This window comes from Lonchura striata, chromosome 15, assembly GCF_046129695.1.
Source record: "Lonchura striata isolate bLonStr1 chromosome 15, bLonStr1.mat, whole genome shotgun sequence".
NCBI lineage: Eukaryota > Metazoa > Chordata > Aves > Passeriformes > Estrildidae > Lonchura > Lonchura striata.
Genome location: NC_134617.1, coordinates 7,787,227 through 7,931,405, shown reverse-complemented (window position 1 = coordinate 7,931,405; position 144,179 = coordinate 7,787,227). Strand labels below are relative to the sequence as shown.

The 144,179-nt window shown below is 44.5% G+C and overlaps 3 protein-coding genes across 4 annotated transcripts; 1 reads left to right on the top strand and 2 right to left on the bottom strand.

Moving 5' to 3' along the window:
• Window positions 1–41,201: 41,201 nt before the first annotated feature.
• KLHL3 (kelch like family member 3) lies at window positions 41,202–89,292 on the bottom strand. 2 transcript variants are annotated; one of them, XM_021552283.3, is made up of 15 exons: window positions 89,186–89,292; window positions 81,528–81,644; window positions 78,423–78,529; window positions 73,270–73,391; window positions 65,436–65,598; window positions 62,734–62,843; window positions 57,816–57,932; window positions 56,700–56,849; window positions 54,044–54,161; window positions 53,136–53,333; window positions 52,231–52,332; window positions 49,617–49,745; window positions 46,371–46,511; window positions 46,017–46,160; window positions 41,202–45,775 (listed from the first exon to the last, which is right to left on the bottom strand). In XM_021552283.3, the coding sequence occupies exons 1-15, from the start codon at window positions 89,197–89,199 to the stop codon at window positions 45,747–45,749; spliced, it is 1,761 nt and encodes a 586-aa protein (XP_021407958.1). In that variant the 5' UTR covers window positions 89,200–89,292; the 3' UTR covers window positions 41,202–45,746. The 2 variants fall into 2 exon arrangements, with proteins under 2 accessions (XP_021407958.1, XP_077642810.1); XM_077786684.1 differs by lacking the exon at window positions 52,231–52,332 and having other exon boundaries at window positions 49,617–49,737; window positions 53,308–53,333.
• Window positions 89,293–96,938: 7,646 nt separating this feature from the next.
• On the bottom strand, window positions 96,939–103,166 carry HNRNPA0 (heterogeneous nuclear ribonucleoprotein A0). The gene has a single exon (XM_077786683.1). The coding sequence runs from the start codon at window positions 102,839–102,841 to the stop codon at window positions 101,909–101,911; it is 933 nt and encodes a 310-aa protein (XP_077642809.1). The 5' UTR covers window positions 102,842–103,166; the 3' UTR covers window positions 96,939–101,908.
• A 12,042-nt stretch (window positions 103,167–115,208) lies between these two features.
• Window positions 115,209–117,275, top strand: LOC110482750 (neuropeptide Y receptor type 6). Its single transcript, XM_031506018.2, has 2 exons — window positions 115,209–115,237; window positions 116,088–117,275. Exon 2 carries the CDS (start codon window positions 116,106–116,108, stop codon window positions 117,222–117,224), a length of 1,119 nt encoding a protein of 372 aa, XP_031361878.2. The 5' UTR covers window positions 115,209–115,237; window positions 116,088–116,105; the 3' UTR covers window positions 117,225–117,275.
• The last annotated feature ends 26,904 nt before the right edge of the window (window positions 117,276–144,179 follow it).

Here is a 144,179-nt window from a genome sequence, read left to right as displayed (position 1 = left end):
GTATATTGTATTTTGATTAACTGGCCAGCTTGCTTCTGCCCCACAGGTTTCCAAGGCTGTAGGGGGACAAAGAGGTGGAAAAGCTACAAAATCACATTTCTAATCACTGGGAATGTAAAAAGGGTGTGATCAAACATCACATCTCACAGACTGGCTGAGACACAACCACACGTGTGGAAGGGAATGCTGGAAACCAGAACCAAAAGGCCCCACCATAATCACAAACACCTTTTCCATCTTGAAATTCTGTATTTTTTTTTCTCTCCACAGCCTCTGCAGGCACTGTCTTTCCTGAGAGCCAATTAATTCAAGTCACAAATATCTGCCCTGAATTCTTGCAGGTAATTAGCACCACGGGTTATCAACAGGAAGCTGGTACCCACAGGCACTTCAGATAATTGTGTTTCAATATTGGCACATTTCTGCTTACCACAAAAGGTCACTTCAGTTTCTCTTCTCTATTTTTTCCCTCTTTTTTACCAAATGAATGAAAAATTGTTATCATTATTTTGAATGCTCTAAACACTTGGCAAAGGTTTTGGGCATTACAGGACAGACATGAGTGACATGGGCACTTCAGGTGTTTGCAAAATTATTATTTTCTAATCCTCAGTTTCAGATATAACTCCCTTCAGCATACCAGTGAATGGGAAATAAAACCCAAGTCTAGTTAAATACTCATGCTCCTGAATTAATTTGAAAGAAAAGCAATTGAAAGAATGCATAATTATAATGTAGCTCACTATTGGTCACTTTAACCAGCATCTGTATTTAGTACTGCACAAATTTGGAAGACTTTTTGCCTGTTACAATAAATTTTAAAAGGTAACCATTCATTTAATTACATGATGAATAACTTCCACTGACTAAGTATTATACATGAAGGACTATGTAATTACTTTGTAAATATGGGATTATATCTGTCCTTGAAACAAGAAAACAAATTAAATCAGCCTTGCAAAATTGTAGTCCCCACTCACAGTGAATTTTTGCAATTCTATTGCAAAAATAACTTACAAACCATCATCTTCTTTACAGAATGGTCACAGTGAAAAAAAAGATGGGGTGGTTTTGTGGCAGGGCTGTACAATTTCAAGGCAAGGCTGTATCGAGTGTTAAATTTCCATAACAACAAAACTTTCTCTGCAAGAGGAATTTGAGAGCATGCAATAATTTTGTACTCGCCTTGGACTGCTGGATAAACTGTGTGCTGGGAAAGAAGTCAGCAGTTGTGCACTGTTAAGCAAAAGTTTTGAATCACGAGCATCACTGCTGGGAGTGGGGGGCAATCTATGGCACCCCAGCAAGGGAAAGCCAAATTTACCCCTGCACAGGGAGGTTTGCACACACACCCTGTGACACTGATCTGTGAGGTACCAACATGAATCAAATTAAATTTGCTTTCTGAATAACTGAAGACGTGGCCTCACATGGAGTGCATGAACAACAGGAGTGCTCTGAGTTGCTTTGAGTTACTCCCTTTCTATCATCACTGCATTATTGCTCTTAAGAGTTTCTTTATTGTATCATTAAAGTTAATGAAATTTTATAGACACAGAACTGGTGGGTGGTATAACAGGGAACATTAAAATCATACTCTCATTTCAGGCCCCCACAAAATCAGAAAGCCAACCACTTAACTACTAAAGACTGCAGAGAGCTTGAGTAAAGAGACGTCGTGGCCTTTAATAAAAATGAAAAGGGGAAAAAAGGTGACGCTATTTCAGCAAAAGAAGGTGTAGCTACAGTGCAATTCCCAGTAGCCTTCAGGAAATCAATACCCACTTCATATGGCAGAAAACTTTTCCTTTAACCTTTATTCAAGGTACAGCAGTGCAATTGATCCTGGGTGCGGTGCCTGTGACCTTCACCTCTGCCTACAGAGACCGTGACAGAGGGCAAAAACTTCTTGCTTACAGCCACCCCAGAAACCCACTGCCTGCCAAGAAATCAACAGCCCACTCACACCAAACAGATTATTTCTTTCCCTCCCCAAACATGCTATTCTGAGAGTCATGGGAAGTTTAATGCGTGCTCACCTCCCACTGTGAAAAGCAGTCAAGTACTTTCTTCTTAAAGGAATGAAGCAAAATATCAGGACAGGAGGTCACCTTAGCTCACCTATTTTGGATATTGTTTTGTTAAACCAAATTATTTTTATTTTAATGGGACTATTGGGTCATTGAAGCTTTTATTCACAAAACATAAGTGCTTGTCTCTTCAGTCCACTGCCAAAGCAGAGTAAACATCATTCCCAACCTGACTCACACCTAAAACCTTCAGCAGAAATCCTGCAAAGCAATGCCATCTGCACTTCTTTGTGGTTCACACCTCTGCTGCACCCTGGATAAAAGAACAAGAAATTATTTGGTCCTCCAACATAAGGTTTCCAGTAGCCAATCTAGGAAACACACCTCCTCAGCTTAAATTCAGCTAAAACCCTCTACTGTCCAAGTGTGAGAGTCATTGTTTAGACATTAGTCTTCAAATTTCAACCTACTGATTTCAAACTTCATCATCTCACGTAGTTTGTGATCTTCTACACCTCTTGATGGTGTAACTCACACACAACATGCAGGTGTGAGCTCCCAGATCTGCAGCCTCCTGTAAAAAGTGGAGTCAAACAACAAAACTCAGCCCTGGACCCCCATCCCATCTCATGGATTTTTTCCAGATACAGAGAGGGTGCTGTTCTCTGTTCAGAGAGACATGATAGCAGTGACCCAGTGCATGGCAACAATCTGTGTGTCTATATGCCTGAGAACTTCATTTTGATTTGGTTTTTATCTAATAATGCCTATTTGCAGCATATTTACTTCCACCTCCAGCCCTGAGCATCCTCAGGACACGGCTGCACACATGGGAGATCTGCTGAAGATGCTCAGGTGACAGAGATGCATGTCTGCACACTCTTACATGATTTTCTGCTACTCACACCTGGACAAGCAGGGGGGCTTTGGGTGCAGGTTTGATTTCCTCCTGCCTCCTGAAATGTGTCCAGATGGATGTCTGGTGATGGTTGCCTTAGAAACCAGCAGAACTCATCCAGCCTGGGCAGGGCAGAGTCTCTCCTGCTGCCAAGAGCAGGGAAGATGTGAGGCAGGTACAAATGTTCTCGCTGGAAAGGGAAAGGTTTTCCTGCTCTGCACACAGCAGAGATGCAGCTCCAAAGTGCTGCCAACCAGGGCCTGGCCATCCCAGGAGGAGCCTCATCTCTCTCCAGGCAGAGAGGACATGGATTTCCAATAAATGAACATTTTATTGTATTAAACAATTTTCTCTGTTTTTATGTGTAAATACAAATGATATGTAAAACTACAGATCTCCAGATCTTGATGTTTATATGAAGTGATCTACATATGCAAAGGCTACTGCTATGATCATTTGTATTTTAATTACCAGCACAGTTCTGCTAATTTTAAGCTCTAGTAGAAACACACAAAAATCAATGTTTGATAAATGGGAAGAGGCTTCAGTGGGTCAAGGAGGATTATTTCTGCACTTTAAAAAACTGTACAAGAGAAGTAAACAAAAATGTTGGAAGCTATTTAAAGAAACACATTTGACAATATGCCTTTAAACAGGTTTAAAATTTACATATATTTATGCTGAAATTTTCCAGGATATTTGAAATCTCATTCATTATTTTTTGGAGGAGAGGGAGAGTGGGGCAGGAAGAGGTAAGAAAATATAGAAATATTTGAAAGACAATTTTAGAATATATTTAAGTCTTTTTCAAATGCAGTTTAAAGGTCTGCAGTCTGTGCAACCATTGCCTTCTGTGCCATTTTTGTCAGTTCAGTGCAGTATTCAAAATCCATTTAATGCCATGAAAAGGAGCAGCCTTTTTCATTAATTCCGATTTATTTAGTATTGAATCCAAGTCTTAACATGGCACAGAAGCAGCAAAAATTATGCTCAAAGCAGCAACCAAACTTCCTTTCCACTTTGACAGGTGAACAAGCAGTTATTACATCTCTGCAGAGCCCCTTGCAGACTCTGTGTGGCTGAGTTTCCCTATTAAGAAATGCAATTTCACTTGGGTGCTGCAACAGCGAAACGTGGTGTGTCGGGGCATGGCTAACAATGGAGATGCAAACGTGAACACAGATATAACTGCCTTTCTCATTTTCCCCAAGTGCAGCAGCAATCAAAATGGAAATCAAGTCCAAAGCTGGAGTTGTTGCCAAGCCCTGGCCAGCACTGAGTGATGCTGGTGGGCACAGCCCACGTGGGCACTGTGCCCACCCAGCCTGAGCCCAGCTCAGCCCCAGAGCTGTGCCAGGACCTGAGCATCCTCCATCCTGCAGGGCACACAGAGCCGTGCCCAGCCAGGGCACAGCCACAGCACACTGCTCCGAGGGGAGCAGGGCAGCAGCTTCAGCTCTTCCTGACAACATATGCAGCAGCTCTTTAGAACCATGCAGTTGTTTCCATTGGAAAGGACTTTTAAGCTCTTTCAAGATTACCAAGTTCATAAAACCAGCTCAGAAAAGCCCAACAGCTTCTAAAGCCAAGACCAGCCAGTCTATGCAAGGGCAACTCAGCCCAAGGTGCAATGAAACAGCAGCCAAGGGATGCCAAAGCTTAGTAAGTGACAAAGAGCCTCTTCCCCTGCAGGAGAAAACTTGTCCCATGATGAAGAGAAAAGGCTGATTGATTTATCTTGATATCCTGTGCTCTTTAATGGAACTACAGAATGAATGCCAGCTAGGGTAGGGATAGCAAATGAAGCAATGATTACATCCATGAAACAAGCAACCAAATATATTGCACTGAGCTCCAAAATTAAGATGCCAACAACAGACAATTACTTATCCTGGCTTTTCTCTGTGTGTGAATTAAGGAGAGTTAACTTCACCAATACATTAGTTACTTGAAACGGTGAGGATGACTAATGTCTTGTAAATAAATTCATTTTACATCTAATTATGAATGTGTTTTGCTAGTTTTTGACCAGGAACAAGTCCCCTCTTCCTTAGTGCACAAGGACAAATCCTCAGATGAAGCAGGGCAGCAAAGTCAGCTGTACTTCTGACCCAGAGTATTTGCACTGCATTTTTCCTGTATAGATACCATTAACAAATAAGGCTGGAAAAGGAATTTCAATACTAAAGCAATAAAAAGGTCTCTGTGGTGGCTTGGCAAATGTTTGTTTGCAATAGTTCGTATTGACAGCATTTGTGCCAGCTCTGTATTTTCTCTCCTCAGGTGCTCATGTAAATGTGGTTTAATCCAATAGCCCTGCAAATGTGCTCCCCCAGCTCCTAAAGCCAGCCCAGGATCAGCTGTGCCCCTGCCAGCACCACAGAGCCACAGAAAACCCAAACTGCAGCCGAGTTAGGGACACTCGTGTGGAGAAAGAGGCTGCACTTCTCAGGGAAAGGAGCTGCTAGGAAGTGCTTGCTCTGCTCAGCACCTCAGGAGAGCAGGGTGACACCCACAGGAGGGTTGCAGTGTCTGGGGCCAGTCCTGCCTGTGCCACCTGTGCCCAGGTGCCTCCACCTGCACCTCCTGCATGTCCCCTGGCGTGCCCAGCCACCTGGCCTGAGCTGCACCCCAGCAGAGCAGCTGTGCCCTTCTCAGGGCTGAGACTGGGGTATAAAATAAGAGCAGCTGTGCAAGGAAAGTACAGCTCAAGTCACACTCACTGGACAAATTCAGGTCCTGGGGCTACAATCTACTTAATGTGATAGGGGTGTGATTTGTGAAGCCTTTTCTCAAAAGACATTTTTCCTGCCGAGATCAAAGTCTCATGCCAGGCAGGGAAGGGAAGCAGTACAGCAACAGCTGATTGTCTGCTCCCCTGCATCCCCTCCTGCAGAGGACACCAAGTTACAGCTCCCATTTAAAAATGCTCATCTCACTTCCCTCTTCCACTAAAGGCAGCTACAGACATTGGTCCTGCAACACTTCCATGAACATACCCTGTTGCTGAGGGCATGGGGGAGGCAGAGCAAAATGCAGAAATATCTCAATAATAATAGTTATAATGATGGTGATGATGATGATGATGATAATAATAATAATAATAGTAATAGTAATTAAAAGAATGGTAGGGAAATAGTTGTTTCAGTTTGTACAGAGCCAGCCTGAAAAATAGGCAGGGGACTAGGAAGTAGACTGCTTCATTTTTTTCCTCAAGGTTATATTCCTCTCTGCTTTATCCACTACCATTGTAATTCTGTCTCTAAACCTAATAAATTTCCCACAGAAGCCCTATTCATTCTAAAACCTATGTCTGCTGATTCAGGGAACTGTCATGTTTTTCCATGCCAGCATCAGTTCACACTGTACTAAAAAAAGCAAGATAAGGACTAGAAAATAAAAGGCAACACTGTGCTTTTACCCAAAAGAAAGAGGCAGCTTTGGGGGAGTTGACAGTCTTATTTTGCTGATCATCATTCTCTGCAATAGGTTCTGTGACCAATTGATGAAATGCAGGCTGGAAGAACCACGATTTCATAAGAAATATGACTTTTCTTACACTGAAATGTAGAGAAAAATGTGGGGTGTAGCTGCATCTGTGAGGTACTGCCCAGGCTGAGCACCCACACAAATGTGGGTGTTGGGGTGGAAAGAACACAACAGGCCACCCTGGACCATGGAAAAAATCCCCATGAGCAACGTGGCACTTGCAGACCAGAAACAGGGAGTTACTCTTTTCCTTCTAGCTCTGAAACAGGTGCAGTCTTTATATCAGAAAGACTTTTATTTCCTTTTGTAGGTGGAGAACAAGATCCTCTGTGCCACTGCACACGTGGTGCCACCAGAGCGAGGGGCTGGAGCCGCAGAGCAGCCCAGCTCCTGCACGGGAGGATTCCCCAAAGCTCCCTGCCCTGGGCTGCCCCACAGCCTGCCAAGGGCAGTTCAGCAATATTCAGCACTATGCTGGGTGGTTTTGGATCCTGGCATTTGTTCAGGAGTACATCATCTGACGCCACCAAACTCTGTCATTTTGCCATCCAGAATGGGACAGTTCCATTCCCTGGTCCCACAATCAGCCTTGCCTGCCTCCTGACTCTCCTGGTCACATTTTCCTTTAAAAAAACATTGATTTAGTCAGATTTCAAACATTTGTTTGCACTCATTCTTTTTCTCCTGGGTGTGCTCTTTACATGCTTCTCTCCCCTGAACCTGCCATGTGCCTCTGTGCCAGGAGAAATCATAATTAACACACAAATATTCAGAGGGTAATAGGCTGAACAACAAGATTTTCTGTGCTTGTACACATTTTATTTTTCTAAGGCTATTTCTCTCATAACAGAAGTCTAGGCATTCTCTTTGAAGTTGTTTTAATTGGGGAAGAGCTTGCTCTTGCCAGCTGTTAAAACATTGATATTTGCCACTGTTGAGGTGCCTTTTGATTTGGTTTGTCTTTTTGCTGATACAATTTGCTAAGCGGCCAACCTCAATTTATTTATTGGCTCATCTCAAGCAACGGCTACAAGTTAATTAAAGTTTGCTTTTTGCAATATAAAATGGTGCAGCACGTGTTTTCTTATGAAGAATCAAATCCTTGGATTACTCTGTTAATTGTAACCTGGATTAACCACAGGGAGTATTCCAATTTAGCAGCCAATTTCCCTGGCTTATTTTTGCAGTCATAAGCCATGTTTCACTGGCAGAAAGTGAGGTAAAACCATTAAGTGTGCTCTGGGAATGGCATTTAATTTCTGTATCAAGAGTTCTCCATTTAAATCCGCCACCATTTCTGCTATTAAAAGAAGCAGAGCAGCAAACCAGGCTTTTTGTAATAATTCATAACCTCTCAGCAACCAAGAGCATGTTACACAGAAACTGCTGCATGATCCATCTCCACCCCCCATGGACTCAACTTTTGTTGGCAGATTTGTCAATCATGTTTATAGGCTCCTTTCTGCTGTACAGTCAGGAATTCTCATCCTATTTTGATTTGTGTCATAAAAATGTACCAGGACTGATATACACCCAAGGACTTTCTGTTGATTTGTTTCTGTCGCACAAGCTATGTCTAATTTATTTATAACTTATCTCATCCTATTAGATCACTTTGTAATCATATTTAATTTAGATTTATTCCCGACAGTTCAGGCTGGCTCCAGGCATTTAATTAAATTTTGCCCTCTTAAGCCACTTAGTCAGTCTAGATTTTAAACATGATGTCGTTTTCCCTTGGACAGAGCTCTTCTATCCATAACCTTAGAATTGGTAATTGGTGCAGTTGCATCTCACATGACATTTTCAGGAGCTCTCGATGCTGTACAGTGTGAGCACCTGTCAGGACAGGAAGCCCAGCACCATCCAGCCATGCTTTGATGGGCACTGCACCATTTAGACACCATTTTACTCTGCATTTTAACCCAAAATTGAAACCACCATCTCAAACATGGCAGAAGGGATGAGATCAAAATCAGAGATAATAAAGATAATAAAGTGTGCTGTTAAATTATAAATTTCATTTTGTTTTGAAGGTTCAAATTGAGAATTAAAATTTGAGTTTCTCAAAAATTCTAGTATAAAAGTATTGAATACTCCTAGAATGCAATTCCATTCAAATTATTTTAATTTGATATTATTACCCTTTAGAAGATGGACTTGAAAGTGTCCTGAAAAAGAATAAAATATATAACTGAAAATTAAGATTAAAAAATAATCTTAACTACAGTTTTCTTTAGCTGCTTTGCTTTTCTTCCCTGATTTCTATTATAAGCAAAAAAAACCTTTGCATGAACAGGATTCTTTATGATTTCTTGAGAATTTTTCCTCTCTTGCTGATTACTGGAATTGTCTCTCTCCTTGTGCTGGTATTGACAAGTTACAGTATTTCAGAAAACACTCTTTCAATTTCCCTTTGTCCTGCAATTTACCTCACTTTTGTTCCTCAGTCTTGAACAAAATCCTATGAGTTTCACTAATGCCTCCTCCGTGGTGCAAATCCTTCCCCTCAATTTTCTTCTGCCAGTCTATTAAATCTGATATCATTAAAACACAGATTAAAAAATTATTCCATAATAGCCACACACCTCTATGTGTTTTATTGTGGTCTGGAGTTCCTAAAGCACCTGGACATCCAGCCTGCTGCTTTCCTCCCCAAGCCCAGGGCAGAGCACACTGCAGAGACAGCTGGGCTAATCATAATGCAAATTCAGTGATAAACTAGTCACTTAAATTCCACTAATATATCTTAATTTTTCACCCAGCAATATGATATATGGTGCCAATATAATTCAATCTTCTTACATTTTTCATGAGCTAAATAAATCACATCAAGATAGAGCCCTTCAACCACAGTATTTCACTCTGCCTGCAAATCTTCACACGAGTGCAGAGGAAACTGCACATCCCCCTTTATTGGCATCAAGGAATTTGAACTCTCTGAGTTACTGGCTCAAAACAGGCATGAGAAGAACCTGTCTGTAAGGAGCTTTCCTGCTGCTGCTCAAGCTCAGGCACTGGGATAATAATTTCCATAATTCTGGAGTTTCTTTTTAAAGCACAGCAATTGTTTCAACCCTTCCTCCCCCAGCCCAATGGATCCGCAGCATCCACAGAAATGTCTGGACCATTTCAGCACCAACATCTTGCCTTCAGCACTGCTGGGCAGGAGCAGTGAATCCATAGGGGATTCTCCCAGAACTGATTTGCAGAGGGTTAAAGAGGGCTCTGATTTGTTGTGTCCCAGCTCACAGCCTCACAAACTTGGCCCACCCAGGGGATTTCAGTCTTGCAGCACCCCAGGCAGCTTGAATGAAAGTATTGTAACAATCCGGTTTTCTCCCCACATTTTTCATGGAAAAGAGCAAATGGACAATTCCCACGAGTAAACATCCATTGTTACAAGCAAAGATCAAGCAATGAGCCTCTGGAGGTACAAGCAATCTTGCTACCAAAGCAGTCACTTGGCAATCTCAACCTTCATAGTGGTCACTATGGTTTAGGGAATTGCAATTCTATAAGAAATGTCTTTAGCATTTCATATCAAAGTATTTTGGGTTCATAAAAAATTAGAGATCAAGAAAAATGTATTTCATATCATTGCTTTCCATTTTCCCCTTTCTAGCAGAGGTCATTCTGCTACAGAACACTTGCTCTCCTACCTCTGGCAGAGCTGCTCTTTGTCATCTTCCTTTCATCATTTATTTTCAAAGCTGCTCTATAAACTTCTTATCAATGCATTTCTAATAATCTTAACAGACTTTTATCAAGGAAAATGATAAATTTCCATTGTCAAGAGGCCTTTCTCTGAGCCTCAAGTGATGACAATTTTTTGACAATTTATCTAAAGTCAATTGTCTTCTATTGACTTTTTTCAGCTGCTTCCAGAATGACGACACTTTTTAGATCTGACAGTTCATTTGGCTTTCTATGCTTTCTTTTTCTTTTGATTTTTCCCTACCATCCATAAATCTTTAGGGGAAAAAAAACTCCACTGTACTTTGCCAACAGTGTCTCACTTCAAATGTGTTCCATTAATTTCTCTGAATCTGTTGCTCTCACTGCCATCAAAACCAGAAACAACAAAACATTTTTAAAAGCTACTGAGGTTCTTATTTGATAGCCAATTTAGGTATGTTTTCAATATTTTGGTTTTTGGACGGTGGAGTGTTACTTACTCTCATTTTCCGTTTGAATCACTAAGTGCTGATCCTGGGAGATGCTGGAGCTGACTCAGGGGCCACAGCTGCATTGTCCCTAGGGAAGCCAGCAAGGGGTGGCTGTGTCCCTTGGGCATCCCCGGTCCCCTCACCCTCAGTTTCCAGCTGATCTGGGGTCTGAGTGCACCCTCTTTGCTACCTGCTCATTCCAAACTCCCTTTGTGCTCAGCAGAGAAAGATGAAAGCATCATTTACAGCCTTTGCTGAACTGGAACCACATGTCTATTTTCCTTCTGCAACAGACTTTTTTCTGCAATACAACTCCATTTTCCTACATGTTCCTTCATTCTTCATACACAAATGATTTGATTGAGCTTTACTCTATATTCTCTGCAATGAACCATTTCAGGATTTATTCCAACCTTATGTTGCTGCATTGTCATGTTAGGAAGCAAATTAAGTTTATTTTTATATCACTTTCTTACAAGACTGTCTGTTCAAACAGAGATCTGTTCTTCTTCTACATACCCAGGCTTTTATTCTTTTTCCAGTTCCCATCACCTTTGACTTCCTTTCTTCTTTGCCTTTCCCTTCTGTTCATTGCAGACTAATGAGGTCTTTCCTTCAGAACACTCTTATAGCATCCTCACACCACAGTTCAGACATCAGAGCAGCTCAGCATTTCCAGATTCTCTGTATCACTCCCCCATGAACCCAGGAGATCCTTCAGCAGCCACTGGCCCACACCAGAACTCAGCATTGTGGCTTTGTGACCACTCACTGCTCCCAGTCCAAGGGGGTTTGACTGAGGGCCTGATGCCAAATAAGAGAAGAAGGAAACTTTTAAAAATACTAGATAACCTCTTCTACCTTTCCTAAACCTCTCTCACTGTGGCATTTCCTTGGAAATTCCTAGCACACCTCAAATTCCTTGCATCCACCTGCCATGGATTTGTGCCTATTGATTGTAGCTGTATCCACAGTGCTGAGAAATCTCTCTCCACTCCACAAAGGATTCTTTAGGTGTGAATTGCAGTTGCTAATTTTAAATTCATAGCTGTCACCATTGAAAGCCTTCTTCAGCAACTTCTGCCATGTATGTTCTCAGCTATTACATCAAACCCTCCTCTGCTACCTAAGAACAGAACAAATAAATTCTAATCACATGTACAAACATCCTTCCAATATTTGCTAAGCATTAAATCAACTCTTTATCTTCTCTCTTATTATTTCCCAGCATACTCTTAAAGCTCAAGAGAGACAGAAAATGAGAGGAAATGTGCAGAGCATGCCAAAATAAAGCAGGAGGGGACTGCACATTTCTGATTCAAGGGAGAAATCAGAGGCTTGAGTGATGGCTGACAACAGACTGGATGAGGAGCCCAGCACCAGATTTAAACCTCATTAAAGTCTGAAGCTTATAACTAGACCACAGCCTTGAGAAATATATTGGGTGAAAAGGTTTATTATGATCAAATAAGAAAATGGGTAGGAATTTTTGGTGAGATATGTATGATAGAAAAAAAACTGTCTTTTCTTCACAGAGATCTGTTTGGCAGGTGCTGGCACAGCCTCTTTCCATTTTAATCTCTCCTAGCTCTTCATTGTTATTTACTTATGCCACCGTCACAGCCTTTAAAAAATCAAGATCTGATTCAGGATGGAATTTTTCTACATCTCTAAATGACTTTGAACCATGAGTCCCTTTTGCTTTTGATAGCAAAGGTGCTCCTAAGAACACATGAAATCTTTAATCTGCCAGAATTAGAGGTGGCAGAGGAGCATGTTTGCAGTAGGTGGAAAGCATTGCAGCACAGTGGAAGCAAAGACACCCCCTGACTCTCAGAGCCATTTTTGCCTCGGGCAGAGGCAAAGTGCCTTTGCTTGCCCACAGCTCAGCTGAGCACACCTCCAGGAGCAAAGCTGAGAGGGGGTGGTCCCAAAGCCACTACAGAAGCAATGAAATGATACCTCTGTTTGACAGACTGCAAAGTCGGAGAAAAATGGGATCTCTGACATGCACAAAGCCACACTACACGCAAAAGGTTTTTTCCTTAAAAAATTATCAAGAACCCCCACACAAACACAATCTCAATACTCAAGGTGCAGCTGCACACAGACATGCAGATACCCTTGCTTTACCAGCTCCAAATCTGAAAGTTGCAAGGACAATGTGTTCAATCTGGATTGCCAAATATATTGCTATAAATAGCATACAAAGCTATGAAGAATATGTAATGCTACCAAGAGAATTCCTTAATTTTATCTGAACCATTGCTTGCAGTTTTCATCATTTTCCTAACAGAATCCACCAGCATTCTGCATTGCATGAGGATTAACACACCCATCATGTTTTCTGTGTTCCTGGAATCATTGCTTCTACAGTGCATTTGGAAAAGATGTTCACATCAAATACATGTTCCCAGTAGTGTGAAATGGAAACTGAAGAGTGTGGAAAGGTCCCGTGCTATGGTGAGCTATGGATGGGGGCAGAACCCAAAGTCCTGTACTGCAGTGTGTAATGCCACACATCTTGTCCAAAAGGTACACAAGAGGACACATTTACAGAGAGAAAGGAGGATACTGCAGGGCTGAGGGTGGAGAGAGGCAGAACCTCCCTCCCTTGTGAGGAGTGCCTGTCCCAGGTAGGCATTATCCACAGGGACAGAGGAACCAGCAGCCTTTAAACTGCTCCATCCTCACCACTCCAGGTGAGTCTCCCAGGAGCTGGCCTCGTCTTAATTAGTGCCTTTCACAGGAGTCAGGAATTCTGAGGGCAGAGAGAAGAAACTGGGCATTTGAAATGTCCATCAGCACACACCACCCAGGATCCTTCTGACAATGTCCCCCACAAATGTTAGGGGCTCAAGACATCTACTAATTACAGGGAGCAAAGGACACCTAGAGCAAGAATGGTAAATTAAATCAAGGGTGTTTCAAAGGAGGAGTGGTTCCAAAGCACCTGGCAGAGGGAAGGAACAAGGAAAATGGTCCTGATTATTAGAATATGCTGCCCATATGTCTAATGAACATTTGGTTGCTTAAATTCAGATTTTATATTTGCACATAACATATACAGAAGGAAATGAGCCTACTCTGGAAAGCTAAGCAGCCAAATCCTGCTAAATCCTGCTAATAACCAATATTCCATTACAAGTTGCTGAAGCTAAAAAAATTAGTGAGTAAACAAGCAAATAAGACAAGCTGAAAAGCAGAATATCACGAGCTGGTTTTTATGGGAGTTCAATGACTTGTAGCTGTTTGTGGAAAGCAGATATGTAATTTTCTACTCTGTCTCATCTGACAGCCAGAGAGGAGGAGGAGAGAGCCAGCAGCTCACATTGCCAGAATGGCTCCATCCTCCCCACCAGGGCAGCACATGGAACCTGCTGCAAACTGGTGAGCAGTGGGAGGGAGCAAGTCCTGGCAGGACAAGGAAAAAATTCAAACAGGCTGCAAATTCAACACCATTTCTATAGGTCACGTTACACAGCCCAAGAGGGGCCTGTTAGATCAAGTGACACAAAGCCATTGAACATTATATTTCCCCAGTGCCATTGGAGTAATGAAACACCTAGAGTTAGATGAGTCTGTGCTACCCTTGCCTGCAAATATCAAAGCTGTTGCTGCTCGGAGCCGTGCCTGGATTGAGGGGAAGGATACGTGTGAGCCAGCAGAGACACAGAGCCTGGAGCCAGGTCTGCAGCAGCAGGACAGAGCCCAAAGCACAGCAGAAGAAAATCAAGTGCAAATGGGGTTGTGAGGAGCTCCCACCGAGTGCCTGGAGGTGCTGAGCTTCCCGCAGTGCCCTTGTGGGAGAGCAGCACCCTTGCGAGGTGCCAGTGCACTGGCACACACAGCCCTGAGCAGCAGCTGCAGGAGGAGGGAGGGGATGCTGAGGCAGCAGCACTTGTGCCACAGCACAGCTGTGGGACAGGGCAGGAGCTGTGCTCCCTGCTCCTGCCACGCCAGAGCATCCCAAGACCTCGGGGTCACCCCCAGGCATGGAAAGGCTTCATTAGGACAGGCTGGGCTCACACGAGGAGCAGGAGAGGAGGATGTGCTGCAGAGCCAGAGCTGTGTGCCAGGCTGGGTACATGGGCACAGGGTACCCAGCTGCTCCCACCCTAAAGCAGAAGTGAAAAGTTGGCCATCAGATGATGGTGGGCCCTGTGCAAACCAGGGGAGTGAGTGATCTCCTTGCCCATGGGAGAGGAGGGGGGTTGGAGCCAGCTGATCTCCAGGTCTCATTCCAACCCAAGCCATTCTATGAGTCTGTGAAATCCATGCAGCTAAATGGTGGCAAGGAAATGCAAACAAAGGCCAAATCTGCCCAAAGCTGAGAAGCAGCTGTTTTCCAACTTCACAGGTATGAAATAGCAGCATCAACACCCAGAAGAAAGTTTCCAAAAAGACCATTTTTCTCAGCAATTCCCCAGTTAGCTGATTTGACACAATAACCACCCCTGTGCATCCCAAACCTTCTTTATAATAATGTCAAGAGCAAGAGCAGGCAGTAAGCCCAGGGAGAGGGAGGCTGGAATAGCCCCACCATGTTCCCCCCTGCTCCAAACCCTCCCAGCACAGAAGGAAGGGCACATCATTTTCCACTTTCCATTTATGATTTATTTTTAAAGGACCGTATAAATCTGAGTCTAAGTGAAGCTGTTCCCACAAAAGTGCTGCTTGCCAACAGTCCCTTTGAAGAAATATTTCCTTGGATTCCATTGCTGCCAGTTGCCAAACCATGAACACCCTGAGATAAAGAACCTTGCCCAGGTGCTGCAGCAGCTGCTTGTGGGACATAAAGATACCACTGAAATTAGAGTGACTGAGAGAGGGACAGAACAAAGATCTGGATAGGTCAAGAGCAGCAGAACAGCTACAGACACTTTTGCATTCCTTCTCATCCATCTGCTCCCCAGGGATACTGTCAAGGTCCTGCCCCACAGCAAAGTGCTGACAAAAAAAATAGTAAAACCAGGAAAATTTTCATTTTTAGTTCAGGCTTTTTCTGTTAAAAGGAAATCTCTCTTCTATTATATTGTTTTCAGACTTCGAGATCTGATCACAACACTTAAAAAGTTTCATTTTTTCCCCAGAAGTTAACCTCCTGTCACTTAATTTCAAATGCTTGCACTTTAATATCAGCCACAGGCTATTTCAGGAATTATATATATAAAATGAAAAAATTAAAAAAAAGTAGCATCCAAAAAGATGAGGAAGTCAAATTATTTTCCCTGCTTTGATGTTTATTTGTGTTTTGTACTGCAGGGCACTTGTGCAGTATGCACAGAAATGCCAGAAAAATGAATGAATTCTGCTCAAGTAATTTAGAGGATGAAATGGTAAAAGAAACTGCTTTGAACTCAGCCCAATGGCACATGGGGAAATGCACCTCCTGGATCTGCACATTGCCACTTTTTCCCAGCTTGGGTTTGTTACCCAAAGGCAAGATTGGCCACAAACACCCCAGGCAGGCCTGGGATGTTAAGCTGCTTCTTTCTGTCAGGGTTGGAGACAGCAACAGAGGCAGATTTGATGCCAAGGAAATATATACCTTGTTTTGCTTCAGAACCCTCTGGATTTAAAAACTTTTAAAACCCCAAAATGTCATCTTTGTCCATAATTTAGAAAATTGGTCTAAATGTGAGGGAAATGTGGAAGAGAGGTCTGTAACTGCACCTTGTTTGCGTGAGCACCACACCAATGTTTGGCTGAATAAACTTTAGTATTGCAACTGTAAATTGAAATCCAAACCTTGGCTAATGTGAATTAGTGCTGGATTATAATGCTACATCATGATAAGCAGCTTCAAAATATTTCAAACAGATTTGGAAAGTTGTTCTCCATTAGATTATAAATACTATTAACAGATAACAAGCCATGAAAGCCCATCTCTTCAAAGGGGATCTTCTGGCCATTTTCTATCAGAGGAGCTGAAGGGACATAGTTTACTGATCTAACTTTGAAGGCAGAAAGCAAATCTCAGCATCTAGCATTATTATTGATTCCTGAAGTTATTAACTTAAAGGATTACCTTGTTCACTTCATTTTTGTTAGGGATAACACATTAGCTAGATATAACAAGAGATAAGACAGGCCAAGATTTTAGCTCTAATCATTAAGGGCCTTTGAAGTTATGCATGAAATCCCTATAAAGATGTTGTTTATTCTTCCCAGAACAATGCTGGGAACATGAGGGAGGAGCAGGGGACTGACCTGGGCTGAGAAAAGAGGCAGGAGGCTTTGGCATGAAAGAGCTTCATGTCTGAGACACCCGAGCACTTCCCATGCCCAGGACACATCTTTGTTAACAGTTTATGAAATAGTCATTATTGACAGATCCACTCAGGGTTGTGCCAGCAGCTATGCAAACATGTAGTTAAAAAAGCAGCGACAAAAATGTCCTTCCCAAATGAACAAACCACAGAGGATTAATGAAATAGGGCAGCCAAAGCCTCCTGAGGGAACACCAGACTAAATTAAACTTGCCATCAGCTGATCAGCATGAAGTTTCCTTCTCAGCAACACCCATCAAAAGAGATTTCATTGCAAAGCACTTCTTGGACAACTAGTTTTTATTAAAGGGTTTTAAAATGTTTTCCACCTTACTCCAGCAAACATGTCAAACCCTTGCCCAGGCTCAGTGACAGCATTTGCACTGACCCAGAGAGCAAAGGGGGTTCTCTCTCTGTGATCAGAGCTGAGCTGTCGTGCTGAGACCTATTTTGATCCAGGAAATGGGTCTGTATTTAGATTGTACTACCTTGCCACTGATAGCAGAGATTTCAAAAAGTGCTTTATGGGAAGGATTACAGCAGAATCTGTCTGTCCAATACTCTGTAAGCACAATTCCCTTTCCCAAATTCCCAGTGTCCTCTCTATGGGCAGCTTGTCTCGATGACTACAAATCTCTCATATAAACCACGTAACAGGTAATGACACATTTACAGCACTTTTCATCTTTACAGCACGGTGTGCTGGTCAGTTTTTATTACACTTACCAGACAAAGTGCTTTCCTTCGTGTCCACTAGTGAAGAGATTTTTTTTTTCCCAGACAATCTGTAACCATACAATAAAGATATATACACATTTTACCATTTTACAGTAACTGATAGAAAAAGTTAGCTCTAAGCCCAGTATGTTTCTTCCTCCATTCCCAACTAGTCCATCACATCCTGAAAATGTTCTTTTTATGGTGCCTTAGTCCTTGGCACCATCTAGGCCTGAAGTGCTCCCCCAGGGGTTTGCATTAGGCTCAGAAAGGATGAAAGAATGAACTAACAAGATCAGAGCTGTAGCAGGTTCAGCTTTAGGGGCCACAGCAAGTAAATTTCTAGTTTGTAACACTTGCTTATTCCTGAAGTTATTAATCGTTCCCTTGCAGTATTTATAGCTGGGCTGCCTGCTTCCCTTTCCCCCAAGCAAAACTGTCACTATTTTAATGCTATAATAAGCTGATTTCCTAATGTATCACTTCAAAGGGAAACTTTCTTCTTCTGCTTGATAAAGGATTAATGGGGATAACGAAGCATGGTGACATTACACAGGACCCCAAGAACCTTTTGGGGCTCCAATGCAGCACATTCCCTGGCTGGCAGCTTTTGTTCTTGCAGGTTATCTAATAAAGTTGCCTGCAGGAAGTTCTCTGTCTTCTTGCCCAGATTGTGACCAGGGACTGGAAGTGTTTACCCAGCACATTCTGTTCCCTTTACAAGACCCAATCAAGGTGGTGTCAGGAGGAGGAGGAGGAGGCTCCTTCATTTCACACCTGGGAGGGTTTAGCAAAGAGGGCACAAGCTGGGAGGGATGAAGGAAGAGGCAAGAACAGCCAGAAAGAGGGATGGCTTAAAGCCTTCTCAAGAGACTGCAGAAAGGATGCACCCACCATCCCAGGCTGCATCTGCCAGCCAGACCCTCTGCACATCAAGCTACAGCCAAAAATGCTTCCCCATTTCAGCTAGGGAGGGTCTGGGGAGCTCCCTCAGTCAATATTTGATGCACAAACATGTCAGTTTGATCTCTCAAACACAACACATGCACCTGACCTGGGTATTCAGCACCAGCCCATGCTCCTGCATTGAGATGAATTTGCAGGAACCTCACTCAAAGTTACTTGAGGAATTCAAACATGTAGGATGGCTGGAAAGCTGTAAGGAGAGCTGTCAGGGGAAAAGAAAGCTGAAGAATAGCTCAGACAGCAGTTCTTGCTGGGGGCTGGAAGCCACAGGGTGCCAATCATGGACAGGCATCTGCATTGCACAGAGATCACAGAGGTGCTGAGCTGCAAGGAGCATCATTTCACAGGAGACCTTCCTGCCTTGTCGTGGCTCTTGGCTCTGCTGCAAGGGGGTAAATGAAGCTGTGCTCTGTGGTGATTTTTTCAAATTCCCATTCAGGTCTCCAGATTCTATAATTTCTTCTCCCAGCATTGCCAGGACTTCCGTGTAAAAGGAAGATGCTGCAAAGCTTGGGAGAACCAGCCTTGCATGTGTGCTGCAAATGGGCAAATACAGCACAGACTGGGCTGAGGTGAAGTGACTGGGGTGGTGCTGTGCTGTCACTGTTTTTGAGCTTTCTGTCAGATCTTTCACTGCTTTCCATCTCACTTAATGATGACTCATATAGCTGCTGCCATAGTGCCCAGCCACTCAACTTCAGTTATTTGTCAGTATATCCAATATGCAGTTATTTCATCTGAATAGTACTTACATGAAAAAATGGATTCTGTGCTACTGGTACCATCCCACAGGTTTAATGTCACCCCTGGCTAACCTCAATAAACATTTCAGCACCCCAAGTCATTATTCATTAAAGGAACATCAGCTTCTGGCCTCTGTAATGGGTCCAAGGCTCCATCCTGCTGTTCTGGAGACAGAATCACCCCGTGCCCATGCTGCAGCACCAGCCTTTCTGTGTGGGAATCACACAATCCAATTGCTTATTCAGCCTCTCACAGAGGAATATTCATTAATGTTTACTGATGTAGAATGCACACACTACATTAGTCACAATCCTATAAGTAAACATGTTTTTCATCCACACTACATTAATCCTGAGCCTATAAATAAACAGATAGAGCACAGTCATAGCCTGCTAAGATACCCCCTGCAGAAAGGGAGCTACTGTACCAGAATACAGCACAGAGCAGGGCTGTGGCATTATGAAGAGGCCTTAGGTTTGGTTATTATTGTAAAATGAGAGGTTATTTAAAAGAAAAATAGGGATTTAGGTGGGCAGGGTGGGGAAATTTCTGTACTGCAGTACTGACTTTTGGTACTGTCTCATTTAAAGGTGTGAGCTGCTGCCCACAGCCTTGGGTAACAGCTTTATAATAAAGCCAGCTAAAAAAATCTTGGTGTCCCATCAACAGCACCTGAAAGACTGGATCATGCACAGAGACTTTTCCATATGATGAATATACAGTGCCATCTTGCATTCCCACAGTATCCCTTCCACTCACCCATCATCCTGAAGGAAAAGCACCATGCTTTCCAAATTAAATACCCACAGGAATGGCTTTACCAGTGGTAGCCAAATTGCTGCAAGCCAGCTGGAGTGGAGAGGACACCATTCATAAGGAAGATGACAAGGAAGCACAAGGAGGCAGAACATGCACACCCAAAGTGGGATTTGAAGCCATTGGGAGTGGATATTGGGGCCTATATAAAAGCTGTAAAAATCAGTTCTTAACAATCTACTTTAGACACCAACCAGCTAAAGAAATGCCAGCAAAGCAAAGAAAATAAAAAGAAAAACCATTAGGATGATGAAAAGGTACAAAAAGGAAAACAAAATGGAATTGAGCCCCTTTAACCTCAAGTATGTGAGCCTGGAAACTTGAAAATAATTCAATACAAGGAAAGAGAAAGGAAAAAGGAAAGAGAAGGGGGCTTAGTATTTAATCTAAGTCCAACAGTGGTTGGGTCTTATTCTTTAGCACAGTATTGGGCTAGACCTGACATTTTTGTCTTTGCAATAAATAATAGATGTGTTTTAACAGGTGATGAACGTACAAGTAAGAGATCTTACAAGTCTCTCTGGCTGTGTGTATCTGCATCTGTACAACCTGAATTATGTTCAGGAGGCCATAAAGAAGAGAGCACTGAGCACTACTCAGATGGTTGGTAATATGATGCATTGGCTATTTTAATTAACTTTCCCACTGGGAGCTGACTGTTTATACAGAGCACAATAAAATGCGTTCTTAATTTTTAAGACTTTAAAGATAACAAGACAAAATTGGAGCAAGCTATTTAGGCTGCCCCTAGAGATCAGGACTGCTGTGCTCCTCTTTCCCCCATGAGGAGTGGACCAGGCCAGAAGCATTGGAGAGGGAGTGCAAATGATTGCTAAGGCATGAGACTGACTTGATATACAGAATATCTGAGGCCTGAATAAATTTCTCTCTAACATTTCCCTTCAAATGTTTTTACTGCATCTTATCCTGTGAAGGGCACTTAAGCAATCAGGGAAAAAATTTACTATTTGCTTCCTTTTCTGGCTTTCCTTCTCAAGAGAGTGTAATCAAGGGAAATGTAATTGTTCATGAAAGACAACATCTGCATCACGTATCCATCACGTTTCCACTTGGAAAGCTTCCCAGTGCAGCTGCTGTTTGGTGTGCATTACCTTTACACTCATCATTAATGAAGTCGATTCATTATTAGAGACCTGGAAGCTGTAACAGGGGGTGATGTTTATGTCCAGAGCATCTGTGTGCTTTTGAAAGGAGGAGATCCTCACCAAACACCGACACAGATGACTAAGCCAGTGGCCAAGGTATGTTGACTTTTGATTTTATTTAACAGTAATGAAATGTAACAAGTGCACCAGAGGGATGCATTTTCATAAGCAGACAAGCAGATGGGTGAAGAAATTTGACTTGCTATAAAAAGCTCATAGCTGCCAAGCAGCCTGAAAGGCCCCATGGAAAGAGTTGTCACCTGCACAGTGAATTCCCTCATCAAAGATTCCATGTTCTGTGTGGCAGTCATTCTCTCTGGCATTCCACATCCTACAGGTGATAAGCCTAACACATGGCTGCTGGAGGCCAGCCAGAAGCCATCCACTGCCAGACCACATTCTGCTTAAATTCCTCCAGACTTCCCTCTTGCACAGGGTGGGTTGAGTGTGGGTGGGGAGGAAAAAGGATTAAATGTGAATTGATCATTCAATTGATTCCACTCCCTTGTGGAAATAATGTTTTTCTGATAAATTGCATTAGGACCTCAGAGGTTCTCTGCTTCAAATGGTCCAAAATCACACACGTGATAGGGGAGAGGTTAATATCAACCATCACCCAAAGTTTAGGCATTAGACCAGCCAAGCTACAGCAAACCAAATCCAGGTTCTTCCCCATTTGCACTGCACCAGTCAGACAGACAGTTGTATCTTTTCCATACCTTAAACTGGAGAAATTCATTGTTTGATGGAACACAGTGGGACTTAGTTGTAAATCTGGTTTTGAATTGCGATCTCCTAAATCTTCTATGACTGCACTGTAGATATGCTGCTACATTTTAGTGGCAAAAATACTTCACATCCTTTCTAGCTGTGATCTTTGAATCCATCCAAAATACCCACAACAGGCACAAAAGCAATAAAAATGTCAGCAGCCTAGTGGGAGGGAGCAGTAAGTGGAGTATTTCTCTTTTCCCACGCCCGATAACACCACACTACCACCCACAGCAGCCCTTAATGGCAAACCCTTCTCATTATGCTCACAGCACACAGAACACAAATTTAACTTATCAAAATCACAATCAATAAGACATTTATTAAATTACCTAGATTCAGAAGAAATGAGGAAAATTAATTAGTGCAGCTTATCCCTGGGTGAAGGCTTACTGAAGGTCCAGATCAATACTTTTGAATACAGGTGCTGAAAGTCCGTCCTATCACCCTGACAAGAATGGTGGATGGTGGCACTTCTAAAATTCAGCCAGCTCCCTATCAATAGTCCATAAGCTCTTTATTGGTCTAGAATGCTTCCCTAAGAGCAGCAATCATGCTCAGCCTTCTTCAACATTTCCCCATACCAACCTGTTTCTTTGTTGTGCTCGAGTTTTTGTCTTTGGGATTTCACATGCAAACTGATTTTTCTGGTTATTTGTGTTCATTTGCAAGAGGCACAAGTCATCAAGAGCAGACACAGATGAACACTCCACTGCTCATCGTGGTTTTTCTTTTTAATACCAACACAGTGCAACAAGCCAACTTGAGAAATGTGTGTTTATAACCGGTCAGCCAGATGGAAAAATCTGATTTGCTGTAAAAGTTTATAGCTGCTGAAAATCTCCAGGATGTGCTGGAAGGACTCAGCTGTAACAAATCATGCCAGGGTACTAAAAAGACTGATAGTGCTTTGTCCAACTGTTGTCTCAGCATCAGCTTTCCCAGAGCTGAGGCTGCACCTGAGGAGATTGGGGTGGGGTGGGATGGGATGGGATGGGATGGGATGGGATGGGATGGGATGGGATGGGATGGGATGGGATGGGATGGGATGGGATGGGATGGGATGGGATGGGATCCCTGCTGCTGGGGAATGGGCAAACCACAGATGTTCCAGGGGTTTGTGTCACAGCAGCCCCTCTCTGGATGCACTGGAGGACTGGAGCATATTCCCACTACCCAGCTGGGTTCCTTTGAAGGGATCCTGCTCTGAGTACTCAGAGATGGCTCTGCCATGCAAACCAGGGCATGGCATGTGGGGACAACCACGGGATTTGCATCAAAAGAGCCCTGCCACCCCAACCACAGCACCACCACAGACAAATCCACACACAGAGAGCTTTCCTGGGCAGCCAGGAGCCTAGGGAGCAGGTTTCACAACCAGCGTGGAGTGTCTGTCAACCCTAGTCAGAGCTCAGCCCTCTACAAACTGCCAACACCCTCTGAAATCCACATCCCTGCCTCAGTTACATCGGGGTGACATCATCTCTCAAGGGCCTCAAACTCCCAAAGGAACAGGAGATGATTGTGCCAAAAGTCCTCATGTCAGAAGCTGTTGTCTGTTAGGCCTCCAGACCCAGCCTGTGCTGGAGGAGATGTCCACACCATCGTGGTGGATTTCAGACCTCCCCAGCACACAGCAACTCCTCTCAGCTATTCCTGGGAGCCCAGTTTCCACAGCCCTTCAGCTCCTCCACACCCCAAAGCCACTTTTACTTTCTAAAGTGTTTTGCAAGTACAATTCCAATGGACTTGCCTACGGGCTACACCATTTCCCCATCATCCACAAGCAGAGCACACAGAATATATTTTTTATTTAGTCTTCACAGGCAAAACATTTATTTTGCACCTAAAATTAGATCTGCAGAGACACAAAGGATGTCCAAAAGCTGCCATAGGCTGTTAGTCCAGTTGAACTGGAGGTGTATCAGAGCCAGCAAGTCCTTCCAAGGCTCTGTGAAATGCTTTGCCTCTCCTCAATGTAGCTTTTCTCCTGCTTCAGGAGAAAAGTTTTAACTTGATGGGAAAAAAAATAATTGCTATTCAGTTTATAATTTATGTTTTTGTGAAAGGCAGTTTTCATATTTTTGCCTCTGGGTCTCTGGAAGCCTGGATCATAAAAGGGTCAAGGTTCTCCAGCTATCCATGCTTGCAGGGCAGGTACTGTGATAAGAATAAAGTGTTTGTTCAATATAGATGAAAACAAGAAGTACCCACTCTGAAACAGCAAAAATAATAAGCTGTACAGAGTCACATTGGATTTTGACATCATAATATGACAGATATCCTTAAAAGCACTCTGGGAGCAGCTTCATCAGCCCTAAAAACCTACTAAATGCAGCTGTTGGGACCACACCTGCATGCCTGCTAAATGCCAGGTCCTGTTTCACGCCCCTGTGATAATTCAGCTTCCCTCTGACCCAACACACAGCCCTACAGTGGGAAGGCACCAAACTCCTCATCCTGCTCACTCCTGACTGTTTTCCTGAGGTTGAGGAAAGGGAACATCACTGAAAAACATATTCTGCTGCTTTAAAACCCAGCAGTGATGACTGGAATCCATAAATCAGATTGGAGGGTTTTTTTCCCCAGACTTGTGGGACTGCTCCAAGCATAATTAGGTTTTGGGTTTACAAAAAATGCCAGCATCTGTTGCCTGCTCTGTGCAGGCTGCCAGTCTGAGGGGACTGCTCTGGGCTCACTACAGCTTTTGTTCTCACAAATAGAGAAAACTCTGTCAGGCCTGGAGCAGGGCTGCTGGCCAAGGGAGTCTGAGACTCACGTTATGTGTGGGACTGGGAGCAGAGGAGGAAGAAGGAGAGGAAGGATATTGAACTCAGAATGCCTCATTCTCTGGTTCAATTTAATTTGACGAGTCACAGTTTAAATTAAGACAGGGAAAACTCCCAATAGCAGCTTCTGCCAACAATCCCATTACAAAATAATGCTGGTGTAAAATAATCACAAACATATGCATATCTCTCTCTTTAAAGTCAGTTCCAAGAATTCAGAGACTGGCCAAGGCCCTTGCTGATTAACATGGAAAGATCATTTCATTGGGTGAAAAAGCTTTCCTCCCTCATTCACAGCACAGAAAAACATCACAACAATTCCAGCAGAGCAGCTCCATCTGCAGCAGCCCAGGGTGCAAGGGAAGGTTAACAGAGAGGGGTCTGATGGTCCTTCTCCTCACTTCCTCGAGGACACTCCAGAGGAGCTTCCTGGAGCCAGAAGTGCCAGCACCACCTGTGGTCATCACACCCACACAGAGCCTCCCCCAAAAACTGCTCAATGCAAAACATCAGGCTGTGAAGGCTTTAAAGGAGGCCTATGCCTTTTTTGATATTTAATAATTCTCTAGGAACTGCTCATACTACAGCAGCAGCAGCTGCAGGTCACTGCACCCAGGATTGCAGTGCAATCAGCATCCTGCAGAACCCTGTGCCAGCCCAGAAGCTTCTCTCCAAATCCAGTTGAACTTCTAAGTACATTTGGGTTCAAATCCCTTGAATTCCATCTAATTTAGTATTGCTTTCATTTCTAGATAAGCAACTCTATCAGTTCCTCTTGTTTCAAATCTGAACTCCCAACCTGTTTGGTCTCAGTACCTGGATCCTCTCCCTCAGCACGGGGCCTCTTTCCTTTCTCTGTATATTACAGTGCTGCAAATGCATTGCTCCAGTTTTATGAAGCAATTTTTTCTTCTCTGAAGCCCAGAAACACTTCCAGGAATCCTCCCATTACTTTTCAAGTGCTGCTTCACTTCTCCAAATCAGGAGGAAATTCATTCCCATGGCCCCAGCATCTCCCACACAGGGGTAACCCGTTAGATTATTTGTAAGTAGCACTGATTCTAACTCTGGGGACCATGTTCACACAGCTCAAACCTGAATACATTTTTAGGAATACATTATGTATGAAAGTACAACTATCCAAATTGAGTTAAAGAAAAAAAAAATAATAAAAGCTGAATGCTGAGAGGGAAGAGTCAAATTACCTGCCCTGCCTCATACCACAGTTCCAACACAGGAAATGTATGATGTAAATATGAACATGTGTTTAACAGCACAGGGGATTGGCAGGTGGCACTATCTACTGTATACTGTCAGAAAATGAGTGGTCTTTTCAAAGACATTATCCATCAGGTGCCTCCTAGCCAGGAGGGAAATGCACAGCCAAGAACAGGGCCAGGAGCAGGAGCCTTTGCACTCGGTCTTTGCTACAGCCAAGAGTAAAGAATTAATATAAAACCAAAGTGATTTGTCATACCATGAAACACAAGGTTGTGCACAGCCTGCCTGAGGAGAAGGGCAGTGCTTCTACAGAAATAAAGCAAAATCTACCACAAAATGTGTCTAAAACACGTGCAGAGTTGCTGGAAATTTTGCCCTCATACACCAGGCTCTTGGGTCCTGCAGGTTTTCTGTCAAAGAGCTTTGATGCAGAAAATACAAGGTTTGCAATTATATAATTTGCCTTTTTATTTTCTTATCTACTTTTCTAAAAATGTAGAGGAAAGAAATATTTAAAATAATTTGATGAAGGATTAATTAAGAAGTGCCTTAAACTAAAAAGAATAAAAATCCATTAAGTGGACATGTAGAGGGAAAATGGTATAATGATATGCTACCTCTACATGATTAAGAAGTTAAAATGGTCTATGAAAGAAATGTTGTATTGAAGGAAAAATAATAGACCTATTTCCAGCACATTTCAAACAAAAGTCTGGTAACATGAGTTGTCAAACATTTCTAAGATCGAAAGACAAAAAACCTACCTCCTGGAGAGTTAAAAAAAGAAGGAACATTTCTGCTTGCAGGAAGGAGGGTAACCAACACCAGAAAGGAACATTTTCTTCTCTCAAATCTGCTCCAGCAGGAGATACCATGGTGGCTTCCCAAGTGCAGCTTATCAGAAAGCCACCACACCTGTAATCCCCAAGTTCAGCAGAAAAAGGGAAAAATAGACAATAACACCCCAACCACATTGAGCTGGACAAGCAAGCCTGTGTTAGGAAAACCTGGCTTTTCTCAGCAAGGCAGAGCCCTGCCCTGCCTGCTCGAGAGGCAAAACCATCCCCATTTGGGAATGACCCAGGATGGCCAGGGGTAAGTGATGGACAAGGAAGGTGCAGATGCCACCTTTGCTCCCTGGTGTCTCTGAGGGGCCAGCTAAGCAAATCCTGGTGGGAAAGGACCAGGGTGCTGCAGCCACTCCCCAAGGCACAGACATGGCCATTGCTTTGATGCTCTGTGAAGAAATGAAACATCTTGAGAACAGCATGGAAGTCCCTCAGCCCTGGAGTGCTTCTCAGAGCAAAGGTAATTACCTCCTTCATTAGCAGCCCTGGGGCTGCTCTGCAGACACAACCACCTCCTGGCCATTTTGAAGTGCTAACCTGGCAATTTTGTCAGAGACCATCTAGACAATATTAATTGTGGAGTCAATCAGGCTTTCAAAAAAGCCCTTCTTCCTCTTCTCTCAGTGTAATCTTGTTCAGCCCTCCAAAAGGACACATCAAGTCAAGCAATACCTCTTGGGTTTGCTTTTTAAGGGACTAGGTGCTGCAATAAAGAGAAGTCCCAGGCCCCATTTGGAAGCCTGCTGGCTCAAACACCCATTGAATTTCATGTGTGAAATACATACAAGATCAAACACGACCATCATGGTTACAGCAGCCCTTACAAAGGCACTTCATGCTTCAGGAAAAACGTGAGAGCTGCAGGAGGAACAAAAGGAGGTGAACATCATTGTGTGATGGAGACTCACATTGCTTTGCACATTGCTTGTCGTGGAAGGGCTCCGAGACAATTCACTATCCACCACAAGCACTCATGGAAACCTGTGACTTTTTCTAAAAACAGGAGAACAAAGCATGAATCTCGAGAGCTTTATGAAAGCCAAAGCACCACACACACAACAGCTGAATGAAATAAGCCTTTGGCAGCTCTAAGTTGTAAAACATGGCAAAGCAGAACCTGTGGTGGCACTTGATAAATCTCCAAATGCCTTGTCATAACCTTGTGACACTGTGAGTTACAGTCTCCAGTGTGACACTTTGAGAAGTGTTGCTTTTAAGACAAAATGAGGGAAAAAAAAAAAAAAAAAAAGAAAGAAAAAAAAAAAAAAGGAAAGGAAAGGAAGCAGATATTTTTTAGGTCTTTTTAGAGGAGTGTGGCCATCCTGGAATGCTGTAAAGAGCCTCTATTTGGAAAATACCACAGATCTATGGTACAAAGCAGGATTTTGGACATCTTTCATAATATAAAATGAAAGAAAAATGAAAACTCTGAACAGAGAAATCCAAGAAGTACCAATATATTTTGAGTATACTAGTAGATTATTATTGGATTTAAAATAACTACAAAATTACCTAAACTAATATAAAATGCAGTCCAGCTGATGATGTTCACAGATTTATGAGACACACAAGTATTTAGAGGGATTTTACCTCAAAAACCCTTTATGAGGCCACACAGAGTCAAAATAGAGCCCTGAAAATGGATTGGAAAATACACATGTGAAGCATCAAACATATAAATGAGGATTTCTATGAAGCAAACCACAATAAAGACCTTTAGAACACATTAGATGAGCTTTAAATGAGGGTAAATATTGTTGCTAGCTTACAGCAAACAACTGAAAGGCTTTAGGAGGCCTATGAGGGAAATATAAACTCACTTAGATCTGATGTGCACGAACAGCAGAAAAGCATTTGTGGGCAAAATCTGGTTCATGCCAGTAGGATCACAACCAGCAGCTGCACTGGCTAATCTGATCAGTGGGACCTTCATTTTATGCACCCAAAATAAGCTTTTAGGTAACAAGGTTTTTCAAGAGACACTTGTGAGACAAATACATGGTTTGCACCAGTCTGATATCAATTTTTAAATGTTGTTTTTATTTTAAATCTACTCTTGTCTGCAGCCTAAGGTCCTTTTGCAAGCCTGTCTCTGCAAAACTGATGCCATCTTGTGGTGGGAAAAAACCTCCTTTTCCTGAGGGTTTCAGTCTCCTTTAATGGCCAAAATAATCCTTGACTAACCCAGTGTTACAGGAACAGTGACTTTATTCCAAACCAGGAGTGCCTCCTCAGGTTTCCCAGCCTCCACAACTGTATTTCTATTAAACTCTAAATGCTTATTCCAGTACTGAAATCAGTTGAAGTATGAGCTTTTAGAAATTGAAACTGCATGCAGATTTCTGCCTCATTCAGAACTGAGCTACCAGCCCTGCAGCCACAGTTTTTCCATGGACAGCCCAAAGCAAGGCTGCTACTCCCAGAACCACCATCTTTTATGGCAAACAACTCAATTTCCTCTCATTTGCTGAGTCTTCCTCTTGCAAAATCATCATTTTCAGACATCTGCACTCCTGCCCTACTTTTGGCTTCTTTCAAAGCCACTACAGCTCACAGCACTCTGTGTCTCTTCTTCTTTCTCTCACCTGGAGGAGTTTTCACTGACTTCTAGATGCTTTATTCACTTTTTTTTCCATTTTTTCTTCTGTCACAGTTTTTTCCAAACTATGTTTTCTACTGACCTCATCTGCTTCATAGAGGTCTGGTCTTCCTTCCTTCCTCCCCACGTGTGAGCAGACCCCACTTCTGGGCAAAACAACTCTCCCCATCTCCCAGCCCATCCTCCCAGCCCCTCCCAGGGTCACTGGAGCTGGGAAGGGTGACATCATTTGGATCATTATGATAATAATTTGGTGCTGTGAAAGTCAGCTGGTGGATGGAGTGGCCAGGAAAAGCAGACACAGACACAGCCCCCTGCTCAAACTCTTCCCTCCACAGTGTGCAATTGCTCATTAGTCACTTTGTGGTGAAATACAGACAAAAAATTAAAACCCTACAATTCTTATAAAGATTTGTAGGGATGGTATGTTTATTACAACGCTGGAGCATGTGGGGATTTTTCTTCTTCAAAGGACATGCATGCCTTTGAGGACTCTCAATCTTTTTTTATTTCTCTTTGCTAATTTACATATGTATAGAATTTTACAATAGGTCTATGCATATTTATTCTGTTGATTTCGCATTACACTTACAGCTAGTTACACTTGTACTTAGTTTTTAGACAGAAAGTACAGAAAGAACTCTTGGTTCATTCTGCTTTGTCTTTTTAAGGTTTGAGGCATTTTTTTAATCTCTTATCTCTTCAGCTTAGAAATCCCCATTCTTTCTTTTTAGCTGGGGGAGTTTTACTAGTGTTGCAAAGTTACCAGACTAAACAGCATATTTGACTTATGCTAGCAAGCTCCAAGCAGCACATTTCACTTAAATCGAAATAGATTTCTACCTTGTTAGATTTTTACTCTGTCTCAGTGGCTTCACCAAAACTCACACATAGCTACTGATGCAGGACCTGCAGCTGCCCATTGCTGCTGGGGTACCAGGGACTGTCACCAACCTCCATCCATTCACCTGCCTTGGCCAAGGATGTTAGGCTACAGAAATGCCAGGCTTTTCTGAACAGCAAACACAGCTAATCAAATCTACCTGCTCTGTGAAGGATTTAATTTGTTGTTCCTTTATTAAGTATTGGATTTTGGTTTGTATAAAGGCAAACGTGTCAGGGTTTGACACTGGCCCAATACCAGGCACCCACGAGAGCCCCTCACTCACTGTCCCCTGCCACAGCTGGGCAGAGGAGAGGAAAAAAACCATTATACCAAGGGTTCCTGAGCTGAGATAAGGACTGGGAGAAAACACTCCAAGGGCAAAACAGGCTCAACTTAGAGGTACAAAGTGAATTTACTACTAACAGAATCAGAGGAGGATAATGAGAAGTAAAATAAGCCCTTAAAATACCTTTTCCCCAACCAGCCCCCTCCCTCCTTCCCACTGACAGTGCAGGGAGACAGGGTGGGGGGGTTTGGTCAGTTCATCACCATCAGAGGTTTTCTTCTGCTGCCCCAGGAGAGGAATCCTTGCCCTGTGAGACCGTGGGGTCCCTCCCATGGAGACAGTTCTCCATGAGCCTCCCCAGAGTGGGTCCCATCTCAGCAGCAGCAGCCAAGCTGCCCCTGCTGCAAGGTGAGTCCCTCCCAAAACTGCTGTGGGTGGGTCACACTCATGGGGTGCAGTCCTCCAAGGCCAGGCTGCTCCAGCCTGGGAGAAGGGCCTCTCTCCACTGGCCTTCCTCTGGGTCACAGCCTCCTCCAGCATCCACCGGCTCTGGAACCACCTCCCCTGGGGCTGGGGGGGATCTCTGCATCCCTGTGGATATCCATGGACTGTTCATGGATCTCTCCATCCCTGGTGGATCCCCAGGGGCTGGGGGTAGATCTCTCCATCCCCTTGGATCCCAGGGGCTGCAGGGGCTCAGCTGCCCCAGCCTGGTCTCACCAGGGCTGCAGAGGAATCTCAGCTCTGGCCCCTGGGGCACCTCCTGCCCTTCCCTCTCCACTGACCTTGATGTCTCCCTCATGTGTTTCCCTCACGTGTTGTCACCTCCTCCTCTTCTCTGGCTAGGAGAAAATCTGTGCCTCACTTTGTTTTGATTTTCTTCTCAAATACGTTATCACAAAGCCATTACCAACCTCTCATTGCCCAGCCTTGGCAGGTCCATCCTCAGAGCCATCAGGAACTGGCTCAGCCAGGCTTGGTGGGAGCTTCCAGCAGCTTCTCACAGAAGCCACCTCTGTGGCCCCCACTACCAAAAACCAGGCCGTGTTAAACCAACACACAGCTTTATCACACAAATCTTAATCTTATAAAGGCAGCTTCCCTTGAATTACTTGATAATTAACCTGTAGGCACAACACTCATCTTGTTCTGTTATACCTTCATTATCATCAGATTCATTAATTTAATCTTCTGTATGCTGAGATACTGCATGGTTAAAGGCAGCATTTAGCAATATTTAGAATCTTGCCAGGGTTCCCCATCCTCTGCTGAAGAGTTTGCAAAAGCAATGTTACACCATGAAGACCAGCCAGGTATAGCTAAATTAAATTAATATTAGTACTTATTTAGTTGTAATTTCAGTACATGCTGAACATAGTGAATGGCCTTCAGAGGGACCATGAAAGAACTTTGCCAGAGGGTGAATGGGTGAGCATCTTCCTTCCTGCACGGCTGGAGAAACTGGGATCTGCTGCCAGAGGGGTTTCTTGGCCCCTGGGTAAGAGTTTCACTGGCTGAAACACTTCTGGCAGCAACTGTTTGTTAATTCTCCTGTTAGCCAGGGCTCTGTAAGCAACTTGTCTCTGTTTATTCCAGAGTTCTTGGCAGTGCCCTGCATTGCCAGGTTGTGCATAATTCCTCTCTATTCCAATTCCATTTTAAATTAACCCCTTTGGAAGTGGCCAGGAGATCAGACAGGCAGAGGGAGGTGAAGGATGGACACAGCCATCGAGGTTATGAGCTCAGAGAAACTCTCCACGTGCTGTAGGTGATGAGTCCAGACACAGCAAAGCCATCACATCAGGGCTGGCACAGTCTATCCAACCCTTCCAGGGGAAGATCACCACATCATCTTTCATTATAGATGTGATTGGGTAAAATGCGGTGTCACACCATTTATCTTTAAAACCATTTCTCTTTTAAACCTGCTTGCAGAGAATGGCTTTGATGAAATTCCCCCACCCTCCCAGATGCCCTTCAAGAACTATAACAGCAAAGTGAAGAGTCTCAACTTGTGTCAGTTTTATAAAAGCTTCCATACAGCACCATCAGAACAAACAGGTCCTGTATAAAAACAACACACCAAACCAGATCCCTGCCACAAAGAACATTTCTGTGCTCTGTAGCCATTGAGAAGGACAAGTACATGGCTTATAAAAATAAAAACAGTTGTACATGTTCCAGCTAGAGGCATAGTCAGCAGAACAGCTAAGGTATCAAGTACAGCAATTTATTTTTTTTAAGATTACTAAATTAAATTTTGTGTTCTAAACACAGTATTTTAGCTTAGTAAATCATTATCTTTGACAACAGGTAGAGATTGATGCAATACCACCTTTAGGTGGGAAGTGATACAGATGCCCTGCCAGCAGGTAAAACAGAGAAATATTCCCCTGTCATGCTGAATATATTTGGTAAAGAAAGGAATTAAGTAAATACACATGCAAATATAGGTAGGCCAATTTAATAGAGGCCTTCAAACTCAAGTGCTAACATTTGTACAGCTTATGCTCTGCACATCTGTGTACTTTCAAGCTGCAGACAGCTTCATTCAACAGGACAAACATGAGTTTCACTAGAAGAGGAGGTGAAGTGTCTCTGGACACTGGAGACCAGATACAGGATGGAAAATATATTTGGTGAAAGAGAGATGGTTATTATTCTAAGATTATAATACCAGGTTTAGAGAAGAAAGGTTGTTCAAATATTGAATTCTTCAAGAGGCAGAATTCAGTATCCCCTCAACATCACATGGATCTGGCAATTCAAAGGTGTCCACTGTGCTGTGGTGCTTTTCCTCCAGATTCCTTTAAAAAGCCAGAGCTGTGCCATGTTACAAACCAGCACTTTCCTGGGGGCTTTGGGAGGTTTCTGGGGCTGGCTGGGGTCGGTGTTGAACTGAGTTAGGGAGGAGGGAGCTGTGCTGGTGTGCACGGGATCCTCAGTGCCACAGCAGGGACACCTCCAGGTGACATCCTCTGCTAGACACCACTCCTTTTCTTTAAAATAAAAGTGCCTTTTCTTTTAAATAAATAAATAAATAAATGAACCATCCTGACTTCCCAGTTATTTACAAATTTGCAGTCACATGGAGAGCTGGTGAAGCCTCCTGCTGTCCCTACCCAGCTTTTAGCTGGGCTCTGGACCAGCTCTTAATGACACTTGTGAGTGATGGATCGTGGGCTGGCACTGCTGCAGCAGGGATGAGAACACAGGCTTGGCTGTGGACTTCCCCAGTGCAGAATCATGCCCAACAAATTAAATTAAATTCAGTTATACTGAAGCCTGTGACCACTTAGGAACCATTAAAATGCCAGTTAATTAAAGCTGGATTTACCAAAGGTGATGAAACAAACTGTCATCGTTAATCTGTCAAAAGCTGAAGCTGAACTGTTTAGGGGATGTTTTAAGGTGATCAGGCAATGGAGTATGTTACAGTTTTTCTACATTTACTTGCCTAAGTAAAGCTGATTCATGACACAAAATAAAAAAAGAAGTCTTCAAAATGTTATTGATTCCCTCAAGAAGCCAAAAATAGGACCAGGTTCCACTAATAATCCTATCCATAAACCACAAGATCTGAGGAATCTGTTGTACTTCGTAAGATTAAAAATGTCAAGGAAGAATATTTTATTGAAATGACTGAGTACTAAAACTAGCTGTACAAATCATCAAGTAACTGATCTTGATTTTACCATTTCCTTGTGAACAAATCCAGATAATCTCTCACTGAAAGAAGCAGGACAAGTGAAGAGCTATTTTCTAGAAAGGGTAGAATTAAAGGAATCTGCCTTATTTGTTTAAATGGTAATTATAAAATGAGATCATTGCAAAGACACAGATTTCAGAACCAAGGACCTGCTCCTTAACAGCCACATAAAGAACCAACGGTGTATTCATGTCTCAACTCACATATCTTTTCAAAAAAACTAATTAAAAACATGGCATGGTGTCAAGCTTTTGTGTAAGCCTAAATCTCATTTCCATAAACTAATAGAAGCTTTTCTGGTTCATCAACAAGCCAGTGACAGCACAGGCAATCAGTGCCTTCCTAGGCAGTGCCCACTTCTGGGTTAGGATAGAAAAGGGAGATGCTAATAACCTCTGGGGCCTTATTTCATGAGTTCCAAATAAAAAAAGCCCTCGAGGTAGGAGGCAGAGTGAAACAAATAAGGGGCTCTGATTTCTACCAAGAGTAATTGTTTGCAACCACCTGTACCTGCTCAACAAAATCATACTCTCTGACATCCAGAAATTACTAAATGCTACTTACAGAGCTGAGTAGCTTGTAGGTAACATCATTGAGACTTGAAATTTAAATGCTGTTTCCATTAGATTTGAATCCCAGAATTCAGCTGTTGGAGAGGATCATCCCCTCATCCTTCCTTATCACCTGCACTCAAGGATCAACAGCTTTGGCAGAATTCAATCATTATACACGAGGCAAAAAGCCAAATTTCTCCCAGGCATCTTTGGCATGTCCCAGCTGGAGAGAGACCCTAAACCTCCCTCTTTTTTCCTCCATCAGTAAGGGATGATCCCTGCTTTGAGTTTCTTGAGGGGACTAGAATTAGCAGAGAACCAAACTGTGAGGTGGGGTAAATCATTACTTGTTTAGGTTGGAAAAGCCCTCCAAGATCACCAAGTCCAACTGTTACCCCAGCACTACACCATGTCCCCAAGTGCCACCTCTGCACATCTTTGAAATCCCTCCAGGGTTATGACTCTGCCACTGCCCTGGGCAGCTTGTGCCAGGCCTGGACAATGTTTTTTTTTGTGAAGAATTCTTCCCTGATATCCAATCTAAACCTTCTCTGGCACACCTTGAGGCTGTTCCTCTCATCCTGCCCCTGTTCCCTGGAGCAGAATCCAACACCCCCAGCTGTCCCCTCCTGGCAGGAGCTGTGCAGAGCCACCAGGTCCCTCCTGAGCCTCCTTTGCTCCAGGCTGAGCCCCTTCCAAACTCCCTCGGCTGCTCCTCATCAGACTTGTGCTCCAGACCCTTCCCCTGCGCTTCTCTGGACCCACTCCAGCCCCTCAGTGTCTTTTACACATTTCAGTTCACAGAACAGTTCATGACACCCCTAAGAGCTCACAGGCAGCCAATATTAAAGCTTAATTAAGACTGCAACTCCGAGGGCACAGGTTTTGCCCCTAAGATCAATTAAATGCTGCCCCACATATCAGCTGCTGCTCAGCTCACTGCAACTTCAGGCACCTCCTACTGGAAAAGAGATCACCAAGTACATGGCTTAGGAGAAACAGCCCTTCTAAACTCCAGCTTCTTGTCTGCAGCTTATTTTTAACGTGTGCCATCAAATGTGAGGCTCAGATATGATGACTCTGAAGAACAGAGCAGGAAGGATTTGTGTCACAGTACTTTTCATCCCAATCTATATGCAAAATACAACACGGGTGCTGGAATTGTGCAGCTGCACTGCTTGAGAAGAAAATTTTTGTATTTTTTGCCCAAACACTGTTTTCAGGAAGTCACCCTGAATCACAAATTCTCTTGCTAGCCAGGCTCACGCTCATTTATTTGGCTGTGCTGACCCCCAGAGTCCAGTGCTCTGCATGGCACATCCCAAGCCAAATCCCATCGGATTCCTCAGCTTCTTTCCTCCCACTGCCACTAATTCAAAGAGACTTTTCTGGAGTGATCGCTCCCACAGCCTGGGGATGATTGCACCCTGCCAGCGCCAGAGAAAACAGACATTTACCCCGTGCTGACTCAAATTGCTGCATGCATCTGAAACTGCAGAATTAACTAGATAAAGGGGGGAAAAAATTACATAAGCATTATAATAAAGCACATAGAGAGTCTCGTGGGAAAGCTGTCTGATTATATCTAATATCTCCAGCCACACATCTGGAAAAACCTGAATTATCACCAGATAAGCACCTGCTAGTGCAGAAAGAGTCCTTTATATCTGCTTCTTGAGTCTGGAGAAAGCTGATATTATTTTCTAATATACATTTTTAGGACTTTCTAATTCCATTTTTTCTGAAAAAACTGTTTTCCATGTTAGCTGTCAAACACAGCAATCAGACATTGTAAAATACACAAAAAACAGAGAGGGATCATCTTGGGTTAATTATTCTTAGGTAGTTGCTGCATAAGATAAATTGTTTAGACCACAATCACAATGTTAAAATCACTGTGACAGACACCAAAACTTCCCCAGGACAAGAGGACACTGGAAGCTGAATTATTGCTCACTTTTTTTTTTTTTTTTGAGAGGAACCCTACTTCAATAAATGAAGTGTCTTTCTTTTGCACATAGCACTAAAAAATCATAGAGTTTTCTTTACCCAAATTCAGGTCTCCTTTAAGAAGAGGGTTTGCAGCTGTTTTCAAAGCAAGTTTAAAATACCCATATAATTTTTTAACTTTTAAAGCTCATTGCGACCTTCAGTCTAGGAAAAAAAAAAAAATTGCCTTCAGGTAAGGGGCATTTTTCACAACTCAGATGGGAATTATCTTCCCTCTCCCCCCCTTTGCAAATGACAACCTGATAAATCTCTTTATCTCAGTATACCCTTCTCTGAAGACAGGATCTTTTCTCTTGGCTCTGCTTCCCAGTCTCTGCCTGGCTCTGCACCACCCTCTAGGCTGACACTTCTCCCCTGAGCTACAGCAGCAGCTGAGGAGACTTTTGTGAGCAGGGACATCCCCCTGAGTCCCCTTTGTCACCGCCAGCTGCAGGACTGGTGACATTGACCCTGGGCACACACAGGGGACAAAAGGAAAGTGCTGAAATGTGAAAGAGAGAAAGGAAAAAAGCCATAATAAATAACATCCTGGGAAGAAATCAAAGAGATCTATCGCTTGATGTATCACCCAGGAGCATGTCCTTCTCAGGAGCCCTGTATCAGCAAACAGCTGATGGCACTGATGGATCACCCTGCTGGGACAGCCCAGGGAGCCAAGCCAGGACTCCCACCTGACCCTTGAAACATAAACTTTAAGGAATTTAGAGATTTTTGAGGAGCTAAGATTTTAGTTAGAAATAAGCCTTACTAGAGTTAATAATAATAATAATAATAATAATAATAATAATAATAATAATAATAATAAATTATTAAGCTTGATGAAGTTAGGAGTTAGTAGTTAACTAATAATTGATTTCTTGTCAGCACAATGTTTAGTTAGCTGGGTTTATAATGAAGAATATAGAAACTGACAAATAGCTTTTAGGAACATAAGACAATTGTGGGCCTCCTCTGTTCTGAAACCAACTGAAGACAAGGAATGGGAGTTCTACCAAGAGTTCATTTGTCATATTTGCATTGAAAAGGTAGAAAGGTCAGAATGAGGAAGATTTCATTTACTTCCTCATTTTGAGACCCTTCCCCATGAAAGGGACACTGACCCATTTCAAGGGACAATCTACTCATGCTTAATAGCTTTTGGAGTGATTAGCATACCAAGTGGGGAATGGGATGTACCAAAATTATGAATATGTATTTGTATTTTGTGTATTCAATATTTGTATGGATAAAAAGACTCTGTAATCACCTGGAAGGTGAGGCATGTATTTGGGAGCTATCCCATACGCTGCCCAGCATCGAATAAACACACACTTTCTAACTTTAAAATGTTAGAGAGTTTTATCCATCACAGATGGATATCAGTACTAGATCAATATCCATATTTTTAATAAATCATTCCTACTAGAAAAGAGATGACCAAGTGCATGCTTAGGAGAAACAGCCAAACAGCCCTTCTAAACTCCAGCTTCTTGTCTGCAGCTTATTTTTAATGTGTGCCATCAAATGTGAGGCTCAGATATGATGACTCTGAAGAACAGAGCAGGAAGGATTTGTGTCACAGTACTTTTCATCCCGACCTACATGCAAAATCCAACACAGGTGCTGGAATTGTGCAGCTGCACTGCTTTGTGCTGCCCTTTCTGCTGCAGCTCCATCCTCCCTCCCCTGCTCCGGGGTTCAGTGTGCTCTGGACTTGCTGCCCCTCACAGCCAGCACTGCCCCCAGCACAGCAGCTCACAGAAACCAGCCTGGCTGCACCCGGGGGGACAGGGGTTTTGGGACTCACTGGCTGTGTGAGGTATTCCTTGTAAATTAAAATGGGAGACAGTCCAGAGCAGGGATCAAAGCCTCCCTGCACGGGGTGGCTGGGGAAAGGGTGGAGGGATGGGTACAAGTGAGGCAGCCAACTCCTGTGCTTCCAACAAGTGATGGCAATTCAGGTTAAGTCATCAAGCAGGTGCTCCTGCTTTAAGTAACTTGCTTCCACCTGACTTCACACCTTTTTTTTTCCTTTAACTAAGATTGTAAAGATATTGGTTTCATTTTGTGTTAGATAAAGCAAGCTACTCTCAATGTCACATATGCTTTGAAAAACAAAAGCATGTTTTATGTTCAAGATACAGCTATTAAAAACAACTTATGCAGCAAGTAACTTGACTGATTTTTGAGACATAAAGCCCTGCTCTTGCAGGTTTTTAAAATCTCCTTTTTCTTGGGTTGACCATGGGTTGAGACTGGACCATGCTGCACCACCATACCCTGCAGCATTTTCTCTATCCAAAGTCTAAGGGGCATTTTAAGAATAGTAAGTGACAAAATATTGTGGAAAGAGTATAATGTAACAAAGTATAATAAAAACATTAAAAAGTAACATTTAGGCCTCTTGTGGTTAGGAAAGAAGAACAGATCCTTTGGGACAGGTATTCATACTTTAAAGGGTACTTTTAGAAGTCTTACTGAATGGAGAAAGAAATCCCTCTAGCATTTAAGACCAGTAATTCACTGAGCAATGTGCTTAGCAGAGGCTGTGGAGGTTTACAGTGAAAGAAGGAGGAGGCTCATGATAACATATTTTGTAAATCAAGGCCAAATCAAATGCATTGAGTTTCAGCAGCTGTGCCAATTAAATTTCATTCAATTTGCTGAACAAGAACGTTAACATTAATCACTTTGGCAAATTTCTTAGAATATTTCATGTCTCTGAGTAGTTAAGTGATTTTGTGCTTGTTTACAGTGCAGAATAACATTCTGTGAGGCAATATCATCAGTCACTGAGCAACTGTGGGATGCTTTAGGAATCCTGGGTGTTCTTAGCAATGTTTCTGTAGTGGTCCTTTGCCTCCTAGAGGTTTTTTCAAATGTCTCCAACAGATTTTGTTATTTCTAAACTGCAGTTGTTCTCTGCCATCCACCCTTAGCACAGTCCAAGAACAAGATTCCAGCCAGAGCAGAGGCAGTTTTGCCATCTGAGCCCTCCGCAGCCACATCCCATCTCAAACTCAGACCATCAGTGCAGCTCAGGGGCACAGGGAATTCCTCTTTGGCCTGACTGATTCATTTGGGCCTACAAATGAACAGGTTCATCTTTGATCAGGTGTTGAAGTCTCCACAGCTGAGGTTGTTTCCTGCCCTACCTTTGATTCCAGCCCCAGATGATTCAGCACCAACTCCCAGAACATCCCTGCTGCAGAGGAGGCACATCTCACCCTGGGCTGGTCTGGCATGGGTGACACCCAGCAAAGACAGAAGCTGCTTTTCTGACCCTGTAACCCTGCTGGGTGAGGTTTTCCCCCTGTTTTCTTTCTTTTCCCCTCCGCTTTCCCTTTCCTCACTGCAAAACCCTAACCCTGACCCTTCTGAGGTGAATGAAGCAAGGTCGCAGCTCCTGCTATAGAGTTTCTGCCCTGTCAAGGGTGAAATGTAGGGAGTAAAACATGCCCAAAGGTGAAAATACAAGATGCAAAAATAAACAATAATAGCAGAAAAAAAAAAAAAAAAAAAAAAAAACAGGCAGCAAAATCAAGGTAGTGAGATTTCTCCCTGGATTGCCAAGGCTTTTCTTTAGCTGCAGGTTCATAGATTCATCAGCTTAAACATGAATAAAAAGGAGCCAGCTGCACAAGAGAAAAGTCATTTTTAAATGAAATCAGGAATAATTGCGAAGTCCCCCAGCTGCATAGAGCAACCCACAATATGTCATTCGTTATCTGTGTATCAGGTAATTAAATTTCAGGATCCCACATGGTAAATTTGATGCTGTACATTGGTATTAACAGATGAGGGAGGCACAAGGAGCATTTCTGAAAAACCAAAGAGCTCAGTGAGATGTTTTGTGAACGTAAGGCAAAATTAGTTGGATGACTTGGCTAATATGTGTTACTTCATGGTGTTATTAAGAAATATTGAGTCCTAAGTGCTAAACTCTCATTTTTTGCCTTTTCTCTCTTCCCAGCTGCATTCCCTAAAACATTCTGTCTTTTGCCAAAGATGCCCTTAACCAAGGGCTTCCCCACCCCCAAGAGAAATGCTTTTAACTTCCCTTGGAAAAGGAGCAGAGCAGAGTCTGGGACAGCATCAGAGCTTGGCATCAGGGCAACATCTCAGCATCAGCACATGTGAGTGCCACTACCCCACACCAAGGGGCAGAGTAACCCAGGGCTGGTACCTGCTCTAATTAAAGAAGGGACAAATAAAACCATGTGGAGTTATGACATGGTTCCTTGTTGTCAGAAGCCAATGAAGTCAAAACAGACCCAGAAAAGTTTAATTAGTCCAGTTTTTATTCAAATTAAATGATGGGGAACTACAGTGTGATTTTCTTTCATAATATAAATATGTCAGTGAAGAATGTTTCTTGAGTTGTTTGTCACACTGGACAAGACAGCTGTCAAGAGAGTTACTTTGCAAAGTCCTTTGTTCTCCACACTCATGCAAAAAAAATCTTTAATTTAAAAAATGAGCTTAAACAGTCAACCAACTTGTTAGAGTATACTGTCAGCTACTGAACCAAAGTAGTCAGGTTTACAAAACCAAAAATTTTCACACCCAGGTAAATTATTTCACAATCATTCATTACCCTTGAGGGTCTTTATACATAAAATATACAAATTAAAATTATCAATATTTATTTATTTATTGTCACTGAAGAGGAAAATAATTTATAAACCCATAAACAAAGATAAGAGAGGATGAAAAAAGTGGATGAGCCCATATTCAGACCACAATGTCTAGCACACTCCCAAACACTGCCTCTTCGAGCAACAATGCTCACATGAAAGTGATTTTTGGGCATGATGTGGGCAAAGGGGGAAGCTGCTTTGATAATATATGAATACTGAATCCCAAAGGTTAAGTCCAAGCTGCATTCATCTGTTGAACCACCACAGCAGCTTGATGAACAGCATTTATCTGTTGAGCCATCACATTGGCTTCAGGAACAGGCATCCCACCTCGCTGGATATTAAGTATTTTGGTCTCCAAACAATGTAAACCAGAGCACAGTATTGAGCTTTCAGGGTGGTGACATGCAAACACTGCCACGTGTATTTATGGTAACTACTTGTACACATCCATAGAAAGACACCGTTTTGATAAACTGAATGAACTGAAAATTGATTTTAAACACCCCCAATTTATCTATTAGGCACCAATGGAAAAGATGGACTTCATTCAGACTTGTTTAAACAACAGCTTGCTTGAGGCAAACCTGCCCTGCATTGCAAGCCCAGCACCACACACGATGCTCCTGGGCTGGGGCTCATCCCGGGGTGCTTTTCTGCAAGAGCAGATTCCCCTTTAGGAAACCCAAGGCCAGAGTCCCAGAGGGGGTCAAACACTCCAAAAAGGGATTACAACAGAAGGAGCTGAGGAAAGTGTTCATATTCACAAAGGACCAACATGAGGAAGAGGTCCAAGTTTGGTCTGTAAAGCTTTTAGTAGAACTCCTGCAATAATTTGTCTGATTTTGGCATCCTGGGGGGCTATGCCCAGACTGTTTTGGGCAGATTATCTCTGTCTTCAAGCAGCTCATGCAGGAGCCAAGAACCACCAAGTGACAGCTTATCCCCCAAATTACCCAGGAACCAAATTCATGGCACAAGGAAATTAAATGAGGGTATTGAAATCATTGTAAAATAACCAACAATCTAAGGGCCTACTGGTGACTGAGGTAATGGGTCACAATTTATCTCATAATGTGGAACCCAGTGCTGTCCTTCTAACATTAAAACCAACACAACAGCTATCCCAGATCTTTCTTACAACATGGCAGTTCTTGTGCAGAGAACATACAGAGTCACACCTACAGCACAGCCAGCAAAAACCACACTGGAGTGCACAAATTAGATCCAGAAATGTCATTGAAGACCATAAAAAGCAATCAAAAATTTTTAAATTGTCTTATAAAAATATTTACAGTAAAATTTGTTAGTACTAATGCTACGTTTTCAGTCCTAGAAAAAGGCATTCTGTAAAGGATCTGGCTCAGGTGCTCAAAATGAACAATACAAACACACAACCACACACCAAAGACAAATTCCAAAAGCATTTTGGAGCTGGGGGGCACAGCTGGTTCATCACATGTTGTTTGTATTGCATAGCTGGAAAACGAGGTCACTTGACTTGCATAACACTGCAACGTTTGGGAAGGAAGGGAGGACAGAAGTGGCTGAGCTGGGAACAGCATCACTTGTCCCTGGCAAGGGCTGGGAGTCCTAGCCCTGTCCAGCATGCCACAGCTCTGGGCCAGCCCTGGGCAGAAGTGCCATTTTACAAAGCAGAGAACCACCAAAACCTGTTTTCCTTATAAGCAAGGAAGGTTTATGAACAGATGGATAACAGGGGATAAAATCATCCCACCTCCATGTATAGCCACTTTTCACACCTGACAACCACAGCAAATTGCAGCCTTGCACCTCTCTAGCAGTACCTACCAATTTTTATCTCCAGCCCACATAAACTCTTTCTCTGGATAATATTTGCCTTTACTCCAGTGAAGCCAGAGGTGTGAGAATGTTGGCTGGGAACTGTTTCCAACTGTTGAGCTGCAGTTGGGCTGCACAGTAGCTTATAGAGGAGTTTATTTAGCTTTATGTCAGTACCAGACCTAACAAAGGCCACATGTGCTTGTCCAGCCTTGTCCAGTTGCCTCTGCCTAACAAGAGATACTGCCTCGGACTGAAATGCTTTGTCTGTCCCATTTTATTTATCCTTTATTCCCAGGCTGCATGGAAGGGAATCACCTTTTGGGTCAGTGAATTTAAGTCTGTCCCAGCTGAGGCCTCATCACCCACCTTATGCCACCATAAAGGTGCATCTCAGGACTCTGATCTGAAGGCAGCTGCAGTCAAGGAAACATTCCTACTGTGATATACATTCCTACTGGGATGTACATTCCTACCAGGGTACATTCCTACCAGCCTCAATGGCTTTTGCAGTAAGCAACACCTCACAGGAGAGCAGCATGTCACACTTATTTTGGCACATTTTACTGCAGATTGTAAAACTCAAAGCAAAAGGTTTAACCGGTATTATGGAAAAGACTAATTTTTTTTAATTACTATTTTCAAGACCTCTGAGCTCACATACAGTGGAAAGGCAGACATAAAGAGTAGTAATGCATTTCTTTAGACAGTTTGCCCTTGTTTGTGAAAGCAAGAACATCCAAAGAGGAGTGGAAGCTACCTCACATTGCCCATGAAGGGAATGCCAGCCCCTCTGCAGTGACACAACACAGCCAGGGGCTGTTTCCCTCACAGTGAACAGGCATCCAGCTTACAAGGACTGAGTCAACTCAAACACCCACTCCTCTACAAAAGCAGCACAAGGTGATGCAGCTTGGATCCCTCTGAAATAAATTTTTAAGTATTTTGCTTTTCTACTGTCAAAGGTCACACAGAGCAGATCTGTGGAGACAAAAACCAGCATAACAACTCTGGGCAGCTGCCCACAGCAAAAAGCCTCAGCTGATCTACAAGGGAAAACAAAAAAAATAAACAACCCCAAACAACAAGAAAAAGAGTAGAGAAAATATTTTTCTTCACTAGTTCCCTTTAGCTGAGGAGCTTCTGGGAGCTCACCTCTGTATGCAGAAGCATGTCAGAGCTCATAGGGAGACACAAAAAGCTCTTTTAAGATCAAATGTCTTCTTAACAGAAAACTTTGAGAATTTGGTATATAAGCAAGACAGGTCCCTTACATCTCGATCTAGATTTGTACGTTTTGAATAATCTTATGAGTTTTTCATATTAATAGAGGAATGCTTTCAGTAAGGGCAAGACTAAAATAGCAATTACAGTGACAGTGATTAGTTAATCTCCATGCTCTGGAAGCATTAAAACACTGCAGGTATTTCACTTGGCTCATTAATCCCTGCTTGGGTGACAGAGGGCTCTCTCTGTATGGAATGTCTCTACATTAATGGCACCATAAGGTATTTTTTAACATCTAAGTGCTCTATTATGAAATGGCATTAAGATGCTGGACAGAGCTAGAACTGAAGCTTTCAGCACAGCTGAAACGTGTGGCTTTGGGACATTTTATTCAAGCAACGTTTGTTTCACAGGAGCAACCAAGCCCGTGGGAGCAGCGTGTGTTGTGTGGGGCTGGGAAGTTTGTGTGGCTCAGGTGCTGAGAGCTCAGCCCCGGGGAAGGCACTGCCCAGCAGGTCCCGGCACGCACTGCACACAGCATTCATGGCGAGTAGAAAAACCACATGGTGTTTATTTCCACAAGCATTTCAGGGATACATACAGCAGCCCACTGGCATGTACAGACGTATGACTGAGACAGCGTCACACTCGAGCCAGACCACCCTGTTCCAGTCCATTTCTGCTGTTTTTCTCTGTTGGAACTCAGAAGTTTCCCCTGCCAGTATTAAAGTCCACCCTCCAGGCACAGTGAGTAAGTAGTTCAACCAACAATGTGCACGGAGCATCAGTAGGGAAGAAATCCAGAAACGTTTGTTTTTACTCACATGCCCAAACGTAGCAGTTTTGTTTCACACAAAAAATTCCGTGCCTGCAGTCCAAGCACAGTGTTTATCTCAGGACACATGCCATCGAGAAGAACAGTTGATTGCACCACAGATAACAAGCAACACCTCATGTCTAGCATGGAACATGTCCCCAGAGGGATTTTCACTTGGCTATGCAATCCACTGCAGAGTGGATGATGCTTGCAACGTATCACTTGTCATGCTAAGACATTAACAGCAATGAGATGGGTCAAGTCAGAGGTCAGCCATCTTCCCAACACCACCTAGCTGGATCCACTTCACTTCTGCTCCTCACATTGGCTTGATCGTGTGTCACAAGGGTTTGTGAATAACAGCCACACCTGTTGTAAGAACAGACAGACACAGTTATGGTGGGAGCAGCTCCTGTGTTGCCACGTGGCTACAATCATCCTGCAAAGCCAAAGGCCAGCAACGAGGGAGGTGTCTACCACTTCTGTGAAAGTTTCTCCTACTGAAATCAACATAAAACATACAAAAAAAGTAAAATTAAAGCTTCAGGGAGCGCAGCCCTCAAGTTTAGGGATGACCCCACCACTGCCCACTCTCTCACTGCCTGTTTACCTGCATAACTCCTCCCTGTGCTCATGCTGGTTGGCAACAACGTCCACTTGTCTGTGCTGGGGTTGTAGTACTCCACTGAGGCCAAGTTGCAGGAACCATCATCGCCTCCCACCACGTAGAGGAGACCATTCACAGCACACACACCTCAAAGCAGAGCACAGATGGTGAGACATGGGCTAACTCATCCCCCACAGCACGCTGCTGCCACATTCTGATTCACCCCCAAGCAGATCCCTCAACTCCCATTTTAATCTTTTACAACACTGATCACAGACACCACGAGCACACCAATTGCATTTAAAACCACACATAGACAACTGAGCCAACCACCACAGAAAAGATGATCATGGTTACCTGCATTTCTTCTACACATATTCATGTCTGCTACTTGCTTCCAGGTGTTTGTCCCTGGGTCGTAGACTTCCACACTCTTCCTCACCAAGGGCCCGTCGTGGCCCCCGGTGGCGTAGAGCAGCCCGCTGAGCACACCGACACCTGCCAAGCACAGTCTGGTCAGCCACAGCACAGGACAGCCTGCACCTCCTGGGTCTGCTACTGGGCACGGCCTTGGCCTCTCCAAAAACTTCCAAAAACGTGGGCCACGTGTGCATCACGATCACCAGACATGAGGTCAGCTCTGCACCCGCCCACCCGTGGCACTGCAGCAATGCAGAGAATGCCTGGGGATGTCCCCTCTTAGGGAGCTGTCAGGCTATCCAAGACCAGCAGCCTAGTCCCATGACATTCCTCTGCCTTCATTCCGTCTCTTTGCACTGATTTGCTCTCTGCCTCCCAACCCACCTTGTTTCCATCTGCCTGATATTTTCTGCCATGGGACCCTCTGCTTTTAGCCTGATTTCCCCTTTCAGGACTTTTACTTTTGTGTTTCCTGCTGCCATTGTGCCACATGACATCATCCCTGCATGGTCTTCCTCTCCTCAACAACTTACAGCTCTTGAAGCTGCCACTTGATTCCTCTCCTCCCACTCCCACCCCAAAACCTGGCAGCACTTGGCACAGACAAGGTGCCTCCAATTGCCACCTTCTTCAGCCATTTTTTAAGGCCCCTGGTCAAATCTCTGTGAATGACAGGGATCTTAAAGCTACTTCTGCCTAATATTAAGTAAATTAGTTAATTAAAATGTTCACCAATCCGTGAGAATTAAAACTTCCAGCAACATGTCTTCATTAATAGGTTCAAAAGCCTCTATTAAAATTAACAAGGTGGGATGTTAGTAAAACAGAAACAGATCTGAATCACATCATTTCAACCATGGGCATCAACCAGTGTGCAAGGAGGAGAGGGGCCCTGCCAACCTGATAACAACAGGTTTTTGACTTGGTCCCTGTGAAAGGATCTTTCCTGGTCAGGAAAGGAGAGGGCAGGAACAGCTGCTGAGCCAGAGAACAGGCACCACCCATGCTCAGCAGCTCCATCAGGAGCTGTCCCCATCTGGGGACAGGAACATAGGTCTACCACTGTCACTTCTCCCTTCTCCAAATTATCTTAGCTTGCTATTGCTGGGTTTGGTTTTGGCCAACCGTCTCTCACTGTACCAAGAGGTGCTGAAATCCTAATATGACACTGGGATTCGTGGTTCACCTCTGGCAAACATACAATTAATCTGTAACTTCCATAAATATCCACCCTCCTGGGCTACATCCTTGCTGTGGTTGAAGGACTCCAACATGCAAGACTTGGGAAGAGCAGAACACATCCACATGTGTGTCTTGGCTCCTGAGATGCAGCAGATGTCTCCCAGCTCACTGGGAGTCACTTAACTGCATCTGAGCCCAGCAGCCTGGCTGTGCAGCACCTTGGCATTTGACTATATTCAGCTGTTAACATAAACTTTATATCTGTAAGAATTAATTTAATGAGTAAACTAATTTAGCAAGTAAGAGAGTAAAAGAGTCAGAAACACTCAAGCTTTTTCACATGAAACTGCCTCCTTGTGCAGAGAAACAAGGCATGCAGGGACAGGACATCCCTGCCAGCAGGGGAAGTGAACCCCCCAGAGGTTCAGCAAGCACTGGGAGTGTTCAAAAAACGTGCAGATGTGGCACCTGGGGATGTGGTTTAGCAGTGAACAGGACAGTGCTGGGGTAATGGTGGGACCTGATTATCTTAAAGGTCTTTACCAATCAAAAAAAAAAAAAAAAAAAAAAAGATTCTCCAAAACCTGGGCAGCACCTGCACATCCCCACAGCCCCAGTGACTCCAGGGATTTGGGGTGGCTCCAGAGACTTGGGGACACCTGTCCTCAGCCCCACTAGATGTCAGCACAGGGACAGAGCTCAGTGTTACTGCTGCAGCTGTACAGCAGATTGTGCTGCAGCACCGCTCTGGCCAGTGGCACGGGGCAGACCCTGCTGGAGGGGCCTCTGCAGGACAATCAGAGCCTGAGGAGCTCAGCTTTCAGGTGGGGAACACAAAACTGCAAAGAAATTTGGCAGGGGAGTAGGAACATTGCTAGCAAAGGACTTGCTACATGGAGAAACACTTGTAAAGCAGCACTCAGAGCAGAGTGTCTCCAACAAAGACAACTCACCAAAATCCATTTCACTACAGGCACAAAATTCTTGCTGTTTGAACACACTGCCAACAATAGGAGATACTCATTCGCTCTCCTGAAGGCTGCACTGGGCTAGGTTTAAGCATCAAGCAGATACTACAAACCTCTTCAACAGAACTCTCATCAACAGTGTGTCCATATTTACCTCACCTGGAGCTACAGGAAAGATAGTGGACTGGGGAGAGAGAGACAGGGTGTATAGAGCAGCCTCAGTCTACCCAGCTCAAAAGGGAACTGCCACCACAGCTTAACCTGTGGGTCATTTCAGCCCCAAAGAGCAGCCTCTAGGCTTGCCTGTGGGCTCCTGCACAATTTAATATCAGGGAAGACCCACAGCACACACTGAGCATTAGGACCAAAAGTGACAAATTCCTATTCACTGAAGATGACTTTAAATGCAGTGGATAACAGCTCTTCTCCCTTTCAGAGAGAAATAATCACAGAGAAGAGAAATTGCTACCTGGCCCAAGATCATGTAGGAAATTAGAAACCATCAAGACTAGAATCCAATCCTTTTACAACAGGTCCTTTCCTCTAATCTTCCAGATCATTAACTCTTGCCAACAAAAAATAAACTAAAAACTACCTAAGCAGGGACAATCTGAGATGAATTTTGTTATCTTACACATCACCCAATGTGCAGATGAGGTTTGTTTTGCAAAGCCCCCACTAGGTGCTTGCAGGAAGATCCAAAATGAAAATTCCTCTGAAACCCTACAATGACAGGGGAGAGGGAGGTGCAGCTTGGCTTCCCCATGCCCAGCTGTGTCTGCAGCTGGTGATTTGGAAAGAGAACTCCTTGCTTACAAGTGAGATGCATCTGCTAGCAGGGCTACTTAGAGACACCGAACATTATTTCATTAATCCAGAAATCAATCTCAATTTGGCAGATTTTGTCAAAGTCAGGAGAGCTGCTGAGAGATTCCAAGCCACGGGAAGGGGGGCACACAAGAGGTTGCACTTGCAGCCCCAGCAGTGGCAAATCCCACTTTTGCTCCCTGTCTGTGGGCAGGGAAGGCAGTACCTGCCCCGCTGCGCCGCGTGCTCATGTCAGCCACGTAGGTCCACTCGTTGGTGGCGGGGTTGTACTGCTCCACCGTGCTCAGGCACTGCCGCGACGCCCCGTCGTAGCCCCCCACGGCGTACAGCTTCCCTGCAACACACACAGCCAGGCTCAGCCCAGAGACAGCCCGGGGACAGCCCCAGGGGACAGCCTAAACCCGCTGGCACGTCCAGGTTGGCAAAGGGATCTGCAGCGGGGTGACTGTTCCTAAAGCTGTTAAATTGCCAGCAACACAAGGATGCACCACAACAGCTTCATCAGAAGTCAGCAGCCCAGAGGGTTTTCCAAATTACTTGTTGGCCCAGGAGAAGAGGGATTATCAAAGCATGTTCTGGTGATGGAGAGCTTCCCCCGTTCAGGTGTGCTGTCAAAGGCTGTCGCTGCACATTAATTACACCACATGAGCAATAAATATAAAATAGCTTCTTATAATAATATAATACCTGCAAAGAAACCCAGACATGACTTTGTGGAACTTGGGCCAAATGGAAACGCAGAGATGGTGCGAGCATGGCTGAGGCCAGCTGGTCACTCATGCCCAGTGCTGACAGGACAGGAGGACACAAGGTGTTGTGAGGGTCTGCTGGGGTATCCAGCCCTCCCTGCCTCAACTCACTGACAGCTGATAGACACACACTTACTGAGACCAGAGAAGCACAATCAGATATCATGGGCCTGCATCATACATGAAACAAGGCTGATGCTCTACTGTGTCCTCTCCCCTTCTCTCCCTGTATCATCTATCAGCTTGTTTTGTATTTAGGCAGTTAATTCTCTGGGCAGAGAAGGATTCTTCTCGCTAAAGCAGTCAGCACAAGGCATTCTGGTTCAAATCCAGGTCCCCAGATGCTACAATAAACAACAATTTAAAAAGCACAACAAATATGTAGAAAAATTCTAACCTAAATTTTTGTACAAAACCTAGAAATAATATCAATTCACAATCGATGGCAGCAGAGCCTGGCCATGAATGAGCTGTGCAATTCTTTACATGAAGAAGACTCCCACCAGGAGTTATCTTCAGTTTTTGCATCCTCCTGTTTCTGGATGTTTGTAAGGCTCCAAGAACAGGTTGGCTCTTTTCTTTCTCCCTCAGGCCCACTCATGGCCTCGTTCTGCATCTTCCTGTCTCTGAGGACATTTTAAACTCTTACTTGTTCTGTTGGTCCTGCCTGGTATCTGTCAGTGAAACAGGCAAGAGTGCCAGTCCAAGCAAGACAAGATCAATTTTGCCAGCTGATATAGATTATTAAGTCTTTTCAGTATATAATTGATCATCAGAACAGTTTTTGTCACATTCAGAGGAACCCTGTGAATCAACTGCAGGCTGCAGCTTGTTCCCTACACCACTATGATCAGCTCTTGTGCCCATCACATGCCCTCATTATTTTTATCATGGACTCCAACATATGCAACACTTCCTTGTGTTTTCAAAAAATTAAAGGAAAAGGATTTAATGAGTCTCCAGTAGAAAATCTGTCCATAGAAATGCATCTCTCAGGTCCATATGTAATACTTTTTCTGCATCCATGCCAGCTGAATAAATTCCAATGACTGACAACAGCCCAGCACTTCCCAAGCATGGGCAAATTTTTAAAGAGGTGCTTTTTAAATATACACATTTAAGTTAATGACCACTGTTTATTCTGACTTTATCTCCCCTCTTCTCATATAAACACATTTCACATATATTAACATGGTCCAGGTACTTCCCACTCAAACAGGTCCAACCAAAGCACTGTAAAGCATAGTTTATGTGATTTATAATAATGCTTGTGTCAAAGCTGCCCTGCACTGCACTAACAAGAAAGTGTTATGCCACATTAAAGACAAGTTCAAATAAAACCTTTCACTTTCTTCAGAACAGATTTTATAAAGGAAGAAATGGTTCCTATGTAAACTTTTAATTTTCCTGAGTCCAAACCAAGCTGCTCAGCTCCAGCTCCCTCAAGTTTGGTGCTGGCCCAGAGGTGCCAGCAGCTGCCACCATCCTCCCAGGCCTCCCACTTCGCTCCAGGCTGCTGCAGCACCAGCCCTTGCTATTGCCAGCCCCTGCTCATGCAGGAACCACAGCAGAGCTGTGCCTGTGTCAATAAACACAGGTTTTAGTATTCCTGCCAAGCCAGCAGCTTGGGGCTGTGGGACAAACTCTGCTCCTGTTTCCCTGGCTGAGCAGATTTTCCGTGATGGGTATTCCATCCACGCAGCGTCTGCCGGCAGCAGCAGCACCCACTGCACAGCAGTGCTGGCTTTCACCAGCCAGAACCAGCCCAGGAAGAATTTGGATTCAAAGAAACCTGCACACACCTAATTGCATTCACAGGAGGCATGGGCTAGTCTGATATAGATCTGAGGCTCTTGGAAAGCTACACATGATTTTTCACCAAGATAAAGAGGAGAATGGAAAAAGTTGCAGCAATTACATCATATAAAATCAATCTTTCCCAAGATTGATTCTGGTGATTTCTGGTGTAGGGAACAGTTCTTGCCATCCCCTCTTACTGCACTTAACCATTCAGGTTTATGTTTGACACAGTAACATTTGCTTGATGGAAATGGCTGCTAATTTTCTTACCCTCCACAACTCCAACTCCAACACTGCTTCTTCTTGTGTTCATGGGAGCCACAAAAAACCACTCATTGGTTTTATAGCTATAGGCCTCAACTGATGCCAGACCTAGTTAAAAAGGGGATACACAGGTTTTCTAATTAAAAAAAAAGAGAAGAAAAAAAGATTGGTGTTGCACTTTCATCTGCCTTCCACCTCCTCCCAAGCCCGTAATTCCCACCATGGTCCTGCAATCCCACTTCCTAATCCCTTGCCTTTCAGGCTGGGACCAACATGTCAAAGCCACTTCTTCACTGGCTGGGAAAATTGTTACCCCATCACCCCTGCCCTGGGACTGCTGCCTCTCCACTGTGCTGAGGCCACCAAGGTGAGCAGAGTCCAAAATCTAAGCCCAAAAGCCCCACACCCTTTCAAGCATTACAAAACATCCATGCAAAGGTTTAAAAATTCCCCCAAACCCTGCTGTAATAGTTAGTTCAAGCCTTAACAAAGTGGCACAGCTTTACAGCAGAGGTGTGAATCTAAACACACAGCTATGCCAAGATAAATCTCAGGCACGCGCACCCTGTAAGATTCCTTGCTAGTATTTTATTCATGTTGCTATGAAAAATTTAACTGAAACAAGGAAAAATCCCTTTTCAGCCCAGAAAAAGCATAATCATACAGAGAATGAGGCTGAAAGGACTGTATCACTGAAGAAAATAACAAGGATGAGATTCTCTGCAATAGCGACAGGTCAGAACACGCGCGTGGGAAATTACAGCACACACCAAACCCCACCTCTGGCTCCTTCTCTACAGAACACTGAGGAAGGGCACAGGAACCGCTCTAAAGCTCTGCAATCTCAGCAGGGCACTCTGAAAGCACTTTAGTCAGGTCAGGCAGTGCCTGCTTTCTGCCCAGTCACCTACCAGTGCTGCCATCGAAGCCGCCCACGGCGTAGAGGAGGTCGTTGAGCACGGCGGCGCCCAGCGTGCTGCGCCGCTCCTGCATGCTGGCTATGGACGTCCACTGGTCCTTGGCGCCGTCGTACACGTCCACCGTGCGCACCCGCAGCGAGCCATTAAAGCCCCCCACGGCGTAGACATTGCCAGCCATGAACACCACGCCTGGGGAAGGGGGAGAGGGTGTCACAGCAAACTCTCTGGGAAGCGAGCAGGACCTGTCTGGATCCTGTGGAACGTGTGCGAGGCTTTGGTGTTTTCTGCAGCTTAACAGCGTTGGAGTCGAGCGTGATGAAACATGCGTGTCGTATGAGAGGTGAAGTGCACATGAAAACATGGCAGCATAAGGCACAGATGGAGTTCACACCTGAATGAGTAATTCTGTGAGCCAGAGGGAACACCAAATGGTGAGCCACATTCACAACCCTGTCAGATGTTTTCAGAGGAACACCCCCAACTTAAAGATCTGCTCTCCATCACCTACTCCTCCGCTCCAAGAGGGACTGACTCAGCTCCTTTGATTTTCACTAGGAAACCAGCAAGAAAAACTGGACCCCTGTGGGCTGCCAAGACAGCAACAGGGGAGGAGGAGGGGAAACACTGATGGAGGAACAGCCAGGAGAGAGAGATGATGAAGGGGAGACAGTGAGAGGGCTGACAGGCAGAAGAAACCCCACTAGAGAGCAGGACATCCACCTGAACAAGAAGGGAAAGATGTCTGTAGGGAAAGAAGAGGAAGGCATGGCAAAAAGAAAGAGCTGCTTGAGGCCGGGGCACAAGTTAGAGAAAGCTAAAGGGAGGACTAAGAACATACATCCAGTGCTGAAGAGCTGCATCAGGGAAACAAAGAAGGTTGCAGCAAAAGTTCCCTTTACCTGCTCTGCATCTCCGTGAGGGAAGCTCAGCAACCTGATCCCACCGCTCCTCCTCAAAATCATAGCACTCCACACTGCGAATGGCTTTGGGTGCTTGCCCACCCACCACAATCATCACCTGCAGAGGGAAGAGAAGAGCTAGAAAACCTCAGACACAACCCTGGGCAGCTGCTCTCTGCAGAGAAACCATCACCACAACCTGATCAAGAGCAGCTGCCAAAACATGTGCTGAAGGCCAGCTAGAAGCCTCTGCAGGGACACTTATTTCAAGCAATTATATTTCAAGGTGGAAAAAATTCTCTCCAATTTAATGCATGCTAAATATGACCACCCCATTTACCCTTCCTCACTGTGTCCAAGGTGGGCAACTTGCCCAATTTCTCCTTGAAATACAAAACCTTTTGGCACCACGGCATACCCAAGACTCACTGCAAAAGTATTTTTAAGTGAAGAAGATTCCAGCATAATTTCCACTGGCAGGCCACTGTTTACTCATTATCTCTCCATGGTGGTGCTAAAAATAATCAATGCCACTCAGCAAATAAAACGTGACAGCTGAAGTGCCACCTGTGGGGAGGGTGACACTCGGGGAAATCACCAGAACTGTTACGACCCGGGGGGTCTGGGCTGCTGAAGGATGTGATTTGTCACCTTAATTAAGGTTTTTGGCTGCTACAGGTACTGAAGGAAATGCAGGAATTAAACTCTGAATTCCTTAGAGGTAGGGAACAGCTATGTCAAGGTGGTCAAGGGTAACTTCAGGAGTGGAAGGACCACTCTGCTGGGTCAGGCTAAGGGTTCATCCAGCCCCAGACTGCACTACCCTGCAACAGTGGTGGAAAGTGAGACACACTGGTGGGAAAATGAGAAGACCAAAAGACCTGGGCAGCATGCAGTCCTTCCCAAATCTGCCCTATCTGCTGCCAGAAGATTCCCCATGGACCAGGGTGCCAGGAGCCTGCAGCTCTGTACTCAAGGGTGCCCATGGCTCTGAGCCCCAGCTGGGCACTGCAAATGCCTGCACAGGCAGCCAGCCCCCAAAACACCTGCACTGGCAAGCAGCTGGACCTGCACTTTGTTCAGCACACATTTCATCAAGCCTCCACAGCCATCAAGAGGGAGGATTTGCTCCCCTTATCACAGCAAATCAGTGGGACAAACATCACCCAAGACAATCTGATTTTTACAAGGCCAAGGAGCTAGAAACAAGATAATGGGGCTGCAAATATAGATAAAGAGTGGTTGGAAAACTGGTTTTAGGCTCTGCAAGGCAGCTGGGAGTAGCTGAGGGGATAAGATCATCACTTGGGTAACAAACTCAACTCCAAGCAAGGCTGCTTTAAAAGTAGAGAGCTAGACAGCAATTTAAAGAATTTTAAGAGCATGGAAATACTAGCCTGTTTGATCTGCAAAGATGAGACCATAATATTAGAAATCAAATTGAGTCTATATTAACAGTCTGACTAGTAGTTGTGTAACAGTCTCCCATGGCAAGCTGCAGGGCTTCACGCAATTACAGAATTAAGGGATTTCACAGCAGACAATAATCCCTCATCAGCAGGACCAACAGGCCAGATGAAAGTTTCTCAGTAACAGGATTGCTGAAAGATCATCAGCTCCTTCCCTTTCTTCACAGTTCAAAAGAAGAGAGGAGAGACCTGTAGAAGGATTTGGGTTTGTACTCATAGGTCATGCTATAAAAGATGTTAAGAACCTCTGAACTCACTGATTTGCTGTTCCTTTTATCCTTAACTACTTTAGTCCTTGAACAAGGGTCATGTCAGCCCTTCATGATACCCCCAAAGCTGTGTTCTACCAACTTCATCTCAGCAACAGCAGGCAGAAAGTACACTGCCACATGCTGCCACATGCTGCAAAACCACAATTTCTCAATGGAGAGTCCAGTATCCAAATATCAGAAACAGCATAGATCTCATACACCATCCCACAAAACAGCCTCATTATTGTTTGTGCTCGGAAAAATAACACACTGTGGTTTTGATGTCTTGGAATCTCCAAATGCTTACGAGCACCTTCAGTGGCAGTCTGCTGAGAGACATGGTGCCAAACTGTGTTTATCTCTGGGGCACAGAAAAAAACTCCTGTGGTGGTTTTTTTCTTCACTAATAAAGTGGTGGTTGGATCATCCCACGCCTGCAGGATAAACGTGGGGAGTAACAAGAATTATTTATTCAGTTGCTGCTTTGAGTCCATTGAAATTCACTTCAGACTTCCTGCCCACGGGGCTGGGTGCTGTTGTTTCCTGCTTTCCTGGCTTCTGATTATGGATACAGGAAAGGAAGAGACACTACTGTGACCTTCCCTCAGCAGGGCTCCACGACACCAGGCAGCAGCAAGCTCAGCCAGCCCTCCCAGCACTCCGGCAGCCACCAGCCCACTTGTGGCTGACAAAACCTTTCAAGAGCAGAGATACTCCTTCCCCTAGGGGTTTATCTAAGTTTATTCAATGTAAAATCAACTTAATTATGTTTCCTTGCTGGGCATAGGCAATGCCAGAAGAGGGAGTAAAACACTTCCAAGCACAACCACTGAGTTAGTCAGAAGTAACACAGTAAGTTCTCAAGCTCCTGCTAAAAGACTGAAAATGCCACCAGGAACAGGGGTGAGGTGACACAAAGTGACCAGCTCAGCTTACCTTTGGCAAGCTAACAGGAGTCCTTGGCTTTGTCCTGGGATTCTTTATTAGTTGCCTTTGATCCAGAGGAAGCAAATGATATTTCATGGCTTCAATAAGGAAATCTTTACAGGTGTTGTTATTTTTGATTAAAGCTTCTTCTTCGACTGTCTGAGAACATGCACACACAACAAAGATCATTTACACTGGCACAGGTCACAAGGAGCTTTGTGGAAAGAACATGTAACCTGGAACTTCCCTTCAAATGTACCAACATTTTTTAAAAAATAAGTGCAGGAGACAAACACAGACTTCCAGCTCCTCCCAAAGAAGCACACGGAGCTTCTCCCTTTTTTCCAAGATCACTCACAAGAAGTATTTTTATCACCCTCTGCCAAACACTTGAGGCAGCAGAGGAGAATTCACCAGGAGTCTGGATACAAAGTAAGTGATTTCTTTTATCTGAGTCAGAATTTTTAAGGAGAGGCAGAATCTTTTATTCTATTAGAAGATACAGATGAAAGAAAACCAAAACCATGACAGATTCATCTTGTGAATACAGATTTTATGCCAATTGATTTTTTTAGACATATGATAAAAAAGCCCAAATGCCAACCCCTTCTTTGGGAATTCTCAGCTCATTATCTAGGCCCAGATCCCAGGAATTAATTTATGAAGAACAATCTCTAAGTCAGACTGAGTCAAAGAGTGCCTCCCTGCCAGCCACACAGACCCATATATATGCACAGCACACATCTTAAAGCACAATTATCACAGATTATGTGTTTCCATTATGATGTTTTGCCTGTGCATGACAGAAAAAAGCTGCACGAGCTTGTAACACCACCACTTCAGTATTTTCAGGGTGAAAAATCACAAGATATTCTCTTATCAATGTTTCCCCTAGAGGGACAGCAGCTCTGCTCTCAGCATTGCCTGGCAGAGCATGGGTCCCATTTTCAAGAAGGTTTCTGAAATGCACATTGATTTCAGAATCCACTCAGTTTTTGCTTTTATTCTTCTGTTTACAGACTCAGCAACAGACCAAATTACCCATTTTAGACACAAACAGCCAAGCCACTGATTAAGGAGCAACCAGCAGCTTAAGTGCAAGTGTTAATGACTTTGCAGACTAACCTGTACCAGGTAATCTCTGGGCAAAAGGGGCAGGCGAACATGTTCCATCAGCTTAGCCATGTGCTCTAAGCGAGATTCCTTCTCATAATTTATCCAAGAGATAACTGCTTCAAAGACCTACACAGATAAAGCACAATTAAATGGGGAAGTGACAACTTCCTTGCAGAGTCACCCACCCAAAATCAGCAGCATAGAGATTTCAGAGCATTGAAGGAAGAGGGTGTAAGATCTCAATCAGATATCAAAAAGCTGTGACTGCACAGAGCACAAGCAGTACATGCATGCTAACAAGCAGCTTCACATCTAGATGTGCTGTATCACTCCCAGAGCTAAGTGCATGTCCAGAACAATCATATACCTCTTGGACATTAGCACTGGAAGGCAGCCAGGAAACTTAACGAGCCTGCTGACATTTGCACTGGACATTATTCATGAAATCAGCCACAACAATTACTCTTGATAACAGAGATCTCCCTCCTCCAGGAGCCTGGCCACACAAAGTCACTACACTCATATTTAATCACCACACCAGTTCCACCAGCCCCCAGAAACCAAAAAAAAAAGTCTTGAGGACAAGTTTCCCACACACACAGGGCAAGCCCTGCCTGCAGCCATGGAGCCTCTGCACTGCCTGCATTGCTAAAAATACTCAGATACTCCAGCTGGGGAGCAAGGGCACGCTGGGCTTCTGGTCTGAACCAAAATCTACTTTTCCTTCCAGCTCCAGCTGGTTGAGATAAGCATCCAGAGCTGGAGTCCGTGACCAAGTGCTCACAAACACGCCATGGGCAGAGCCCTGGGACGCGCAGGCCGGGAGAAGCGCCCTGTGTATGAATATGCATATGCTTATGTAACTGTGAGCCTCACGCACAAAAGAAAGGCCTAAAAATGTCACCGGGAGCGAGAAAGGCTTCCTGAAACACCCAGCAAGGCAGGAAGAGGGGCTGATGCAGTCTCAGATGCTGCACAGCAGGATCTGGATCACTGCGGCCGAGTTTCCCCACAGAGCTAGAATTAAAATCTGACGCACAACCCACACCTACAGGCAACACTCCCCAAGCTCTCTCACTGCCCAGTTACTCAGGGGGGCTGAGCAGAGACCCAGTCTGTCCCGTGCTTCCCCCAAAAACATCCCTGGCCCTTCCCTCCAGCATGCCAGGCAAGCATCCTTGGTTTCAGCTTCCTTCCAGGGTCACCAAATGGTCAGGCCAATTTGCACAGATAATTATTTCTTTCTTTCCATCCTGCCCATCACTCCCCAAGAAACCATTTTGTTTGGTCCAAGGTCACTAATTTGACAAAATCAACCAAAAATGAGGGCACCATCTTTCAGTCCCCAATTGCTGCTGGTAAATGTATTTGCAGGAGGCCTTGGCAGACACATCCTGCCACAAAGAAGAAGGAAAGCAGAAAGGGGTTTCTTCCTCTTAGGCTAAACTATATACTTTTAAAATGCAGTAAAGCACCAGCCTCATTTCCTGTGCCAACAAAGTTCCTGCTGAACTGTTTGGAATTCAGGACACTGCAATGAGGATTTAAGCAACCCAACAGGGAGCAGTGTAATCAAACCACAGCAAATGCTGAGGAGAATAACCACTGCAGAGCTTTTATGTATTTTTAAATTAAAATAAATAAGCAAACAAACATTTTAACTTTGGCTATGAGGCCTTTAAAGTAGAAACTGGGTTGTTGTGAGATTTTTTTAATTGTAAATGAGTGTGGAAGGAGGATAAAGCAAACGTTTAGCCAACAAACAGGCTTTTCATTAACCTCTTCAGCACAAAGGCTGAGCTGCAGAACAGGTTAAAGGGCTGGGACATACTCAGCTACAGGTCAGGAGGACAGTGAACAATCTAAAGGAAGGTAAGGCAAATACCCTAGGAATGTGCATTAGGAATAAGCTGCTTCCTCGGTGCTGGCGTCCACTCCTGAGTCAGACAAGCACTGATGCTTCCCTGCTGTGCCTACTCTAAAAATAACTATTAAAAAAAAAAAAAAAAAAAAAAAAAAAAACCAGATTCTGGCACCTTCCGTTGGCTCTGATTCCTAATTTCAGAGAAGGGGAAAAGGGTTTAATCCAAGACAGCAATATCTCTATTTAAAGGCCACATCTGTTTCCAGTCCTGCTGTGCCCTCCCTCCACACACTGCAGACCCTGAGCAGCTGCTGCCACACCCCGGGACCCTCCAGCCATGCAGGACCTGCTGCCAGGGTGGGATGGACAAAGCAGTTGCCCACACAGCTTGATTTAGAGCTGAGGCATGGGCTGAGGTAGCAGCTGGCACCTGCCTGGCTGCAGGATCAGTCCCAAGCTTGGGAGAAATAAATTTCCCACTCTATGGAGAAGAAGGGTAAAAGCCTGGAATATCCCCTCTCTGCATACTGCCTAAGGAAAGAGTAAGCCCAGATGTTTTCCCAGCCTCTTCAGCCAAAACCCATTTGTTAGAGGCTCCCAAGAGTGAGGGCCAAACCTTGCATCAGCTTCTGCTGCATGTCAGCAGCATGAGACAATGAATCAATTACCAGACTCTGAGTAGAATCCCCAGTCCAAAAATCCCAACCCTCTGAAAAATTTCTTTAGCACTGTTCTGAGTTGGCAGGAGACTATTCTCAAGTCCCCCCACTTGATACATCTTTAATAAATAACAAATAATTACTATTTTTATATGATTTTTTACTTTGCAAACAGTAAAAAGAGCCAATTAGGTCAGGTACAGAAAACATTAGTAAAAATGTATTGTACTCTACTCAGCTATAGCAAAAAGAGAATGCAGGTACAACAAACCACTGCCCTTTTCTGAAAAGGCCTGTGCAACTGCAGAGGCTGGTACAACAAGGGGGATAAAAGAGAAAGAAGAAGAATCTTTGAGTGATGAGAAAATGCTGTCACCACTAGACAATTAAAATAGATGTCTGTGCTAGCAGAGAATTTTTGTCATCCTGATGGCCTAGGGGTATAAATAAGCCAAAATTGGTGAATATAAGTATATATTTTATTAGGCCAATTGGTATTAGTTGCAGAGTGGCAGAGGAAGGGGGAAACAAACAAATTCTTGAGGCATTCCAAGGGCAATTCTCCCTCCCTGATCCTGGCAGGGATCTAACACTTCCCAGTAATCCAGAGATGGCAATCCTCTGGTTTACAGGTACAGAACACGTATGAGAAGGGGAACGAGAAAACTCCTTGTGAAATCTGGCTGTGACAATTAAGCTGCCAGATTGCTGAAAGATTTTGCACATGCATACACACAGATATATGTGTGTATGTATAGACTGGTATACACACATATATACTTTTATATAATTTGTTTTATAACATGTATTTCAAACATTAGCAGATAGGAAGAATAGAAGTGAGGAAAAGGGCTTGTCTGTCATGAAGTTAACATGAAGCAGCAGCCTATGAGTCTGTCCTCAATTTCCAGCACTTCTTTGAACTCCAGCACATTTCACATTTATGTTCCATTCCCATTTTCTGCCTCTCTCCTGTTATTCAAGTCTGTTGTTTTGAACATGCAGCTTGTGCTTACATTTCCTTCCACTGCCTTGTATTCTCAACAATCTTTTCTTTTACAAGTTCTTTTACAGTCAGCTAAAGAAATACTGGGTTTGATTGTGTAAAGCTCAGATGAGGGAAGGAGCATTTTGATTCCCCTGGGCGCAAGGCCAATAAAAGCTTTTGAACAATGCTGCACAAGACTGGAAAAAATTGGTTACTAAACTTGCACTTCCCTTTGCAGGCTGCTTGGCTCAGGCAGAGGGGTTCTGCTGTTTGTGCCATTTGCTGTTTCCCCTGCTGGCCCTGCCCCAGGGGCACCTCGCAGCCCCTCGCCTGCGGAAACACGCCCGGAGCCTTGAGTTTGCTGGCTCAGGATCAGCAGGGAGCACCCCTGTGTCCACACCTCACATGGAGCAGGATTTCTGGGGAGTTTTACAGTCCCTCTGGGCCCAAGCACTTGCGTGTCTGCAGCCCAGAGGGCCTGAGAGGACAAGGGCACACGTGAGGATGTGCAGCACCACCCAGGTGCAGCCTCAGCCCACCCAAATGTGGGCATCCAATAAGAGCCCTGAAGTTACAAACCACACAGACCTCAAGCTCTTCTGTAGCCTCTCACAAGTGACCATTTACATTTAGGATCATGGATTAGTGGTGGAGATGGCAGTGCTGTGTTAGTGGTTGGTCTCAATGATCTTAAATGTCTTTTCCAGCGTTACTGATTCTGTGACTTTACAATCTCCCCACAGTGCCAATTTGGAGATGAGCTGAAGGACTGGAAGCACGTGTCTGTCCCCAGGAACCTGCAGCAGGTCATGCAAGAAACTCAGACCAGAGAATGGAGCTGGAGGTGACTGAGCACCATAAACACTGCTCACCCTTCTCCCCAGGACTCCAGACTACACAAGGTGCACCAAATGTTTCAACCACAAAAACAGTACCAACCAGTGCCTTTCTCCCCTTTTTTACTAAAAACACTGAAGATAATAGAAAAATATTTCCTTCCTTCCTTTTGGTTCTGGGCTTCCTTTTGTTTGTCTAGTCAACATGCAACAGAAGCCAATATTCCTCCCTCGCCTAATGAAATTCCCTTTTTTTTTGAGGTTTTACAGCAGGTATTAAATGCTTTACACAACAGCAGATGGGAGTTTTCTAGTTTTCCAGAGAGAGAAAGTAGTTGGTTGTGAGCCCCAGGGCTTTTAGCATGATATGGATCTGAGAGTCATAACTTCCTGCAAAGAACAACCAAGTGAAGGTCATTTTTATGTTCCTTTAGGATTCACATTATTTTAATTTTCCTTTCCACATGATCTCTGTTGGAGAATGGCCCCAAAGGAGCATATCATGATAACAGTTCCTGGTGTAAGATCTAGAAACATGCCAGCATTCTTACATTCATTCTTGCTATACAATTTACTGTACCTTTTCTTCAGAGGAGACTGTGAGCTTGTCACTTGATATTAAACTGCAAACCTGGTCCAGACTAAGGCTAAGAAATTCTTCTCCTAGCATCACCTCAGGGAAGTGCTGCTCTGTTCAACAAATGAAAAGGGGGAACAGAAAATTATAATGAAATCCATGTTTTCAGTCAGTGGAAGGACCACAGCACTCAGAGAACAGCTCTGAGCAGCCAAGACAGACCCACAGCAGCTGTGAGTGGAACACAGGCAGAAACCAGCCTCAGAGCAGGATAAAGAAACACGTTATTTCAAGCAGCACCAGCCCCATTAAATACTTTCATAAATGCCAATAAACTTTCTGAAAAGCCACTGAGAATATTCCAGTGGCAAATACAGTTAAAAGTGGAAATTGAGACAACAGCCAATGTCCAAAGTAGTAAATAACCTGGCCACCCCAGCATCCACCTTCCCAGCAGTTTACCCCTTTCCACTTCAGCCTGCAATTGTACAAATCTCTATTTCTCCCTTTTTTTGCCTCCAGATCCCTCCATACTGTAACTGTGGGAGCCACTTGAAAACAAAAAGCATGAATATAACCTCAAACTGGAAGAATTATGATTGAGCATCATCAAATCTGTCAAGCTTTATATCTAGCCAACAGGCACACAAAATAATCACTTCCTAGAAAATAATTTCTAGGTCAAATATGTCATTAGCCAGCTGCAGCAATTTTAGTTTTGCAAGAATTTCTTACATATACTGCCAATTTAATCTCACCTGTCACTTGCTAAGTCCCACTTATCTTTGGCTGAATTACAGAAACATGAATCTCAGGCACTTTATCTGAAGCAGCTTCTTTCAAGTTCTAATTCTGTAGCTTTGAGAAGCTCAGACCCCTCTATCCAAAAAGCTCTCTCTGCAGCAAGATCTGCCTTGAGTTTTCACATCTGCAAAGTGCTTTGCCTGACAAAAAGCAGCACCACAGGGACATGAGCTGGCCTAACTTACAGAGAGGAGTTTTTTTGAGCCCCTGAACAGCCCCTCATCAAAGCTGTTGCTGCAGAGTTGGACTCTGGACTTGGACTCCCCAGTCACAGACCCTCCTTGCTCTGCTGAGGACCAAAACCTCACATCTAAGCCAAAGGCTCTGATTAAAAATAGCAGAATGTGGATAAAGTTTAATATTTTGTTATGCTGGAAATATATGTATGATCTAATGACCTCTTTAGGCCTTAAATATTTAAGGGGCAGGAAACACTCGCCACACAATAAGCTGGATGCACTCTGACTTCTGGGCAAAATCTCATATTCATTCATTCTGGACTTGCATCTGGCAGAAGAAAGGTATTTGATCTCTCGTTATTAGTTGGAAGTGAAGGAGAATATTTACTGATTTTAATAAAGGAACTGGTGCCTGCATCAAGAAAGCTCCTTCGCCTACTAAAGTTATCCATTGGCCAGGACTCAGCATTTCTCAAGTAACTGAGCTCATACATGCATGGACTCTTGAGCTTGGGGACTTCTGTCTTGGTTTAAGGCTGTTACATAAACAACATAGTGAAAAGAATTTTAATGGCATTTTTATTAATGGAGTTCCATTAACATTACATGGGCTGCTGTACTAACTGGGACCTATGAAGGCCAATAAAACAACAAAGCAGACCTTCTAATTGCCAAACAACCAAATAAATATACAGTGAATGCACTGCTTGTTGGGTTAAAGATTAAACAGGGCCTGGAAACAAGGATAATGAGATATTACAAGCAAGCTTTTATAAAATTAACCATTCCTTCCAGGGTACCTTTTCCTCCAGGGGATAATACAGCCAGAGCAGCTGAAAAGGTTTTAGTTTTATTTGCAAGAGAATAGGGGAGGACTCAATGGATAAATTTTGATTCCACTGAGCCTACTTTGTCCAATTAAGGACAAAATTGTTAAAAAAGAAAATGTTGCAGGATAGAGCAGGTGCTCTGGGAAACAGCAGGTGTATGTGTCCCTATACAGATTATCAGAAAACAGAAAAACAAACTGGGAGAAAACTATTAGCTTCTCCCAAGCAGAGGTCAAGGGCAACTCTGCTGGAGGAGACTGGAAAATGCTGGGGAATTCAAAGCTTGGGGCTGGCTGAAAAAGCTTTACATTTATGATGCAGAGGAGAAATGCTGAAAGCCATTGCCTGCACCTACTTACTGCAACCAAACACATCCACTCCCAAAGAAACATGAGCCTATCCTCCCTTGGGGCAAGGGGCCTTTGCTGCACAGATCAGAGCCTCAGACTGCATGGCAATTTTAGCTGTGTTCCAGCTCCCACCCCCAGGATTTGACTTGGCCCAGAGCCATTCATTCCCACACTGGAAATGCCCAGCAGTGCCTGCTGCTCTCCCAGGGCAGGGTCCGTGGAGAGGACACAGCACCAACGCCGAGCTGTTCAACAGCACACCAAGAGCCTCTAGGATCACATTCAGGAACTGTTCTGTGGGCTGAGATCCAGAGGATCAGCCTTTTTTACCTCCTAAACTCCTTTTATACCTCCTAAGGTGCTCCCCTGCGACCAAACCACGTTTCACAACTTGCATCATCACAGAAAGTCGCGAGCCCAGAGCTAAACAAAGCATTCCCTTCCTGCCCTAAACCAGAAGTCTGGAGACACCAAGCAGGAGGTGCTCAGGCTCAGGGTGCTGCAGGAGCAGGGTCAGCTGCCCGGGCAGAGCCTCCCCTCACCTGCGTAGGCGTTGGCCTGCTGCAGCAGCTCGCTGCAGGCGTGCACGTCGGCAAAAGCGCGGATGCCAAGGCAGTTCGTGGGATGCAGCTGGGACTGAAGGAAGTCACAGCAGTTCTTTCTAACATCCATCAGTTGCAGTAAGCTGGCAGCCGGCAATAAAACCTGCAAAGGCACGAGAGGGGAATGCAAGTGAGTAACAAGGAGTGATTTCACAGCTTGCACAAACTGGAGGCAATTCCCTTCCAGACAGGGACGCATCCCTGTGGGGTTATGAGAGGGAAGGTTCAAGTCTTAGCTCTAGCCATATGCAGAAGATCCCTGTTCATGCTCTGAGACGTGAAAATGACTATCCTGCACTAGGCTATAAGTGGAACTCTTCTCACAGCTTCTCCCCACAAGACCTCAAGGCAAAACGAGGACAAGGTAGAAACAACCATGCTTCTGAATGCTCCTGAATTTCTGGCTTTGCTGCAGGTAGGTCCTGCACACAGATTTTTTTTTTTTTTCCCCAAAAGGCTTTATATTATTTATAAGCACTGCCACCAAATTCAAAGCCCATAGCAGCCCAACAGTCCTCAAAACCCTGGACTTTGTTACTTCCAACAAAACCTTATTGCCTTGGACCGATCCGGCAGAGCTTGTGAGGAGGATGCCCAAGCAGTCATGTAAGAGAGGGGGCTCCCAGAAGCTCGAGCAGGTTTTGATGACAGCAAAGCTCTTGGGAAAGACAGGTCCAACTATTCAAATCAGCAGCTCTCATTTGCACTTACACAAAATGCTGGGGACACTTGTGGATCATGGCTGCATCTGAATATGAGGTACTGCTTTGCACCTCCAAAACTAAGCACAGAAAAAGAAGACAGAAATGGATGACAAATGTGACATCTGCTGGAAAAAAACACCTTTGAGGTCAGCAAGGAGGACAGGAAGTAGAAAACAAAATCCATCAGGACATTACAGCCCGTGACATCAGCTACTTCCTTTCTTATTTCCAACAGCAACTGCAGACGTGTCTTATTCCAGCTCTTTCATAGCTCTGGCTGCCTCACACATGTCCTTCCAACTGGGCATCTGTGCTCACCATCTGAGCACACATTTCCGGAAAGTTATTGCCAACTCAAAAAAAAAAATAAGCAGCTGTTAAACAAAACAAATAAGTTAACAGCATTACCTCCCTGGATCTCAATGGCAGCAAAGGGATAAAGATGGTCCCTCCCTGTCCCTGCCACCACAGTCGCATTTCACACCAGGGCAGGACACTCAGAGCTTGCTCCAGGTCTTTCTAAGCAACTGATGTGTTCCACTCCAACCCAGCTGTACAGTGGCTGACTGCTGCCAAGCAGCCACCCCAACAGGCAACAATAAAAAGAGAAGTCAATTAACCCAGGAGCCTGTTTTGGCCCAAGACTCTTGATGCAGGAGGAGATTAGTTTGTGGCTTTGATTAAGTCAAGATAGCAATGCCCTAGGATTTTGAAACCTGGCTGTGAACCATTTTCTTTCTAGCTGAACCATTTCTGAACACTTGAGCCACATAAGGGCTTTGGGTAGCCAAGTCAGACTCCATGCAAACCATCTCTGGCTATAGACCAGCCAGAGCCTCCTCTGTGCACCCCATCCACCCAGGATGCATCCCTGCCAGTCCAGGTGGGCTGCTTACCTCTGCTGTCTGGGATGTGGCCTCAGACCAAAAGGAACTCACTGCCATCCCCACATGCACCAGCCCCTGGACAAGCCCATGCTGCTGTTATGGCCTGTGCTGGCTCGGGAAGCAGTGCAGAAGGAGCCTTACACCACTTCAGCCTTCAGGAAAGGGGCACTATCATACAGCACTTCTCAGAAACAGGATACACAAAAGCCTATCAAGAGATGAGGGGATTTTCTCTTTCTTATTTCCCAGCTGAATGTCTCAACACTCATCTTGTTTTTACCAGGGAAGGCAAAAAGCAAGCAAAGGATTTCCGTGAGAACAAAGTCTGTTTCCTTTAGAAATAACAAGAGGAAATGCCCTGCCTAAACATGCAGCAGAACCAAACTGCAACCCCATTAATATCCAGGCAAGTTACTCACATGGGTCTGGATTCGGCTCCTAATATTTGAACTCCAGCAGCCATGAATGATTTTGTGAGAGCTGGCTTCTCTACCAGATCTGCCTCCAAATCAAAACCCACTCATTTTTTTGAAACTATATCAAAATTATCAGCTATTACTACTGAGACTGGCTGCTTTGCTTAATTTATGTCCAGAGCTTCATCTATGGGGTGTGTGTCTAAAGATAGATATACATATATATACATATATATATCCAGCTGTGCTCTGCAGACTCCACACAAATTTCAAGTTTTACACACATTGTCTGGGCAATTATTTCCATAGACCTTTTATGTCTCTAAACTAGAAATATCTTTCAGCCAAAAGTGCTCTGTATATATAAGGTTCATTCATTAATGCTGGACTGCAGAGGCTGGGGTTAGTTCCCTACTGTGACAGAGTTTACAGGTAGCCTTGGCCAAGAGTTAACTTACATTATTCCTGCTCTGAAAAACTGGAAAAGGAGCATTTCCCCTAGGCAAGGGATGTATTAAAGCTTATAAACAGCTTTGACAATTTGGTTAAATTGGAGGCCAAATAAAAGTACTGGCTGTAAGCCTCAGCTGCACATCCAGGGCCACAGCTGGGACTGCACATCTGCCCAAACAGGGAGACAGCTCCCAGGCACCTGCCCAGGGGAACCTGTGACCAGAGAAACAAATGGATTTTGTGCTTGCAAGGCAGGTAAAATCAGTTTTTAACAAGCTGCTCTGAACAGCACAAATAGTGGAGATAAAACTACATCAGCATAATGTGGCTTTTGAGTGCAAGGGTGGCAATCAAGCTTTATTACACCCCAGCTGCTCCCAGGCAGCACATGGGCTCAACAACAGTACTTCCACTTAAATGCTGCACCTGAGGTGAAACAGCCCAGACAGAGGAAGGTGTGACAGCATCAGGGAGTCAAAAAACATTGTCAGGAACAGGAGACAGACAAAGAACGTAGAGATGAGAGCGAAAACAAGGGAACAACTGGCAACTTCACTCCTGAGCTACCTTCTGCAACTTCAGACACACCATCCCTCAGTTTAAACAGTGAAATAAAAAAGTGAACATATGCATCAGGCACAACACAGTGCTCTGGTGCCACATCCACAAGTTTCTCCTCAGCTTCCTATTAGGCCAAGCCAATTTAAAAGACTTCCTATAGGTTTAAGGAAGGGCCTCCAGTCCAGAGGAGTCAGCCCTGCAATGGACCAGGGACCTCAGCACCCCAAGGAGATGCACAGCAAGGAGCTTTGGCTCCAGGGAGGAACACAGCCCTAATTTATTGCTGAAAGGGGCTGTACCTCACCCTGGGCTTGCACCTACTACTGCTGCAGCTTTTGGACTGAACAGGGGGAAGAAAGATGGACTGACTGACCCATTTATAAACCCTTTATCATCAAAAGGGAACTTGCCAGAGAACTCTCTTTCCTTGCTGTGAACTCCTAAGTGCACAGGGAAAGCTGAGGTGCAGAAGCACTTCTGGAACAGAAATAGTGCAGCTCCTAGAAATTCTTTTTTCCTCTTTTCTTGAGATATTTTTTATGACAATTACTATGGCTGCAAAGCTGACAGGTTCAATATCTACTTCCTCCAGAGAGCTGATTTCAGATTTGTTCTCTGTGTATCAGCCATATCTCAAACTGTGGCAGTACACAAGGACACCACGCATGTGGTCCTTGGCACATCATTCCTAACAACTTAATTGTGAAACCAGGCTAATCAGGACTTTTTCCAGGGAATCATTACAACCTGAATGATTATGACTTTCTTAATTGGGAGGGCACTTCTCAGACTGCCTGCCAGTAATGAAGTGTCACAGGTAAGGCTGGTTGGGACACCCTAAGGAGGGACTGTGTTCACTGTCTAGAGCCAGAGGTCCAGGCATTTTCCCAGGACTGCCTAGGACAGGGAAGGACCTGCTCCCAAATCTCTTCATTCAGCTCTGCTCAAGGACACCATGAAGAGCTTCTCCATCACTGAGCCAGCAGGTTTGGTATGAAAGTTGGAAAGCAGGCTGCAATGTAACCACTTCAGCTTCAAAATCAAGACATATTTGAAAAATTCAGGTAATTCATATGTTAAAAGCACCAGCTACCTCTCACATGTAGAGAGCAGCAGACCCTGTGCTTATTTTTATTTGTGTTTACAATTTTCATTGAGATCAGCCAGGAACCTGAGCATCTGTGAAGTTCCCTGAGACACTCACTTTAATTTTCCTTCCTTTTACAGAAACTGCATGACACAACTTCCTTCTAAATAAATGTATCAAGCTCACCTTCAAATGAATGAGGTCTTCATATCATGCACATCAAAATTTACAACCAACCTTGATGTGGGATGCAACGGAGGAGGATCAACAGAAGGCAGCAGGTGTAGAAATCCCAGGATGGATTTTCCTGAAACTACAGCATGACTGCAACAAAGACAGAAATTCTGTCTCTGCTCCATGCCTTCCAAACAAGTGGGAGGCTTAATCCCAAATACATGTTCACAGGTACAACTTCTCTATCATCCATCATCCCTGAGCCTTCCTACTGCTGCACCTATATTGCCTTGGAAGTTCCAATAGATAAAGCACGATTGCATTTGTTGGGGTAATTCTCACCCATGTACCCCAGCAGGGTTAGAATAGAGTAATCCCTCCACACGGGCTCAGGATGAGCTGAAAATCCCCTTTGCCTGCACATCTGGGACATAATCTTGAGCAGGAATTGGATGACTACCCCCAGGACCTCACTACATAGATGATGACTGGAACTGACTTGGACAGGCTTGGCCCCTGGTACACATAACTATCCTTACATAAAAAAAAAACAAAAGACCCTGTGTCATTTCATTGCACAATCAGCTCCACAAATATGTGCTTAGGAAAAGAGTCTCGCTTCCTGAGCCTATACCAGGCCTATAAAGCAAAAAAAAAAAAAAAAAAAAAAATCACAGGTTTCCTTTAGAAAAGAAACAACAAAAGAAGTTGTTCAAAGGCTTCTTTTTGTGAAGGGCTGGGCACTGCTCAGCATTCAAACACACTTAGGAACATTCATTCTGCACTCCATGCTACCTTTGCTGTTCATCTTTTTCTCAGTTCTATCCTGCTCTGATCTTATTTTTCTCACTGCCAAGACAGTGTCTTTTCATTTATTCACAAGTTTTGATATCTTGGCTGCATCTGCTCAGTCAATACCATTGAGCAACTTTTTTTTCTTTTCATAATTTCTACAATGACATAACCTGGCACCTGTACCCAGAAATTGCTTCTTCCAGCTACTGAGGAAGTCTGAAGAACTCCTTTCAAAAAGCACCCTTGCCCAGCTAGAGATTCAGAACATATGACAAGGAAACAGGAGAGCTCAGGAGATACCTGCTGGGAAAAGAGAAAGTCTCACTGTGCTCAAGCAGGGCTGCAAAAAAATATTCCTAAAACAGCACAGACAGGCACTACTGAGGTGTCCTTCCAGATGGATGCATGGATGGATGGGTGGATGGATGACCCAAAGCTGTGCAGCAGGAGGATGTGGTGACACAAGGGACCAAACCTGCTCACTTCTTTCTATCACTGACACTGCTAATTCAGATTAGAGACTACAAGGAGCTTAATTTTTGTTGTTTTTAGCCCTTACTTCATGTGAAACTTTCCAATAAATCACAGAATATTCACTTCTGTAACCTTTTCTTCTTGTGGCTAAAGGTGAATATTTACCTGTTTATGGCATTTTGTTCAGAGTAAAACACCCAGGGACAGGATACAGATTTCTCTTTCTATTGGTTTCATAACACAATTAAATTCCATTAAGCATCTTCAGCACAAACACTTTAAACATGTAATAAAATTTAAACTAATCAGTTAATCTTGCAGTAGATCAGCTTCATTTCTTAGCTTCTATGAATTAATTTACCTCTAGCCTGAAGAGTTAATCACAGAGTGGATATTGAAATAAATGCTGCAGTAAAAGGACCTGCTTTACCAGACTGGGGAAAAACACTTAGTATTCAAAACTTACATTTTTTTATCTTACTGTCTGAGAGATGAAAGCCAAAATGTAGCCAGGGATCTGCTTTAACTCCCTGTAATCCCTGGGCCACAGAAGGCAGGCTTTGGTTATGTTTTACTAAAAATTATGGCTGTCTAGTCACTCAGGAAAGGCAACACCTGGACTTTCACAGACTTTTTGGGCAGGATGGGGCTGTCTCTCCAGCCTGCTCCAGCTCCCACAGCACTGCTCACACCTGGTGCAGCTGGAGCACCAAAACTCTCCCCTGGGAAAGCAGCAGGGTCACTGCCCAAACCCCATCCACAGCAGGCTCAGCAGATGGGATCCCAAGCTCTGCACACCCCACGTGCCAAGTGGGAGCTTCTGGAGCCCAGCAGCGTGGAAGGAAAGGACACCTTTCATAAATCACATGGATACAGCCTCCATACTTCCCACAGAAACAGGGAAATGTACAGCCCAAGGGTGTGTAGATGCCATTTCTCCTCCAGCAGTGGGAGATCCCAGAGGTGCAAGGAGCTCCCTCCCAGTCCCCCACTGAGTGATGTGGTGCCAGCTCCTGATGACCCTGCTGTGGGTCACACACAGCCAGGCCAAGCCACCCACAGTGGGTTTGAGTCCCACTCCTTTGCCATAGGGCACCTCAAAGGTCTCCCCACTGATGGCTCCCAGCCTCGCTGCAGGGCAACCAGGCTCCACACTCCTACCACTGTGACACTGCCAGGGTGAGAGCACATCAAACAGTCACACTGGTAAAACCAGAGGGCAGAAGGGACAAGAAAAGGTCCCCACAGATTCAGGTCACGAAGGATGGCAAAGGGCTGCACTGCAAAGTGGGACCAGCTCAGGGGCTTGGCCAAGCTCCTGGACAGGGCAGCAGGAACCTGTGCTCTGCCCGAGGGGTCAGAGCAGAAGAGCTCACAGCAAGAACCTCGTTTCAAGCAGAACCAGTCTAATTTTGCTGTGTTAATTAGGTCAACAAAACTCTCCCCAGCATCACTGACACAGACTTGCTCCCCTGGCAATGTCCAAGTCAAAGCGAGGAAGACAACGGGCTCAAACTGCCACTTGCAAACAAAACCAGACCAGCTGAAAAACTGAAAAGCACGTCCACACACAAGCTCTCAGCATCCCTCCCAGACATCAGTGGCTAAGTGCAGAGCCTTTTTCTTACCACAAATACAAGCAGAGTCAAAGAAAGAGCTTTACCAGCAGCCACAGCCACGTGACACTACAAAACACTCTTCCTGAGCACCTTGCCTTATTTGAAGGCTGCCTTTCAATTACTCTTTCCACTTCTGAACAAATATTTACCTCTCAGAAATTCAAGACAGAGCACACACACAAAAACAAGGAAGAATGTCCTCATTTGAACAATGTATTCCACTCAAAGCTCTCAAAATTACCCAGAAGAATTTAAAAACTAACAGCCACATTCCTCTGCCATGGCCTTAAAACATTTGACTCACTGCTTGTTTGAGTCTATTCTGACCTTCGACAGACTGACCCACAAGTCAGCACATCTTCTTGGAAGGCAGATGCCTGCTCTTGTTATAACAGCTCCACACAAAAGCTAAATGCAACATGACTTAAGCGTGGGGAAAGCACTAAAGTGCCTCAAGACTAAACAGAGGCTGGAAGCAGCTCTTTTCAAGCTCAACCTTTTACTTTCTGCAGCCTGAGGAGATCCCTCACCCCCGAAGAACCTGTGCCTTTGAGTGCCAAGCCTTCCTCTTGGTTCTCCACAGGAGCTGCTGAAGCAGACCCACCTGCACATTCTCCTCCGTGACCTCGATCTCCGCGGTGTAGATGTAATCAATCAGCTTCCTCAGGGTCTGCCCATCCACATCTTTTATCTCAATCTTCTTGGCCTTACTTTCAGACATGTCTCCTGAAATTCATTTCAAAAGGACAGTTACAGTTTGCTCTGCAGGACCTTGCTCCCCACACATCCAGCACATTCTCCTGGTGTCTGACTACCAGACTGCCTGGCATTATCCCTCACCATTGAAGAACCACCAGTGAGATTCTCAGAAGCTTCCTAATGCCACCTAAAAAGCAACTCAAGACTGAGGACGCTGGTGTAAAGCAACATAAATCAATAAATGCAAAAGCCTCTATTTCTTGACAGAAAAGAACCTGCCATGGTTCACCTGCATCAAACAAATACAAGAGCTAAAAATAAGCCCCCAGTATGTCCCTCAATCATGTCTCAGAACAGGGATAGATTCAAAGAGACTGGATGTGTCTCACAAAAGCCTTTCAGAAATATTTTTCTATATCTAATTATTAAAAATATATATTTTAAATATATATATACATATGGATAGAATGAATATGAATGAATATTAATTAATATGTTGCAACAGCTACATTAGGGTATATTTTTGGTATACCCTACATTAAAAGCAATGCAGTGTTATTCTCTTTCTTTAGAGAGAAGCTAAAACCTGCTCAGAAAAACAAGCACACAGGCCAGCAGTTACACCCAGCATGCAGCAAGCTTCTCTCCTAAATTACCCTGCTGTAAGCCATCCATCACTTACACCTTGTGCAAAGCATCCACACAGAAAGATGCAGTTCTCATCTCTCACCTTCCCAACCTCGCACCTTTGGATCCAAACTGAATCCTTTCCCCAACTCAAAACCACGTGGAACTAGAGCAATAATTTCCTCCCTGAATACACAAGTAATGCCCCATAGCTGTGTAAGAGCCTATTCATGACCCAGAGCTTTGTGCACACCTCCACACTCCCCGTGCAACAGGAGCACATCAGAGGAACAAAAACATGCAGTGGGGAGGAGAAAGGACTCCCCACGGCCCTTCCAACATGGTGACCTCACCCAGGAGTTAATCACCAGGATCTCCACAGAAAAAAACAGAACAAACTCCCAAGTGGAAAAAAAAAGATAGGTGGAAAAACAAAGCTAAACAAAGGAGAGCATGAAGAAATGTCAATTCTTAAACCTGGGCATGAATAATCACTACTCTCAGAAATCCAGTGACTCAGTACTGCTGTGGGATTAAGTGGAAAAATATTTCCTGCAGCCTATAGAAGTAATTACAGCCTACACCTCCGTGCAGCATTCCACAGGACGTGGCCAGGCACAGTAAGTGCACAGCACAGAGTCAGATGCTAAAGAGGGCTCAAGCTTGAGCAAAACCTGGATGCTGCTAATTGAACTTTGCTGACTTTCCTTATGTGAATAACAAGGTAAATAATAGGAGTAGGGTGGGACCATGAGTGTTAGAACAGTCAACAGCATCCCAAGAAGTGAAATAATATTTGCTTCAAATTCAATTTTTAAAATTGAATAATAAAATGTTATTCAGAGAAGCTCATGAATACAAATGTACCAGTACAAAGGAATAAATGACCTACATTTGGGAGCCCTTCAAAGCAGGTAGGACTTTTTAATTGACAAAATGTCATCTTCACACACTTCCTCAAAACTCCAAACATCTCTGGAGATGAAAAGGTGCTTCTCAGGACAGCTGGGTCCCCTTCAACCCTGTGGTGCTGGAGGTGCCTGTAAGGAGCACCCAGCGACCCCCCTGCATGGGAAGGTCAGTGGGACCCCCAGCCCTGCAGGACCCTCAGCATGAGGAGGGGCTCGGCCACACACACCCAGAGATGGATGCAGAAATAGCTTGGAGGGACCAATCTGATCACATCATCTGTCGTGGTGGCATCCATGTGACACAAGCAACAGAAATAAAAGCTGTGTGGGCTTCCCCGCCCACCAGCAAGCTGCCAGCCCTGCACACAGAGCTTCCTCTGGCTCTGCTGCGGGACCAGCCCAGGCACCTCCGGAGGGAGACTCGTGTGCTGTGCCCCCAGCAGGACAGGATCCCACAGGAGCCATCCCGCCCCTCCCCTGGCACAGGGGCAACAAGAGTCTGGAGTTGGTGCAGACCAGGAGCAGGCAACAGGCTGCCCCTTCCTCCAAGCACAGAGCCAGGGCAAGCCTCTGGAGCAGCCTGTGGGCAGCCGAGTGCTGGATCATTGAGGGCATCTCATCTCACATCTCTTCAGGAGAAAAACCTACACCTTAAACCCCACAAGACACAATTTCTAGGGTGTCTTTCATAAGTTGGACTCCAGCCCTAGCTGAAAGCTTAATTACAGGATAATTCAAACCATGAGCATCTCTCCCACGTGAGGAAGGGCTGCCTTGCACGTGGCACTGCACAGACCCATCCCTGCATCTCTGCAGCCAGGCAGACACAGGGGACAAGGTGAGAGGGAGCAAAGGCAAGCAGAACAGGCAGGTGGCTCTGAGCAGACCTCTGTAAGGGGACAGACTTAGCAGACACAGCCCCTCATGGAGGCATTCCTTTCCTGCACCACACTCAACACCCAGCAGTGCCTTTTCTGCTCCCCTCTGCTCATCAGGGCAAGAAGAGAGCAGAGCTCTGTTTTGTCACAAGACAAACCACACTCCAAACTGCAGCAGCCCACGGTGCTGTGTTTACCCAGCACAGCAGCCTGCTCTGCTCCCACACATTGCATTTCCCAGTGCAAAGCCACAGCTTTGGCTGTTTCCTAAGTCACAGATGTGCTGAGGGAGCATTTGAGTGCATTGGATAGCAAAACCACAGCCTCTCACACATGGGGTGAGTGCTTTGAAGCAGCACATAAGTCCTGCAAGGGAGGTTTCTGCTTCCTCCTTCAGCACTTCCAAAATTCCTACAGTATCTGACAGGAGCAATCCTAGCAGTGTCACTGAGGTATTTGTTACCCTTTTTGAAATGATCGTGTTTTCTTCTAAATGGACAGAAATTACTGTCCCAAATCATCCCCACAGAACAGTGACAACAAGGACCAGCATCCAAAATGTTCTAGAAAGCCAGCATGGAAAGGGACACTCAGGAAGTGCTGGTCCCATCTCTCCTTCAGCAGTGGAAGATACAAATGGAAAATGTGCCTACCCATTTTCAGACTTTTCAGGAATACTTCAAAGAGGAATGGCTAACCAGAGGACATACATGGCTAAGGAAAGACCCCAAGGTCGCCACAAGTTAATTCGTGGCTCTAAGGTCAGGGCCAGCTGACAGATTCAGAGCCTGCAGAGTGAGCAGTGATGAAGGTGGATGAGCTGTGGGTCTCAGTGTGGCTCCCACTGCTCACAGCTCCACACTGATCACTCACTACTCACTGCTGGGGGACTCCTCCAGTGGGAATTCAGTGTGCACAAGCAGCTCCTGCAAATACCCCAACAGTGCAGCTGAGCCTGGCCCTTGGCTCTATCACTGCTGTGCAGTGCAAAAAAAACAAGTTACAACAACCAGCTCGTGCTGAAGGTGTGATTTTAAACTTGCAGGGAGTGAACCCCCGTGCAGATGGAAGGAGATCACACAGTCTGGCTCCATGAGATTCAGACCTTAGGAATTTGGAGATAGCCAGACTGAAAGCAAAGGGAGAGCTGGTCTTTGCCTGACCCTCTGCCCCCGGGGACTTGTCAGGGGGAGGGGACAGGCGGCTGAGGCTGTCACCCAGCCCAGGGGAGCTCTGGAGCCAGCCACATGATGGGTTAGCTGATTACTGTTTAACCCACAGAGTGAGGGATTACACGGCCCAGAGAATTCCTGCATGGAAACATGAGCAGCCCTGCACCACCACCTTCCCACTCAGATGACCTCTAAGGATCAGAGGGTTTTTCCAAGGGTTTTACTTTATTAAACTCTTCCTCAGGGACAAGCATCACAAGCTGTGGTCGAGGTGCCCTCATGCACAGCTGCTTCTGAGCAGCGCTTGCTCCTCTGCCTCACCAGTGCAGACAGTCCCAGCTGCAGGGTGCAGCACCCCAGGAAACACAAATGCTCCCCACCTTAGCTCACCACACTGATAAAGGGAGTGTCACATCTCACCTCACAGTTTACACCTGAGGTTTTCTCCCCACGTCCATCACAGAAGGGAAAAAAGCTTCACTAACGATAAGGTCTTTCCTGAGAAATGCTGCATTCTGCTTCCAGCAAAATTAATTAAATTATGTCTAATCTCAAGACTTTTAAAAGGAAGAAACAAGGCCCAGACCACAAGCAAATGAACATGAAACAGGGAAAAAATCCCTGAACCTCATTTATGTTGGAGCTCAGGGGCAGTAAAAACCATTCCCTGGGGTGTACAATCATTTTCTTGTATTTGTCAGTTCCTATCCTGGAAATGAGGGCAAAGAAAGGGAAGGAAGCTCAGGAGTTTCTGACCACACTAATTTTACTAAAATGACTTAAATAAGCTGCTCAGTCCCCTCCTTCATGACTGACCTATCTTTCTTGGGTTTTTTTTGCTGATCTATCTCGGCACAGCCTTTGAAGGGCACCTGCTCCAGGGGTCAGGTGATCAGAGCAGGAATTTTGTCCTCTTCTTCCTTTCTGTCATTACCAAAACACACTGGACTGCAGCAACTCACCCTGTTAAAAAGCTGGGCTGCTAAAACACACTGGGATCAAGAGAACAACAGTGTTATTTCAGGCAGCAGAAAAAAGTGCCATGGGAGATTAAACATCTGTGGCTGCCAAATCAGTATCGGCAGGATTGAGCCTTGAAACTACAACTCCTGTGCCAGCAACTTCTTTCATGTGCACCATGAACATTTAGGGCACTGAACACGTGCTCGATGGTAATGTTGTCATGATCCAAGGTCTTGTTGGGGGAAAAAAATAACTCACAAAGCACTGAGCCAAATCCACAGTAACCTCACAGTGCCCCACATGCTACCTACTCACCCCACAGGAATTAGTCAAGGATGACCAGCACCATCCATCAAGCACAGCAAACTGCAGACCCATCTGTGCCCCTTCTCTCTCAAGGAAACCCTCTCCAGCCTGTGCTGCAGCTCCTGACAGAGACACAGCCCGAGGGCTGGGGACAGCAATGGCCTGTTCAGCCCAAGCACTGGCTGGTGTGACAAGCAGTACCTGTAAACATGGCACAAAAATAAGGGCTGCAGGCTGCCAGCACCACCCGGTGAGCTTCCATCTCCACGGTTTCGGCCACAATCACCACATCACACAGGAGCCGCTTGCTGGGAAAACATCAGAAAAGAAAAAGATCATTTCAGAATTCCCTGTCAGGCAAAAAGCTACATCACCACTTCCCGAAAAAGTGGAAGACCCACCATTACATAAACAGCACCTGAGCTTCTGCCAAATCCCAGGGGAAGGTCCTCTAATCCTTCAGTACCAGCTCCTATCACTGTTTGCCTACAAAGCAAAGCCTGAATCCTCCTGAGGCTGCAGCCCTGTCTGTGCTTCTGCTTTCCCCAGGGAAAAAAAACCTGGAAGCCAAACGAGGCATACATGCTGCTCAAAGAACAAAGGGTAAGCAGCTCCCTCACCTCTCAAACAAGCAGGGCTTGGAGGAGGCACAGAAGAGCGTAAGGATTTGGGCACTACCTGGGGCCAGGCTCTAGTAGATCTGTAAGACAAGAAATAGCCATGCAAGGAACACCAGCATCACTTTTGTCTTTCCACAGGGAAAAGGTGGAGTGGAAAATGAAGTGATTTCTGTACTTCCTTCCATGCTAGCCACTAAAGAAAGTGGCCACCAAAATACGTCCTGGCACTGGTAAGTGCAGAAGCTGCCTGAAGCATCTGCCAGAGCAGAGGTATCAATCACTGGAGTTTATCTATGGGCCTGAGGACTTCATTTACCTCATGAATTAGTCTGGGATTAAGAGTCACTGGGATAAAGAATGGGGTTCCAGACAAAAAAAAAAAAAAAAAAAAAAAAAAAAAAAAAAACCTTCTAAGCTGCCCCACTGACTCATTGTAGAGCTTTGGAAAAGTCACTTCATTAACGAGTGACCTTTTCTACTCACCCCACGTATGTCCTTTGAGGATTCATTAGTTAATGTTTGCACAGAGCTTCCCAGATGCTGACAGCAAGAAGTGCTCAGCCTCCCAATAAGTTGGTTTAAGATGCTTAAGCATACAAATGCAAACTAAGGGTGTTCGTTTCAAATGTCAAGCCCAAAAAAGGATCAGTGCCTGTAAATCTAGATGTTGCCTTCTCTTTGGAAATACTTATCTCCACACTGACCTTTGTCTTTAGGAAACTGCATTATCAAATAAACATACACAGAGCTTCTAATGGACCAGCTATGTCTCTTGTTCTCCATATATTGGAATATGTGAAAAAGCAGCTGTGAAATGGAGGGTTATAGTTGGAAAACAGGAAGAAAGTAGGAACTGGCAGTCTGTACCCTACATTCATTCCAGTTTGGAAGGAGGGAAGGGCAATGAGGGAAACTCTTTAAGAGCCTCTTAATAGAAGCTTCCTCATTTCTTTTAGCTTATGTAGAAGGTGCTCTGTTCAATTCCACTTTGGCTACAGTAATCTAAAGTACCACTCATAAAATTAATTTCATCTACATTTGCCAACTAAAAGCCTAAGTGGCACTTAGAACCATGGTTTAGTGGTGGCCTTGGCAGTGCTGGGTTAAAGATTGGACTCAATGATCTTAGAGGTCTTTTCCAACCTAAACAATTCCATTATTAGTATAGGTTATTAGTATAGGTTATTCCATAGTATATATGTTAAAGGCTTGATTTTTCTAGACACCCTGAATGAGATTTCTGGATGCATATGAAGGGAGAAACTATTATTCAAGGCATCTATTAACACTGATCGCTGTCAGCTTAACAGATCCCAAGCTCAGTGCACATTCAAGAGATGTGAAAACTGTATATTCCACAACAGCAACAGGAGCCAACAAAAAAAAAAAAATACAGTACCCAGAAGATGAAAACATCATACACGTGCTTTCATTCTTCTATATTTCATCTCTTCAGTATTGCCCAAGATACCTAACCACAGGCACTAAGAAACATTGTCTGTCTCCAGTTCTTCCCACTCTGCTTCAATTAACAGAGGAATAACAGTAGCACAATAGATTTCTGAATATAGCTGCACAAAACTTTAGTTTCATATTCTTTGCTTTCAGTACAAAGAAAGGATCAGAAGGATGCCAGTTAAAAGTAAAAAAAAATATTACAACATACCCTGCTTCATATAATAGGTACAATATTTCCATTTTGTTCCTATGCAACAGACAAACCCTGTCATATATCTGTGGAAGGAAACATTTCCAATCCTTCTCCACACTAGAGAAGTGTGTATTAGGAAACTACTTAATCCATAGGGAGTAAGGAGCTATTACAGCATCTTTTGATTACTTGGAGTGTGCAGAAGAGCAAAGGGTGTTACCTGCTTTCATCACATCCCCTCAACAGTTAGGGAGCACATACATTCATGTGTGTGACACACATACTTTCCATATTCTTTTTAAAACTAGAAGGGTGAAAAGGCTAATGAATTAGGGAAATGCTCACTGAACTTTCTGTCTGGTTTGTGGGATAACAGCCACCAAGAAACAATTCAGGCTGAACCACTGCCACCACACTGCTGATGTGATGACAGCAGTTTTCAAGGCTGTGTTCACAGATATATTTTCAGCCTCTGTTCTCCCTGTACCCACACAGCTGTGTAAAGACCAAGGTGTTCTCTTTTAACTAATATGAGGATTTTTCAATCTGCAGGAAGAGAGCTGACATTCTTCCTGAGTACTTGCTTTTTTTTCCACCCCTTACTTTGGAGTGCTAAGCCCAGACTGAGTGATGCTGCTAGTTAAAGAGACTAAGAGCAGTACATTAATAATCTTTGGTCTGTAATTATGTGTAGGTGTCTTAATGTCGGTAATGTTCTATTATTGAGTTTCAGACCCTTATCTCAGTTAAGAACATAGTTTACAGCTGAATTTGCTGTAAGTAATGGTAAAGTCTAAATGAATTATCATCTATAAATGAAGGCTATGGCTCAGAAAATGTTGTTGGGAAGACAGAGGTCTGATCCTGAGAAGAGCAGCCCACCACAAAAGGACTACATTTTAGCTCCCTATTTGTGATTAATCCTCTACATGGAACCATGAGCTGTAATAAAAACGGCACAGACTATTTTCTACATCTCTCAATCAGCATAATTCTGCTAAACCACAGAGGGTGCCCAGTAAGTCAAAAGTGTACCTCCGTAATTCATTCATGACCTTGAAAGCCTTTCTCATGTGAGAGGGATTGACTGTCACTGTACGCTGGTCCTTTTCATCTTCAGCTGCCTCAGAGGAACGGGAACTCTGCTTAATGCTAAAAACAGGGACAAAAAAAGGAGCAGAAAGTTTGATTCAATGGTACTTTAAAAAACAAGCATCCTCAAACTGCAGCACAGGGTATTAAGCATGGAGTTACTCACAAGTCAGTCAGTTTAGGTTCTCCACATGAAGTGCATCAAAAAATGCAGCTACTTCTGCATGGATGTTGAAAGCCAACTAAGCCCACATTTCAGCCAGCAGGGAAGAAAAGAAAGAAGTGCCAAACACCTGAGGACAAAGCCCAGCCTTTCAGGCTTCAGGCCAGGAAAGCAGTATAAGTTGAAATTCAAGCCAGAACATAATTGCCTCACTGAATAGAAATAGACTTCAACACTGGGAACTATAAGAGTACCATGGATTTTTTTAACATTCATACAGAGAAAAAGAAGTTTAGCCTTCAATGTCCCATCTCAAAAAGGCAAGCACACTATATATGACTTGTATCTTCTTTAGAGGCAAGTAGAAAAGGGCTATTAAAACTCCCTGCACAGCTTTCAAAGCTTTACTGAAGCTTCTTTCCATTTCAGAAATAGTCTATTTATTGCCACAGAAACATATGGAATGAATTATTAAACCTTCCTAGCAGAACCACCAGCTCCATAGGTAATGTCAAACCAGAGGCACAGCTATGTGCTGTGTCTAACCAGGCCAACAGGTGCCTAAGGCACACACGTGTCCTCATTGCTTTGTTGGCAGCAATGGCTCTCTACACACAACTGACAGTGGGTCAATATCTCCACCTCCCTGATGTGAAAGCCTGTGAAATCTCTCAGAGCTAAAGGCTTCCACCTGAGAAAGGAGCAGCACTCTGAGGCCAGTCCCTGTCCTGCTCACCTCCAGTCCCTGTCCTGCTCACCTCAAACCCTGGCAGGCAAAGGCAAACAAGACAAGTCCAGGAGGATTGTCCGTGTCTAAAAGAGAGTGGAAGTTCTCAGGAGGCAACTCCACCACCCCATGGGCCTGACTGGAGACCTCCTCAGAGCTTTTCCTTCCAAAGGACAGTCTTCTTCACCTTTGTCTCCTCCTCCCTACCACCTTTCTTAGTTGGGCTGGCATGATAAAAAAGGCTGAATTGGGCTAAACCAGCAGTCTGGACAGCCCAGCATCCTGGCTCTCTGGTGACCAGAAGATGGTGTCTGAAGAAGGGCACAGAGCAGGGAAGTGTGGAAGGATCCTTCTCAGAACAACCTGTCAGCTTCTGTCAAGGTGTGTATGCACGCACATATATGTCTATATACAAGCACACTTACACACATTGACTTTCCCTTTGAAAAACACATGATTCACTATTTACAACCCCTGACAGTGTGAAGCCCTGGCTAACATTACATCATTACATCCTGCCTGCTCCTGACCATTGGCTGCCACCACCTCCGTGTCCCTTGACACCACACGAAGCTCTGCCCCCAACAATCTTTGGTGGGCTGCACTCTCCTTCCTTGAGAAACAAGAGGCTGAGCAGCAGCCTGGCTGCACACAGCTCAAATCCACTCCTGCATACTGAGCAGCCTCAGCTTTGTGCCTGAGACAAAGGTTAATGCCAAAAACCAGCCCAAGTCCAATTCTTTCACTTTGCTGAGCGACTGAAATATTTTCAGTCATAAGTGAAGCCACAAGGCTGAGCAGAACATCACTCAGCACATGTCCCAGTGAGGGGGAGAACTTCCCAAACTCTGTTACTGCCATCATCCAATTAGTTTAGTATGGCTGGATTAAAAGAAGAAAAATCAGAAAGAAGAATACCTCGTGTTAAGCATTCAGCATTCAAGGGACTGGTACCAGGCAACAGCATAAACAGCTTTTCTATCCCTGCGGAACACTGAGCTCATTCTGTGCCACATGAACTGCCAGAGGTGTTCATGGCCATGGAGCTGTGCTGGTACTTGGCTCTTCCCCAGCTCTGCACACTCCAGTGAAGAAGCTCCTTGCTCTCCTTGCTCCAGGGACACGGCCAAATCCAGCTAAACCTCAGTGCTGTGTCTCTCAAAAGCCCTCATTGAAACTTTGGGCCAAGTGACCACAGCTTTCAGCATCCCAGCATAAACCCTTGATTTTTAAACAGCTAAACCTGCCCATGTATGATTGAGCCAAGAAGGGGAAAAAAAGGCTCTGGAAGTGCAAGTGACTTCATGGAGCTTTCAGGCTCCAAAGCTGGAACACGTACAGGAAGTAGGCAAAGTAAACAAAAAAGAAAAAAAATTAAAAAGAAAGTGAAACCAAAAGGGAGCATCAGGGAGAGCCACTCCCATTGCTCCCGGGTAGGACAGCTGGATGACCACAGGACACTGCCCTGGGCAGCCTCACGGACACCTCAAGGATCCAAAACCAAGCCAGAAATCTTAGGGGCTCTTTAATAAGAACAAGCACACTGCTGAGATTTGTTTATTAGCTCTCCAGTGCCAGAGACCAAAGATGTTCAAACTTTTCTGCTGGCAAAAGATACAGTTCAAAGAACACAGCAAGTTTCACTGAACACCAAAGTAAATGTCAGGTCAAATGTCAAGCTTTCATAAAGCCTCAACTGCACCAGCGTTCGTCTGTGTATTTTAAAAGCAAAAAAACTTGCTTCAGGATTTTGGAAGAAGATCAATCAGCTCTTCCTAAAAAGCAGGAAAGGTAGGTTTTTAAAAAACATCCTAAGAAACATCCTCAGCTTAATTAAAAGGGGCAGATTTCAGAATTTGCTAAAAGCTCACCATGAGAAAATACTGCAGATTGTCTGGTTAAAAACGTATTTCAGAAAAGATCAAGATATTCTATTTAAAGTTTTTTCCAACTGACTCATATAAAAAAAACAAATTTGAAGAATTAATGGCTAAGAGCCTTTAACTCATCTCTAAGACTGATTCAGCTACCATAGAATTGTGTTCCAGTAACAGACAAGGATGATTTTATCTGGGAGAGATATTTTACACTTCCATGCACATACTCTCAGAGATCACTGACACATTTCCAACATAAAAATGCAAGAACCTGAATGCTCCAAGCAAATGCACCCTGAGAAAAAGCAAAGGCTGCCCTAAGAAGACCAAACCATTATATTTCACAGCCTTTTCTGAGATTTGTCCTCCCAGAAGGCTAAGAATTATTGCATTTATTACAATGTTTTTATTATAATGGATTAAAGCAAAGGAGGAATAGGGTCCTCTGATCAAAGATACCAGCCAAGACCAACTGGACATGGTAGAGCCCCTGCACCCCATGACCACAGGGACATGGCCCCATGTTTGCCAAGCTGATGTCCTACTACAGCAGCAGGACTCTGAGCCAGCTGCCAGCAGCAATTTGTTCTATTCCTGGGCTATCCGAGGCCGTGCACTGACTGAATGGACAAATGATTTAATTTCCCTGGGCCAGATGAACATCCTCTTTACAGAGACAGCGGGATGCTCCTAAAATGAGCAGAGAGGCTCTTAGTTTCTGACAGTGCCAACCCCACTGCTCCCTCCTGCGTGACCTTTCAGTGATGCCCCCAAGTAGAACAAATGAACCCCTATTTGAGAGACCCCAATTAAGCCAGTGAAGCTAATCACCACCCCGTTGACACCGTGTTCCTCCTCTCCAGGACCCCCTAGCAGAGCTGGGCTCAGGTTGCCAGGGCTCACAGCCCAGCTCCTGCCCAAGTGTGGCCACAACCCAGCTGACAGAAAGGTATTTTAAAAACCCATACCCCACCGTTCTGCTGCCCACATGTATCAATTATAAAGTTGGGTTGCCTTAGTTACCAGCAATAATTACAGATGTCTTTGTAGATTATGTGAAAGAATAAAAGTCTTCCTTAGAGATAAACTGTCCCCTGGCAAGATTATTGCTGTGCAGAGAGCTGGTAAACCCCAGGAACAAAAATCCCAGCTCTGCCAAATCCAATTCTAACACTGGCTTTATGGGAGCCAGGAGTTCACCCTGAAGGAAGGGCAGATCTCAGATGCACTCTCCTTCGGAGCACAGAAGGGCAAGGTTCTGCTCATGTTTCTGGGAGAACAGCCTCCAGGCTCAGCTCCTAACCCAACAAGAACACCACGGAGGTCCCACCCACTCCACCAGGCTCTGTCACTGGGGAGGTGATGGGACACCAGACATGTCCAGCCCAGCCTCATCCCACTGTGCATCCCTGGAGGCTCTCTGGGAGCTGCTCTCCTCTCCTGCCTGAGCACCACAGGCTGAGCTCTGCTCTGCTGGTTGGTCCCTAACAACACAGAGCTTCAGCACCACAAAAATCCAGCTGGGCTCAGCGTCCTGCAAGGGCAATCCAGCACCTCTGCAGCAGATTTCATACCCCTGGATTAACTTAAAAGTGCCTGCTAATCATAAATTTCCAAAGCTTGTGGAGCTTATTTTTGGGGGATATGCAAGAATCATCACCAGAAAATGTTAATCTGCAGTTCCTGAGAGGTTTGACATCACTGTGGTCTAACAACTTGACAGATGCCCAATAGCAGTTAGTAGTCTTGAAAACTTAACAGCGCTACAAAAATCAATGGAGACCAAAATTAGTCTTAGTTTTAGTCTAAGCACAATGAAAAATCATTTTACTTTAACTGGCCTAATTCTCTGTTTAGAATCAATACCCCAAATCACAGGACAAATGCATTATGGCCAATAGTTTTATTCCTTTAGTCAGGCAGACACAGTAAAGAAAACATGAAATGGCATAGTTATAAAAATCTCTATTTCTGAATTTGTCTTTAGGTACATACAAAGACATTAAAAAAAAAGTGATTGAAGGGATCCACATGTTGAACTGGGTTTTGGGAGGATTTCAGAGAAATGTATTATCATTAAAACATATGGGAGGCAGAGTAATGGAAAGGATTATTTTTCTTTTAATAGCAATATTATTTTCCTATTTTGTTGATTTTTTTTCAGTGCCTAGGTCAACATGGAGACATTAGCTTAGGAAAACACACAATTGGCATACAGCAGATCCCTAAAAGGGTTTTCATATCAAAGGAGACCTCAGGGGGAAAGAAGACTTTGGGAACTAGTGAGAAGAAAAGTCTTTGCTGACACTAATGGAAACAACATGAAATAACTCAAATATGACAATACTATTTGCTTTCAAAGACAAATATTGTATTTCTCAAACAGATACCACAGACTACCTTAGCTTGAATATAAAACCACAGGTGTTTTAATATTTTAACAAAAAAAAAAAAAAAAAAACATTCCAGAGGGTTTTTTTCTATTCAAACTCAAAAACATCTTGCAAATTCAGAACCAGAGTATCATGCCTAACTGTAAGCCTTATGCAATTTCTCCATAAAATAGAAGTACCGTCATTTTACTCTCAGCACAATAAAAGAAAAGCAGGACTCTGAAATACTTTAGTGCCACATGTGAATGTTTCAGGTTAAATCTCCCTTGCCCTCAGGTATTTCTGCTCATGTGCAATGCCACGGGCACATGATACCACTGAACATCCTGGGTGTGAAAGTTAACAGGATATTTGAGTCTGGGCAGGCTCGGGACCAGTCAGAGGTGAAGTGAGCACCAACAACACGGATCCTCACTGACCACAGAAATGGAAAGTGCAATAATATTAAAAACCAGGGGGAACTCTGCCATAAGGAAATCCACCAAGTATAAAATTTGAGGACCAATCTGCCCAACACAGATGTGAGTTGAAATGTGGGGCAAAAGCACAGCAACAAGCCCAGACCGAGTCCACGGTTTTGCTCACCCAGCAAAGTCATTTTCAAACACCTCCTCCCAGGACTTGCTCCCAGCAGCCAAAGCAGCCCCACACACACTGTGCCCTTTTGAACCAGAAAGCAGGTGAATATTTCCCACTTTTCTTGCCAAGAATCAAATCCCACATCATTACTGCCCACAATCAGTTCAGGACCACCTTCCTCTTCTCAAAAACTAGAAATGAAAGCAGGAACTTGGGTAATCATTCCTCGCTTCCAGAGGCAGAGAACATGCTGATGGGGATAGTCCTTCATGCCCTAAAAACAGATGGTCTGGAAAAAAAAGGGTAAGGTAAAACAGTCCAGGTATTTTTCAGTGGCTTTTTCACTGTTCTATCCACAGAAAAAGGCCTCCAATCAAAATAACACCATTGCTGGTAGGCATCAAAAAAAAAAGTAACAAACAACTGTGCCAAGGATGAGCCCAGTCTGGGGTATCAAAACAGCTCTGTTCTACTTCCTCAAACACAGGCTCATTTATACAAATAAAGAAAAAAAAAAAAAAAAGGAAATCCCATTCCATGAGCTGGCATCTAGAATTACAAACAAAGATTTCAAGGCACTTGAAATTAATTAATATTTGGATGAATGTTCAGAGGTGACTGTCCGCACCATTTTGGGAAGCAGAAGCCCTACAATGAGAAATGTGGCAGGATGAAAGGTTTTGCACATTAAATACACAAAAAATTGCAACCCTTGAGTCACAGAAGGGTAGAAAGCTGCCCTTTGGAGCTTGGAAAACAACTCCTACAGGCTGCTGTGAATGTTTTCCCTCAACAGAAGGAAGATTTCCAGAATTTGGGGGTTGACTCCAGCTTAATTTTCTAATGTATCATATTTAAACAAAACTCCTGTCAAGCCCTGATATTTAGTCTTACCAGCAGTCAAGCCCCCTCTCTGTTCCCCCACCCCCGGCAAGGTCACCAGCACAAAAGAAAGCACTCAGCATATCCTGTTCTTAAAAAATATTGTAAAAAAAACCCAGACCAGTTTAATGCTTAGTTTGAAGAAGCACAAGTAGCTTCTGGTGTGCAAAAGGCACCTGACAGAAGGGAGTAATGAGGGCAGAGGCAAAACACTGAACATCTCTCTGGCATCCACGAGGTCCCTGCGCAGAATAATATCTTTTATGGGTTCAGTGGACATTAGTAAACACTTCTTCACGCAGGCTGTGGAGCAAACCAGCTGCCTGGCAGCAATTGAAGCCTACGGGGCCCGGCTGCCGTGCGCGGGATGCCCTGCACTGCCCTGACACCGCACAGCGCCCGGCTTCCACACACGCCGGCAGGAAAACCGACCCCAAAGGATCCACGGACGATGTGGATTTTCACTCGTGACTCAGAAAAGCAGCGAATATCAGCGAGTCTGCCTTGAGCGGAATGCCGAAGTCGGCTGCCTGAGGCTCCAGGCGTAGGCAGGGCACTCACAAGCCCAGCACGTTGTGCCGGCGGGGCAGCTTCCCACCCCCTGCCCGGCATCCCACCCCTCTGTCCGGCATCCCACCCCCCTGCCCGGCATCCCACCCCTCTGTCCGGCATCCCACCCCCCTGCCCGGCACCTCCATTTCAGCGAGCACCCCCCGACCTGCCTCCCTCACGTCCTCAATCACATCCCAAACACATCCCACGGAAAGCCCTCCGGTGCCTCGCTGCGGGGCGAAGCCGCCTGTCACCATGACATTGCAACATCCACGAGCATTGCGGGCGCCCGTGGCAGGAGGCATTCCTGCCCGCAGCCGCGCCCCGCATTCCTGCGCACGGCCCCGCACGGCCGGCACCCCGGGGAAGGAAGGGCATCCCCATCCCGCACGCTCCGGGCGGACACAAAGGCTGGCGGCGGTACCCACCTCTCCTCCTCCATCGTGCGGGGCGGCGGCGGGGCCGGCTCAGCGCCCCGGGCCCGGCATGGCTGCGAGCGGCCGCCGCCGCTTCCTGCGGGAGCGGAGCGCTGCGTGCCGGCGCGCCCCGCCGCACCGACTGCCGCGGCCGCCGCGCAGCCCCCTCCTCTCCCCTCCTCTCCCCTCCCCTCCTCTCCCCGGCGGGGCTGGCGAGCGTCTCCGGGCAACGGCAGCACCGCCCCGCACCGCCCCGCACCGCCCCGCACCCGGCCCCGCTGCCGCGGCCAAATAGGTCAGGGCAGCCCCGGGCCGGGCCGGGCCAGCCCCGAGCGGGACCCGCCGGCCGCGGCACGGGCAGCGCCCGTCCCGCCGCCCGGGACTTGTCCCCGCGTGGCCCGAACGCTTCAGTCCCCGCCGTTTAGTGGCTGAACATCCCCGGTGCCGAGGTGAAGCCCCCGCACGGGGCACTGCAGGAGAGGAGAGGTGATGGTGAGGAAGGAGAGAGTCCCAGCCCTCTGAAAACTCCCCGCTCCCAATCAAGATCTTGCCCCCAATTCCTCAATTTATCAAAGCCTTGCTGTCCTTTATGCAGTCTATCAGGCCAAACACACCATGCATAGGCAATATGGGTCCCTCTCAACTGCAGGTGCTTTTTAGCCTAAAGCACTGAACTAAATTACATTTGTCATTTTTATTCCAATTGATACAGATGCACAGAGTTCTACAAAAATCTTTTTCCCCCCTCATTTTATTAAAAGATTTTTTCAGTTGTATTCTGCACCAGCGAGGCCTTAGAGGTTAATCATATTAAAGACAAGAAACACTTGCCTCCTTCATTACTCATCCATTCTCAAAATGTTCTTGTGCAAAAGGAAGAGATAACTAGAAGTATCAAGAGATTTCTCTTTGAAGATGCCATTTCATCTCTTTTGTAAATAAAATTACCTCACTCTTGTATATTTCTCCTCAAGCCATGTCCTCAGCCCAAGTTTTATATATCTTTTCAAAACCTATCAGCAATGATGATTGAACAGACGCTATTGTGCCTTCCACAGGAGGGTTTCAAAAGCTTGTTGAAAATCTTAACTACTCATCACCCAATTCTTCAGGTAAGAAAACTTAATAGACAACGTACCTGAAACTTAAAGGACTTTATCAAAGACACATGGGGATTGAGAGTCCTGCTATTTAAACTCCATTTGGCAGCCTACCCATAAACAAAAGAAATACAGATAAAGCCATGAAATCAAACCTCACAAAGAATTCAGGTAAAATTCCTTCATTTTCCCTAGAAAATACTGTTAAACTCTCAGTTTAAAACATGCATATCCTCGAGTACTTTCCCCATGTCCACTCTTACACTGTTGATGCACAACGTGCAAAACTGCAAGACACAAGTTCAAACCAGAGAAAAAGGAACTATATAAAATTAGTAGAATTTACCTCGGAAATGAGGGCTAGAGCTTGTTTCCTCTGAGTAAATCCCTCAGTAATTGTTAAAAGTCCAGATACAAAAGCAAGTCCTGAAACTGAGCTGCAAAGTCCCTGTGTATTTTTATTAACACAAAGTTTTTAAATAACAAAATATTAGGTTTTCACCTTAAAAATTTACATCTCACTCCAGTCAACCTGAGAGCTAAGCACCTAAATTGAATCAAACCAGCAATACCTTCTCATATGCTTTGCCCCACAGGCTTGTGTACCACTGAATTCTACAAATCCTGAAAGGTACAGTGACAGACAAGCAAAACAGTGAATAATCCTTGCTGGAGTGGGACAAAAGCATGTTCCAGTAGTCAGAGATTATCTTTACAGCAGCCTTGCAAAATAATAATGACTTGGTAACAATTCCAAGACAAAAACTTCTTGTTTGTTTTGAAGTACAAAGATTGGTATCTCGATAAAGCATTCAGCTAAATGGAATTAGTGACACCTGATGGGTGGAATTTTTCCAGCCTCTTTCAACAATTCCTAGTCTCAAGTAGTCAAAAATTACTCCTACATCTAATCTACCTTCCATCACTGAAAACCATATAACCAGTTCTCAGAGGAGAAAGGTCCCCAAAACACCTGTTCCAGCCAGTCCCACCATCCCTCAGCCCATCAAAACCTTTCCAGATTCCTGTGACAATTTTCAGATCTACAGCGAAAGACCAAAACCCCAATTCCAAGGAGCCACAGGGAGATGGGAGAGAAAAGCATTGCCAATGTCTCCACAGCAGTAAGGAATTTCTTCAATAAAAGTGGCATGAAGGGAGGGAATAAAAACAATCCCTACCAGTCTGGTCCAAAACTCTCTCCTGGCCCAAAATCCAGCAGCTGGTTTAATGCTGAGGTTATAAGGAAAGGACACCAAATGCTTACGAAAATTTAATTTTGTGAAGAGCCCCAGTACAGTCAGACAGCACCTTGTCAATGTCCACAGCCTCTGCAGAAGCCTGAAAGGTCACTTTGCCTCCCAAAAACCCAGCAGAAAGCAAATGGCATCAAATTGGGAAAAATCCTTCCTAGTTCTGCAAGGCAAACTGCAAGAGCTGTGAATCACTGGATCATCCAGCCTGGATACAGTGCAAGCAGTTCAGGAACACTTCACTCCCCTGTACATACCTGTTTCCAGGTATATACCAATGTTCAGGCTCCAGAGACCCATATCAAGCCATTTCCTATCTTTAGCAGCTCTCCTGCTTAGTTGCATAATATCTTTCACTAAATTATTCATTAACTTTCTTCAAAAATCTATGCTTTCAGCACTGAAGAGCTGGGAAAGGTGTAAATAAAACACTGTATTCACAGAAGCTTCTAAAGCTGCATCTTCACAGCCTAAATTATTTTTCATTCTGTTTTTTTTTAGAGATACAGATATTTAGATAAAAATATATGTTGATATATATAAACATATTTATTTTTTTCAATGCATATATTAGGCATATATATTTATCTTTGAGTGACCAAACTGATCTCACCCTGAAGCTGGTCCTGCTTTGAGGGTTCTTTGGACTAGATCATCTCCAGGAGTCCCTTCTAAATAAACTCCTTTTGTCATCCTAATTAAGTAGATACTCATTTAGATAGATCGGTATTTAGACCATATGATTTCTTGGAAAAGGTTCTGTAAGGATATTAAGATAAGAAAAGTAATATATAGGGTTATCTGCTGGAATAGTTGCCCTGGTAGCTCCCAGGCCAATTGCAGTCACTTGGTACTCAGGTACTGGCTCCCAAGGGGCCTGGAGATGGAGGTGCCTCAGCCGAGGAGTCCTGAGGGTATCTGCTGCCCAGCTGCTGCTAGAACTCAGTAACAAAACCAGACCAGCAGCTACAATTCACCTGCTGCAGCAGCTCCCAGGAATCCAAGTTCTCACAAGACTCAAAAGGATGCTCTGGGAGACCTCCCAGGTAAGGACCTTCCCAGGGCTGGAAGCAGGGCTGTTCTGGCAGCTGCAGCAGTCAGAGACTCGCACTGGAGCGCTGGTTTCTAAAGCAGCTGATTGTAGAGCAGGGGCTGGAGCAGCCAGGCCAGCATTCCCCCCGGGACGTGCATTCCGGCGGAGATGCTGCAGGAGCCACCAGCCTCTCCCGCGGCGCTCCGGGCTGTTGCCCTCTGCTGGCACACATCCCACTGCCGTGCTCCAGCTTCAGAACACTGTCTTCCTTTAGTCTTTTGTATAAATCACGATTCCTACAAAGAGCGGGATTATTGCAACAATTCATAACAACATTACCACCTTTAGGGCAACGACCCCTGACCATCTTCACCCCCATCTATGATTTCTGGGGCATGAGCCATTCCACTGCTCACCTACACAGCAGTCACCCACCAGCTGAAAATGCTCTTCCTGCTGCTCTCCTGACTCCTTCCTGGAGCATCAGTCACCTATGTCAGAGGCACACACTTCCTGCCCTGCAGTCATATTTATCAGAAATCTGCAGGAAGATTTTCAGATTGATTTTATTGTTTAGTGCTCAATGTGAAAAGAAAATCAGGAAGAAAGCTGTAAAAACAACTCTTGTGGGCACTGGAACAAAGGCCAGTATTCAGTTGACTAAATGCTACCAAGTTTCTCTGCCTCCTTAGAGACTCTGCACCTACTGAGTGTACAGTTCTTGCTACAGGCTCAGAAAAAGACTGAACTTGAGAAAAAGTTTAGGCTATGGACCAAAAAGTGGGATTTTTTAACCAAAATTTTTCTAATAAGATAGAATTTTAATGTGATTCTTCATCTTTAAAATACAAGCCTTAATGCTTCCTTATTACCTTCTGTAATAAGGGGAAATTATCCATATGCTTCACAAAGATGTATGGCTTAATTAATATTTGTATACTATAACTTAGAGGGAAGAGCATAAACAAATATTCTCATTCAGGATTGCAACACCGTAACCCAAGTCTCTTGTTACTGTTATTCCCTGTACACTCATTTGTCTTGCTGTTTTCTTGGAATTTTTTTAAACATTTCATTTCTTGCTCTTTGCAAAAGCCAAAAAACACAGTCCACCACCCTCATATTGTAACATAATGTGCTGCAGCATCAACACAAATGAGTGAAATCCACAGATGCCATACACAAAAATGTAGACAGGATTGTTTCTGCAGGCACATTATTTTACCAGAACAGAAAAACCTGTCTCAGGCAGCATAGCTTCCTCACAGGTAACAGACTGACCTTCATTATCCTGCCTGGTATTTTCTGGGCAAACCTCTTTTTCTGTTCAATATTCCATAGCTTATTCAGAGTGGGAACTGTACGTCAGGGGCTCAGCTCAGGTTTCTCTTCACTTACTTACTCGACTTTTGTGGTGTGCTTTTCAGGGCTCAGCTTTCCCATCCTCTCATTCACACAGAAGTGCACCCTGTGAAAGAAAAAAAACACACTTTAAAAAGGCATTAGAGAGTGTGTGGCATCAGCTCGTTGCAACACTTTTGGCACAGAGCAGCTCTAGCAATAAATCAAGCCCAGCTCTTCCTTTCAAAGGTGATGTTTCCCAGCTCCCTCTCATCTGACTCCCCCGTATACCAAAAACAAGGGCTCCCCGTTGCCACCACCTACACCCAAAGCCATCGTAACATTTCCAAAACACACGTGGTTCTGATTCATCGCCAAGCTCACACCTCAAAGATTTAAAAGTAAAATTGATACCACAGAGGAAGTTGAGGTTTTAACTGGTGCTGGTTGAGTAAAAGAAAATTCCCATAACATCTAAATGATGTCATTTGAGAAAAAATAATTTAAGACTGCTGAAAGTAATGGAGGAATGGGACTAGAGGGAAAAGGCACACTGACTGCAAGGGCTGGAGCTCCTTGTGATCCTGGGCATTTCTCTTTTTCAGGAGGACACTCCTCCATGAAAGTAACAGTAGAAAGCTGGCACTACCCTTGCAGAATGCAGTTGCTAACCACCCTGTGCAAGAGGCATTAGCAATGACAACTCCAAACATCCTGCAGCCCAGTAGTGATCTTGGGGGAGAAGTCCTGACCTTGCAATCAGGACTCAAAGGAGCCCTTCCCAATACACGGAGCATCATTATTGCAGCAGTGGTGGAAAGATAACAAACAAGACCAAATTAAATATCACAGTGAAGGACTCTGGCCAAATTTGTTACCCAGTAAATTTAAAAGATTACTAAAACCTGAAGAGGTACTACATAAACACAAGGAGAGAATCGGGGATTTAGCATCAGGAATCTTTCACACTGCTGTGACCCAGCCCAGGAAGAGCCAGTGAGCATGAAACCAGAGGACACCCCTTCTGAGATGGGAGGGGATCTGGAGGATGAAATTGGAGTAAACTATTTCAAAACACAGCTGATAGTGCTGTGCTTGTATATAATAACAAGGTAAGCACAGCCTCCCCCCAGGGCCATGCCCTGCCCACGCTGCAATTTGTTCATCAGGGTGTGTGGTTGGGAGAGGGTTTCCCGCTGGAGCTGACTTAGTGTACAGTAAAAAAACAAGGTTATGGATAGACAGCGAAAAAGTAAAAAGCACATGAACTTCCAGCCCCAAACTACTTGTCATTTTACCTAGCATTGCTTTAATCCATGCCTGTGCTGCAAACAGGTTCAGTATTCCTGAACTTTCTCCTTCCCAGGCAGTGCCTGCAGTGACTACACTCATGTTTCCTTCTGCCCCCGGGGTTCTGTGGAAAGCAAATTTTCTTACAAAAGAGGGAAAGTCCATCGTAAAGCTACAGAAAGCAACAAAAATTACAAAAATGACAGAAGAGACTGAGATGGTACTCATCTTTTATATTGACTAGATTACAGACTGTGTGTTTTCAGATGTGTGGCTTTGCATGTCTTTAAATTGAAAGAGCATTGCCAGGAGAACAGGGCTTCTGTGAGAAAAACCAATTGGCAATTCCATGGTACAAAGTAGTATTTGAACAAATTATGTACTTTCAGATTCATCAGCTCATTTTGCTTCTAAGGAATTTTTCTGCAATGTTAATCAGTGATTGGTACTTTGATGGTGGTGAGCAAATGTGCATCTTGACATATTTCCAGCCAGAAATGTAATTCCCTTCTAAATTGGCATAGATTCCTCACTGCATTACTCATGAAAAGAGGTATTTATAGTAGTTTGATGAATATAATATGCACCAAAATTGTACACAGCTCAATATAGCCCAATTTTTTTTTTTTTTTTTTTTTTTAAAGAAGAGCTATTCTTTCAAATCTGTGTATTTTCCATCTGCGAAAGCATTTGGGAATGAAACTGTAAGCATCATGCTAAGAGGGTTAATATCCAGATGCCTCAGACAGATGGCATTATTAGTCTGCCTGGGCTTGACATCTAGTTTTCCAAGTTAAGGAGCTTTGGTTCCTTGGATGGCTGACAATCTGAGAATAGCCAGGGCTCTAAGCCTGACGTTTACTGTAACAACAACAGGCAACATTGCAGATTTGCCTCAAAGACTTTTAGCAAAAAAGTTACACCAAGATTTACCACACTCACAATGTACTCTAAAAAACGCTGTTGCAGCTTTAGGTTAGGACTCCTATTGCAAAGGCTGAACCACAGAGAACAGTACTTGAATTTTGGTTTTTAAGCTGGCTGGTTTTTTTCTTTTGCTACAGCCTAGACCTGAACTGTACCATCTTTTTAACTGTTCAGTCTATTCAGCAGGTAACTCAGGAAATAGAAAAATCTGGAGAATTGCTCTCTTCTGCAGTGAACTACAGCTTTACAGCTGTTGTTCTTTCAGGGTTCCCACTACCCATTTTCCCAGAGAGATGTTTAAGGGGAATATGGATTTTATATGACTAAAACAATCTGAAAGCCATATGAACAAGAGGTATCAGTTCAAAAGTGACTATTTCCACCCATTTATATGTAGTAGAAATTCATGAGAGTTCTGGGAGCAGAGAAGGTAAAAATACTAGGATTTGTCAGACCAGCAACAAGAAAAGCACCCAACTCCATCAGCCCTTTACAAGTCCTCATATACAGGTAAGTAATACAAAATTCCCAGGAAAACATATATAGCAGGAAGACTTTCATCTTGTAATGAGAAATACACATCTGACACTCATCAATAGTAGTGCTGACATTACAGCACAAATAAATACTCATTAAAGGTAAGTGGAAGTAGAGGTAACGTCTGTGTGTGTGTATAAATGCACATTCCAGAAATAACAGAGTACTAATGCTTCAACAGGAGACCTAAAAAATGCCCATCAACAAAAGCAAATAGTGCTTGTTCAGGCTAGCTCAGAACTCCTTGTGGTGTGCTTGCATTGTGAAATACATTTTCAAGTGAAGCAGGGATACAACTGTTTTATTCATTAAGAAATACAAAAATAACAAGCAGAAAACTCATCTTTAAGGGACACATGTACCAGATCACAGAATCAGTTATGCAAAACATGCTAAATAACCCATTGTTTTGTAAAGTATGCCTCTGGCTAGTGTGAAAGACTGAAAATTGGGTGTTACATTTTTAATCACCTAATATTAATCCAAGGTATTACCCATATAGATTTTGAAAAACCACTGAAAATGCCTTTTTCCAAATAGCTCAGAAAGTAAAAGGTCTGTAACAACATAAACCACATAAATGTGGTAGAAACTTTTGATTACATGATAAACACTAATCCATAGTAGTTACAACAGGTCAAACAATCCTAATCTATAGGTTTGGATAAACTGCCTTCTATCAGGAACCCAACCTTCTCACGGACTGTAGGAGCAAAACCCCATTGTCACAAAACACACCATGTTTTGTTCACTGTGTGCACATCAGAGGGGCGTCCTTCAGGATATTTTTTAGGGATTAATGAACAACATAATGATTTAAGCCAAGCTTTTTCATTTTAGAACATTCTGAGGTATGCAGAGAAAGGAAGCTGCTCTCTTTCCACACTCAAATGGGAAGTTGAGGTCTTCAGCATTTCAGACCCGTTTTGGCAGCAGTGGCAATGCCATGTTGGGATGGCAGTATCAGCTGACAGAGCAGGGTAATAAACCACTTTTCTGACCTACAACATCCAATTAGACCTTCCAATGCCAAATGAATGCAAAATTTGCTTTGCAGGGATCTCAGCTGGAGATGGCAGGGAGGAAGACACCATAAAGTATTTGAGAACTTTACATTTTTTGCCATTTTAAGTATTTCTGCTTCACAGGTCGTTAAGTGCACACGTGCAAAGTACCTGGTAGAGTTCAGGCACACCTCCTGTCAGTGCCCAGCTGTGCACACCCCCACCTCCCCACTGGGCTGAGCTCCTGGGAGCAGCACGGGACTGCCAGGGCCACTGCTGGAGCCTGCACTGCAGCCCTTGTAACATTCAGCACAAAAGCCTGCCCAGTTCTGGAGGGTAAGGATTGTTACACTACAGAAGCCTGCAGGACAGGACACAGCTTTTATTTTGCAAGTGTGTCACACCACCAGTGACCCACAGATTTACTGCTATGGAAGCTGTCTGAGCTGTTAGCAAGTTCTAAGCCACCTTTCCAGCACCTGATGTTAAAACAAACACGTGGGAGGTACTTCCACAGACTTGTGCAAGTATCACTGCACTACATTTACAGGTGTTTAGCGTGTTTCTTTTTAATGCAGTAGTAGTCAGTATTATGAAAGTGTAAGTTAGGCTGGTTTTATTAGCCAAATAAAATTTACAAGTCAAGAACAAATTATATTTTAGAGCAGACATGAACACCCATCACTAATAAAAAACTGTACGTACATCATAACACACTGAGTTCAGTGACACTGTAGTCTGAAAAGTTTGGTTTTGTAAATTCCATTTTGGTCATGCAGATTACAAAAATAAAAAAAAATCTGTGTTTTAAGAAAACTACCACATTTTTACTTTATTAAATGCTGAAAGCAAACTAATTGCTCTTATTTTCTATTTCTCACAGGTGACATCAACACAACGGAGAATTTGGTCCTGAACAGAAGGCCATTAACTTATCAAGATAATTTCAGATATAGAAACTTCAGAACTCAACTACAAACTAAGGAATGGCAAAGTAAAGTTACTTTACTTCTATCTTCCTTACCTGCCTAAAGCAACTGTGAAATCACAAACTTACATGCTAGCTATACACCTTATTTCAGCTCAGTTCTTCCTATGCACCTCTATGCAGACAAATCCACCCAGTGCTCAAGAAATCATTAAATACCTTTAAACACATGAGCAAAGTTTTATCAACAAATCTCAAATAACTAGGAACTGTATTAGAAACAGATTTATAACCCAAGAGTCTTGAAGTCACAGTGTCTTTAATGCCAACCCATACAGATCTGCATTTCTCTGTATTCCATGGTACACCCTGGCATTGCTGCCCCTTGCCCAGCCTGTGCTCACAGGATCCTCTCCAATGTCACCTGCAGGGTCACAAGTTCTCACTCCCAAGAGACCAGGGGTCACAGAGCTGGTGCCACCTACTCAAGCCACCAGAGAACATGGTTAAACAGGCGACAATCTTTTGAGGGCAACACTAGGCACCCTACTGCCTAACCCACATGTGATTTTGGGGATCAGCTCTTTGTCCTAGCAGACATTAGTCCTACAAGGACTACTGCACACAGGTAACAGCACATTGCAGCACAGCACTTGCCAAATTGTCAGATTTCACAGTCACTTTTAAAAAAAACTACTTGTTTCTAATATCAACATATTCTGTCACAGCACATAACATGAAAATACCCTAAAGCTATACTTGGTGCACAAACCTTTAGCTTCCTAAATCAAATGACAAGACACACCACAAATGTGAATTTAACCATTTCACTGCAAGCCAGCCTGTTCCTTCATAAGGTTAAGGCAACAGCACTGCAAAGACTAAATCATACCCCCAAACAGCCTGGAACTCTGCTGCTCATTTCAGCTAAGAACAGGAAAACTGGGCTTCAAATGAAGTTCAAGGATGACTGTCCAACATGGTTGTAAAGTGCAAAGGTACAGAAAAAGCCTTCAAGTCCAGTGAGCTGAAATAAAACCACGCAAAGCTGTGCATGGACAAGAGCTGGCACTTGCAGTGTTTTACAAACTCAAACTCTGAAATTTGACTTACAACAATGTATAAGATATGCTGGTGCACAACAGTAACTAACAGGTTTTTGAGATAGAAAAATTACAATATAATTGCAAACAGCAAGTCATTTGGAACCTATTCATAAAAGCTCAGCTAAGCCAGAGAGAGCCAGTCTCCATAAGAGCCAAAAACAACCACAATCAGGAGGAAACTCAGCTCTCAGTTTAAATCCTGATGATTACCAAGAGGTTGTCCTGTTTAAGCTCACAAAGGCAATTAAGGTGATGCAGTTTCACTTCTAATAACATCAAAGCTCATTTCAATTTAAATAATCAAGTTAGATTGATAACAAATAGTAACAATACCTTGAAATTTAATTAGAAATTCTTCAGCCCAGAAGCACCAAGCCCTACACATTTAATTTTTCAGTGTAATCAGTGGGAATTATATGCCTAATATCTTGCATATCTGGAGGAAAGCAAAAAGCAGCTTTTATGATGCAGTCCCACAAAACATCAGCATTCCAAGAGCTTAGAAACCTGAAGTCAAAATAACTTTGTACTTTTTAAATGCATGCCCCACATCATATATACTCTCACTCAAGCATATAAGGAATTCAAATCTTTTATTTGATATCCATAAACCCATAAACGTTGCTAATCTATATTTCTATGCAGGAAGGCAGTTTTCCCCTAAAACATTATGCTTTTTAATAAACAACAAACTTTAATTCTATTGCGTGAAAGGGCTACAAATATACATTTTTTAAATCAAGCAGACTACACAGATATCTTTGCTTTACAACTGGCACCTATGTTACTTGTACACTTGCTGGCTCACTTCTCAGAGCTCTTTGCCCAGTTTAGATCACCACTTTCTGAAATATGGTCAACTGCAATTATTATTTGTTAAATTACGTGCTGAGGCAGGTATTGCAAATCCATTCCTTTTTCCACCCCCACCCAATCAGTAGTCAGGGACCCCATCTTTATTCACGTGCAGATGTCACTGTATTCTACACCAGTCATCTAGTGGCATAAAAATAACTTTCCAAAGGTTGGTACAATTGTCAGCAAGCCAGTTTTACTCCTGCTTTAAGGAAGCCCACAGCACGGGGCTGCCATCCTGACAGCAGATGGAGCTGCCAGAGTTCTCAGGGAACTTTCAGGAAGAACAATAGTTCCGAGTGAAATCTGTTAACCCGGGGCTAGGAAAACAAGTATGCCTTTAATAGAAGGGATAAATGTCGACCCTTTCCTGGAAGGAATCACACAGAGACAAACCAAGGACTTGAAAACTAAGCAATAAGAAATTCTGAACATTTTATATGAATGAAGCACATGCTTAACACAAACTATTTCTTCAAAACTACACAATACATACGTTGATGGAAAAGTCCTACAGAAAAAACTGACCAACCATGTCAGCACGTCAAACTGTCTAGTACAAGATGGTGGATGCACACAAACTGCCAAAGTGAGAACGAGTATTTAAAAAACAGAACACATCCACGGATTAGTACTTCAAAAATTTCTCTGTCGAGTGTTTGAAAGCCACTAGCAAAAAAGTCAGTTAGGACCTTTACTGGCAACAAAATATTTACTACTCTAAGTACACTGAGATTTTAAAGCAGAGGAACACTTGCTTCAAACCTAGAAAAGCCTTAAAACCGTGCGGAATTGATCCTAGGAAAAAGAATTAGACGTATAAAGGTCAATGAACACAATGATTTATTTAAAAAATAAAAAACGTAAAAACCATTTTTTCCTCCTTTACAGAAATGTTAAAAGTCAGTCATGGGATCCGAGTAGCTTTTGTAGAAAAAAACGTAGTATCCAGGCATCGAGTCCTTACAACAAAGGAACTTCCCCCCAGCCTCCCCGGTTTTTACTCCAGATCAGCAAGACACTTCCCACCCCGCACCCCCCAAAAAACAAATTAAAACAAGACATTTTTCGTTGCTAGTATAAAAACGACCAAGGTCCAAGTAATAATAAAAAAATAGAGTCCATCAATGACTGTAACACAAAATATGTGTATGTGGGGCCCAGTCCATCTTCAGAGAGAAAGAAGTGGCACAGGCAGCAGAGGCGACCCTCAGGGGGCATTTAGGAGCCGCTCCCACGGAAGGGAGGCATTTAAAAGGAGCTGCCCTTCGGCGAATGAGGGGAGAAACCATTTAGAAGCTGCCCCGTATCGAAGGGAGGGCTCTCCACGCCCCCCCATCAATGGGTATGAGCGCTCCAGCTCAGAAAGAGCCGCCCCCGTAGCCTCCCCCACCATAGCCTCCTCTGTACGGTCCACTGTTACTGCGGCCCCCCCAGCTGCCGCCCCCTCCTCCACCTCCTCCGCCGCTCTTCATGGGGCCGTAGGAGGACTGGTGCTGGCTGTAGCTGCCGAACCCGCCGTACCCGTTGCCGTAGTCTCCGCCTCCCCCTCCGCCGCCGCCTCCGTAGGAACCGCTGCCATAGGAGCCGTACCCGCCGCCTCCTCCCCCGCCGTAGCCGCCGTAGCTGTTGTAGCCGCCGCCTCCTTTGGAAAGCCCGTTGTGATCCCGGTTGCCGGAGCCGCCGCCGCCCCGGCCCCTTCCTCCTCTGCCTCCCCGGGAGGGCCTGGAAGAGCCGCCGCCCCCCCCGCCCGCCTGGATGTCCTCCTTGGGCACGGCCTTCTTGACCTCCACTCGGTGGCCCTGGATCGGGTGGAACTTGACCACGGCCGCCTTATCGGCCGCGTCGTGGTTCTGGAAGTAGACGAAACCGAAGCCGCGCTTTTTCCCGCTCTGTTTGTCGGCGATGATCTCGGCCTTCTCCACGGGGCCGAACTGGCTGAAGTGCTGCACCAGGTCCCCTTCGCCCACGTCCCCTTTGAGGCCGCCCACGAAGAGCTTCTTCACCTTGGCGTGAGCGCCGGGCTTGGCCGAGTCCTCCCGGGACACGGCCCGCTTCAGCTCCACCGCATTCCCGTCCACCGCGTGGGGCGACGCGGCCATGGCGGCGTCCGCCTCCTCCACCGCCGAGTAGGTGACGAAGCCGAAGCACCGGGAGCGCTTGGTCTGCGGGTTGAGCACGACCACGCAGTCGGTGAGGGTGCCGTAGGCCGCGAAGTGCTCCCGCAGCCCGGCCTCCGTGGTCTGCACGTTCAGCCCGCCGATGAACAGCTTGCACAGCTGCGAGTTCTCCATGCTGCCTCCGGTGCCGCGCCTGGGCCTGGCGCCGAAACTCCTCCTCCTGTTCGGGGGCAGCTCCGGAGGTTTTTTCCCCCCCTGCTCCGTCTTGCCGCTTCTTTCCCCTGCGAGCAACGCGACCTCTTCGCGGCTGCGGCGGCCGCCGGCGGTAGCTCGCTCGGCGCGGCCCGGCGCCTCCGCTCCGCCTCACCTGACCGGCAGCACAGTCGGGGCGTCCCCGGTGCCGCCGCTGCCCCGGGAAGGCGGGCGGGGGTGGGCGCGAACACAGGCGCGCACAAAATGGCGGCAGCGGCTTCTCGGGAGCGCGGCCGGCGACTGGTGCCCACACAAAGGGGCCGCCGGGAGCCCCGCCCCCCGGGCCGGCCTCCGCCGCCGCCGCAGCCAATGAGAGCGACGCGCCGGCGGCGCCCGCCACTCACGCCTAAGGGGCGTGGCTTAGGCCGCGATGGACGTGTGCGGCAACCAATGAAAGGGCGCGACCTCCGCAAAAGTCCCGAGGTTCGCCGGGGACGGACGCGGCGGGCAGCCAATAGGAACGCGGGACGCGTTCGGCGCGCGCCGGGCGGAGGGGCGGGGCAGTACGTCAATGCGCCGGGCCCGCGGCCGGCAGCCAATGGGACGCCGCCCGCGTCCCGGCGCGCGCTCCCTCTCCGTTGGCCCCGCCCCTCGGGGGGCGGGGCGCGCGGGAGCGTTTGAACGGCGGGGACCGTTGGGCGCGCGGGGCTCGGGCCGCCCTCAGAGCGCGGCCCCGGCCCCGGGACGGGAGAGCCCCGGCGAGCCACACCCCGCATCCCGGCCTGCCAGCACTCTGCGCTCTAAAGTTCTCCCTCGCGTTCACGTGGAACTCGCCGTGCTTCTGTTTGTGCCGTTGCCTCGCGCTCCCGTGAAGCGGAGCCCGGCCCGCCCCTTGGCCGCGCCCCGTGGGTACGGACGCTGCCGGCGGCACCCGGCGGGCACGGCCCGGCTGCGGCCCTGGGCTCGGCCCTCGCCCGCCCTCCGCTCCCCGCAGCGATGGCGCTTCCCTCCTTCGTGCCGCCTTCGCCTTGGTAACCGCTCCCAGCGCACGGGATGCGAGGAGCGGCCTCCGGGTGTGACAGAGAAGGTTTAGTTGGATATCAGGGAAGAATTCTTCACCGAAAGCAAGCTGCCAGGTGGAGTCGCATCTCTGGAGGGTTTAAAAGACAGCGCGGATGTCGCGCTTGGGGTCACGGTTCAGCGGTGGCTTTGGCAGTGCCGCAGGAAGGGTTCGAGTCGATCATCTTGAAGGGCTTGTCCAACTTACACATTTTTGTGATTCCTTCTCACTATTCCTGCTACTGTTTCCTCCCCTGCTTTCTCTTTCCAACCCTATCACAGCCTACGCACCCTTAGATCTCTCCTTAGCTCTGAAAATGAGGTATTTTCTCAGCGAAATTATTAGAGCTGTTCAAGAGTGTGCAAGCCCTGTGGAATGACAAATAGTGAGACAATTTTCCTTTTTTTTCCCCTCTTACTTTGATAGTGCATTAAACATTGCTGTCATGAAGACTGCAGCATTACTTTCAACTTAAGTGAATTTTTCATTAGAAAGATTCTTTTTTTGGTCTTACAGTCACTAGGGTTTATGTTAAAATTAAGCGGGAGCTAAGAATGACTGTTGTTCTGCATTAGGCACTGTCAGGATGTAGTTCCACAGTTCCCTGAACTGATCCTGCCTTTTCCCATGTGCCAACCTTGATGCTTCTGCAAACACACAGCATCCACATAAGAGAACTGAGACAGTCATAAATGGTTTTATCATGACAAAGGAACTGGTTTTCAGCTGCCTCAGCTTTCTGAAACATTTTTTGCATGATCTGCTGGTGCTGGCAGGAGGGAGGAAGCAGAACTGCAGCATCCCCCTGATGATGATCAATTGGAAATGCTCCCTTGGAGACACAGACACAAGAAGAACACTGACCGTGCTGGAAGGTTGGTTAACCACAGCCCCAGAGGAACTCCAGAGAGGCTGAACATGCTTTTGTCTCACAGGCTATGATCCTCATTAACCTGTAGCATTGATACTTGCAGTACAGTAATCTGATTTTACTCAGATTGGATTTTTTTATGCTATAGCCAAGTCTATAGTAAGAGTAACTTATTAAATAACTATGTTTGACAATCACAAGGAAAGTTGTCATGGCTTTAGATCCATTTATCTCAATGCATGAACTGACACCATCACTTTATATAGTTTAAGAAAAAGAATATCCCATAATGCCACTGAAATATCTCTGGTTTTAAAATAAACAAACATATCCTACTGTATTAAATAAAAATCTTCCCAGAGGCTGTCTGCAAGCTGCACATAAATTACAGGAAATACAAAACTATTTTGCCTACTAGTTATTGTAAGATCTGTATGGCCCTTCACAAGATAAATTAGTATGTGTCATGTGGAAAATAATCCATGGGAGTTTTGTAGACCTATAGTAATTTAGAGCAAAAAGGATGAAAAATTAAGATGAGCTAATTATGACCTCAACAGATAACAAATCAAAGTTTGTTTACACCACACTTTCTCTCCCTGAAAGCCAGACAAGTAAGCCAAGGAACAGATCAAAGAAAAAAGCTGCAGCTTGCATCACGAGGAGATGAGGGTCCTTAAGGTGTGAATAAATCAGTAGGAAAAATCAGCCACTGACTCAATTCAGGTGTAGCCCAAATTCTTCCTCTTCATTTACACTTCTAGCTGGTTGATTAATGAAAGGAAAACACCTTTAAGACACACATACCCATGTCATGCAGGTGGAAATGTCTCCTCTGAAAATGCACAAAGGCCAAACTGCACTTGGCCCGGTGTCCCCACCTTTCCCAGCTGCTGGAGTGAGCTCGTGTTGTTCATTCACACCTCCGCTCAAAGCCTGCTCTGAGTTCAGTCCCTGCCCTGGCAGGGCTGAGAGCCTGCACACGTCCATGTGCCCTGACACAGCCCCGGGCTCTGGGATGCACATCAGCTTCTCCTGCACACATCCATGTGCCCTGACACAGCCCCAGGCTCTGGGATGCACATCAGCTTCTCCTGCACACATCCTTGTGCCCTGGCACATCCCCGGGCTCTGGGATGCACATCAGCTTCTCCTGCACACGTCCATGTGCCCTGACACAGCCCCGGGCTCTGGGATGCACATCAGCTTCTCCTGCACACGTCCATGTGCCCTGACACAGCCCCAGGCTCTGGGATGCACATCAGCTTCTCCTGCAGCCCCCAGAGACCTTCCTTCCTCCCAGGTCATCCTCGGAGGCTCCAACCGGACCTCTCCAGTCACTGTTGGATTCACGCCTGCTGAGGCACCAGTCACCCGAGCTGTGCAGCAAATCACTTGGCACACACATTCCCAGGAAAGGTGCCTTTCTCTGCTCCTGAAATGAGCTTTTCCTTCAAGCTACATGAGCCAACGAGACACAGGTGCTGCCACAGTGTGAGTGCAGAACCAAAGATGAGTCTCCCGTGTGTGAGATGTAAACCAGAAACACTCCAGCTGCCACAGCAGCTTCCCCACAGAATTTTTAAACTGCTTCTTCCTGTAAACTAGTAAATGCATAATACCATCCTATGGATATAAAAATTCTTAGGAAAGTATAATGCAATAGGAATACACACTTTTCACTTTCCAACAAGGCAATTGCAGCATGACATTTTTTTCAGCTCTACTAGCAACCTATAGAATAAAAAAAAAATCAGCAGCCAAAGTTTCTAAAGTTAGGTGCTTTTTCAGCTCCACCTGTATCATTACCAAAAGAAGATGTGTTTCTCAAATCAGACACATTAGCCAAATAATGCCAATTAAATCAAATATCTTAATGGGACATTTTAATTAGTGCGTTAGGAAGAAGGAAAACCAAATCATGTTCATGCATACACCTTTCTGGTTATTCAGAAGAAATCGTTCTAGCCAGAGTCCACAGGAGGGCATTGCTGCTTAAGAGATTGAAAACCAGAAGTCTGAGCAGTCCCTTTCCAACACGACTTCCTGTGTTACCATATATTCTTAGTAAAAGCTGATGCAAAATAAACTATTAAGGAATTTTTTATATCCATTTTGTCATTCAAGAAACATAACTTTGTCATGCTATTTAATGGGTCCAAACTGCCAAGACTGAAAATTAATAATTAAGTTTTGGAAAAGAGCATGAAGGGCAATGGAAAAACATCATGAATTCAGAAGTAGTTATTAAGTTATAAATGTTTTATCTAAACCCTCATATAAACACAAAGTCATATCTTTTTAACTAGTTTCAACATCTTTAGTTACATCTGTGGCTTCCACTCTTGGCAGGCATCGATTATTTTCTTAAGCAATTTATGTACATCACAATTTTTAATGAGTTTAAGTATTTTTTTGTATAGTACAATGCTCTAGACTTAGATTTAGTTTGACCTTTCAGCAGACAGAAAGCATTTTGAAATTTCATGCGGACTGCTGAATTCTGCATTCACATTGAAAATTGTAATAACATCACCTTAGCTACACACACATTTCACCCAGATTTTTCTAACTGTGAATAGATGGGAACAGTTGGGAATACAAGGGATCCAACTATAATTTCCCACATCACTCTGAGATACACACAGAAGCAAAGATTTTTATTTACATCCTTTCAATGAGATATTATTAGACTTTTGGAAGGCTCAGTCCTACCCAAATCAACACCTCAGGCAGAGTGTAATTGTGTGGTTCATAGGGAGCATGTTGTGTAAAAAAACAGCAGCACCACAAGCATTCCCAGCCTGGCACCTTGCTTTAGTTACAGGTGCAAAAACTTCTGAAAAGGGTACAGCTGTCCTTGAGAGATCTCCTGCTTTTTTGGCCAAAGTTTCTCTTTCACTCTGTTCTGCTGTTTGCACTTTCATCTGCATAAACCTCAAACCTGTGATCTTACTTAGGAGACTTTCATGAACTAGTACTGATCAGGAGAGGGTTTTTTGTTGAAAAAGATTTAAAAATAGTGAGAGGCAACTAGATAGACTTTTACCTCCCTAAAGTCTGAACATAATACTCCTCAGGATAAAAATCTCTACCTTGTGTAAATTCAGATGGGGAATAAAACACGACCCCTCTCTTGTATTTGCTTAATGCAAAAGAAGATAACCTATAGATAAAAAGGTAACAGAATAACCCACAGGTACTATTTCTTCAGTAAGTAGTATCAAAGTTTATCTGTTAAACAAAATCTTCCCTGGGCCCCTTCTAAGGGGAGTTTGCTGAAGAAAGAAACACACCTTTGTGAAGGGTGAAGTGGAAAGCCATCAGAGAATTGAATTTGCATCCTTTTCTTTGGATTTAAGTTACCATTTTTCCTTAAACCCTGCCCTCCCTCCTCTTCCCTCTGAAGTTCAATTTCTCTTTTCCTCTTTCATCTTTACATTCTTCTTTAATAATTCATTATTTCTTTCCTTCTCTTCTCTTCTCTTTTCTAAAATTGTATATAAAAGCTGGCCATAATTTGAAGTGATGGGATGAAAGTAAGGCAGGAAAATACAGTGTTAGAAGTCAAAATTCTTGTGAAGGATCAAAGAATGTAGTGACGCTGTGTCAGATGTGAGAGGGGAGAATTTTCACTGTATCTTAGTCTGAGACAGACCAGAATCCTAAGTTTTGCCTAAGACCTGGAAGGAAGACCTGGAGCCAGCAACAATCTCAGCCATGCTCTGATCTTTTTCACCTGCAAATTTTTCATTAGGTATTTTCCAATTAAATTAAAATCTACTTGATTTTATTTTTTTCCCCTTAGCTATTCCTAGACTCCAACTCTTTCTCATACCACAGAACCTCAGTGGGGTGTGTTTGTGGTGCTTTTGCATGACTGATGTTAAACTTTGTTTGAACACAGCAGGAAGAGCTGAGCTATGAAGCTCAGTAAGTACCAGTCTGAAATTAGCTGAAATTCAAGAAATTTTAAATGAGCTGGTGTGAAGTAAGACTTTCATGACAGGAAATAGCAATCTAGAACTCCTGGTTTTAATCCAGAAAATCAAAATGCTTGTTATAGTTTGAAACATGCTGGAAAATTGAAACAGACTGAGATTAATGGGAAAAACCTTTTGATTATTTAAGTATTGCTTAATTAACAATTAGGACCCTGAAAGATGTCATGCCATGAGAACAGCAGGGTTTGGTGCTTACAGTGTTGTTATGAAAAGACTCTAGAATGAGAAAAAACAAACCAGAGATAAAAATTGTCATATTCCCCCCAAATCTGTGAGCTATTGAAATAATTCATTTTTTGGCAGAGACGACTTTTGGTAAAAGTGATTTGGAGAAGTTCTAGAAAGTTACAAAGAATTGAATAAGGGTTTGGAAAGTGGAATTTATTATAAAATATGAATTTATGCAGTCGCACTCCTATTACAATTACTCACATATCTTATCTCTTTTTCAGTGAGAAAAGTAACTTGGCTGACCCAAAAAAATTAAGATGCTAACCTTCCAGCCAGGGAGTGTATTCATCTCCATCTCAGCTCTATGCCAACTGAATAAGGTTCAGAAATTAGTCAACAGTTCATGGCATGACACAATTTTAAAAATTAATATGTTATTATAAGTAACTCATTTATAGTTATATCAGATTTTTAAACAGTTGACTTTTCATTCTAGGCATGAGCTAATTGAGAATGAAAACTGAGATCAGGCATCAAGGATATTGTAAAGGTGTCCTTTAGAGCTATGCAGTATAATGGAGTGAAACCTAAACTCCAGGTAGTGAACATGAATTATTTTTGTGACAATCATCTCCAATTAGGAAAAAAATTTCTGGGTCATGGAGCAGGACTTCAACTTTTACATGTACATCCATGGAGAAAAAGTCCCAGTGCATACTTAGCTGTTGCTAGTTTGGTTACATTATGAGCTATTTACTGAGAATCCCTTACTGGGCTGTTGATCTCTCCACAGAACAAGAAAATGTGAGGGGAGTGTGTTTTTCCTCCATCACAGCATATTATCTTACTTTCATGGCATTAACCAGCACATCCAACACTAACATGAGATTTCCAGTTATTCTTGTTTACTTTTCTATGCCCCTTTGAAGTGCTATGAAGAACAGGATTTATTAGGAAGCAATAATCCAGGAGAAAGATTTGCAGGTGTTGATTGACAAGAAGTTCAACATGAGCGGGTAAAGTATGTTTGAAATATCTGACTTTGTCCTGGGCTGCATCACCAGCAGTGTGACCAGCAGGATGGTGGAGGTGGTTCTCCCTCCCTCCTGCACTCTTGGGAGACCCCACCTGCAGTGCTGCATCCAGCACTGGGGCTCCCACGTGAGGAGGGGGTGGATCTGCTGGAGCAAGTCCAGATGAGGCCATCAGGGTGCTACAAAGGCTGAGGGAGCTGAGAGTACTCAGCCTGACAAGGGAATAATCCAGGGAGAGCACAGAGTCCTTCCAGTGCCTAAAGGGGCTCCAAGAGACCTGGAGAGGGACTTTGGACAAGGGCCTGGAATGCCATGGTGAGAGTGAGTGGCTTTGTAGTGACAGAGGGCAGAGTCAGGTGGGATTTGGGAATAAATTCTTGACTGTGGGGGTGGTGAGTCATTGGAAAAAATCACCCAGAGAAGCTGTGGCTGCCCCATCTTAGGAAGTGTCCTGGAAGTGACACTGGAAGTGTCCTGGAAGTGACACTGGAAGTGTCCTGGAAGTGACTTCCATTCCTTGGAAGTGTCCAAGGCCGGGTTGGATAGATCTTGGAACAGCCTTATCTAGTGGGAGGTGCCCCTTCCCATTGGAACTGGTTGATCTTTAAGGTCCTTTCCAACCCAAGCCAGTCTGTGATTCCATGACCCTTCAGAGATGTTGCAGGGCTCTGAACCAGCCCTTGGCCAATGTTAAAGAATTTCTTCACATGGGAAGCTGAAAAATTGTAAAGTGCATCTCTACTAAATCTTATTTCTCAAAAAGGAGGCTGCAACAGGCAGAAACAAGGACTACTGCACAGGTACATAGGAGAAACAATTAAGCAAAAATTTAGAGTGATCAACCATCAGCAAAGATTTCTGCTTGCCAAGGAATCATGTAAATGCCAGACAAAAGGTGAACTTAGAGGAGTTAAATGTTATTTTTCACCAACAGGTTGTTGCCAATGCTACACAAGTTATCACAAACATTAAGTTCAAAAACCTATTATGGCACTTCACCTATCACTTAATACTGAGCAATTTAGAAATGACAAGACCATTGATAAAAAGTAAATACAATTCTGCTATCCATTAACCTTTTTTGCAAATAGACACTCCAGCATTTGGCTGAAAAAATACCTTGTGATCCTTCCTCCAGAGCCATGGGTCCCACTTAGTATACATACCTTTGACATCAGGATTAAACACACCAGGAGTAGCTACACCCACAAGCATCTGATGCTGGATGTGATCTAATTCACAACAGGTTGCAACACAATAAAATCCACATGAGGCAGCAGGCTGATGCAACTGTAAAACCAATGGATCATATGTTAAAGAGTCCACTTTTTCCACAAATGAAAGACTGCATACAGAATTATATTAGAAACAGAGGCATGTGTAAATAAGCAAAATGACCTTTGAAATTTAGAAATAGAATAGGAACATATTTTTATTTTATTGACTTATTTACTTCATAAGTAGATATGCATTTTTATGGCCTGTTCTGATGCTTATCACATTGCATGTTCGGGTCCTGATTAACTTCCTGGGGTTACACTACAACCAGCAGCAGAATTTCTAAAGTACTTTGGCAAAGCTTTGTTTTTATAGTAATATTGACGTAATCAAACCCAGCAAGCTCTAGAAATGCTTTAGAAAAATATATTCCCATTGCTTGATTACAGCATTTTTGGTTAAAATATCAGAATTCCCAAACCACAATTAGAATAAAAATCACTGGTTTAAACTAAAGAGAAGGAAGTTTTATGGGGAGGTGTTAAGGCAGTCTTCCTAGTAGTCAATTAGGCACTTGAATACCTAGTCCAAGATCACCACAGATGGTTAAAAAACAGTCTGGACAAACACATCATGAATAGACTCAAATACATGAAAAGCAGGATGTTAGTCTGGCTGGACACAAAGGCTCCCTCCACCCTACATGTATTTTATTTGTATACTATAGCATGACAACCAAATATATTTTTAGATAATTAGTTCTGAATTGCACTTCAGTACAACACCAGTATTGCTCATCCCAAAAATCCTACTGCTTTTTGATAACCATTCTCTTAAAATAACCAGACTGAGATACTGGAGGTTAAGTGGACCCAGGTAAAAATGCTAGAGTTTATATAGCAATTTACTAGATTGCAGGTCCTAAGAAAAGCAGTTCCTTTCCCACTCCATAAAAGTTCATTCTAAATATTTAGTAAGCTGAATGCTTATTTTTATAAACATGTCTCTACAAAACATATGGACTCTTACTGAAAAAACACTAAGAAAATAAAAGCCCCTTTACACTATGAGCTAGTGCAGTGTGCCATGCCTTGCTTTCAGGAATTGTCTTTATCTGAGAAGTATAAGCTAAAATATCGATTTATAATGAAAACCTGATTATCTTAGTTGCAATAAAGCAAATGATACACTTAATAGGATGTGCATGCTCTTTCCAAGCAGCTTATTGTATTGCTGTATCAATTAAGAAAGCAGTATGCCATCTGCAGATGTTTATGTATGAAATCCTGCAAAGGGAAAACATTTGAATTACAGAACAGATTAAATAATCAAAAATTAAATTGCATGATAAGGTGTTTCACAGGGTGGAGGGAAGCAGCACAGTGGAGGAAAATCCATCCCCATGACTACTGGTCCTTCCTCCTCCCTGCTCACTGCTGTTCATCTCCTCTTGGATTCCAGAGCTTGTTTTATTCCTCAGCAGTCTTCCTACAGCCTGGCAGATTCAGTACTGCTGGAAAGTGGGGATCTGTGGTTTGTTACAGACAGAGAAGAAAGGAGAGTTTAAGTGTTGCTTTAGGAGACATGGCTTTGCTCTGGATTCTTTTATACAGAAAGAAGATGTGTTTGCTGGCTCTGAGGGAAAAGAAAAATTGTTAAATCAGTGTGGATATGACTTGAATTTTTCATCAGGTAAGAAGTCAGAAAATCAATAAAACTATTACAGAAGTTACTGAAATATTTTTTAAAGCAATATTTTATTCTCTATAATCTAGATTTAAATTTGAATGTAAATTTTTCTCTACATTTTAGCTGTGCAATACTTAGGAACTTAATAAACAAGGTTTGTAATTGAAACATTTACTGGTCACCTTGAAAGGACAGGACTGTTCATCTTTAGCATAGGTAAGAAAATATTAGGAAATAAAACCTTTCTAAAACTCATTTTATTTTAGACCTTTCTTTTTCTCATGAATGTTTCAGTAATGATTCTGCAGATAGATGAATGTAACAAGACCAGGGGGTTTATAATATCTTACAGTGTTAAACTCTTACTGTGATAGAGAATCTTTTCCAAAATGCATGGATTAGGGGTTGAAGTAATTAGTACTTTTTGTTAAACACTTCAATTCTGGTGTCAGCTGTAGCTGCAGTCCAAGGATGCTGATTCCAATAACATTTATTTAATAGATTAAAAAAATGCCAGCATGTATTACAATATAGTTCAACATGCTGTAGCAAATACTAGAGTAACTTATTTTTTAATGCTATGAATAATCCTGATCTTTACCAAGACAGGTGAATTTGTTTTATTGCCAAGTAAATGTTTAAATTGCCTTGCAAAAAGATGTGTACTAAAGACTGCAGTCTTTAACTCCCGGAACAAACCAAAGAGTGAAAAGAAATGATACATTTTCCTGAGAAAAGGACAGCGTAGATGGAGAGTGTGCCTAAAACTGATCTAGCAAGTGAACTTATTAGGTCAGTACATGGACTTTTCCCAAACAGAAAATGCCAGAGAAGCCCTACCATCCTGAATTCTTGGGAGAGGACATTCAGAACTTGCTATCAAACTGTGTTGTGCATCCATGGAGAATTAAGCAAGCTTAGCAAATAGTGCATAAAATATTACAAACTTGGCTCAGCCTCATGGCCTTTTGAGTCCCCCACAGCTTCTCCTGCTCACATAAAAAGCAGGGAAGAGCAGAGTTGGTCTTTGAAGGTATCAGATCTGTACCAGCCAGGTGGACACCACAGGCACTGCAGAGAAAGATCATCCCTTGGGGCAAAGCAGCCAGGCTTTAGATCCTCACACTTCTGAAGTGCAGGAAATCTCACTTGGGGCAACCACTGCCACTGTTGGTGGTACATCCACCATTCAGTGCCTCTGTCCTTCCAGCACATGCATGCTTGGGTGGGAGAAACCAGCCAGGCAGCGAGTGCTGCTCCAGGGAAAGGTGGGTGCCAGTGCACTCCAGGAATTCGGTGTCCTGAAGGGGCTGCTGCCCAAGCACATCATGGGGCTCTGCAAGGGGCTGGCAGTGGCAGTGCCTCCCTCAGGAGGACAAGAGTTTGTGGAGCCTGGTGGACACACAGTGGGGTACCCAGCTCTTGCTCTTGCCCTGCTGGAGTAGGGACACCTTCAAGGGACTGCAAAATCTATCAGAGCCACCAGACTTCCATAGTTATTACAGCAGGATTGTAGAGTTTTTCATGTCATTCCCCAGTATGGCTTTAACCAAGCCAGGTACATTCTTTAGGGAGACTCTGCAGGGCTTAATGCTACCCCTGACTACAATTTAGGTCATTGTTGGGACATCAGGGCCACACAGAGTCACATATATCTACAGCTACTTCCCACTCCAATATGAGTATGCTGATTAAAAAGGATATTTCAATCAGAGTGAGAGTGGTAGTAGATGCTCTAAAGGTGAGCATGGTGTTTTTTAGAGATTTTTAATAATCCTAATTTGAAGCACCCAAACTTATATCAAACGGAAGTATCAGGATAAAGCAGTCTAGGATATAACTCTGGCTGGAATATTCTTTGAGTGTCTGTGGGAAATCTAGTACAGAATCATAATTACAGTTTAACCCTGAATTTAGTGTTTAATTTTTTACAGACAACCAAATATTTTTTTAAAATCCTTAGTGATTAAATAATGGCAATCATTTCTGTGAAAGGGCTGACAAATCTTCTACACATAAGCAGATTTTTTCTAGTAATAATAGAACATCCACCTATCCCTTCTTGTTGTGTATCCTCTAACTTCCCACTGCTTCTTCATTCTCCTTTCTCCACAGGCTCTCAACACCATTACTAGGGGTGAAGAATGATCTCCTTCCAGCTAGTTTTCCAGTAACTTCACAGGGGAATTAAGGCAAGTTAAAGTTGAGTTTTGAAAGATATAAGTGTAGAACATATACCCATTACCCATTTTAAAATTTTAAAATAACTCTTTTAATACTTAGCTTTTCCTTTCCCAGGTTGGAAACAAACTCTTTCTGGCTAGAAAGCTGGTGAGCCTTTAAATTAACTTTTGCACTCAGTGATAAATTCAAACCTATCAAGATATTATGTTGAACCTAACTCTTCCCATTAATATAAGTTTTAAAACCACAGAACTGTGCTAATATAATTTTTTTTTCTTGACTGAAAGAGGAGTTACTTTCTGTATAACTACAATGTGAGCTTTATTTTGTTTACATTTTTCTCAGGTGAGATTTAGGAAAAAGGACATACTATCTCCAATGCATCAGTAGAACAGGAAACTCCCTTTAGATATCATTCATAGAGGCTTTGAATGCCATTTGAGCTCAAGCACACATAACTTTGATTAATTCAGGAGGATTGAGTGTATTAATTCACATTGCTTTGTAGCTCTAAAGAAAATCTAAGTGTGATGCCTAAGCTAGCAGAGTGATGGCAGGACCCAATTCTTCTTTTCTGGTAATACAAAAGCAACAGATTATCCTCATTGGAATCCACTAAACCTTCTTAAACCTTCAGCAGAGACAGATTTTAGAATACTTTATTCTGAAAATCAAACTTTACCCACAACTGGTAAAGGTGGTTTTGTTTGAAAGTGTCTGTACAAGTTTAGTCAGAGCTGCTATCACAGCTGGTTCTTGTGCATCAGTTATAGATCTGTAGTGTTAGTGCAGAACCTCAGAAAGGTGACATCAACCTCCTTCCACAGAGACACATAAACCCACTAATAACCATGTGCTTTTCCAGTACTGTAATTAATCATGTTAGATTTGCTCAAAACCTTAGGGACACTGACTACAGTGATAGACCCAGAGTACTCACTGCTTTGAAAATCTCCATGCAAAGTATATTCTAAATAATACAAGGTTTTGTCCATAGGTTGGAAGATGCTTCAGGATGGATAAAGCTGTTCGGCATCCCAGCGAAATCCTGAATCAAACTGTCTCTAATATTAGCCTTTTTCAGTTCTTGAACTTTGATACATGCCAGCTTTCCTCCCTTGCAGAATTCTTACTTATTACAGCTTACACATTGGTTACACTAGTGGGGCTTGTTGGAAATCTTTGCTTAATTATGATAATAAAGAGACGGAAAGAAGCTCAAAATGTCACCAACATTTTGATTGCCAACCTCTCTTTATCAGATGTCTTGATTTGTATCATGTGCATTCCTGTCACAGTTGCATATACCTTAATGGACCACTGGATATTTGGGGAAGCAATGTGTAAAATAGGCTCTTTCATACAAAGTCTATCTGTCTCAGTCTCCATTTTCTCACTTGTACTCATTGCTATTGAGAGATACCAGTTAATTGTGAACCCACGGGGCTGGAAGCCTAATATTTCACATGCTTATTGGGGAATTCTTCTTGTCTGGGGGCTTTCCCTCATCATATCCACTCCTTTTTTAGTATTCCACCAAATAACAGATGAACCCTTCAAACATTTGTCTTTCTACAGTGATTTCTACAAGAACAAGGTTGCTTGCATCGAAGCGTGGCCGTCTCTTACAGAGAGACTGATTTTCACCACCAGCCTCCTGGTTTTCCAGTACTGCTTCCCACTGGGGTTTATTTTTGTCTGCTATCTCAGGATATTTGTATGTCTTAGACGGAGACAAAGTAAAATAGACAGGATGAGAGAGAATGAGAACAGGCTGAGTGCAAACAAAAGGATCAATATGATGCTGATATCAATGGTTGTGACCTTTGCAGCTTGCTGGTTGCCTCTCAATATATTCAATGTGGTTTTTGACTGGAACTATGAGGCACTAATGAGCTGTAATCATAACCTGGCATTTACAATCTGCCACCTTGTGGCCATGATCTCAACATGTATCAATCCCATCTTTTATGGATTTCTGAACAGGAACTTCCAGAAGGATTTGGTAGTGTTAGCTCACCACTGCAGATGCTCAGCATCACAAGAGGAATATGAAAATATTGCCCTTTCAAACCTGCAAACAGATGCATCTAAGGGGTCTCTGAAGTTAAATAATCCCCATGCGGATATATAAAATAATCTAACTGCAGCTTCCAAAATTCTGTATTTTGCTGCAGATGGCCTTTTTCTGTTACCACCAAGTTTAGATAAAGTCTGCCATTTAGTTCAGCAAAACCGGGATTATGCTCCCATAGGCATAGTCCTAACAGGTACTTTATGATAGTATTAATGCTGGTAAAACCACTTCCAAAAGCCCTACAGATCAATCATAATAAATTATAAACAGTATTAACATCTTACTTTTTTTCCAATAAAAGTGTTTCCATTTCAGCCATTGATGGGGATGTCCTTCCTAAACACCTGGCTTCCCCCAGGTAAACCCTGAACTCTGTGGTATTCCTAACTTCAGCAGCCTTTCACACAGTTTGCTGGCCTTTTTATTTTCCAGCCCTATACCAATACCGTCCCTGATGAATCTGCAGTTTAGAGGCAGTTCACACTGTAAGAAAGGCCCTTGAAGTTATCCAAGACTCCACCACCTTCCTTTCAGCCCCCTCATGCACTTTGCTTTGGCTTAGTGGCAGTTCAGCCCAGAAATTGTATTTTAACAAGGAAAAAGGCTAGAGCTGGACTTTTTTTTTTATGAACACTAAAACAGGACCCATTTGATGTACTGCAAGTTTCACTCAGAATGATGGTGCTCAAGATGAAATATATATTTAGCATTTCTCCTAAAAGCATTGCATTCTCCAAAGCACCAGTAAAGGTCATTGTTTTTCTCTTTTACCATCATCACTGCTCCTTACAGCAACCTTTTAGAATCTCCATTATCAAAACAACCCACTACGAATTCAGAGTAAAATTTGTTTTGGCTACTTACTCAGATTTCTCTTTGAGTTGAAAATTAGGTTTGCATTTTAATTTCAGCTATATTTCCCCCCACATTTCTGCACTAGCAAGAGGGCACACTTGAGCAGATGTGGTCATTTCTGTTCACAGAAATACAGTTTCTGTGTTTGAAAGCATTTTCTTGAGTAGCACACTACAAAGAAGCCTAAAGGGATAATACTGAACAGATTTTTTTTTAAACTAAAGCATTTTAGAAACCACTTTCCAGTGTGGCCATAAAAAAGTAGCCAAACTTCTTTTTTATCCATGATACAGTGGCAACATAAATAATCAGTTAATATTGAGCTGTTTAAACACAGTACTTAGAACACTTTAGTCCAAAAACTCACCATGCTTCCTCTTGTTCAAATTAAATATAATTGATTACTTGTACTGCTAAAGCCCCTTCTTTTTTTTCTTCTGAGTTTCAAAACACCCTGTTCTAACACTTGTACATAAAGTTCCTTGTAAAGTATTCTCTAACTTCAGCAATTTATTAATGCCCCACTTAAGCAAAAAGAATTCACATTCAAATTACAGTGAGCTCCTTGATGACTCAGCTGTGATGAAACTCACCTTAAGGCTATGAAGTTCTCTTGGAGAGGGAACATTGCTTTCCTTACCTGTCCATTTCCTAAAGGGTTCAGGCACAGTTCTTGTTCCAGCATCAGTTCAGACTGTCTGCACTGCTCTGCTCATCAGAGGAGCTCTGTCAGAAGAGCCTCACCAGCCCCTGCAGATGCTCAGGTTTGTTAAGTACCCTCTGATTCACACTGAGATAAAAGACCTTGGTGAAATCTCTTCGTGTCTGAGCCCATAGAAGTCAAAAGGGCAGCACCAGCACAAGAGAAAGAATGGTAGAATTAGTGACATGGTAATCAAGAATCTGAGTGATAGGTATGGATTATCTTTGGCATAATTTAGGGGATTTTTCTAATTAAATCAAATATCATGCATGTGGAATTGATTACGCAACCTTAACCTCTGCCTTGTGCATCACAGAGAAAAAAACAGAAGACAGCTAAATACCTAAAAAAAGCCAATGATCAGACTGTCGAGAGTATCTCAGCATTAACTATTTCTGTGAACTTCAGCCCAGGTCACTGGGCTGCCTTTATTGCTGATGCACATCATCTGTTTGTTCAGCACAACAGGCATTTCATCAGGATAAAAGCAGTGACTTGCAGTCAATGACACTGGGGCCACGCATGGTCAGAGGGGCTGGCTGTGCTCTGGTGAAGGGATGGAGCTGCTTCTTTCACCACTGAGACTCCTGGGTAACAAAGTGATTCACTGTCTTCATTGCACCTGGCTAAACTGAGAGCAGATCTGACCCAGGAACTTCACTTTTCTTAGGGATCCCAGTACCTGTCTTAAAACCATCTACTCCTGTCAGAAGGACGTTTCCTGAACAGTGTTTTAACAAATGCTGGTGCCACACCTGCTAGACTGGGCTATCAACAGTATTTCCCTGGGTTTTGAACACAAATCTCTATCACCATCTTCCTCAAATTTAAGTACACTGTTTACAGCTTCAGGGCCCATGCTTAAAGCATTTTACAAGCACATAACATTCACAATTTACTATAATTTATTAATACTAGCACAGCAGTTCAGATTGTTGTCATTGGCAAATGTCTCAGATGGTATTTAAAGTCTGAATCAGGCCCAGCTGAAATTCCCATGTGTGAACTTGGCCTAAGTGGCTCGGCTCCCATCCCATCCCATCCCATCCCATCCCATCCCATCCCATCCCATCCCATCCCATCCCATCCCATCCCATCCCATCCCATCCCATCCCATCCCATCCCAAAGGCCAAGTGTGCTTACTTTTACAGCAGAGGTGGTTTTAGTATCATTCCCAAGTGGTTTAAAAGCAATCATGAAATGAATTCTGGTTCAGATTCTATGATGCTGATGGATGGTCTCTCCATAGAAGTGCTTGGGCAGTATGTATTAGACAGGCATAAAAGAGAAGATTGCCATCATTTTTTTGCAATAGCAATTGTCTACTCCTGACATCCTGATCAGAGTTAAGCACTCCATTTTTCCTTCCAGTCTGAAAATCTTGGTATAAGAGGGTTCTTCATTAGCAGGTGGGAGCTCTCTGAGCAATGACACTGCTTCAGAATCAAAAGTGAACCATAACACTTGTGCCTTGATTTCTCCTTCTCATTTTTTCTCACACTTTCACTTGACTCAAGTGTTGATGGGTGCTGCATTTCTGTTCTGAGCATTCAGTCATCAAGCATCTCTCCTTGATGTTGCACTTGTAACAATCATTGTTAACAGAGCAGAGGATTCTCACTGCCTCAGACGTCGCCCTCAGCGCTGCACATTCTCTCACCACATCCACTGCCTCCCTGTGCATCCTGATACTGGACTTCCAAGCAAGTCAGCAGGAGCCAATTGACTGTGACAGGAATAGGAACAAAGAGTAATTTCTTGTTTTTAAAGCATAAGTATTGTGGACTCCAACCTGGTGTGTGACAGTGGTAAAGGTAACTGCAATACCTGATATTTAAAGGTTGCTCAAGTTAAACTGGCAAATGTTGCCCTGTCTTGGGTAATGCTGACGACTTCATTTTCACTTCTTTAATTGGTATAGCCAAGTAGAAAAAAATACTAACAGCATTTCTCAGCAGAAAGTTGTTACATGATGCAACCAGCTGGAGAACTGTGAGCTTTCTTGGGGAAGCAGCACCATGGAACTAACTACAGAAAGCTGGAGGGGAAGCCTGAACTCCCAGATGCTATTCCAGTGTAGAAAGTCTTAGTTTTTAAAAATAAAAACTGTGTCAGAAATTTGTTTGAGTGGTTTGGTCATGTAGACCAGACCAATATATTTATAAACATCCTTGTAAATGAACTGTGTCGTTATATGTTTGTGTATTTTATTGCTGACTGGTTTCACTTTAACCACCTATAACCTTATAACTAGTCTTAGATACTTGGGAGCTGCCATTCACTGTGGAAATGATTCCACTTTTGAGCAAAAAACTCAACTGATTATTGACTGTAATCCTGTCTGTGGACAAAGGCAGTGTCAGTACTGTGTGTGATTTAAAGACTGATTTCTCCCATTAACTGATAAATAAATTTTACCCTGTGTAAAACCATTCCCCTGCCCAGCTGGTGAATTGTACTGCCTGTAACTGGGATAGGACACTTCTCATTAAAATGGGGCACCAGAACATCAAGAATCCCCAGAAGGTCCAAAGAGAGATCTAAAGTTCCAAGAGAAATCCAGAGCCCACTGCAGGTCAAAGGGATGGCCATGGAGCCAACAGAGCACAGCTCAAGGGCACAAAGGTACTCAGGAAGGGACCAGACAGGACTTCAGATGTGTGAGGGAGCTGCTGACGCAGAGGAGACAAATGAGAAGGAGGAGAGGACACAGAAACTGCTCTGAGGAGAAGGGGTGACCTCCAGAGATGCCCTGACAAACCCAGAGGGGTACAAAGTACACCAGAGATAGCAGTGTGCTATGGTCTTCCTTTAAAGCACCAGGATGAGAGAAGAGGGGGAAAAAAAGACACATAGAAAAATTAAAAAGCAACAAGGTATATGACAAATGAGAAAAAAAAAAACAAACCTTAAAAAATAGCAATAGCCAGCTCAATAAAAGGAGACAGAAAGAAAAATTATAAAAGCTAAGGGGTACAAGGCAAAGGAAGAAAAAAATATATATAAAAGTAGACACAGAAAAGCAATTTAAAAAATGAGAGGAGAGTCAATCTGTAGAAAAGCTTTAAGAAACCTCACAATGAAGGGTCAGACAGGCTGTGGAATTGAGTGGAACCTCACAGACTCCATAAACAACATTGTCCCTTCAATTCTATGCTAATAAGACACTTAGAAATATTCCACAATGGCAACTGTAGAATTATCTTGTCTGCTATCACTCATTTTTAAACAAAGTTCCCTTGGTTTCCATGCAAATGCACTGACTGATGCCTTTTATTTAATTTCCATTTCATTTCATTTCACTTCATTTCATTTCTTTCATTTCATTTCATAGATTTCTCCATTAGTCACAGGCTATTTACATAATGTGATGGAATTGGCACGTGTGGAGCTATTCTCCACAGAATTCACTTCACCCTCATACCTGATGAGGAAAACCTGTTAATTCATGTAGATGTCAGGGTTGTAATAGCTCCATGAATTAGTTCTTCCAGCCAGGGATGGCTATCAGAATCACAAGAAGCTCTGAAAGTTTGGGTTCCCTCTAAAGAGAACCTCTTACCCCCCTTGGCAGCTGCATTTTTGGTTGGAGACTCCTGCAGTGCTTAATTGCATGGAATCAGAGCTGCAGTACGGAGAGGCACAGACCTGCCGGGCACACCTGCAGTGAGTCCTGCACAGCCTCCACCTCCTCAGGCTCCCAGGGCACCCTGACACTGCCCACACCCAAATCTCTCCTGTCCTCAGAAAGGGCCAACAGATCTCTCCACTAACAAGTTACAAAATGACTGCTTCTGGGACCACACTTACCTGGGTGCAGAGTTGTGTCAGATGAGTCCATGCATTCATTTCTACCTTGAAGCCATCTCAGGATTTGCCATAATTACTACTACTGAAAGCCAGCCCATGACTGTAGTCTGATCAAATTCCCACATTTTCTGAAGTATTTGGCCAGTGGAAGCTGTTCAATCCCCATCAGATGATTGGGTTTGGGGATGGGAGTTTTGTTTGCTTGTTGATGGGGTTTTGTTTGCTTTTCAAATAAATGCAACCACTGTTTTCTTACACAGGAGAAGTAAAGCTAGGCATAGGTTTATGCCCAGGTTTAGAATAAAAGTCAAGAATTTTTGTGTGAATAGAAAAACAAAAGGAGATCCCACAACAGTTTCTCCAGAGCCAATTTCCCATTCTTCTGAAATTTCCTTAACAAAACTGTCTAGCTGTCCCCTTTTACATCAGGACAGGAATCTAACAGCAACCTCACAGTCCTTACCCATTCCCAGTGCCTCTTGGGCAGATTCCACTGATAAAGTAGCTCTCTTCAGCTGCAGGAATGAATGCCAAACAGTCTGAATTTTGGGGAAGGGGTTTAACTCTGAAGTGGCAGAGAAGGAGCTGAATTTGATAGAGCTGAGACAAGATCTCAGCGGAGCTCACACCCTGAAAGAAACTCAGGAAGATTCTGCAAGAAAATGAAGATAGAATTTACAAGTCTCTGAGTAGATTGTAACAGCATGTAAAAACAACAACAACAACAAATATATATATATGTGTGTGTGTGTGTGTGTGTTTAACTCAACACACTGGCAGCTATCTGGGCTGCCAGAGAAAAAGTTGTATTTGAACATGATGTCTTCACAGGACGCTTTTACAAAGAAAAAAAAAAAAGACACAGGAACCATTTCATAATTCAACTTGCACAGGTGGAAGATCCACCTACAAACTGCAGCCATGCCCACAGAATTAGGAGAGACAGGCAGTCCTTGCAGGAGCACAAAGCCATCAGACACCTGAGATGTCAGTGAGGGACTCCCAGGCTCGTCCTGCAAGGCCTGGAGCTCTCCCAGCAAACAGCAGGGAGGGCCCAGGATTGCCCAGCTGTGCTGCAGGGTGGACACTTCACACCCTCCCTTGTGGCTCTAAGCTCAGTGACTTTGGAGGAGCTGCAAAGTAAAGGTCAGAGGGACCTCACCACACCCCCAGGGTAAACCTTTGGGAGGCAAATTAGTCAGCAAATAATCTTTCACTATGTCCAGGCCACTGTTTCACCATTTGTAAGAAATATCCTTGCCAGTCAGCCTAGCAATGCTGTCAGAATGGTGTGATACCCTGTCCAGCACACATTTATATTTCAGCATTCCAGACAGCTTTAAGTGTCTTAGTGCTTCCAGCCCTTCTTTCCCAGACCTTTCTGACAGTGTGAGCAGGTCAGGCTCTCACTTCCACCAATGCACCGTGCACCCCTGCCTGGAAAGAAAGCAGAGATCTCCTCCTTGGGACTGGTGTTCACCAGCATCAAATATTGCCCAAGGCAGGCTGAGCTTTCCCCTGGCATTGCCTCAGGCACCTCTGCCTACAGCTTTTGGTGGGTGGGAGCAGGGGGAGCTGAGGAAAATGTCACATTCAGGTGGTTTTGTGCCACCATCCGTGTTAGTGACCATGAACCTGATCCCAAGAGAGCAGCACATTCTCCAGGGCACGCACAGCCTCTGAGAGCTGCAGAGCCTCCTGCCAACCCAGCAGGGTCAGACCCCCAGTGCTCAGCAGACAGAACCCCCAACACCTAACCCATATTGAAGGCATAACAATCTTTTTGAAATGCTCTTTATTAACTAAAACCTGCTAAAACTTTGCCTGCTTTTAGGCATTCAAACAAAACCATTGACATACTGCACTGACTGGTCAGCTGGAGGAAGGGAAGTCCTGTGACTGACTGGGAACAGGATTCCTGGCTTCTCATTAAAGATGAACTTGAGACTCCTTTAAAAATTTGCCACAGAATTAGCATTGAATCCCAAAGCAAAATCTGAGTTGACTGAAAGGTCAACAGACACAGGGAGATAATTACTGCTTGATGTTCCAGGAAACCCAAGCTCTGACAACTAAATTTAAAAAGAAAGCCTTTGATGAATGATAACAAAAACTTTCTTTCTTCCCATCCCATCATGCAAGCAGACCAGACACAGACATACTGAGGGCATTATGCGAGAAAAACTCAACAATCATGGAAGTTCAAGTATCCTGTTAAACCTCACATCTTTATTCATTGACATACACAAAAATCAAATATTTCAAGGGGAAAGGGGTTTTTTTTGTTAGCATAATTTACTTTGCTGACTTATCAAATTACAGAGTAGATTAGCTTTTGCTTTGAGCTCTTGCCTCTTTCTATAGGAAAATACACATGTATTAAGATTTTAGGAATACTCAAACCATGTTAAAATGCTGAAGTGAGTGTTAAAATACTTTCAGTGTGTTACTGCATGGAGGGGATCTGCAGCAGCTGTACAAAAAGCATCTGAGAATAGCAACAGCAATTTATGAGCAAAAACAAATTATGAACAAAGAAAAACTATGAACAGTGAAATTAATTTAATCAAGGGTTACTGTACATCTGCTGCTAAGAAATAATAGCTGCTTCTTGTTTTCTTGGAAAAGCTAAAAAAAGTCAGCTGCTAGTTTAACAACTAAGTAGAATTTTAAAATATGCAGAATGACTGAACTGTTGAGGATGTGAAGGGGCCTCTTGATATCATCTAATCTAACCCCCATGCACAGTAAGATAAAATGCTTTTTCTGAAGTAGAATCATCAATTCATGTAATTAAAACTTCACCAGAAAGCTGCTCCTGGGCGGGTGTCGCTGAACCACCACTGCCCTCGCCAGATGTTTGGTGCTGCTCCGCTTCAGAATCTCCCCACTCTGAAGGATTATATTTTTTTTCTGTCCCAGTTCATGTTGTTGACAAACTGGGAGCTGAAGTCTCTCAGGAAAATCAAAATCTCCCAGTAGAAACCGCTTCAGCTGCCAGCATGAAGGCAGAGGTGAGCAGACATGATGTGGAGCTGCTGATGGAGGAGGCACGAGCCTGGTATGTCTGGGCAGATGTGCAAGCAAAAAGATAATTATGTTTTCCTCTTTTTTTCATGCAACAGACCAAAGCAGGGCTGAAATCAATAGAAATTAATTTCCTGCCCACTTCATCTGTGGGATCCTGATGGGTTTGGAAGTAAATATTTCAGTACATGGTACAGACAGAGAAAAAGACACCAGCAGAACTACCTTAGATGACCAGAATCCAGAGATCCTGCAAATTACTGCCATCTGCATTTTATATTAAATATATCTAGAGGATGCTTGTCAAGTTTGATCTTCGTTAATATCTGTCAACCTTTTATACTGACTTCATTTGCTTTACCTTGAGAGCAATGGAGCTGCTCCCCGAGGCAGGCATTACTCACATGCACCTTAACAATCAGATTGGCACCGTGTGCCTCGGTGCCCAGCACTGAAATGAGATCTCCTGAGCACAGCACACAGCCTGGCCCCAGCTCCAGCCCTGACTTGGAGAGGTCCATGCCCACCATATGGTGATCCTGCTACACCTCTGCTATTTCCTAGCTTCCAGCATTATTGGAATTGTGATGCAAAGATTTATAAATAAGGTTTTGGTGCCAAGATGTCTGCTCAGCACACCATAAACCTTTCTTGCAGGTAGTTGAATCAGCATTGTGCTATGAAGCCATCATAATACAGGTAAACACACCCTGCTCTTCCTTTACCCAAGTCTTTAGACCTGCTTCTACCCACTTTGCTTTCTCTCCTGCTCTTCTTGCCAACCTGTGTGTCTGGTTTAAATTTGCTTGGCCTCTGACATTATTTAACCAAATGGAAAGAAAGCTAACTTTTACTCTGGGCAATGAAATGGGTCCTTCACTCGTTGAAAACCTCATTCTGCCACTTACCCAAGCCCTGGCCAGCCCTGTGCCCCCACCCCATGCCCAGCCCTCTGGGCACAGCTTCCACATCAAGTCAGATGGAAAGCCAGGTTCTGACAACTCCTTCTTTATCAAAAGTTGCCCACGCCCCAGTGTCAGGAAACACTAAAAATAAAATAACAGTTCCCCTACAAGCATCAGTTTCTAGATAAATAGTTCTCAAGAATTTTTGGTAGAGCAAACACTCCTTTCAAATCAAATGATTCGGCTTGTACAAAACCCATTCTTTTTACCCTACTGTTCAGTGTTTAGGTTAATCTCCTCTCTAGTTTGAACAGCTCAGCAGTCATCCTCCTGCAAAAATGAACACTTTGCAGTCCTAATCAAAAAGCCTTGAAAGGCTCCAGAATTCCCAGGGGGTGACAGAGGTACAATGGATTTTTCCTTCACACAGTGAGGAACTCACTTAAATGTCCCCAGATAAATGTCCCCAAGACAGAAATCTGGCTCACACAGCACTGGCTTCAGTGCCCTGAGTACATCAAAAATGAGCTACTCTGGTGCCAGAGGTAGGAAATGTGTTATTATCTGGCATGGTTACAGAGAGAGGAAGGTTTCTCCCAAGTTGAGTTTCCAAAATACATATGGGGAATGGATTGCTCCTTCTCAAAGCCCATCACCCATTTTTAGAATCCTCCAGTGCTTGGCTTGCTCCACCTGGGTTTTCAGTTTCCCTTTCCCTCCTTCTCTCTACCACTCCCTTACTCACTGGGAAAGAATAGATATAATATTTCTCACAGGATTTAGCAAGAACATCTACATGATGCAAGGAGACAGCACCAAGATTTTACAACCTGTAATTCACGTTTATCAATCAGGACAGTGAAAATCGATAATTTGATTGCGGGGAAGCGGGGGGGGGGGGGGGGGGGGGAGCAACCAAACACCCAAAAAAACCCAAAAAAACCCGAAGAAATAGACAGACCAAACAAGCAAAAAAAATCAAAAACAAAAATTCCCAATGACAAAAAACTGAACAAAATACATAAAAAAAAAAAAGAAAAAAAAAAAACAATACCACAATGACAAAAGCCAAAAACTCACAAAACACAATAATAAATCCCACAGACAAAAGCCATAGCAAAGCACCAACACACTCTGGAACTTTTACCAGCCATCATGTATAGATTAAGAAGTTGTTTCCATTCATTTAGGTAATTTTTAAATTAAAAAATAACTACTACAAAGCCTTAAGAATCAAAGGTCTGATTTTGGCACCATTAAGCAAATAATGGGATTTTTAGCAGCAGAATCCCTGCACACTAAACTACCAAATACCAGATTCATCCTTTCCCTACCCAGAGATTTTGGCAGCACTGTGCTTTCCACAGCACATCTGAGGTACTCAAGAGACACTGGGCCTGCAGTACAGCAGCTGCTCAGGAGTTCCTCAGAAGACATTTTCCACTTTTTCACCTCTGCAGAGGTGAGGCACACATCAGCCAAGGCAGGTCCCCTCCCTCATCACCCCAGCACTCTCCCCAGCAGGTTTGGCACTCCACATCTGTGTCCTCAGCCTGGCACTGGGGCTGGGGCAGCACAGCTGCATCAGCTGCAAGTTTGACTCAACATCCTCGTGATCTCCAGCTCATCATCAGCTTGAGCCTTCCTAGGGAAATCAGTGTCCTGCCAACGTGGTCAGACAACTTTTCCCATGTACAAATTTTGCTCTTTAAGTACTTCCAAAATGTGAAGGTTTTGGATATCACAAAAAATACACCTTTGCAGATCAGCTCCCTCATTTAAAGTGTAACAAAAGGTCAGGACAAACTCAGCTCCAGATCCTTGCCCAGGTTTACTTACTCTGTTTGTCTCCCAGCAGTGCTTGAGGACCAGCAGTCCCTTTCTGCATGTTCCTGGGGCACCTGCAGCACCTCCTGCACCAGCCCTGTGTCAGCTCTTCCCAAGAAACCCAGACCCCTGCTTGCCAAATTGCCACACCTGTCACCAACACTCCTACAGACAGTGTGCAGACACTGCATTATCAGTGAATTGATACAGCTGCATTCAGAAAAAACCCCAAGAGACCCAGACCAGCTTTGTGCATGAGCTGCCCGAGCTCTCTGCTGGGTTCCACATCGTGCTCACTATTCTGTAAGTAAAGCTGGAATTGTATTTTTCTCCTAGTGGCCTCAATGTAAATATGAGGAGCCTGAATTTATGAAACCATCTGATTTTTTCTTGGTTCAGTCTTGAAAAGAAGGAAGAAAAATAACCAAAACTCTCTCCCTGTGTCACTCTTTTATTGTATTGACATTTTGTCTTGTTATCTCTGGAGCCTCAGTCACAAGGCTTGTGGAATTGCTTCAGTCCATAATAATTACTCGTCCATTATGGCACAATCTGTTATTATTGGCATATGCTGTCATTATTGTCATTATCTGCCATCCTTGTTTGGCCAAGGCAGCAGCTGTGGTGGCACACCTGTAGTACAGGGTTGGGTAGCTTAGGCAGCACAGCAAGAACCTGCACAAGGCATAACTTTAGCTGGGACAATTCTTCACCTTTTTTGGAAAATAAGCAAATCAACAAAAATTTAAGAGGAGTGGTTATTTTGTCACCATATTTCCTGCTAGTCTTTTATGGGTATAAACTATTACCGTGTTGCAAAAATCAAGGCAGAATTATGCTTAGATTGTATCTAATTAATTTTTCATACTAAAAACCTTCTTTTTGCCAGATGGCTGATATGTGGCCATTTAGAGACCAGAAGGTACCAGTCAGAAAACAGACAGAGCCCTCAGCTTTGTTCACTGAGCCCCTTTTTTACCTACAGCCTAGCTAGACAAATTGTATTGCATACCTTTGAACAGGGAAGTCATTTAAGAGAAACACAAATCTTTACAGTTCAGAATTATTCTTTCTTATTCAAAGCCATCACTCTCCAGGGTAAAATACAGGAGGGACAGAGTATTAACCTTAGAGTTATCTTTTACTATGTCAAAAGATCTTTGTGTCATCGTCATCATCATCATCATCATCATCATCATCATCATCATCATCTCACCTGGGACCCTTGAGGCACATGGAAACCAAGAGCCTGGGTCTGCTGTGGCTCCTTTGGTCACCTCCAAGGCACAGTTTGCTGGCAAAGGGAGAGCATCCCCACCAGGGCAGCTGAGCAAGGGGCAGAGAGTGCTCCCAAATCCAGCACAGCCACAACCCAGTCCCCAGTGTGTCAACACCTGTGCAGAGAGGAGCACAGCCCCATCTCCCTCTCACAGGGGAAGCTTGGCCTTGCACCAACAGGGCAAAGGCATTTCTGTCCTGTGTGTGCCAGCTACCCACTGGCTAACATTTGACAGAATGTCACACAGAAAGGGGAAAAACTGTTCCCTAATTATAGTCCTTCTGTTGTTCTACTCAGGGGTTTTATTAAAAAGGAAAAAGCATAGAGAGCAGCTAATCAGCTGCTCTTAACAAATGAAGGTCTGGAGATTGATTTTTCAAGTGATTAGTGGTGCAAACACACATTTTCACAACTCAAAATCTTTGCATTTTTATCCAGCTGCTATGTTCATTAACCAAGGAAGGGTCAGAGAGGAGCAGTTAACAGCCAGCACCATCCTCAAATACTAAAGGCTTTATTACACTGACTTAAAAACCTGTATTGCAGCTCTGTTCCCATAACCCCAGGAGCTCCGCAGGTGCAGCTTAATTAGAAGCAAAAACAGTTGCTGTGCCTTTGCACATATGATTTTTCCATGACAAGACATCACTTGCTGGACAAAACTTCTCCCAGCTTGGCCCAAGCCATTCCCTCTCTCCAGCAGCATTCAGCACCCTCTCTGCTCAAGTTAGAAGCTCTAATGACAGCAGCTGCCAGCAGGGCTGAAATAGGAATGGGAAAGGCTCAGAGACAGATGATACAGCCTGAAGGGAGCTCACAATGAGCATGGTGGCATCAGATGGGTCACACAGCCTCTGAGCTGCCCTGCTCCTTCCTGTGCTCCTTCCCATCCGTGCTGCTCCCTCCAGGTGTCCAGCACCCACAGCTGAGTGGGACTGGGAACACTGAGTGCCCAGCACTCACCAAATACACCTCCAGGTAAACACAAGCCACAAAAACTGCAGTCTGCTAAAAAAACCCTACAGATTAATAACTAAATTTAAACCTCCAAAAATGACAGTTTTAATAAAATCATCACTTGTCTACCACTTGTTGCCTGATTTTCTGAAGGTGGAAATCAGGCAGGGTTCACCAGTTCCTCTTGAAGAGGAACTCCCTGCCTAATGTAGGGCTCTCACAAAATCCCACATGCCCCAGGCTGTAGGGAAGGCAGTGACACCAGGCTTCACTTCCCAGCCTATGGCACAGGCAGCAGAAGCAAGCACTGGCAGCAGCCATGGCACAATCTTCTGGACCCCAAATGGCACCAGACATTGGTGCAAGGCATAGAGCCAGGGATGTTCCTCCTCTCCCTTGTGTAGCTTTAAAACCATAAAGCACAAATGAATACATACAGGACCTAAATGTTGATACTTGTGCTCACACAGGCTCAGAGACAATCTCACTGCAGTTCTCAGTGGAGTTAATTTGTGCACTGTGGGCCTGTGGTGTTATCAAGATATGAGAAGGAATGCATTACATAAATATATATTAATCACAGGGAAGAGAACAGCCAAGACCCGTTTTCAGTTTTGCTTCTGCACTTAGATATGCTTTGTAGATATTTTCCTTCAGCAAATGACTCAATCCATCACAATTAAAGTAACACAATATAATCTTTCCTTTGATTTAATTGCTCCCCTTCTGCCAAATATTCAAGTTCAAAATACATTCAAAGCAATATTTAAAATAGGAAGATTATTTTCAAAATTAGCACAAATCTCCTAATGGGTTCAGAATTACATGCTGGGAGTCTTGCAATGCATTGGGTTTGGGTACTTAATTTAAAATGATTTCCAACATATGCCAGCATGAATCTGAGTTATTTCCCAGGGAACTCTAATGGACTTGGGTATTCAAATCCCTCAGAAGGACAATCTTCTCTCCCATGTGCTGCTGCAAACGCTCTCCTTCTCCCACATGCTCAGGGCAGAGCTGCTTCTCTTGGGTCCAGGACAGTGCCCACAGCCCATGGGGGACCAAACCCTGCATCCTCACCAGGCACCAGCCCACAGCATCAGCATCTCAGATATTTACCCAGCTCAGGAGCAAGGCCATGGGGAAGGTCACAGATGAGAGATGCACAGAAAGACACCAAGGAGAAACTCAAGACAGTGTCCATAGCTTTGGAAAAAACACTCAGGGACAGGCAAGGACCAGCTACAAAACACGGCCACATAGCCTCAACAACTCTGCTTGGGCAGATTTGACCTGACAACTTAAAAGCTTTCACTAATAGTGCCATAAGCTTGCCCCAGGTAAAGCACATGTACAGGTGTGTTTGTTAGACTGTGCTCAGAGCTTTGCCACTCTCCTGAGGCAAGTGGAGAAGAGTGATTCAACATCACCACAATTAATGAATGCAGTCTCTTCTGTCCTTTCCTCCTGACTTTGTTTTTCACTCCATTTTCCTGCTGTACCTGCTGAATGCTGGATTTCATGTCCAGGCTGCCAATGCTGAAGCTTCTTAGGCAAAGAACTGAGGGTTTGTCAGCCTGCTGGGCCAGCTGCAAACAGAGGCTGCACTTCTGCTCAGGGATGTCATGTGCCCAGACATGGTCCTGGCCAGGGGAGCTGGCAGAGCAGCTCATCCCACCCTGCAGCTCCACCAGGCTGCCTTCATCCCAGCCCTGAGGGTGGCTGCTCTGTGCCCACCTGGGCAACAAGGAGCTCTGTCCCTCCCAGCAGAAATCAAAGCTTTTGTTTCGTTTTTGTTCACCTGCAAACCACTCAACCACTGCAGTGTGGCACCCACGAGGGAAAGGGGAATTACAGGTAAAACTACAATCTCCAGCTGTCCATGAGGATGCTTAGATAAAAAAAAAAAAAAAAAAAAAAAAAAAAAAAAAAATAAACAAACTCCAACCAAACAAAAACAAAAACAAGAAGGGAAAAAAACCAAACAAGCAAGCAAGCAAACAAAAAAAAAACCCACTTCTGCTGTAAGCTGGATTTTAGAGGTAAAATTCCCTGTCCAATTCCAGCAGCTTGGTCACAGCCGAGGCTGTGCTGAGGAACCTGAGCTTTGTGAGCAGCACAGGGTGCTGGTGCCATCTGCCGTTCTGGCAGCCACGGGCACATCAGGAACAGCAGGAACATAAGATAAAGACTTGACTAATTCATGTCTGGCATAAATGAAAATCCCTCAGATGCCTGAGGGTCTCCTGTGGCAATTTAGGGATAAATGAGGTTTTAGGCAAAATTTATTTACATGAGAAATATCACAAGCAAATCCTTGCTGATACAGTCCTTGATGCTGCATGAAAATAGACACAATGCCCTTCTAGAAGCAAAGAATGGGATAGAAACAGAGATAGACACTTACTTTTAGGGTGAAATTACTTTTAGCTTTAGCTTAGTTAGTTACTTTTAGCTCCTCAGCCAAGAGTTTAACCCTGCATCTCAGAAATCCAGCAGTCCCAAGGAGAAGAGCATCAAGCTGGTTTCCTAAAAATTATCTCCTGTTTAGGACAAACAGAACCATCTCCATATATAAAACCAGAGAGGATCCCAGCCTGCTCTGATCCAGCTCCTCCATCGAAGGCACTTGCAGAGGCTCACAATCCCCACCTGGAAAACTGCCTTTCCAAGACAGCCAGTTTGCACCCAGCCCTCACACAGACAGCAGGTCTCAAGACATTGGTGTGAGTTTAACCAGGGGTATTTTTTTGCTGGTCCCAATTCAGCTTTGTATGAGAATCATTTTCACTGTTCTTACAGAGAGCTATTTATACTGACAATTGGGCTCTGCCTTAAGCACTTAAGCCTGCTGTCTAGCCAGAAAAGAGCTTCCCACCAACTTCCATCTTCTTCCTGCACCTGCCAGTCCCTAAATGCTGATAAAAGGTGCTGTGCCACACACAGAAGCCAGGAGGAATATTTCTGCAATATAACATTTAAATGCCCTTGTTTATGGTCATGAAAACCTGCAAACTTGAGGGCCAGAGGTGCTTGTGTGTCCATCAAGAGACTGCAGCTGTTGGGATGGCATCCTGAGCACGCTGAGGAGCTGCTGCCAGAGCTAAAAGCAGCGAGCGCGGGCGGCGTGCCGGCGAGCCCCGCTCTGCACGTGTCCTGACCATCCCTGCTCAGGCAGCCCAGGGGAAAAGGCTCTGCTTGGAGCCACCTTCTCTGCCTCACAATTCACCTCCATCTCCTAAGCACCACGGGGAAAACCCAGCTGTAGGAACCTCTTTGGGAAATGGAGATCATGGTGAGTGCAATCCTGTCTGCTTTAGTGAGTGGGCTGCTTAGGGAAATGCCAGGATAAAAGATTCCTCTCTGGAAATATCTCAGCTGCAAAATCTAGACCCACTTCCACAGAGGAAACTCACCTAAAACTCTGACATGTTTTGCAGAGCTGTATCTTGACACAGCCTGAGGACCCAGCTGGGGCACACATCAATACAGACTATAGATGTCAGGGCAAGTGTCCTACCCAGGGCTGGCAAGCACCCAACAATGTTCACCCCTCCTCAAACTGCCTATAGACAAATCTGTATAGCCCAGACTGGCACAGGCTTAAATTACAGTGGAAAATACATTAGATACATCAAAATACTTGAAATTAAACCCCAGGGAATGCTGCCAGAAAGCAGCACTAAGAGAGCTGTATGAGCACCCAATAAAGTGGTGCCTTGAGGCAGAATCCAGTAATGTCTTTATTGCAACATTCTGCGAGAACTTTAATCTGAGCCTAGCCAGTCTCCCCACTAAAATATTGTTCCTGGGATTCAGGATGCAGGGAGCAAGCAGGCACCTCTGTTAAGCTGCTTTCAGAAGTTAATACTGACAGATGACTGAGGATATCTGCCAGCAATGCCACCTCTGTTATGAAGTAGCAAAGTTCTAAATTGCTCGTGGTCATCTGCACTCCTTTTCCACCACACTTGTTCAATCCCCTTGAAGTCTACAAATATGCACCAGCATAATTTAGAGGAGTATTTGGATAATGTGGTCAGAGATACTCTGAATTTACAAGATGCCTATGATAAGCACCTAGGCTAAAACTACTGATCTGTTTGGCTCACTGAGAACATCAGATCTTAAATGGAGCAACAATGTCAGGAGAAAGGTCAAATGTGTCCCTGTTGTCCAAACACAGCCCTCACATAAACCTGCACTGCTCCTCTGAACTCAGAGGACCTGTACCAGCCCAAATTTGGGACTGTTAGAGGTGAAGGCAGCCCAGCCATTGCTAGTCTCAAACTTGATTCAGTTTAACCAGACTTGGCTGAGTCTACTGGTGAGTCCAGTTTCAGACAGGTTTAACAAAGTTCAACCAGCCCAACCTGGCAGAGTCTGCCAGAGTTTACCACCCACGTGGAGTCCCAGTGTGGAAGACAGGAGGGGAAGCTTGGGGAGACTCCCAAGACCCACTCACAGTCCCTCCACAGCCTTGGGACATCAGCCAGGCTGTGACAATCCCTGACAATTACACTCTTTGTGACTGAAACCCCCCAGAGTCTCCCCTCTCTCACAAATGGTGATGTCCAGCTTGCAGTCACCTTCCCTGCCCTGTCTGAGGCTGTCCTGGAGGAAGAGCCCAGGACAGCCCTGGCTGTCTCCAGCAATGGCCCCCAGCTCCCCCAGCCCTGCAGGTGGGTGCAGAAGCTGTCCTGGCACAGCCCTGCTCGGATCCTCCCTGGCAGCAGCCAGCCCAGCCAGGCTGCACTGCCACAGCAACCCTGGGAGCTCCTGCTGGGCCTGCCAGCCTGCCTGGAGCTTCCCTCTCCCGAAATTCCCAGCACTGCCAAGCTCCCTCCCTATCCCCAGCTCCCCTGTGACACAAACACCAGCCTGTGCCCAGCTGCTTCACACAGGAGTGCAAAGACGAGCTGGGTTTCCTCAGGAAGTCAGAAGTTCCTGCCTGAACTCTGAATACAACAATCAGAATTAATTCAATTTTTAATCTCAAAACTACCCCAGACACCAGCTTGCCACTGAAGATACCCAGTTTCTCCACAGGGCACATCTCTTCATCTCCACAAGAATTTTTGTTACCTGCACTCATTCAGAAATCTCCCTGAAAAAAAATTAAAATTAAAATTAAGAAGTCCCGATTCATCTGCCTCAGATATAAATTGAAATGTCACTTCAGAGGCCCCTGACAAAGCAATCCAGGAAGGAGGGCCCCAGCATTTGTGGCCTTTGCACCTGCTGCTTTTCCATTTTGGGAGGGTTTAAGATGGCTGGAATAGCCAGTCTGTTCCCACCACCCCTGCATTCGAAAAGCCTCAAAAGTTCATCTGGGAATTACACCCCCAAGAGGTGAATAATAGTTTAAATTCCTTGAGCTGGATTGCCTAGTGAGGGGATCCAAGTAAATCCCACGGATTGTGGCAGAATTTCCAGAAGAAGGGGAGAGCATCCTTACAGCACAGCCTGTGCTGGAGGGCAGGACCCATCCCATCCTTGAGCCCAAATGGCCTCCACAGGATTTGCAGTGACAAAAAAATGCAGCAACAGCCTTTAGTAACAGTGCCAGGAGAGATGCTTTAGCCAAAAGTATTTTATACCTTTTCACACAGCTTCTGGGACTCGTATGAATAAAGCAGAAAAGCAACAGGAAAATTTTGAGTTTGTGCTTGCAGGAAAGCAAACTACAAGCCATGTTTTCAAACTGGGAACCTGGGGAATCCCACAAAAGGTAACTAATTATTCAATACCTCACACTGCAGGGCAGGGCTCTGCAAAGCACTGGGTTATTGCCATGGCCACAAAACTGATGAAGGCTGACCAAGCCAAGCCTGAGCAGGATAACCCCAGTCCAGCCATGGAAGGGCACTGCTGTGGGGCAGACAATAACCAATTTGTTTATAGACACTTGCAGAGCAATGGACAGCTTTGGTTGGGAATCCTGCCCTCTGTGCTTCAAACAAAGCAATTCCTCCAAGGGTCTGGGGGCACAGGAACCCCCAGCACACCTGCTGCAGTGACACTGAGGGACACAGCCCTCACCTCAGAGAAGCCCTCCCCGCATGACTCCTCACTGAGCAGCTCCCCTTGTGTGAAATGCAGGTGTAGAGTGGCCCTGCAGCTCTGCCATCATCACAGCATCCCTTCAGCTCCTGCAGGCTTCACTCTACCAGCTCTGCAGGGTGGTTACACCAGGCTGCACAAGCCAGTGAGACACATGCTGGCTCCACCAAGATACCTCCCTGCATTCCTCAGCATCTGGGAAGAAGCTCAGGTTTTCTTTATATCCCAAGTGAATAAGAAATTCTTTACATTCCAGGTCTCTATAAGAGAGTCCTGCTTCTAATGAAGTTTTTCTACACTTCTCTTTCAATGTAGAGAGCCACAATCGACCTGAGCTGGGATCTTTCCAGCACTCAGGGCTATTAGCATTTCAAATTATAAGCAATTACGGATCTGGCCACTGTTGTATCTCACAACACTGGACCTGTTTTGTTCCAGCTAATGGTGCCACCCTGTTGACTTTCAAACAGGCTGGAGGGAAAAAATTGCTGCAGTTTATTCCCATACAGCTGACATTCCCGCCATGCCATCACTCACAAGCAGGGATCTGAACATTAGAAATGTAACCCACCACCCCAGACAGCCTCCAGACCTCAGAGGGAGCTGCTGGAGAGGAGACTTTCCACTTCAAGACTCAGCACTGACACAAACTGCTGGCAGCAAGAGCCCCAACACCAAACTGATGGCTTACAGAGGTAAGTAACACTTTATTTCTAGCATATTGACCATGTTCTTGGGATGTTTGATGCTTTTCAGACGTGGGGAATAGAGGCAGGGATATGATTTTCCTTTTCAGAGAGCAGCATTCCCCTTGCTGGCACACCAAGCTCTGCTCTTACCTTTAGGCTCATCAAGGGTAGTCATTTGAGCATCCTGGCAACCCAGGAGCTCCAAAGCCACAGCATCCTTGCTCAGTCCTGCTGCCTGCATTGGCATCTCTCATCCTGGCACACAGGAAGATTGTGCTTTCAAAGCAAGAGAGGACTCCCCTGCCAGCCAGGTCATCCCAGCTCCACAGCACAAGGGGTGAAGCCACGATGAGCACTGCCCTCCTGACTGTCTCAGATCATTTTTGAGGCACTCTGCAAGCAGCCAATCCACCAGTGCTTCATTTAGTGTCCTGGGCTGAGAGCAGATGAAATGGTCCCCAAAACCCTCAGCTGTGATGTGGGCTGGGTTGTGCAGCAGAGCATCTATGGAGCTCCAAAGCCTGCTCCTAAACATGGCTCATGGGCAGGGGAAAGAGAAAACAGGTAGAGGTGCCACAGGGAAGGAGAAAGTGGTCAGAAATTACAATACAACTTCTCAGTGGGTGTCTTTTCAGAGCACTGACAAGTGTCAGTAGTGCAGGTAACCAGAACCACAGCAGTGGGATTTGGATTTAGTCTTTCACCCTGTGCTCCACCTTGCAGCAGCTCAGGCTGCTCTGATTCTCTGCCAGCACAGAAGTTCACAGCCCTGTGCTACCAGAGCACATCACTGGCTGCTCTGTGCCACAGCCAAGGAGCAAGGACAGCCTGCCTGTGCCTCTGCAGCAGGGCAGCAGCGGAGGGAGACCTGGGCAGGGCTGGGCAGTGCCCTCCTCTCCTGGCCCAGCAGGGCAGGAGCCACAGCCCAGCCCCTAAGCACAATTCACACCTGGCCCTGTAGGGTTAATCCAGAGCCTTGTGAGAATGGCCAAGTGTGGATGGGAGTGTGGAGCCTCCCAGCTCCAGAGGACAAAACACTGGAGGATCAAGGATTTCCTCAGCAGATCAGGGTGTGAGGCAAACTTGAGGGCAGGACCTGCCCCTTGAAAGGAATTTAATTCCCTTTGTTTTATGACTATCTTCCTTTTCATGTTTTTCTTTTGGTTGCATTAATGACTAGGTTTGGGGTATGCAAGAACTTTGTCCCTAACACTGTTATCTCCTAGAGGAATTCCTCACTGTTATTGCAAAAAGTAGCAAGAAAATTGAGTGGTATTGTACACTACCTGAGAGAGGAACTTTGTCCAATTCCCACAAATACAATTAACAAGAACTGTAATTCACCTCAACCTCTGCTGCTAATGTAACCTATAACATTTTAAACTCATTTGCTGACCAAGTCTCTAAGCAGAAGCAAACTTTTTAGCAGAGAAGGCAGGCAGCCACAAAGCCCTGGCTCTCCTGTGCCTCACGTGCACACCTGCCTTTCTATTGCCATTTCCTAATTTCCAAAGATTACCCAGGGCAGGGGACAGCCCCTTGCTGGGTGCCAGGCTGCAGCACAAGCTGGAGTTCAAAGCCACCCTGACATGGCTCTACTTGTGACAACTTTCCAATGCAGCTGGGTACACATTATATTAGGCACTTCGGTTTTGAGAGACTTTCCAATAATTAAGCAATCTCAATTGCTTGTGGGACACTTGAGCTGAAGTTTGGCACATACGCTACCTCTGCCACTCTCCAAAAGACAGAAAATTAAAACCCTTCTGTAATTTTAGGGGTTTTCTACCCAGGAAGTTTGTTTTAGTTGCCAAAAAGAAGGTAATCCAAGCACACACTGAGATCACTTACTAGATGTGCTCTTGGCAATTAGCATGATGTCTAGCAAATCAACTTTTCACTGTAGAACACCTTTTCACAAGAGGGGAACGCAGGGAGTATGACCAGAAAACCTTTTCACCTTTTCACCAGTTGCAAACACACACAGGTGAAACATGCTAGCAATGCAATGGATTACAGGGTGAGAGAAACAGGTAACACATGCCTCACTTTTCTGAAGAAATTGAATTAAAATCTGAGCTTAGGCACTGCATGTCTACAGTTACAAATTTACAGCTCTGATTTATAATGAGCCAAGTGCAAGCTAAAATCAGGCCTGTCTGCTAATGGCCTTTGGGTGGAAATGAACATATTTGCTTTAGCAATGCTCTCAGGTTGCTCGACAGGCCCAGAGTTTTGGATGACACCAGCTGCTTCCATATCAAATGCTGTCCCTGGAGTTAAAATTAGCTTGATCCTATTTCTGGGGGGGTTTTGGCTGTGCAGCGACTACCCATGGGCTGCTGGCTGTGAACAGTCAGTGCCTGGTGGGAGCCCAAATCCCTCAGCATTCATTGAAACCAACCTTTCCTCCTCCGTGGGCACGGCGAGTGGCACGTGGCACTGTCACAGGAGGTGTTTGGGACAGCTTGGATGGCACAGTCTTGATGCCTGCTGGGCAAAGATAATAACCATTAGAACTCATTTTTCATTCAAGAAACATCTGTGGAAGTTATTTAATTTTATGCAATCCTTTCTGCCAGCTCAATTTTCTGTGAAATGGCTTGGGGTTTGTAAAGTTATTTCCCTATAAAAAGCTGCCTTTGACTGTATAGTGACAGGTTAATTTAGGCAATTTGAACAATGATGGTTTGGGGAATTGGCACCTCTATTGTTTCATAGGCTACACCTTAGCTCTACACATAGGCTTTCAAACTACAGTGCTTAGCAATATCCTGATTATTTACACTTTTAAAATGTACAATTTCCGCTCCGTGTAAAGGCTTCCAGACGGGAATAGTTTTCTTTACCACATTTTACAGTGCAAGAGGTAGGACCATGCTCTGAGTTTTGTGGTAATGCTGCAGGATATGCAACAGGCTGTCCTTCCTGACTTGGTTATATGCTGCATTCTGGTTCCCAGCAGTTTTGGATAAGTACCATGAGCCCTGCTTCTGAATCAGAGCTCTTGGTGTAGACTCAATTCTCTTTTAGATGCTGAAGCTGCTTCAGCTTCTCTGGTGAAGAAATCAGGGATAGGACCTGGGAACAAGTATTTAAGAGTCCCCAGCTCTGCCACACTGCACAGTAGCCCTCCAGCCTCTGCAAGGCCCATGCAAAGGAAAAATTATGGATAATGCCCTCTCATGTTGGCATCACTGCACCAGCTGCATCCCCTGCCCCCTCTCTGCCAGCCTCACTCCACAGCACTATCAGCCTGCTCTAGCACCATCTGAAAGGTGCTTAGATTACTCTGCTGCTCAGGAGGCAGCAGAGGGAAGAGCTTTGCCCCAGCTTGGGCAGGAGCTGGCCAGGGACCCCATCCCCGTGCTCTCCTCCCCACTCCCAGGCTGCCCAGCCCCAGCACTGCGGGTGTGGTGTGGGGGCAGCCAGGTTACACATCCCTGCTGCCCAGCAGCTGCTCCTGTGGTTCACATGCTCACCACAAAACCCCCAGCTCCCGGGGAACCCCAACACTGGTGTGTGTCTCTGGAAAGGCATTTCTGGCCAGAACCTTGCACCACCACCATGGGGACACGGGCACCACCTCTCAGCAGCCCAGACAGACAATTCTCTGACCAGTGAGCTAAAAACACCTCCTGGCATGTCAGGGAAACCAGAAACCAGAGAGCTTTAGCTAGCACTCTTCACAGCACAGGCTCAGGGTGGTCTGGGCTCCTGGTTAGTTGTGCTTGTTCAGATCTCACCCCTGACTCCTCTGTGCCTCTGGCAGGGCTGGCACTGCCTGTCTCAGGGGCTGAGCATTGCTGATGGAGCTGAGCTAGGACAGGATCTTTGGGGCAGGATTCACCGAGGGCACAGCTGCCATGGGTAGCTGGAGGACCCTGTGCCCAGCTCCCCTGGCTGGAAGGAGCCCCCATGGAGCAGGAGTGTCACTCTGGCCCTTCACTGCAGCCTCCTGCCCGTGCAGCAGCAGCATGGGCAGCTCCGGAGTCCGACGTGCACTGGGACAGCAGAGCTGACATTTCTGCAGGCTAGGGAGCTTTGCTTCATCTCTGGATCTGCCAGCTTTGATGATTTCAGGTTCAGATGGCAGCAGCATCAGACCACCAGTCAGTAACCACTTGAGGCACACCTGTGTGACAGGAGATGACAGAAGCTACAGCAGGCACGTGCTGCTTTGCATAGCACTTTGGAGAAAAATGTAATGCAGGCTCTGCAAAAGCTACCCCACATTTCTATTTGCATCTGAGTGCAATGGAGCTACTGCTGTCACTCCAGAGACATCCCATTTGAATGTGTTCCCATCTGAGGACATACTTTCCTTTTATTCCCATGCAAATGAAATCAGCTAAGTAAAATCATGATGTTTGGGGACAGAAAAGGTTCTTTCTCCATTTTGGTAATTACTACTATAGCAAATACATCCTGTGCTACAGGATACTGTAGCAGTTGCAATTCCTGCAGCGCTGTTTACAAAAATTCCTTCTTCCTGAAGGAGGGACACATGTAACAGGTGTGGTCTGGGGCCAGTGGAGATCAGAACTCGCTGCCTTCTGCAGAAAATGCAGACGTAAGGGTAGAGCCAGGGCAGCAGAGTCATCCTCGGGGCTCCGGATAGCAAAGCTGTGAGTCACAGTTACTGCCCTGATCACACAATTCCCATCTCCTAAGCCTGCCGGCATGACAGCCACCTCCTTGGAAGGTGTGCCCCTCACGGAGCACGGGGCAGGACAGGCTTCTCGCCCTCCTCTCTGGCCCTGTTAACTTAATCCTCCCCTGACGGGCAGCAGAGCCGTCACCGGGCCGCGGCGGGGCGGTCAGCCCGCCCTGCCTGAGCCGCGCACGGCACACCTCTACCTTAAAAAAAATAAAAGACCGTGAGTTTTTCTATTATGGCTGAGGCTCTGCTTCATCAGACATCGTGTGGGAACGGGGACAACACCCTGCAGCAGTGTGCAGGGAAAGGCAGAGCCGGGATGGGAGTGATGCCCTCCCCAGGCACGGGCGCTGTGCGGGAGGAGCCGATGGATGCTCCCGGGACCGGGGCTCAGAGCTGGACCCGAACAGGGCAGCCCAGCCCTGCCCCAGGGCACCAGCTCAGCACTGAGCTCCTAGGGAGCAGGAATCCTGGAGATTGTGAGATGTGCGTGTTCCCTCACAGGAAAGAATTTCGTCTAACTTTGTTACAGCATCCTAACCGCAGAGACAGCATTTACAGGTTCTTGAAACAACATTCTTTCCATGGCACTGAATGGTCCATAGGATTCACATAAGGGACCCTCAGCTTCCACCAACACAGCCTCTGGGATGTGCCATGGGAATGCCAAAGACACAGCACAGGGCAGTAGGCACAGGATGCCCAGAGACTCCCCAAATGCTGCTGCCTGTATTCACAGCTGCACATCCTCTGCAGGTCACAGCCACGGGCACCAGAGCCTTTATCCCAGGGCCTGCAGGCTTCCCTTGTCAGGCAGTCTGGGCTCGGAATCCTTCTACATCTCTGTAATGCTCTGGCAAGCAATGAAGTGGAGCAGGGTTGGGTTTTTTATAGGGAAGAAAGGAAGGAAATTAGCAGGATTTCTGTTTGACACAAATATACTTTAACAAGCATGGAGCTTCATGACTTCAAGTGGAAGCTTAGCATCTCTTAAAATAAGCTCAAGGCGTCTTTTAATGTCGGTGCTTAAAAGGGATTTAGTCACTTGGTTCTAGGAACTCCAGCTCGACTCAAGTGTCCAGTATCTATTGGCAGTTCAGCTGTTACCCAAATAAGGGGAGGGAAAGCCAGGATTTTCCAACCCTGAGAAACAGCTGTGCTCAGAAGAGGCATGCAATACAAGGGATAAAATTAATTCCCCCTCAGCCCTGGTGTGGGAGCTGCTCCCAGCTGGATGAAGGGCCCGTCCCTCCCAGCGTGTCCCTCTCGCTAGGCGGCCCCCGAGCCCCGCCAGGGACCCTGCTCTGCCCCTGGCACCTCCAGGCAACCAGAAGGAGATTTGAACACAGAGATATTGAGGCCCCATCTCTTCACACTGCACTTGCAGTGGGACATGTGCCTGTGAGGACAAGCACCCTGAGTATGTGCACACCTGCACCAAGAGCCCACAGGCTTCACGGCCACGTGAGCCACACACTGGCTGTGTTTTTTCACCATCTCATCAGGGATGTGCCTTAAGTAGTTCCAAAATTAAGCTTTCCACTGTGCTCTTTCCTACATTAAGGCTACTGTTGCTCAAATGCCACTACATTCTGAGAGCTGATGCTCTTTTCTTTGCATCACTTGCTCTGTAAAATGGACAAACCCAACTAAAACTTAGCAGTGTCTGTGAAGCATGAAACGCAGTACACTCATTCCTGCTGCCATGCTGGTCTCCATGCTTGACACAACTTTTGAGATGCAAATCTCCAACCTGCTTCATGGCAGGCATTAAAAGCTGAATTCACAGAAAACGAGCCTCTGAAATTGTGCTCTTCGGTGCTACCTGTTCTGAAAATATGCCAAAAATAAAAGAGGTATTTGAAACATACTCAGCTGTATTTCTACGATTTAGAAAGACTCTCAGCAAGCTTCACATCCAACCAGGATTCTGCAGTTTCTGTGAATACCTTATCAATGGCTACCATAACCTCTTTCAGCTATTTGATTATTTTCAGAATATCCCAGCTGACACAAACCTGCCCCACTCCCCATCTGAAGAGCAGTGATTTTAAGAAATTGTTCCACAAATCACAACTGTCTCTGCAGTCCGACTGATCTTCTCAGGATTCTTGGAGTGTAGAAAGAGAAGCAAATAAAATCACTCTTTCTCACTTCCTACAGAAGTCTCATTATTCACACCCCAGGAGCAACAGAGAAGCCACTTTATAATCACACATTCACACCACTAAGGAAC

What these genes read in the sequence shown, in the direction of transcription:
- LOC110482750 (XM_031506018.2), top strand. Translation starts at nt 116,106, where the DNA reads ATGGATAAAGCTGTTCGGCATCCCAGCGAAATCCTGAATCAAACTGTC.
- KLHL3 (XM_021552283.3), bottom strand. An exon ending in CAGTCTCCTCTGAAGAAAAG is followed by an intron (nt 57,933 to 62,733) that starts GTACAGTAAATT and finishes TTATCTGTGTAG; the next exon opens with GTCTTTGAAGCAGTTATCTC. An exon ending in CTCACGGAGATGCAGAGCAG is followed by an intron (nt 53,334 to 54,043) that starts GTAAAGGGAACT and finishes CCCCTTCCCCAG; the next exon opens with GCGTGGTGTTCATGGCTGGC.
- HNRNPA0 (XM_077786683.1), bottom strand. Translation starts at nt 102,841, where the DNA reads ATGGAGAACTCGCAGCTGTGCAAGCTGTTCATCGGCGGGCTGAACGTG.